Source organism: Cornus florida, unplaced genomic scaffold (assembly GCF_030987335.1).
Source record: "Cornus florida cultivar Cherokee Brave unplaced genomic scaffold, ASM3098733v1 CherokeeBrave_3.0.0_Hap2_Chr08, whole genome shotgun sequence".
NCBI lineage: Eukaryota > Viridiplantae > Streptophyta > Magnoliopsida > Cornales > Cornaceae > Cornus > Cornus florida.
In genome coordinates, this window is record NW_026775578.1 from 39,330,374 (window position 1) to 39,452,269 (window position 121,896).

Consider the following 121,896-nt stretch of genomic DNA (forward strand, 5'->3'; position numbering starts at 1 on the left):
GCACATGTGTACTTGTGCGTGTGTGTGTGTGTGTGTGTGTGTGTGAGAGAGAGAGAGAGAGGTTGATGGTAAGCTTGCTTTTCTCCTTGACACTACTCAGTCATCACTCTAGATTTTTCTAGTAGAGACCATACATAAGAATCTAAGATTAGGACCTCCTTTCATATTCTTTCCAGAAAAAATTCTCCAATTGTATCTGAAAGTTCTTCCTAAGCTCACTTGTAAAGTAGGACAGTGAGCTCAGCTTTGCATTCCAATTTCAAGGTGCTGCTATCTTGAAAATCAGCCACATCTTTTAGTCCTCTGTCTTTTTGTGTGTGCGTGTGCTTGCGTGTGTGTGTGTGTGTGAGTGAGTGAGTGAGAGTCCTGAATTGAATTCTCCTTCTTTTCAGCATCATTTTAATGAGTCACTCCATGGCCAAGGTTTAAGAATAATATTTTCACATCACCATCCAACAAATTAGTCAAGACAATTAATCTAGCAAGATGGTACTTTTCCTTTGCACTTCTGAAATTGTCACATACAGGCCCTATATATATCCCACATGTGGAACAATATCATACCTACATTGGGTAGGTTTTGATTTAAGAACAATATAATAGCCAAAGATCAATTAATATCTGCACATGTTTTGGTTGAAAATGATTCAAAAGAAGCACTATATTTTGTATCCCACTCATTTGCTTTCGTTGCACATCACTTAAAAGTACTAAATAGTGTTCATACCACATTTAGAGTGATGTTTGAAGGACTTTGAATTCTCTCCAGTTGAATTCAGTTGGGCTTTCTAACCCTCCCTAGTGCACCGAAAAGCCCATTGCAATTTCCACCCTTCATAGTGCACCGAAAGCCCAGTTCTTCGATGTTTGAAAGACACCTAGCATAAGAGAAATTCAAAAGTGATAAATGGCAAATATATTATGATAAGATGTCATCATGTGAGACCTTTGTGAATATGTCTATTGGTCACTTTTATTTCGTTCGCGTACCTAATCAGTGCATTAGCATTGCTCCTAGCATAAATGAGTATTAGTGTCTGCCTAAACTTGTTTGTGTACTTATTTACATGTTCTTGCAATTAGATTTGTATATGGATCTATATATATATATACAAGATTACATTAATTTTTGTTTCAGTGAGTAGACTATATATAAAAGAAAACAAACTGTACAAATATACAAAAGTCACCAGGCTAGCAACAAAACTAGCCACACAAACAATAGGCAAGACCATACATCAAACACCAAACAGGCATCAACTATTTTGAGTACTCTAAGGGTATATGCTTGATTTACAATAATTGCATATTCTTAACACACACACACACGCATATATATGTATGTATCTATACACATAGTGCTAGACATTGAATTACCCTCTGTTTGCCTTTTAGCTTCATCCCCTTGAACATACTCACACCAGTCATTCTACAACAGTTCCTGTCAAAAAAAATAAGTAAAAATTATATGTATAATTGTGTGTGTGTGTATATATATATATATATATATATATATATATATATGTGAATATGTATATGTATATGTATAGCCTTAGAGTATACTCAAACTAAATAAAGATGATGATTGCGCGGTCACCCGGTGTTAAAAGCTTACCCACAACATCATCTTATCTTGATCTTGACAAGGCACGCACAACAACAGACATTTGACCCTTCTATAATAAAGCTAACATTTCTTGTGCAAATAATAGTTAGCCCAATAAAGGAGAATGGGATTGAAAAATCAAATGGAACTGTTCTATTTTTGAAAAATAATGAATTTATTACCGATCATTTTGGGTATTTGACTATAAAATAAAACAATTCGGTACTTCGTATATAAAGGGTTTATTTGATTTAGTTTTTTTTTAGAATGATTTTTTAATTTATTATTTTATGAAAACTGAAAATTATCATTAAGGACCTTGTGGCTTAGTGGTATCTTTTCTAAAGTAGTCTTCAAAGGTATGCCAGTAGTGTGTGTTTCTTGCCAATGATTTTCTACTTTTTAAGTTCTTTAAGAATATATTTTTTTTTTAAATAGAAAACTGAATAAAAAAGTCTCGAAGTGTTGCGACCTTGTGCTATAGATGTTAATTCTATCTCTAAATGGTATTGAGGTTTTTTTGGGTAAAACTCAAAAACAAAATCATTTGGGATCAAAGTGGAGAATATCATGCAATGTAGTGGAGTGAGCTGTTACAAATGGTATTAGAAACGGAGCTTAATTGAAAAGTGTAGCCAATAGGAACGTTAGCCCCCTAAAAGGAGGTGATTGTGGCGATTTATGTAAACGTGTCAATGGAGTGGATCCGATCCGAATCTGATCCGATTAGTCGGATATGGATTGAACAAAAAATCCGATAATCTGATTACAATCCGAATTCAATAATCCATTAGCTTAACAAATTGGATATGGATTATACTAATCCGATTCGATTAAAATTATATATATAAATAATTATATATATAATTATTTATCAATAATTTTACATATATATATATATATATATATATATATATATCAATACTCCTATTAAAATTGTATTAGAGGTAATCCAAAAATCCGAAAAAAAAAATAAAAAATCGTAATGTTATATATACAATAGTGTGGTGTTCTCATCCACATGCTAATAAATTTCTTAATATACATGCTAATAATATCATACTATTTATTTATTAACAAAGAGTAAATAATTTACAATATACTATATGAATGTTATATATATTAGTTATATATTACTAAATTTATATATATTAATTATTTATCATTATATTCATTTGGTTGCATAGTTATATTATGTAGCATTCTATATATTAGCAATTCTCCGCTTTATTGAACTTTATAATTATATATATTAGTAACTATGATTTAATCCGAATTTGATTCGATTCGAATCCGAGCTAAATAAAATATGAATTGGGACATTCAGTCTGAGAATCGTTAGTGATTTGAATCCGATAATTCGTTTGCTTAACAAATCAGATATGGATTTGATCGATCCAATCCATTGACAGGTCTAGATTTATGTGGCCAAGTGAGAATAGACATTGAATGAGTTACAGGTTGTATAATCCTACATCGTGAGTGAAGTTGAAAAGGGTAAAGGTGGGGTGCTTATATATATTGGTATTATCTCCAAACATACATCGGGAAGTGTGGCCATTGGCCAATGAGGACTTGGGCCCCCAAGGGTGGGGTAATTGTGGCGCCCCTAAGGGAAAGGTGAGGCAAGGCTGCACAATCTCACATTTCTGTGAAGGTGGAAAAGGTGTAGCCGATGTGCTTATATATATTGGTGCTATATCTAATTGATTGAGGCCTTTTGGGTAAAATTCAAGAACAAAATCGTGTAGACTAAGGCTTACAGCAAACAATATTATTATATCATGTGGTGGTACGAGGCATTTTGGGCTCGAGCATAAAGCGTACAATATCATAGCAGCTGGAAGTGTGACTAACGAGAACGTTGGGCCCTAAAAGGAATGATTGTGACAATCTTCCGGGCGAGTGCGAGATGCTGACAGGGTACGGGTGCACAATCTTTTGTTGTGTGAAAAAAGTAAAGTTAAAATGCTTATATGTGCTAGATTCATATGTAAATAATATGAGATCTTTTGGAGCAAAATTCAGAAACAAAATCTTGCCGCGTCCGATTCAAAATGAACAATATCGTGTTACCAGCTGTTACAAAGAGTTTCTTGAATCAAAGTAAAAATAGTGTAGTTACTATAGCCTACATAATTTAGCAAATTAGTTTACTACAGATGAACATATTTAGCAATTATACGTGTGTGTGTGTGTATACATATATATATATGTACACGTGCATACACCCACTAAAGTGGTAATTATATTTCAGCAAATAATAATGGAAATTAATGGTAGGTAAGGTGGTTGCAATGTTTTCTGAAATGGGCATAGGAAGCGTGGGAAGAGGAAAAGGGAATGGCACATGCTTGGTGTGTGTATGTGCGCGTGTGCATGTGTGTGAGAGAGAGAGACTGGTGGGAATTAAAATGCGCTAGGCGCACTAACTCATAGAGTGCAACAAAAATGGAAAAGAAAACGCACAAAAGGAACATTTTTGAATCAAAACCAAATACTCAGCCAAAAAAGCAGCCCCCACCTCAGCACTCACCCATCATTCCTATCAAGAAAGAGCTCTCTCTCTCTCTTCTCTCTCTCTCTCTCTCAACAAACCACAATCACATCCTCACCATTCCCACAAAACAAATGCATTCCTTCACTCTTGTCATTACTCTTTTAAAACCCTTGTCAAATTAGTGTAAATTTTTGGCTAATTTTCTTATTCTATGAGTTGGGCCTAATCTTGATGATGGGTTTTTTTGTTGCTTTTTGTGTTGAGTAGTAAGTAGGACTTGTTTGGTTGTTCTTGGTTTTTGTAAAATGGGGAATTGCTGGTGTAGAAGGAAATCTTCAGTATACAGAGTCTCCTCCAACACAAAGTCTGGTGGGTTTTCTTTCCTTTATAAAGATTTGCTTTTTCTATTTTGATTGATTTTCTGTTTTGGGCTTTTAACTTGTGATTCCAGAGATGGGTTTTTTTTCTTTATAAATTTCCAATTGAAATTAGTTGAAAATGATATGAACTTTGCATGAAGTAATCATCCTCTGCTTTTGCTCTGTTCTTGTTCACTCTGCTTTTGGTTTCTTGTTTGATTTTGATTCTCTTTCTGCACAAAGTTGATTTGGCTTTTCCCAGAAAATTTTGGCGAAAAGTATTTTGTTTTTGTAGGTAATAAAGTTGGATCTTTTTTTCATAATATCTTAGTTCAATTTGCTATTTTAAAGTAAAAATAAAAAAAATTGTACTAAGACAATGATAGTTTCTAAAAAATATTAGGTTAAAAAAATGATTGTTTTTTGACTCCTTGATCACTGTTTTTAGAAAACTGCACCAAACACGCCCAAATTTGCTATTTTAAACTAAAAATCAAAAAATTGTACAAGAATATGATTGTTTTTAAAAATATTAGGTTAAAAAAATAAAGATTTTCTGAATTCTTGAGAATTGTTTTTAGAAAACTGCGCCAAACACGCCCAAACTTTTCAGTGTGCTTTTGGGTTTTCTGTTTGGGTTTATTCCCTTTCTTCACAAAGTTGATTTGGCTTTTCTATAAAATTTTAGCAAAAGGGTGTGTTCCTGAAAATTATTTTTGTTATTGGAACTAATAGGGGTTGAATCTTCTGTTCATGTAATATTTTATTTCATTCTTTTTCTGTTTTTGCAAAGTAAATTCTATAAAATCTAGCAGGATTCTTTGTTGTGGGTTAGGTAGGTATCTTATAGCATTTGAATTGGAAACAGGTATGAATTGGACAAGCTTACTATTCTCAACCTTTTTCTTTTTGCCCTCTTTTAAAGAAACTTTACCTTTTCCCCCCTCATGTGGTACATTGATTTATGTCAGTCATATCTTAGTTGTTTGTACTATTACTGTTAGTGTAGCTTTCAAAAATTTATTATTGCCTCAAATTGAATATTATTACTATTATTTTCTTCACTAATTTATAGATGTTTTCCATTTACTTTCCTTTACACAAATTATATTATGTAAAAGTTATTTTTTTCAAAAATAAATAAAAATAAAAATCTTTCCTTTTTTTTTTTTTTTTTTTTGAGAAAAAAAAGAAGAGAAAAGAATTTTGTTCAGTTTAAACTTTTATTATTGTTAAATTAACATTATGCTTCTCAATATTGATCCAAGATCAAACAATGACCTCCAGAGTATTCTTGTATCGTAGCTTAGATATTAACTAAGCTTCGAATTAAGCCAGCACTTAATATTAAAAGAAAAACTAATTGGCATTAATTTTGGACTTGCTTTTGAATTTCTTTTCTTACCAATCAAAAGGTAGATAACTTGGCAAAGTATAATTTACATTGATATAATCGTAGGCTGTCAAAGTCAAAATCACTAGCTAACATAAGTGTTGTTCTAATCTTTGTACATTGGTGCTTTTAGTAAGTAGTGAATAATGACAAGATAAATCTGACTTGTACTCTGTTTAGTAGTAATTGAAAATTGGATATATGTTTACATATTCTCCAATTTTTTCTTTTCAGAGTCTCCGAAAGATCAGAGCCCATCAGTGAAAGCAAGGAAGGATGATAGTAAGCTACCATCAAATCCTGAAGAAGTAGAACACCTGCGTCGTAGTTGGGCTACAAATCACTTGATTGTGTTCACATTCGATGAACTAAAGATGATTACCGGAAATTTTAGGCAAGATCGCTTGTTGGGTGGAGGAGGATTCGGAAGTGTTTACAAAGGGTTCATCAATAATGATTTAAAGGAGCGGCTTCAGCCCATTCCTGTAGCTGTTAAGGTTCACGATGGCGTTAACAGTTATCAAGGTCATAGAGAATGGCTGGTAATCTCATATTAAAATGCTTTTGCTTCTTTTTTTATAAGTGAAGAACCTATTGGAATGCTTTATCTCTCAGTTTTACTTAAGGTTTTGTGCAATTTTAGGCTGAAGTGATATTTCTGGGGCAACTTTCTCATCCAAATTTGGTGAAATTGATCGGATACTGCTGCGAAGATGAGCACCGTGTACTGATATATGAGTACATGGCTCGGGGGAGTGTGGAAAACAATCTTTTTTCAAGTAAGTTATTTCATGGCATCTTCATTAAGATGAATTCCCGCAGACCTTTTTCTCCATTTTCATGTTAGTTTTTAAATGATCAGGAAATAATGAAGCTGATAACTAAGGCAAAATGTACAATAAAAAAGTGAATAAATTTGTCCCTACCCAATAAAGGTAGTGTGTAAAATCTCAGTCATTAATTTTCCTAGCAAAGTAGGAAGTGAGTCAGTTAAGATCAAAAGGAAAATTTTCACTTTAATTGCACAGATTGATGTGACCATGGAAAAATAGTTTCAATGACATCAAAAATTGTGACTAAAAGTAAATAATGGATGGTTGTGATAGTTATAGTGTCCAAATTTCATTATACTGCATAACAATTTGTAGCTACCACCTAGAGATACAATGCCAATGCTTTGGCACATTAAGTAACTTGACCAAATTTGTTACACACAACCATGTGACTCCATACTGAGCAGAGCCATAGAGGCAAAAGGGTTTCAAATCTGATTGCATCCATAAATGCACAGAGTGTAACTTTTTGCCTGATTTGCATTGGGGACCAACAAATCTGACCATTTGTGATTTTCCCACTTTACCCCTCTAATGGTTGTCAATTACCCACTCAACCAACAGATTGGATATGCCACCTCATGCTTTATGACTAAAATACCCTTCTAATGATCAAGATACTCCTAAAAATTCTAACTCCTATCCACCCCCCCTCACCTCATTCATAATTTCATACACACAATTCTGTTACCAACACATTCCTCACTTCAAGCTCAAGTCTATTGGTCTTTACAATCCCTTGAACACTTAAAAGAACTTCTTGAGAAATAAAATCATGAGGATCAAGTGAAGAAAAATGAGAGCCGAATGGAGAAATGGGATTCATGCAGCCGATCCCAAGTAATTGGGAAAAGGCTTCGTTGTTGTTGTTGATGTTGTACGATCAAGTGAAGAAAAATGCAAAAAATGGAAGAAGGGGTCCTCCAGTTTGATTTTTTATTTTTATATTTAGTCAAATTAGGTTAATGTCTTTTGCTATTTACAATTTAACACCTTCTCTCTACTTCTCCAAGTTTTCTTTGTATTTGCAGCATTATTTTCTTTTAATACCCAAAAGTAGTTGAAGTTTGGCTTGTTTAGTCAAACTTGGGCACATTAAGCAACACACAAACCCATTTTTTTCCCACCTGGACCAAGGGCCTCTGGTGGTCATTTAAGCCTTATTTTCTTACTAATGGTTTAATAAAATTATTTTCAGTAAAAATTATGGTGCAATACTTCCCATTAAGCCAATGTATAGTTTAGGGTTGCTTTTGTGAAATCACTTCCCATTATGCCAAGGTATGGTTTTGGCTTTTGGGTGATCATTTGATGTAGTGACTATACTCGGCGCTCTATAAATAATTGGAGACACTACAAATTCTAATTAATAGAATCATTAAGCATTAAATTCTCCTTTATGCAAAACAGGTAGCACTATACTTTCAATTGTATTTTAATTTTTTTTTTTTATATATATTCTGTATCTTATGCTTACTAAATTCAGCTTTAAGGAAAGGAAAGGAAAGGAAAGGAAAAATATCATATTCATTAAATTAAATTGCTAACAAAAAATCTTGGTTGGGAAGGCAAATTATCCTATGTATTTTATTGCTTACGAACTTTATTGGCCTATATATAGCATATGCAAGAATATTATCAAATTTTACTTTATTTGAGTATGTATTATTTTACATACATTTCCAAACTATAATTAGAAATACAGTATGTTATTCATGAAATTTTTAGATAAAAGATAGAATTTTTAATTATCTACCACATGACCAGGTTGATTCCTCCAGGTATTATTGATATTAGAATTACTAAGTTATTAAATGAATCATTGGAGGGTTAACAATAAAAGGCTAGGATATAATGACCTACACGGAATGTTGGGAGGTAGAGACTTGAGAAAGACCTAACATTTAACATAGTTTTGCACAAAGTGATTGCTGCAGTTTGAACTTGTCCTCACACTCATCAGTTCAAGCTTTTATCATTGTACCAAGCAATTTAGGATTTTTAGCTGAAGATAACTGTCCAATTTGAGCAACAATTATAGTTTTGTATTTGAAAGCAACTAAGAGAGAGTTTGACTTATTTAGCTTCTAGAATGATTTTTAGAAGACTTCTTTTGGATGTATTTTTCAAAAAGAAGAAGAAGAAGGAAAGTCATGGTATTTAGGGTGGTGCCTACTTCTTGTTGGTTTAATTCAGTGGTGAAAGTGCTTAAATTTAGAGAATTCAAAATGATCCATATATGGTTGGTTTGGCTGGATTTGAATTCTTATGGCCGCGAGAAAGGCATTGGAGGGCTATGTTTGATTTCCATTAATCTTTAAAAATAAAATATGAGCCAGTGAAGCTCTTTCCAGATGTAATCCTACAAAAACGTTTTTCAAATTTTCATCATTAAATCTAGTTAATTTATTCATTGGTGGATACGCAATGCGTATCGTATTACTTGGTTTGGCTTTTTTTTTCATTTCATTTGGGTTTTTAAGTATTTTGGTTGCACTAATATCTATATTTTTTCTTCATTACTGCAGGAGTTTTGCTTCCTCTTCCATGGTCAATTAGAATGAAAATTGCATTTGGTGCTGCAAAAGGACTTGCTTTTCTCCATGACGCCGAGAAACCTGTCATCTATCGTGATTTTAAAACATCTAATATTCTATTAGACCTGGTAAGTTGTCAAATGATCTGCATTTGACTTTCTACTTCCACAATGTTAAGTTACTTAGTTTTCAGTGAAAAATGAAATGACAGAAGGTTGGGTGTCTGATTCTGTTGTATGAGGAGTTTGATTATGATGGTTAACATGAGAACACTATAACTCTTGAACTAATGCATAAAATAGAGTGAATAAAATTGATCCAGGCCCTATTTTGTAAAAGTGACTTCTAGGGAAAAGAAGGTCAAAGGATAGCACTGCTGAACCAAATTTCCCTCATCCACTTTACCATAATGTTAGATGCAGTCTCATTTACAACTTAACTTTCATTTGAGGACTATGTTTGATTGACTCAAATAGTCATTAAAATATAAGGGTTTTTATTTTTATTTTTTTTGTGTGTGTGTGTCTTTGTGCAACAGAGGGTTTCATGTTTCAGACAATTATAGTCATCTCAATTCTCATCTTCACCAGCTTTTAGTTAAAACTGTGGGTTGCATTGAATATTCAATGACAGGACTATAATGCAAAGCTCTCTGATTTTGGCCTTGCAAAAGATGGACCGGAAGGGGATAAATCTCATGTCTCTACTCGCATAATGGGGACATATGGATATGCAGCGCCGGAGTATATCATGACAGGTACATTGACATCCCTACTAGAACATGTTGCGTCTCTCCGTGAGCCAATCTTCTGCACTAAAGGAGCCTCCGGAAAAGTGAAAATCACTTTATTTTGTCCCTCATTAATGGCTAAAGCATGTTAACTTTGTTCTATCCTGCATTTGAAGTGAATCGAGCAATTTCTCTTTTGCTTATTCCGAGCAAGAATATTTTGGGATTTCAATGAACTGATGCCATTTCAAAAGCTATAATTTGTGGTGATGAGTTCATTTTCTTCTTTATTTTCCTGATTTCCTCCTTTTCTTCTTCGTTATTTTAGTATGAAAGCCATTCTAAAGAATCATTTCTATGTAAGCTCTACGTTTAATCCGTTATGTCATTCGCTCTTAAACGTACTCTCAAGTAGTCCGTTAAACCTTAACCAAGGGTTGTAGCCCAGTGTTACGCCCTCTACCTTCCAAAGTGGAAGGTGATGGTTTAAGTACCCCCAACAAATGGGTGTGTGAGTTTCTTTCAAAAAAAAATGTAATAATAAGTAGTCCGTTAACGATCACTTAATGGCCATAGGAAGGCATTATTTCTTTTTGATTTTGAACTGTCACTAAAGCCAGCTCTCTGTTGTGCAGGCCATCTGACTCCTAGGAGTGATGTCTACAGCTATGGAGTTGTTCTTCTAGAACTCCTCACAGGAAGAAAATCTTTAGACAAATCCCGACCAGCCCGGGAACAAAACCTTACAGATTGGGCTCTCCCTTTGCTTAGAGAGAAGAAGAAATTGCCGAACATTGTAGATCCAAGATTAGATGGAGATTATCCGATTAAAGGAGCTCAAAAGGCAGCCATGCTAGCTTATCATTGCCTAAACCGCAACCCGAAAGCAAGGCCTCTAATGAGAGACATTGTAGATTCCTTGGAGCCACTCCAGGTTGCTGATGACTTATTATCAACTGAGAAATGTACTTTCACTGTGATTTGTGAGAGTCCAAATGCAGAGTTTCAAAGAAAAGAAGATGCACACTGTAACTGACATGCACGTCGGGTTTTTTCTCAAGCTTCTTCTCCAACTTTGACATAGTTTTTTAGCATTATGTATTACTTTTCTACTGTGTATCTGAGAAGAGAAATATGCAACATTTTTTTTTTTTAGGGGTTAGAATATATGGTCTACAGTTATCAGCAGTTGGTTTATATGGGAATACATTACTAATGAAAAAAGAAATATATTTGAAAGAAATTTGCTTCCCCCAATGTGTTTCTAGTCTTGGTTTTGACAGTGATATAGAGACGTGCTGCATAATAAACTCAAGATTTTGAAACAAATTAAATGAAACTCACAATATAAATAATGCTTATGGAAGTTGCTTTCAAATAAGCCTGGCCCACATGAAGATGAACACCATGCAGAAAGGATTAGAGGAAAAAGAATTTGACGTAGAGGAAGTTATGAAAGTTCACGAATCAAACATAGAACAATGTATGAATCTAAATATATTCGGTAGTATATTATTTATACTGAAAAAGAAATCTCAACAACAAAAAGAAAGTTACAAATAATTCAATTTAAATCTCTATGAAAAAATGACAAAAATAAGAATAAAAACCTAATCAATACAATAAATTGACTATCAAAATTCAGTTTAATCCGAGTCCAATTTGACCACTAACAAAAATTTCAAAATTTTTATGATGTCTTCCTATAACACCCGAAAAATGAGAAAACCTAAAAAGTGAATTGTTATATATGGTATGAATTTTAATTCATTTTATACTTAGATCTATTTTATTACACTGACTAAGGATTCATAAACAACCCTACGCTAAATAGTTTTTAAAAATTCAATAAAAATCACTAAGATTCACTAAAATTCTATTTTTATTGAATTATTTTATAAAAAGTAACCTATTAATGCATTTCATAATTTATATTGAGGTAAAAAAAAAAAAAATTTCCGACTGCAATAATCGATTCTTTTATATTTATGCCGATCCTTGTCCATTACATCATGTCCGCATCCGCAATTGATAACTCAAATGGAAATTTAAAAGAATCACTCCTGAAATCCAAAAGCATCTACTGTTGTTGAAAACTCTGTGTGTGTGTGTGTGTGTGTATTATCTTCAACTTATGTTACTTTAAGGATAAGGCTCAAGCCCAAATGGTGGGGTATTGTTTTTGTACTATGAATTAAATAGATATCCACCTCAATGAACAGAGTTTAATAAAGTCGGTTTGGGCGGTTTGTGTTTTTTAATTGAGTCAAGTACAGATAGATACACGCGCTTTTTTTTTTTTGGGTGAGTAATACATGTGCTTTTATCTTCGTTTTCTCTTTGTTTTTCCCTCTAACCTCAATAAGTGCTACTAGTATTAACTAATATGTTTAAAGGAAAACAGGCAAGCCTATTTTAAAAGTTTGGGATTACAAAACTTTCCTTATTGTTAACACCCTCTCCTTTCTTCTCTTTTCTTCTCTTCTTTCTTAACGAAGAAAATAAGGCATGATCTCATCTCTCCTCTTTCGTTCGACCAAACAAAATGCGAAAAATATAATCTCTACCCTCGTCTGATTCATCTATTCTCTCACTTCCATTCAAATGTAATTGCCTTACCAAAAGCTAAGCAAGGTTAGTCTAATGGGCCAGACACTTGCCATCAGTCTCAAAAGCTTAAATTTTGGCTTATGCTGCATATTCGCCCTTATAATTTCGAAATCCTATCTATTCAGATTTGATTGGGACAAAAACCCTCTAACATTTTTTCCCATTTGAACCTAAAATACTCTCATTCAAGGTCTGGGCTTGCTCTAATACCACCTATAATTGATTGGGCGCTTGCTATCCATTCCAAAAATTTAAATTATTGAGTGATACTACATACCCGGCCACCCTTATAAACTCAAGACCTTCCCTTTGAGTATGTGAGACAAGAGCTAGCTCTCTAACAACTAACATAGTGCATGACATTCTAGTCATTATAAGATTTAAGGAGAGTAAGATATATGTAATTTTAATGAGGTTGTTCACATTTTGAACGAGTGACCTCTAGACTTGAAGTCACAGTGAAGTAACTTTAACCAAAATGTTCATTACTTGATTAAATTTATATAAATTACGACGACTCACGGAGACTTAAATTACACACCCACACGCACATAGATTATAAAACACAAACAACAATATATCATATTTATTAAAACACAACGAGTCAAAGCAATATGAACAATATATCAATCAATAATAAAAACACAAATTTTTCATTAAAATGACTAATACATCAATTTGAATAACATAGATAAAACAATGAGTTTAGAATTTCAACAATACGCATGTGTACAAATAATTCAACAATTATAAAAATTAAGGAAAACAATAATAATAAATTAAGTAGGAAAGAAGTGAATAATGAGAGGCAAGCAAACACTATTTTAAAATCGTACGATGTCCCTACATCAGGTGATATCAGTTCAATACGACTTCAAGATACAATTCATATACTTATGTGGTCGATCTTCTCCAGGCACGTCCGAAGAGAAACAACGTTATCCTAGTTTTATCTTCAAAGTTGCCCCAATTGCAATATAAAATACTACCATAGAATAAGGAAGGAGACAAAGAAATAGGTTTCTACGAATAGGCTCACAACCTTGCACCACTATATCACTCAATATATGACATTGCATATATGGAATGGTAGACAGCTCATTTTATATACTTCAAACCTATAACGGTTTTATATCATGCATTAATATAGAATTAATATATAATGAAATAATGAGTCCTGGTCTCTTGCTCCCACTGGAGTAAGAAAATTAATTCACATTTTTTATATAGACCCCGTTCAAACCCACCTATAGCCTTTCCTTTTAACACAAAACCACTCTCACCCTATTTTTAGTTTATATATTTAATTTTACCATTACCACCTACTGTAACAATAAAAGGTTGAAAAAAAAAAAATACCAGTATATTTTACTAAAAATTTGTTTTTCTTTAGATGTTTCTTTGAAATAAATATTTTTGCTGCTCACTTCACCTCTATTTTTCACATTTATGTCAAACAAAAAGATGAAGTTGCATTCTTAGAATTGTTAAAAAACACACTGGATACATTTCATGAATCACTGAATGCCATGAATGCAAGTAAAATTGGAGGAAAAAAATGCTTCATCATTAGAAAATCAATGTGACATTCATCTACAACAAACCTTTAATGATCCTCTTCAAGTTAGAGCAAAAGGATGTGGTAAATGTTTGAGGTCATAGAGAGAATAAAAAGATAAATCTTGGACATTGTCATGATTGTGGAGAACTTCGACAGTCACATGACAAAAGAAATTGTCCAACGCTTATTAATAAGTGGGCATTATCTCATGCTTGTTATTATTACTTAATTATGAAATTAATTAGTGTTTCACATGCATTTTTTTTCTTTATTTTAGGTCTACTATAAACAGCAAGGAGAATATTTCTTATGGGTCAGAACATATAAATGGATGATGGATGTAATTGAATATATTCAAGGTTTGCATTTGAATTTTTTTCATTATTTTGTAATTTTTTTTATTTGCTTTCTTGGCAATAATAATTCCGTTTATTTCATCTAAGTCAATATATATGTGTGTGTGTGTGTGTGTATATATATATATATATATATATATATATATATGCTTAATTATTAATTTGTTGTTGAAATTATTTTATTCAGGTTTACACGAAGTGGAGAGATATTTCATTAATTTTGAAAATATGAGGAAGAGCAAACGGATGGATTGGAGTTTGCAGGTTTTGAGGCCTAAATGTCTTTTATTTGGCTTTACTTTTATTTGTCGTGGAAGAGTTTACTTGAAGGCTTTAATGATTAAATGTTTTTAAATTTTGTTAAGTTTCAGCCTTTTATGAAGAGATTAAAATTTTTGTTTTCGTTTTATTTAGTTTAAGTTTGACAATTTTGAATAAAGTGAATGTCATGGGATTCCATTATTCAGTTGTATAATATTGTCATTCACACATACATGCACAAATAACTATAACAATAATACTGCTTCTCATGAGAGCTTTGGTCCTGAAACAACATGAAACACATCTGAATCCCAGAATCGTGCACACCGCTTAACATTTCAGCTGCATCTTTCCCAATGCATTTTCAGGCCTCTTGAAAACCCACATAGACATATTATCCATATCACATGCTAAACCATGAAAACATCAAGCTTCAAGTCTGATTTATCATTTCCACCAACCCCATTACTCTCCCAAGCGATCTTACTCTTTGATTTCTCAACCAGGCATCCCAGACACTATCAAGCCTCTTAGCACATTTCTTCCCAATTTTTGTGACATTAACATTTGTCCCAGCCACATAATGCTGAGACCCAAGGTTAACATCTAAGATTATCTCAATTATCATTCCACAGCGGAGGCGGTGGGCTAGGCTCAGCTGATAGTTTATATCCAATGGTCGGGATAGATTGATGGCTTGATTCAATCCATTTCTTCGTACGTTTACTGAATTTGAATCCATGGATAAAAGTGTGGACAAATGATTGCTCTCTATGAATAAGGTTGTGAGAAGAGCTTCACCCATTTTTTTTGGGTTACCTTGTTGTTTCTGAGGTGAATTCTACCGTCTCACCATAATCAGTACATCATTATCATCCAATAATCAAACTCACAAATTCACAGATTCAATAATATTGAATTTCACTAAATGCCCAACTAAAATTGAAATAGAAAGAACTTTTGTTCAAACTTTAAATGAAATTTTCTTCAATTTCAATTTCAATAAATCAATTTGATATTCCAAAATACAACATTACAGTATATTTGTTGGTAAATTTACTTATACTAGAGAAGTACATTAATTTACTTATACTGAGAACAACAAGATGTTTCTTAGGAAAATGCTATAATATCATACTATTGTTGCAAAATTGAAAGATATGGTATTGTTTTTCTTTCAAACAAACATCCAAAGAAAAACAAATTTTTAGTAAAATATACAGGAATTATTTTTTTTTTCAAAGGTTTCTATTTTATTTTGGTAATTACTTTTATGGTTATGGTAATGGTAAAATTAAATATAAAAACTAAAAATAGGGTGAGAGTGATTTTGTGTTAAAAGGAAATACTATAGATAGGTTTGAAAAATGACCGTTAGATCTAACGATCTATATAGAAAGTATGGATTAATTTTCTTATTCCATAGGAAGCAAGAGATCAGGACTCATGAAATAATAATAGGAATCAATAATATCAAAATAATATTTTGATAATATTTATGATTTTTATTAAATGATAATAACTTGTTCTAAGCTTGTTTAAGCTAAATGGTAAAATTAGATTAAAAATATGTAATGGTAAATTACACCGACCTCCCTCGAAATTTGGACAAATTACACTCGATTAAATCATTTAACGTTTGTTATTTTAATATCCTTTGAGATTTGAGGCGTGTGTTTAACAATACTTCTAATATTTTTTTTTTAGATAAATTTGTTGATTAAATTTATGTTCTGTTTGGTAGGATGGAAAAAATTTAGATGAAAAAGAAAGAAGAAGAGATAAATAAAATATTCTTAAAAAAGAAATTATGTCATTCCCTTTTTCTATTTGACTAAATTAAAAGATATTAGTGTAATTTACCTAAAATTAAACATCAATATTATTATTATTATTATTATTATTTTGTTGATGATGTGGAAATTTTCGTAATTATTCGTAATTATTCGTCCTTCAAACTTATAACTATTAGGGAAACCCTCAGTTACCTATTCCGATCCCACAATAAAAGTAGCAACGAAGTCAAAAAACTTACAGAGCTGAAGGAAAAACGAACCCACTTCCAAATACTAAATTTAGTGGTCCCCTCTCACCAACTCGATCTGCTAGGGCCGCTGGGGTATTAAACATCCATATTGTTTACGCTGCATGGTACATTTGTACAATAATTATGAAAGATATACGAAAAGTCTGTAAAATTTATTCACAATTAAATAGCCGCCAGAGCAGATAAACAGTACCAGATAAGCAATTGCGTAAGCGATGACGTCACTATGGTGACATCACTTGCACATGTCCTCTCAAGATCTTGTCGTTTCCTCTTCATTAGTTTAGTTTATTTTTCCAACTTTCAAGGTGGTGTAAGAATAATGGTGTTCACATGCAATCAAGTGTAGCGTAGTGTGTGTGTATATATATATATATATTTATTTATTAAAAAAGTTATATTTTTATTTGGAGGGTCCGCAAATTAGTAGTTTACGTAATACGTTTTTGTTTTATTTTACGTAATACGTTTTATTTTAGTTTTAGATGGGATGGTTTTCTTCTGTTTTTGAAGAGTTGGAAAAGTTATATTTTGGTGATCAAAATTAAATATAATTGATGAAAAGTGATAAGAAAAAATGAATAGTTATCAAACTTAAAACTTAATTATTAATAAGTGACCATTTAATGATTCATTACCTAAATAACCTTTTTATAATATATTATTATGTAAGTGAATAAATTTATCCTGTACATTAAACTAAATAGACACTTACTTAAATTGACTAACAAAGAAACCACATTCTGTACTCCTGACCTTAGAATCATTCAGAAAAAAAAAAAAATATTAAAACAACAAAGTGAGAAGGACGCCTCTATAAATATTATATAAAGAGTATTTTGGGATGAAACTTCTTTTCTTGATTTGTCATTGTAAATTTTATGTTTTGCGATTATGGTGGAGTGCTTTGGAAAAGAGAATGTTCATAAAGAAATCTTAATTTTTTAAATTGAAAATTGGAAACTAAAAAGGAAAAAAGAAAACGTTGAATGAGAGAGAGAGAGTGGGGATGAATTTAATGAGTTATTATTTGTATTGGATGTCAATTTTGTCATCTAAAATTTATTCTTAAAATATTTATCAAATATTTAAATGTTTTTGACCAAATTATCCTTAAATGGTCACTTAATATTAATTAAGTTTCAATATTGGTTACTAAGCATCCTTTCTTGACTTTAAGGTCATTATAAAGTAATTATGTGTAATTTTGGTCATCAAAATATATATTTTTTAATTTTTTATAGTGACAAAAATATAATGAATTTTATTTGAAAAGTTTATTTAAGTAGGTAAAATTAAAATTAGGAATAGGTGATATATTTGGAAATTTATCCTTCTAAAATAAATAAATAAATAAATAAAAGCTGATTGAAAAAGATTCAAATGGAGTGTTTATAAAATTTGTGCCACATGTTAAAATTTGAAAAAGACACTTGACCTTCCTTATTCAATGTTTTCCATATTGTCTTCTGTCTTGTAATCCATCGGATGGCTCACAACACACCTATTCGGTGCAACACGATAACTTAGAGAATCTCAACTCTAAACTTGACCTCATAGAAATGGCAAACCTATGTTCCCCGGATGAAAGACAATAACTCGATCTCTCTCTCCGTCTCCCTCTCCCTCTCTTCATTTCTGGTTTTTCTAGATGTGGATTTGAGGTTGAACAAGAAGCTTTCTTCTGTATAGTTCTGAGAGTTTCATCCATTTATGTATGTATTCTTCCTTCTTGATTTACTACTAGTTTGTTTCTCACTTAAGCTTGTACATCCTTGATCCTTCTTATAGGCAGTTTTTTTCTTTTTATATATATAAATATATATTGTATACATGAAATTGTTGCATTTCCAGTATTTTATGTGGATTTGGAGTGAACCACTTTTTAAATTATATATTTACTTTTATTAAAAGGAAGGAAAAAAGAAAAAGAAAAAAAAAGGATAACCTTTGTGATGTGAGGGGTTAATTTTGCATAGGTTGCTACGGATCCCGATAAGAGTGACAGATCTACTAATTTGCCAAATCATTGAATGGTGACTATACATAGAGAGAGAGAGATAGAGAGAGAGAGAGAGAGAGAGAGAGAGAGGAAACTGTGAAAGTGTACTGTATATGATACAAGTTTGATGGTCAATTAATATACATAGATAGATCTGGCTGAATATAGCTAGAATACTTTTTTATCCATCACGTACTGTATGTTAAATAATAAAGTTAATTATTAGCAGGCATTGATATAAGGATATAGTCTGTTTAACAGATTCATGAACATAAATTCTCTTTGCTGTAAATTTCTCTCTGTTCTTCTATATAAATTTTACTTAACAAAAATAAAAATAAAAAATAAATTCATGAACAGCCATTCATTCTCAGTAAGAGAACGATACTCATATTTTAATACACAAAAATACTAATTAATTTGCTCTATGTTTATGTGGTGGGGGTTGGATATACTAATTTGTTCTGTGATTCTTTAGTCACACACACACACACACACACACACACATATATATTTCTAGCTTATGGTTCGCCTCCAAATATATATCCCATTCCCTACCACTTCTTGCTTTATTCCTAGTTAATTTTAAGCATAGTCATTATCATCAATTTTTTTTTTTTTTCGAAAAAAGGCTGGTAAAATATATGTGGGCTTAAATCATATGTGAAATACAAATATAAAACAGACATATATATATATATATATATATATATATATGTCTGTTTTATATTTGTATTTCACATATGATTTAAGCCCACAAAATGCATCTTGGCTTTATGTATTTTGTGAAACCCATTGCTCTGTCTCTCTCGCACACACATGCATGTCTTGTAGACTTTATATATGTGTGTGTGTGTCTCTCTCTCTCTCTCACACACACACACACACACACAAACACACACACGCATGTCTTGCTTGTAGACTGTATATATATTCATTTCGTGCATGACGAGGACAATTTAGTGTAATATCCTTATTTTTTAATAAATTAATTTATTGAATGGGGTTTTAACTAAGTTAGTGGAAAAAAAAAACATGTAATTTATACGAGTTTGACTTGGACTTATATATATATTACAAGCTTTTTTTTTTTATTTTTCTTTTTTATTTTTGGGTAATTGATATATATTACAAGCTTCTTTTGGAAGCTTTTCATTTTTACTCCTATTGTGGTTTTGTGGAGTCTGATTAATTTTTAGAAAGATTTAATTATATGAAAATTTTAGATTTCTAATTTGTTTTGACTTTCTTATTGGTTTTGGACTCTACAAAAACAAGTTCTTGTAGGACAAGTTTGAGACTCTATATATATAACTCTAATAAGATTTTATGGTGTGAAGAAAAGTGAGAAGAAAAAAGAGAGAATCATCATATGTGTTGTATGATTGATTAATTTGTGCCAACACAAGACAGAGCAATTAAGAGAGATTGAGAGAACATTCTTCATTGTAATTCTTCATCTTTTTCGTATTGAATTTGTTCGGTGCGCTCCATGGACGTAGTCCTAAGATTTGGGTGAATCATGTATATCTTGTATTCTTGTGTGTGATTTTTATTATTCTTTGTGATTGCTTGATTATTTCTCGAACAACATTATTTATTTTGGGTTTCCGCCATAACAACTAGTATTAAAGTATCCGGTTGATTATGTAGCAACTCCAACAACTGGCATTAGAGCCTTTGGTTGAGAACCTAGGACACAGAAGGTGTTTGATGAAATTCCGAAAGTCTTTCGATCAAATTTGTCTGTTCGAGTGGAAGTAATGGCATCAGAAGATAAGACATCCACATTTATGATCGAGAAGTTCAATGGCACAAACTTCAATTTCTGAAAGATGCAAATAGAAGACCTCTTGTTTTAGAAAAATCTGCAGCGCCCTTTGGGAGAGAAGCTAGAGGATACAAAGGATGCAGAATGAGAATTACTTAATAGGATGGCTCTTGGCACCGTCAAATCGACATTGTTAAAGTCAGTTGCCTTTAACATCAAGAACAAGAAGACGATGAAGTCTCTCATTGCAACCCATTCTAGTTTGTATGAACAACTTTCTGCAACGAACAAGGTGCACTTGATCAAGAAGTTGTTCAACATAAAGATGGTTGAAGGTGGTAAGTTCAATGAACATCTAAATGCGTTCAACGAGATAGTTGGGCAATTAGAGTTTGTTGATATCGACTTCAAATATGAGGTTCGAGCACTGCTAATTCTAAGGCAGTTTACCTGAGAGTTGGAATGGCATAATTTCAGTGATTAGTAGCTCTGCAGGGAAGACCAAGTTGAAGTTTGATGAAGTTGTAAGCATGATTCTGACTGAAGAAATTAGAAGGCAAACAACAGGAAATTCCACCATTTGCATTGAATGTTGAAAGTAGAGGCAAGTGTTCAAATAAGAAGAAGGGCAACAATAATAGAAACAGAAGTAGATCCAAGTCAAGGAATGGAAGGACACAGTCGTAAAATTCCAGGAATACCATAAATCTCAGTGACATTGAGTGTTGGAATTGCGGAAAGAAGGGACATTGCTGTGTTGATCGCATACTTCCAAAGAAGGGAACCGAAAGAAAAATTGAAGCAAACGTTGTCTCAAAAGATCAGATGATGCATTGATATACTCTTTGGAGAGCAAGATGGAGTCATGGCCGGGTTTTAGATTTCAGCGTATCATTTCATGGCACCTCAAGCAAAGAGCTATTTAATAGCTATGAACCGGATAACCTTAGCAAGGTATATCTTGGTGATGATCAGCCTTGCAGTATCGTTGGCAAAAGTGTAAATCAAGTTAAATGGGTCAGCTTAGAAGTTGAAGGATGTGAGACTCCCTGACTTGAGGAATAATCAAATTTCGGTGGGACAATTGTCAGATGAAGGTTTTGTTACAACCTTCAATGGAGACTCATAGAAAGTTTCTAAAGCCGCTATGACCATTGCACATGGTAGGAAATCTGGTACTCTCTAAACAATTACCAGTGCTTGTAGGTCTATAACAGTTGCAGAAAATAGAGAAGATCACAGCCTTTGGCACCATAGACTAGGTCACATGAGTGATAGGGGCCGGGGCTCAAGATTATGTACTCGAAGGGGAAACTACCAGGCATGCGGGTAATTGATATTGACTTCTGTGAGAGTTACGTATTGGGTAAGCAGAAGAAAGTCAATTTCAAGAAGAGTGGAAGAGCTTTCAGAAAGGAAAAACTTGAGTTAGTTCACACAGATGTCTAGGGGCCAGCCACTGTCTCATCCATTGGAAGAAAATCCTATTTCGTGACTTTCATTGATGACCACACGAGGAAGGTATGGGTTTATTTTTTAAATCACAAATCTGAGGTATCTGATATGTTTAAGAAATGGAAAGCTATGGTGGAGAATGAGACAGGTTTGAAGATCAAGAGGTTGAGGTCAGATAATGATGGTGAGTATGAAGACACCGGGTTCAAGAAGTTCCGTTTTGATAATGTGATCAGAATAGCTAGAGAGGACTGCGCAAGGAACCTCACAGCAGAATGGGGTGACAGAACGGATGAACCGAACATTGACAGAGAAAGCCAGAAGCATGCACATACATTTAGGTCTACCCAAATAGTTTTGAGCAGAAGCAGTCAATACAACATCCTACTAATTAATCATAGACCATCGATGCCTTTGGAGCATCGAATACCGGAAGAGGTATGGAGTGGCAAAGAGGTAAATCTTTCATGGTTGAAAGTTTTTGGTTATATTGCATATGCACATATTAGTGACCATGCTAGGGGAAAGCTCGACCCCAAGTCACTAAAATACATCTTCATTGGGTATGACGGAGATGAGTTTGGTTATCAACTTTGGGATAATCAGAACAGGAAAATCATCAGAAGTAGAGATGTAGTTTTCAACGAGAATATGATGTACAAAGATAGAGATGCAGCACAGTCAACTAGTCCTGTACAGAGTAAGCCTGAGTTTATTGAGTTGGATAATGAGCCAGAGGGTATTATAGCAGAGCAGACAGATGAGGGTTCTTGGCCAGAACTCACAGAGTATAGTTCACTGCAGATTCCAACTCCTAAGCCTGCACCCAAAAGGTCCGCATATCCTCATGTACCGAATCAGCGTATATGGATTATATGTTACTCACAGATGATTGTGAGCCTGAATGCTATGATGAAACATGTTAGGTTAAAGATGCTAGCAAGCGGGAGCTTACAATGGAAGATGAGATGAAGTCCCTTATCTCCAACAAAATATGGGAACTAGCCAAGTTGCCCATGGGGAAGAAAGCTCTTCACAACAAATGGGTGTACAGGGTAAAAGAGGAATACGATAGTTCCAAGATATACAAGATGAGATTGGTGGTCAAAGGCTTTTAGCAAGAGCAAGGCATTGACTACACAGACATTTTCCCTGGTTTTGAAACTGAGTACCATTCGCTCAATTCTTAGCCTTGTTGCAGCAAAGGGGTTGCACCTTCAGTAGTTAGATGTCAAAATTACTTTCCTTCATGGTGACCTAGAGGAGGAGATTTACATACAACAATTGGAGGATTTCTCAGTCAAAGGGAAAAAGAAACTAGTGTGCAAGTTAAAGAAAAGCTTGTATGGTTTAAAGCAAGCCCCGTGGCAGTGGCACAAGAAGTTTGATGGTTTTATGAAGCGACATGGCTATAACAAGTGCAATATTGACAATTGTTGTTACTTCAAGAGATTTAAGTCAAGTTTCATTATCCATCTACTATATGTTGATGACATGTTAGTGGCAAGTTCTGATAAATCAGCAAATTGAAGAAGTAATTGTTTAGTGAATTTGAGATGAAGGATCTTGGTGCAGCTAGCGAAACAAATTCTTGGGATGAGGATTAACAGAAGGTATTTTATAGTTGTCTCAAGCTGAGTACATTGAACGGGTTTTGAAGAGGTTCAACATGAATAATGCTAAGGCGGTGAGTACTCCCTTTGTTAGTCACTTCCGATTATCTCTTAAGATCAGTGTCCGAAGACAGAAGATGAGAAAAACTTCATGGCTAAAATTCCATATGCCTCAGCCATTAGAAGTTTGATGTATGCCATGGTGTGTACAAGATCGGACATTGTATATGCAGTGGGAACAGTAAGTAAGTTCATGAAGGATCCAGGCAAGCTATACTGGGAAGCAGTGAAGTAGATATTGAGATATCTACGGGCTATCACAGACAAATGCCTATTTTCAAAAGGGGCAAGGTGAAGCTACATTGTTATATAGATTTAGACTTTACTGGTGAGGTGGACCATAGAAGAAGTACTGCCGGGTATGTGTTCACGGTGGGTACAACTACAGTTAGTTGGGTTTTGCAAATAAAGAGGATTGTAGCATTATCTACTACAGAGGCAGAATATGTGGCGATGACGGAGGCCAGCAAAGAGATGATTTGGTTATAAGGTTTGTTGACAGAGTTGGGATTCGAACATGTGAAGAATGTTTTGCACAACGATAATCAAAGTGCGATACATCTAGTAAAGAATTCAACATTTCATTCAAGGACCATATAGGACTTCGGTATCACTTCATCAGATCTTTGTTAGAAGATGGGGTGTTGACACTTGAGAAAATATATACTTGGCACCAACAATTCAGCTGACATGTTGACCAAGACAATGACCATGGAGAAACTAAAGCTGTGCACAGTTTTAGTTAGTCTTCTAGCTTGAAGACGGAGATAAGCGCACCAACATGCATAAGACATGTATGAGAAGAAGATGGAATGGGTTTACAAGTGCACCAACCTCCAAGTGGGAGATTGTTGTGGTTTTGTGGAGTCTTATTAATTTTTAGGAAGATTTAATAGTACGGAAACTTCAGTTTTCTGATCTTTTTTAACTTTCTTATTGGTTTTGGACTCTACAAAAGACAAGTTCTTGTAGGACAAGTTTGTGACTCTATATATATCAACTCTAATTAGATTTTAGGGTGTGAAGAAAAGTGAGAAGAAAAAAGAGAGGATCATCATACGCGTTGTATGATTGATTAATTTGTGCCAATACAAAAGAGAGCAATTGAGAGAGATTGAGAGAAAATTTTTCATTGTAATTTTTCATCTTTTTCATAGTGAAATTATTTGGTGTGCTCCATGGATGTAAACCTAAGATTTGGGTGAACCATGTATATCTTGTATTCTTGTGTGTAATTTTTTTTATTCTTCGTGATTGCTTGATTATTTATCGAACAACGTTGTTTATTTTGGGTTTCTACCACAACAACTAGTATCAAAGCATCCGATTGATTGTGCAGCAACTCCAATAACATGTGATATAGTAGAAGAAAGAGGGGGCAACAACTAGGCGTGAGAAAGAGGAAGAGAGGAAGACGAAGGGAGAGAGATAAAGAGTGTTCAAGAAACTTAAGACAAGTTGATATATATATATATATATATATATATATATATATATATATATATAGGGGCGGAGCCAGCATATGCCTAGGGAGCACATGCCCCCTGGCCTGGCCCCGCCCTATATAATATACAAATATTAAGTTTCTAAAATTCTATAAACTTTTTTTTCTTTGCTCATTTACTCTTTAAATTTCTTTAATTTCCTTTAAAAAAAAAAAAAAATCAAATTCAAAATTCTATCAGCTTTCTTTTCCAATTACCTTTTTTTTTTTTTTTTTTTTTTTTTGGTAGTTCTCCCCTGAATTCAAATCCTGGCTCCGTCCCTATATATATATATATATATATATATAAGTAGTGAAGTGGTATATATTCATATTTGATTCAATATATATATATATATATATAACTAACTATCAACCACATATAACTATAACTAATACCTGCAAAACCAGAGTGTTCAATTGTTAAACCATGATTTTGTGTATGAGTTGAGGTTACACTTACTCGGAGATTGATGGATACTATTTGATTAGTCAGAGAAATAGTCTAGGATTAACTATATGATTTTATTAGGCATGGTACGGAATCAGCCTATTTTGAAGTGTACTACACCTCGTGTTATGGCCATTGGATTGGCCGTGTCCTTATTATGCGCAGGTAGTGCGAGATCATCTGGGTGAGTAATGTGCAAACTCAGCCATATGTGTGTTTATGGGATTGTTTGATCCTATACTCGGACTTTGAGAACAAGACACCTGTTTGATAAGAGTCCAGAACTCATGTGAGATATGTGAAAATTCAGAAGTATACGGAGTATATGACTTGTATATTAGGCTTTTTACACGTAAATGCTTAATTAGTGAAGGTATTTTTGGTTATGAGTTTTGAGCGACTACGTGTTGTATTACTGTTATTAAGCAGATTTTTGTTGTACATCTTACGCTTCGGGGAGGAGCGGGGCGTGATCAGACCTTCTACTAGGGAAGGTGAGGAGGGATTTATTGAAGCGCAAGATATGGAGATCAGAGGAGGCAATAATAATAATAATAGATTGATGCTACCTGACGATGGTTATGAATGGAGAAAATATGGCCAGAAGTTCATAAAAAATATCGCAAAATTCAGGTACAAAAATACTTTCAATTATTGTGCACGACTTTCCATCACATTATCTTATATATACAATCTTGTAATTATTATTATTATTTGAAAATTGAATACCACTGCAAGAGTTACTAGCTAGGACCATATATATTGTGCCTCATGCTGCACAATATTTTGTGAAACGTACGTACCCTATAATGATCAACAAAACAACTTGATAAATAGTGCTTTTGCCATTCCTATATAAGGATTGAATCTTCCAATTATATATATATATATATATATATATATATATATGATGTTTTGTTTTTTTTTCTTGGCTAAAAGCACACATTTCTGCTTTTTTTCTTTCTTTTTCGGGAAGGTTAATTTATTATTATTATTATTATTATTATATTTTTATAGGTTGTTGATGCATTATGATATCAAGTTGGATTTGCATTTTTTTAGGAGCTATTTTAGGTGTCGCAAGAGCCAATGTAAAGCGAAGAAGCGAGCCGAGTGGTTGACCTCAGAGCCCAACAACCTTCGAGTCGTGTATGATGGGGTGCACTCTCATGCCTCCTTGACACCATCGGACTTCTCACAAGGGACTTCTAGTACTACTTCAAGAGCAAATCCATATGACTTGTTAACACAAGTTTTGGAGGATCAATCTGCAATTGGCATTAGTTCGGATGGAATGGTCTCTCCTTCTAAAAAAGAGATTGAACACTATAAGAAAAGAGTTTTTTAGTTACGGAATATTTTACTATGAAATCAAATTCCTAGTAAATAATAGGATATTTACTACGGAAATAATTTCGTTGTAAATTTTCATTTCGTAGTAAATTCTCTCTTATTAATTTATTATGAATTTAATTCATAGTAAATTAACTAATATTTACCACGGATATTTTTGTAGTAGACTCGCTTATCAAAGATGGTTTCGTAGTAAATTTCCTTGTATTTACCATGGAAGAAAATATTTTGTAACAAATAACTGTATTTGTAACAGAAATAATTCGTAGCACAAAAGTGCGTAACTAACGAAAACATTTTGTAGTAAATTAATATATTAGTGATGGAAATAATATTGTGTGGTTTTGTGCCTATTGGAGGATCTAACAAATTCTCTTAGGCCAATGGTTAGTGGCCTAATGGTATCAATCAGTGGTTCAAGCCTCATTGAAAGTATGTATCATAAGCTAAGTCATTAATAATTTTTTCAGTAATTAAAGACATTAATATTTGATCTGCAATCATCTCTCTCTCTCTCTCTCTCTCTCTATATATATATATATACCATCTCTACCTTAAAACAAGTCAAAAATAAATTCTGTATCTGTACTGTATACTTGTCTATGCAGATAACCAGAATATTGGTTTTTACAATTTTCTTTTTTTCATGATTATGACAAAATTATAATTAAAATCTTCGAGGATGTCATCCAATATTGTAAAGGAATTTGTGTAGTTTTACCTGTATTTCAGCTAATTAAGGTCACCACTCTAATTTGATAAATATTAAAGGGGGACAAATTTAACTATAAAGTTTCTTGAAGAATAATTATTAATGAACTGTAAATGTTTGTACAATTGTTTTAACTTCAGAACAAATTTTTTTTAGCTAAATACATATAGAAGTCTTACAAAATTCTGAATTTTCATAATCAAGTGATCCACGTGTATACATTTAAAATTGATTAATATATTAAAAAATTTACTATGTTCTTTTAAACTTTTTTACCTAGATTATTATACTAAAGTGGGATTATATTTAATAGAAAATTGTCGATCCATACATGATACCCTTAAAATTGATGGATAATTTTTATAAAACACTTATTAGATTGTCATATTATACAAGATTAAATTTCATACAGCTAAAAAACAAGATATTTATATACCTCTTTTTTTTCCCTTTATTTATTTATTTGAATTCGATGTAGGACAAATCTCTCTTGTAATACTTAGTAGATAGAACGTCTAACTTTTCGAATAAGTGTGCCCTCGAGTCTCTCTTTTCTAAATTGCCAAGGAAAAAAAATAAAAAATCTATAGTGATGGTTTTATAATTTATCGAGGTCAAGAATTGGGATGCAAAGTTTAAATATTGTGTGTGTGTGTGTGTGTATATATTTATAGCATTGGACTACTAAGGTTTAACTTGAAACAGGAGGATAAAAAATAGAATTAATATTGGGAGACCCAAATAATTTGATATATTGTTATGTTGAGAGTTTTTAATTTTTTTTAATTTTTTTTTTAACCTGACAAACAAGGAGAAACAACACAAATCAAAATAGACAATTCTTAGCTGCTAGAAGAGGAATATCAGGCGGAATATGGGCAAGAATAACGTCCTTAGAAAGATGAATTCTGAAAAGCGCTGCAAGATATGCTAGCATTAGCCACCTCATTGCCATGCCTATGGATATGGCTAAGACATGATAAGGAAAAACTCCGAAGCGTTACTTGAATATCATAGGAAATGGCCTAAATATCAATTGGCCCAAGATAGACAGCCAAAATAGCCTTAACCACCGCCAACGAATCAGATTCAAACCAAATCTGATGAAAATGGAAAGACAACGTCCATAAGACGGCTTTACAAAGACATATAGCCTCAGCTGAAGTCGCATTCGAAGCCAGAAACGGACAAAAAACCACAATCTCCAAAATAGAGCCCGACAAGTCTCGAAAGATAGCTCCACCTCCCCCCACTTGAGAAGATTGAGAAAATGGCGCATCCACATTACATTTAACAATACTTAGATGCGGAGGCAGCCAATGTGACAAGGAAGAGGATGAACACGAATGCGAATGGAGGTTAGAGTTAAGTAGACTGCTTGACAAATGCAAATTTGATAAATTAGAGACCTTCTTGAACTCCAAGAAAAATGAACACAACAACCCAACCACCCGGTGAGCATCCCAGAGCTCCCCCATTAAAAATGAGTTTGTTGCGAGCCTTCCAAATAAACCAACAACAACAAGCGACAAACCTCAGCAAATCTGACCCCCCCTCCTTTGGCCCCCACTGGTAAGCCAAACTCAACCACCAAGCACTAAAAGAAGAAGGGTGGTCTGCAGCAAAGTCAAATCGAAGTGGAAAGAGCTTCCAAACCTGAACGGAATAGAAATGCTGAAAAAGCAAATGTTCAATAGATTCCGTCGCTGAACCACAACGTGGGCACACAACCTCATACCATGAACAATCAAGCGTTCACGGACCGGAATAGCAAGTTTACAACTTTTCCTCAAGAAATGCTGTAATTTTGGCAGAATTTTACACAACCAAATACTATCCCATAGTAACTTACAGCTAGAAGGTGAATCAGGTGCAATCGAAGAGCTGCTCCCACAACCCATAAGGCTGTAAGCTAAGTTATTGGCTGACTTCACAGAAAACATATTATTGGACTCCAAATCCCAACCCAATGTATCCGCTTTAGAAAATAAACTAAAACTACATTTAAGATAAATTTGTGGATAGGTTTTTGTTATGAACTACTTACACTTTAAAAGAAGAGAGAGATTATCTTATTTATTGGAGTCACACAAAAATACTACATTAGCAATTATGACGAAAGCTTTGTGGTCTAGGGTTAAGGGGACTTTGTTCCATGTTCAATTCGAATTTGAAATGGATAAAATAGGTATATATGGATTAGAATTAACTCTTAATAATTTAAGTTTTTGAATCAAATGTTTTATACAAGACTATTTACAATTGATGTTAGAGCGAGACACAATCGCTGCTTGATAAGGTGCGAGGTGCCCGGGTTATATATATATATATCAAGAGAGAGAGAGAGAGATGTGGAATGATTGGTACTCCATGCCCATTTATATTAAAAGTTGTTGACCTCGCGGACATGGCAAAGACAAAGAAATAACTGCCTTGAAATTGAAATGCTTTTTGTGTTTAAGTCAGCACACTTTGTTGATGGGTAGGTTCAATCAATAGGGAGGCAATCGCTTATTAATGCAAAAAAATTTACTTTGTTGATAAGCCGGCTCAACCCATAGCGAGGCAATGGCTTCAGGAAAAAAAAATTTCTTCTTTTACATGCGGTATTTGTTTTTTGGGTAAAATACTATGGAGGGGAAAATCCCCATCAATTAAATTTAAATCACACACACTTATACAATAGAAGTGTCAATTGCAACCCAATACGTGTCAAGGTTTTAAGTTCAAGTTATGAATGGGAGCTTCCATATGTGATTTTCCGGCTACCTCCATAGCCGCCTGACCAATTATACCGCTGACGAAGGTGGAAGACAATTCTCCATAGCTAATGGAATGTGATGTGGACCTATTTTAACGGTTTTGTATAGGCCAACCTGGGCCTCTTCCATTTGGGCCTTGTTGTTGTTGACTAGCCTTGGGCAAACATTGCCTTTTGGTCTCTGTACTTACCTTGTTCATATATATGAAATTTAACTTAAAAAAAAGAAGTTATGGATTAGGACCGTGCCAAGAAAATGGATCGTTCAACCCAGTAGCATGGGCCTGAATGTAATCCTTTTCCTAGTCCAACAAGAATTTCTACGAGATACTAACAAATCAGTGACCTAGCGATACCATCCTTACTTTTCAAAGAGAGGTGTTCAAGCCTAGGTAGAGGCATGTGTGTAAGAAAAATAATAAGAAAACTAACTTCTATGAGAAAAGGAAAGACTGGGGATATACGTAGTTCTGGTTGTAGGGGTGCTAAGGGCAATCTTATTTTTGTAAGATGTGCTAGGGGCACTCATAAGGAATGTAGAATGTGCTATGATTCTAGGATTTGTCTATATATAGGGTATTATATACAAAATCATTTTATCAAACTATAAGGCAATTAAGGGGATCACCTAAGGCCCCCAATAAGAGAAGAGGCTTCATATTTCAGTATATATAAATTATATATATATTTTAAGGTTGTCTAGGGCAATTCATCGATAAGGCAATTATGGCGATCGTCTAAGGCCCCCAATATGATAAAAGGCCCTATATCTTATTATATTAGTTATATATTTCTTTGAAGTGTATTGTCAGGGGCAGCTTATCCATGAGGCAATTAAGGTAGTCGTCTAACGTCCCCAATAGAAAAAAAAGGCTCTCTATATCATTATATTAGTAATATATATTTTTTAATGAATTGGTTCGTGTATTATATTAATTACCAAATAAATATAACCTATCTTCTATTGGAGAATTCAAGTTTCTTTATTATTAGTTATTGTGTATTGTATTAATTACCAAATAAATATAATTGTTCTTCTTTTTGTCAATACAAGTTTTTGAGTTTTATCTTATAATTACCTCATTCTTTTACCCTCAAAGACTTCTTCTAATCTTTAAGTCTTGCACACCAATATTTGTTCAAAATTTTGTGCTTTGTAATTTATTCTCTTTTTTACGAAGATTTTCAGCACAATTAAATCACTATCTATTAAGTTTTAAGAAGGTAAATTGTGCTTTTAAACTTCCTTAAGCTTATTGTAAGTTAAGAGGATATCAATGCTTCAAAAGCCTAAGAATCTCTACACAAAGAGATTTGTCTTCAAGGGTGAGAATCTCTAGTCTCTACACCTAATATATATATATAACCATCATATACTATTTTTGAAAATGCAAATTGTCTCCAAACAAAACCTTGATTCGATTTCATGCTTGCGATTTGAAATGCCATTTCTGAACAATATCTAGTGCAGCATAATTATATTGCTCATGAAAAGAAAATATTGTATATATATGTTGAGCTATGCTAAGTACGGCCGTAACGGTTACAAACTTAAACTTAGATCTTGCAAAATTCATACATTTAAAGACTCAGGTTATTTGGTCATAATTATACTTACCGTACCATTCTCTATATATACTTATTGGACAATACTTAAGTCCTCACTAGTGAGGATCGACAACATACTCACCGCTGATGTAGACCAAATTTGGTAATTAAAGATCATATGTCAATTTATTATTGGTCCACATCAACGGTGAGTATATCGTAGATCCTCACTAGTGAGGACGTAAATATTGTTTGTCCTTACTTAAGAGTATATGAACCCTTTTTTTTTTTTGGTAAATGAAATCGATGCCTTTTATTTATAGGAAAAAGAAGTTGTTGAGTTTTGGGTTTTATTTTTTCGGTTTCTATGTATGGTTTCCATGTTTAACTAATTTTCCTTTCCTTTTTTTTTTTTTTTTTTTTTTTTTTTTTTTTTTTTTTTTTTAACCCTGGCAATAAGAAAAATAGTCATACGGCATCTACAAACATTGCCATAAATGTCCGTACAAAGGCAAACAAATCATGAAACAATAAAAGAAAAAACTGAAGAACAGGCTCCAGATTTGTTAAGAAATAAGCCACAACATAATAGCAGACCACCACGGGAGAAGAGCAGCAACAGGAGTGACTTAAAGGTCAGGCCATCATCAAGGCAACAGCTCTAAGGTTGCATACACAATGAGCTATCAACTGGGGGAAAAACCACCCAAACCCCGCACAAGAAGGCGGGGACAACAAAACCCGACATAGATCAGAGATCTAACTGGAAACAAAACAAAGATCCACCTCGTCGAGCCAGAAACAAGCCAAACAGGAGCAGATCAAGCAAAACAACAGCGAAACGGCGTGAAACCCACCCACTGAACGAACTTATTATAATACGCCGAGTTTATTAAGCGGTGGGCGGCAAGGATCGACACCTCCCCATTCCCATGGAGGGAGTGGGGAACAAGCAGAAGGGAGAGAACAAAAGGAAGGCAGCTAAAGGGTTAAAGAGAGATGAGAGAAAAAGTAGAGAGAGAAAAAACTCTCATATATATATATATATATATATATATATACATATACATAGACATATATATACACACATCCATATCGTATTGTTGGGGATAATTATTCCCTCCAACTCACTTAATGCTCGATTGTTGTTGAGGGTTAAATTCCTCTTCAATCACACAATGGAAGTATCATCACATCACAATAACACAAACATATATGAAAATAACAATCATACACATCCACACACAATACAATATTTTACATAGTTCACCCAACTCTAAGGCTATGTCTATGGAAAGAGAGATTTCCACTATTATGAATCAAGTAAGAGAATATACAACTACATGCCAAAACCTTACTCACTCACTCACTCATTATCTCTTTTTAGGCTACACGTATACACTCGGGAATTACATATACTCTCCCCTCTCCTCACAACACTCACCTTTAAACCCCTTACATTTTTTCTCTTCAATCTCCCTCTCTACCTAAACCCATCTCTATTTATAAAGTCTTCAAAACCCAATTCCTTGTTAGAAAAGTATTCCTCAACTTGCACACTAAGAGTTACCATATCACTCTTCAACTCTAAAATAGTAGGCACAGTTTCTTTCCCAAATCTTCAGCTTTTTCCCCAAGCCTTCTGACTTCCAAAACTAATTAGGAAACCATTTCTCGCACATATCAGGCAAATACAACTGGTTCCGTTAAAACGCAACCAGTTACGCTACTTTGAAACATTGATCCAACCATTCTGCTCAAGCGCAACCAGTTCCGCTAAAACGCAACCAATTACGTTATTCTAGAATATAATTCTCGCCAAAATTTGAGCCACAAATCTAACAATCTCTACCTTGACTCAAAATTCTATCTTCACATGCTTCTCCATATGAATGAAGATTTCTTCATAACTCCACCTCAATGCTTCACCACAACCAAAACACCATAATAAAATTGAGAAACACTCTAACAATTTCCACTTTTTATCAAATTTCATCATATTTTTTCTTCTATCTTTTTTATCCACCCCATTGGTGTTCAATTGCCTACGCATGATAACCCACCAATTTTTAAACTCATATTCATTAATTGTTTTTCTGGCTCAAACTAACAAACTTCTCCTATTCACTCTTCATATTCCCCTTTGCTCTTTATCAGGCTTAGAACAAACTCATTCATTCTTCACATCCTTGCCCCATCTTAAGAACTAGTACCTATTCTCTGACCTATCCCCAAAACTTGTTCCTGGTGAGCTTTTACCCCTATCACCTTCGCCCTATCTTGAAAACAAGCATCCTCCGGCTTGTCCCAAGACTTGTTCCTTACGGGCTTCACGTTATCACCTTTTTCATACATTCGTGTCATTATCAACTCTGCTTGAATCTTCATAGTACCTCACGATCATTCTCTGCTCTGACAAACTTCACATAATCTTCAGGTATTAATCGATCTTCAGAACCAACCACAGGCTCTAGCTTACCATTGGCTTTTGTTGTGAGATTTATATGTACCACTCGTAAGTGCACGAATCTTTGCAGATAGGGTTTACTTGTAAGGGTGTGGTATCTAAGGGACTTGTGTAAATTAAGTTTGTCAATAGATTTCTTAAATTTCAAATTAACTTGAAAGTAGGATAATTAAATTGTGATGATTAATTTTAAATTATCTGAGTAGAAAAATAAAATAAACTAAAGAACAATGATTAAATAGAATGTAGACAATAGAGAGAGAGATCTAGGGGTATGACTTCACCACTGACGTCACACCACTAGTCAATTGCATTGTATTATTGGAGATATAACATATAACAAGCATTGGGAATTAATCATGGCTACAAGCACATATTAATTCAGTTAGAAAATAATATAATTTAAAACTAAATATGGACTATCTTCGATTGGTATAAACCATCTACCTAACTACTTTACTCTAGGAGGTAGCATAGTCTATCTTTTCTAGGCATAATCTATCAAATCTCTAACATTATATTCAGAAAAATAATATTGTATAATCATCTCATTCACAACTACAAGAAGTGAATGAGTTGTATTCAATCACAAGATTAAAATATCTAAGACAAGATAGAAACATATTTATAATTGAATTAAAACTTTAAAATCGATTTTTATTGAAAAGTCAATTAAAAACCCTATAGATTACACAATCATGCATAATAATACTTGTTCTCCAATAAATAAATACAATCAAACCAGTGTGCCAAGCTAAGGCTACATCACAATCCTAGCAAAGCGTTTAGCCAAGCACGACTGGAGTAGAATTCTTCATAGTTGAGGAAGACATCTTCATCGCCATGGATTGATCCCTTCCTTGCTTCTGAATGTTTCTCTTTTGATCTCAGCTTCAAGCTCATCTGTATGATGCTTCAATGCTATAGAGGACTCCCTTTAAATAATAAAAGATCAGCCTTAAAGTTCCCTTTTTTTATATAGAAGATAACATAGAAATTTTGCCAAATAAGGACTCCAAAATTCGTACAGACTTTTAGCCCAATTTTGACAAGGTAAACAACTGTTTTATAGAATCTTAGTGAAATACAAAATTGTAGCTCTTCAAATTTTCTTTCAACCTCAAGTGAGAATTTAGCTGTTTTGACACTCGATGAGAGAAATACAGTCAGATTACCAAAACGGGTTCAAGTTACCAACTTTGGCGAAAGTTTCCTTTTTGGAGAATGATTTTTCCTTTTCTTCTTCTTTCCATTCTCATCAACTTGTGACTTCTTTTGGACTATTTTTTAAGTATAATTAGACTTGGATCTTCAACATTGCTCGGTTTCACAGAATGTCATCTTTTAAAGCTCGGAATCACTGATCTTGACTAATTTTACAATTAAAGCCCTGAAATAAATAAAAATAATATAACAATATAAAATCACAAATAAACTACTACTAAGAGAACAAAACATGCAAGTTAAGGAGCTAAAATATATAACATTCAGCGCCTAACAGCTTTGATACCAGTTGTTGGGGATAATTAACTTCCTCCAACCTACATAGCGGTCGACTATTGTTGAGAGTTAAATCCGTCATTCATCACACACAGCGGAAGCATCATCACATCATATCAACACAATCATAGATGAAGATAACAATCATATACATCTACACACAACACAATATTTTACATGGTTCACCCAACTCTAGGGTTACGTCCATGAAGAGGGAGATTTTCACTATTATGAATCAGGAAGAGAATTTATAACCACATTTCAAAACCACACTCACTCACTCATCATCTTTTTTTAGGCTACATGTATACACTCGAAAATTACATATACTCACATCTCTCCACACAACATTTACCCTTAAACTCCTTACATCTTTTTTCTCTTCTTTCTCTACCAAAACCCATATCTATTTATAAAGTCTTCAAAATTCAATTTCTTATTGGATAAGTATTCCCCAACTTGCCTACAAGGAGTTACTATATCAGTCTTCAACTCTAAAATAGCAAACATAACTTCTTCCCTAAATCTTCAGCTAGCATTTTTCCCAAGTCATCTTGTTTCCAAAATTGATTAGGAAACCATTAATCTTATGCATATCAGGAAAGCGTAACTGGTTATGCTAAAATGCAACCAGTTACGCTACTTTGAAACATCGATCTAACCATCCTGCCCAGGTACAACCAGTTCCGCTAAAGCACAATCAGTTGGGTTCTTCCAAAATAGAATTCTCACTAGAATTTGAGACACAACTATATATATATATATATATATATATATATATATATATATATATATATATATATATATGAGAGTTTTGTGTGTGTGTGTGTGTAAAGAGGTTGCCCCATGAAGCAGCTAAGCTCTCTCAAAGTCACAACCCAAGCTCTCTCAAAGTCACAACCCATGACATCCTCTTGATATTCTTCGGTGTGCAGATTTGGATTTGCTACAGTATAGAAGGGTATCGTGATTTGTTGTTTTGTAAGTTGTTTCATGGTTTTTCCCCCTTGGGTGAATAATTTAAGTTTGCTCCACGATTTTATTTTGGTGGTGTTGGACAACTCCAACACTATTCTAAATTAATTATTTAATTAAGTTTGTTTGATAACGTAATTTAAATATCACTAAAAATGGACTAAAATTCTAAGTGACAGATCACTTCACTCGTAGCTTAAAATTCATAAAAATGTCCCCCCCAAAAAAAAAAAAAAAATCAGCTCTGAAAATTGGGTGAAAGAAAAATTCCTTTTGGAGCTCAACTATTGAGAATGAAAAAATAAATCATAATAAAGAATTAGAATACAAAAATAAAATTCAGAAAAAAAGAATACAAAAATAGAAATGTATTTAAAAATTTATGAAATGAACCGCTGAAAAAAAAAAAAAAAAACTCTCAAAATTTTCGGTTTTATCAAATAGAACCTTTAGTCTAGTTTTTCTTTTATTTTTACATTTTTATTGTTCATTAACATTCAAATACTATATATATATATAAAATAGAAATTTTAAAGATGCAAAAAATATACGAACATTAAGTTTATAGAATTGCAGTAAAATTTAAAGAGCAAGGGAAAAAGAAAATTACTGCACAAGCATTATACATGTGCATGTAAGAAATTTTAAGAAAAGAAAAACAAAAGAAGAAGACCAAGAAAATAAAAGAAAAGAAAGATTACAGAAACTTTGGAAAGGAAAATTAGGGTTTAATTGAACAAGAGGAATGCAATTTATTTCTTTCCTTTTTTTTTTTTTTTTTTTTTTTTTTTTTTTTTTTTTGAGGGATCAAAGAAATTTGAAAAAAAAAAAGTATAAGAGAAAAGAAATGAAGCGTTGGAGATATTTTTAGGAGGAGAATTTTAAGGGGAATTTTGTAAAATTTTAAAAAAAAATATTATATCAAGCTCTCATATATATACGCATATAATATCATCATATATCTATATACAAGCATACTAAATTGATATTAGTTTGCTCCATGATTTTTTATTATTTATTTGTTTTATGTAAGTGAGTTTTTTTTTTTTTTTTTTTCACGTAAGAAATGACTGTTTAGTTACTTTTTCGTTTATTTTTATATTTTTATTGTTTGCTATCCTTTATACCTCCTTTCGGTCCTTCCCTGCCCCATATTGATATATTTTTCCTTACAGTCTACAATCATCATCATTATGGAGATGCAATCAAACCCAAAGCCAAAGTGGTTCTTTCTACATCTCAAACAGTGTGTGTGTGTGTGTACACACTGCTACATAGTAAATAGACATTCATCTTTAATTTGCTTTGTATAATTTATTACTTTTAGTGGCTTGGCGTGAAAAATGTTGTAACCCAAAAGCATATTAATTATTAATTTAGTATACATATATACGTGGCTATTCGTGGATCTTTCACAACTGATTATTTGCGTCTTCTACTTGGGAATTTGCTGGGGTGGGATTCTCTATAGAAGAGCAAACATATGAAGAGCGGAGGCATCAATATACCTGAGGATGGTTATGAATGGAGAAAATATGGCCAGAAGTTCATTAAAAAAATCGCAAAACACAGGTACAAAAATTCTTGTATATATGTGCATGAATTTACACGATCACACACACACACATATATTATACACCTTACTAAATAGAGTCTCTTTTATTTTTATTTTTTTTGGGACTAGAAACAAACTTGCCCCTACAAAGACTTGAACGACGACTTTCTGAGTTATAGTGCTTGACGGCTATATATCACCGTGAGCATTGACACATTGTGTGTAATACTAGGGAAACATAACCATGCATACATATATAGTATGTGTGTGTGTATAACTAAATATATGGCTAATTAAATTTCCATGGTATGTTTTAATTGAACTAATCTTGATGCATGCATTATGATCGTCTATATTAATTTGGATTTGAACTTCTGCAGGAGCTATTTTAGGTGTCGTGCGATAAAATGTAGAGCGAAGAAGAGAGTGGAGTGGTCAACCTCCGATAACCTTCGAGTCATATATGATGGGGTGCACTCTCATGCTTCCTTGACACAGTCGGACTTCTCACAAGGGACTTCTAGTGGTACTACTGGAGCAGCAAATCCATATAACTTGTTAACACAAGTTGTGGGAGGATCAAACAAATTCTCTTAGGAATGATGTGAGTGAAGTCATTAATATTTGACATTCAATCGTGTGTCGTGAAATTAAGAGTTATGCGGGGTGTGGAAACAATTAGTTGATTTTAATTGTGATTTGTAAAACAAGAGTTACGCGGGTGCGGAAACAGTTGATTTTAATTGTGATTAACTCCTTTAATGACTTAGATCTGATTATTAGGTCAACTTGCTTAATTTATGATTGATTAAATTGCATGATCAATTAAACATTCATAATCATAAATATAAATACTGAAAAGTAAAGCAAGTTAAGTTTAGAGAGATTGCACCAGGATTTTTAGCGAGGAAACCCTAGTTGATAAAATACGTCAACTGTTATGGGAAAAACCTCGTGGACTATGCAGTCCAAAGTAAACCAATCCACTATGTTTGAAACAAAGTGTACTGAACTTTGACTCTGGCTCACACCCTATCGTTCTACACCACACTAACCGCTGACGATCCTTTGACTTTGCGACTCCCCGTCCAACAACAACTTGATCTCAGGCTTACACTTGATATTTGTAGAAGAGTAGCAGGTAGATCAGACAGCACTCCACGAATGCTCCAATCCTTTCAAAGTGTGATAGCGCTTACTTCTGTTCTTCAAGATTTGAACTCGATTGTAGAAGAATTAAATCCTGCTTCTCATCTGGAATATCTGAATCTTCAGTATAGCTCCGATTCTGATGAGATAGTGAACAACACCACTAAATCACTCATGAATATATGTGTATGCTCTCATAAATAAATTCAGAATAATCAGATTTGATTTTCTGAATTTTCTTTCTCTAGAAGGCTTTCTCAAAATATAGAATTGATTTTCCCTCAAGCCATCATAAACCAATGTATATGACAAGGTTTATATAGAGTTTTGAAAGTCTTAATCCCTCAGAAAATATGATAAATTTCGTGCATAGGACTTAGAAGGAAGTTGGGATCAAAAAGGAAATATCAGAAGAAGGAAACTGGAAACCTGATGCATTTAGGACTTCTTGAACCGGTTCAGCCATCTTGAACCGGTTCAAGATGGACAGTAAGGAATCCCACGGATTCTTGAACCAGTTCAGCCCTCTTGAACCGGTTCAAGATGGTCAGTCTTGAAATTTTAGCATTCTGATGTAGTTGAACCTGTTCGATAGATCTTGAACCAGTTCAAGATGGACAGAATGTAAAACCTTGTTTCGAACCTTTCAAAACCCTTCCTAAATGTTCTCACTACCTCTCAAAACTTCTTATAACGTTATTCTCATCATCTCGGAGTGTAGTATACCATGAACACTTGACCTTCTTCAAATCCGCATCCAATCTTTAATCTTTGAAATTTCGTACTGAAAAATTATAACTCGATCGGACTTGTTTTGACATTAAAATTAGCCAATTACAAAATATATCTCACATGATTAACTCCTTTAATAAACTAGATCTGATTATTAGGTTAACTTGCTCAACTTATGATTGATTAAACTAAATGATCAATTTAAACATCCACAATCACAAATATGTGAAAATTAAACCAAGTTAGAGTTAGAGAGATTGCACCAGGATTTTAGCGAGGAAACCCCAGTTGATAAAATACGTCAACTGTTTGCATGGGAAAAACCTAGTAAACTATGCAGTCTAAAGTAAATCAATCTACTATGTTTGAAACAAAGTATACCGAACTTTGACTCTGACTCACACTCTATCGCTATACACCACACCAATCGCTGACGATTCTCTGTCTTTATGACTCCCCGTCCAACAGCAACTTGACTGTAATACCTCTAGTTTTCAAAATGATACAATGGGAATTTAAATTTGATTTTATTGCATTTTTATTTTATAATGTGATTTATATGCTCATTTGCGTAATTGTTTAATTGTTTCTTTAAATTAATTGTGTATTTGTTCTTGATTCTAAGTTACTTGTTTATTTGTTTTAAAGTAATTGTTTAATTTTAATTGTATATTTGTTTTAAAGTAATTGTATAATTTTAATTGTTTAGTTGTCTAAATTAATTGTTTTATTTGGTCTTGTATATGATATATGATTAGGGTTTTATTTTTATATAGTATGGACGCAGACTTATATTAGATTTTAAATTAAACCCGGTAGATATAGAGTTACGCAGATTAGGGTTTGGGACGTCTATATATATTTTCTTTTAAGTCTGCTAGGGTTGGGAACAATCCTACTCACGTAACATTTGTGAGAAGGAAAACAGAGATTCTAGATTGGTCTTGAGAGTAACATAGAGGGTCTCGGATGATTTTCTGTGAGGCTAAAGGAGGAAGACTGGAGGAAGAACAGAGGGGTTGCTTCTCGATGGAACCAAGAAGCAGTAGAGGAAGGGAACTATGAGCAGAGCAAAGGGGAAACAGACTTGGAGAATTCTGAAACTTAGAGACGACGCTTAAGGTTTCAAACTGGAATTGTGAGGCAACTTTCATTCTATCTCCTTCCTGTAAACTTGTGTTTTGTGCATTCTATATAGTCTCCAGGAATTAATTCAATTTTTAAAACTGATATTTGATGCATGTTTGCCGGACTGTAAACTGATTAACATATAAATACCTGAAGTTTGCTTTCCTTGCATAACCTGTTTGGATTATGTATTAAACTCTTGTAAATTAATTCATAAAGGAATGTGAGGAGTTCTGGGATGATTTGGATATAAATTAAACTTTAAAATGGAATATTGATGCATGTTATCTGACTCTAAATTGTTCATTTGTTTTGTTAACTGAAACTATAATTCTTGTATAAACTGTTTTGTTATGCCGTAAGTTTTGGGTCAATTAAATCACAAAGGTTTATGAAGGGTTTTTAGGAATTTAGGAACATAAATAGAACTCTAAGAATGCTACAAGGTTTGGGATAGAATACTGGACTTCGCCGAAAGCACAGACGGCAACCGGACGAAGCAGAGACGAAACAATGGAGCAAAGACGACTCTCAGGGGAAGAGAGCTGGCTCCCTAAGTGAGGGAGCCGGCTCCCAAGAAGGTAGATCCGGCTCTCCACGAGGGAGAGCCGGCTCTAGAAGATGAAGACCCGGCTCCCTGGGGGGGGGGGGGGGAGCCGGCTCCTTTGAACAGAAACCCCTCCGGGGTATTTCTGGTAATTTTTTGATACTTCAGGGGCAAAAGGGTAATTCTGGAGTTTCATGGGGGTTCTTAAATGGTGTACAGAGCATGTTTAAGACCTAGGATGTATTGATTCAGGTCATGGGAATGGACAACATAAATTTTAAAATATGAATGTTCAATGCTGTCAAGAAGGAAGGAGAACTGGAATCGTTAGTTGGCTAGCAAATTAAATGAACTGCTATAAAGGTAAGTGTTAGGATTTTATACCAATGATATAAATGACATGTTTCAGTTCCAAGAAGGTTTTTTATGCTGTGGTTAGGGTTGTCATGTAATTCTAACTGATAGGTTGCATGCTGACAAGAGTTGTAGGAGTTTTAGTTACTAGCTTTATTTTAGCGAACTAAACAGATTTGTATAGGAATACTTTTGGGGTTTCATAAGATGTAATCCGTGTAGATTTCTGAGTGTCGTTGTATCAGACACATGATCTATAGTGAGGATTAAAGGGACGTCATGTAATTTAAGCATTACTTGGCATGCCGTCAAGGATGGTGTAGGTTGTGATTACTAGTTTTGTTTTAGCAAGCGAACTGGACTAGTATGGAGGTATTTTTGGCAGTCTAGTATATTGTGCACAGTTTAACTCTATTTGTCATTATATTGTGCTATGGATGTTAATTGATGAACTGTTAAAATTTATGTTCGATCAATTGTATGGAATTGGATAATTTAAATTGTTTATCATTACTTTAACAATTTAAAGGAAGGATTTATGATTATAATCATATACTGGATGCATGATAGGATCTTAATAATATCTGATTTCTATTATGCTGGTTTCTGGATATGTTTGATGTTCTAATGAATGTGCATCATTTTTGGATCATTTGCATTATATATACCGGTATGGGACGGTGACATATCAGGGATGGATTAGATCAAAAAGCTAAGTCCTACCCCTTCATACATACGGAATGGATTAACTAAAATAGTTAACTCTTACATGGATACATGTCCTATCAACTAAAACAGTTGAACGACATAACGGATGTTTGTTTTATTTTTCTGCATTAGGAAGGAATTTATATATATACTTATGGTACTGTGATATGAGCTTGAGTCTTCTGATCACGGTTAGGGTGCGTATATTGCAAAGGTTGAGTAGCTAGATATAGCTAATGTTCCCTGGTAGGTCTAAGTACTTGACCGCTGAAAAACGTATTTTATATGTCACCTTCTACCCAGGCTGAACTATGTTATAGGCTAGTGAACATCCTATAGTGTGTGTATATATATATATATGGACTATTGTAGATATTGCCGCGCTATTTAGGATGTATCTGCGTATCGGGTTTATGTACGGATTGTAGTAGATTGGAACTTGCATGTGGGCCTGACCCATTCTTATTTTTCAGGTATTCGCCAGTATTAGGCTTAGAGTTTGATCGTGTTGATGTAGATACAGACACTCACTCTTCCAATTACATAGGATTTCCTTTCTATTTTGGTTTTGGATTTTAATTCTGTAAATTTATTTAAAGTTTTGGAATAAGGGGTCCACTATGTGGATTCCCGAGTTGTACGGATTTAAATTATATTAATTTATTATTTAAGGTTTGAGGATTTTCATTTTAGTGTTCTTTCTGTTTATTATTATTATTTTAATCTTAATTCAGTTTTATTCCTGCTTGTTTACATATTGATTGTTTGGTATCCCCCGGATCTGTGCTCGGACTTGATCACCTGTGGCTCTAGAATCGAGGGGTATCACATTGACCTCAAGCTTACACTTGATACTTGTAGAAGAGTAACAGGTTGATCAGATAGCACTTCACGAATGCTTCAACCCTTCCAAAGCGTGACTGTGTTTACTTATGTTCTTCAAGATTTGAACTCGATTGTAAAAGAATTAAATCCTGCTGATCATCCGGAATATCTAAATCTTCAATGCAACTTCAATTCCGATGAGATAGAGAATACTACAACTAAATCACTCATAAATATATATATATATGTGTGCTCTCAAAAATAACTTCAAAATAATTAGATTTGATTTTCTGAATTTTTTTCTCTCTAAAGCTTTCTGAAAATATAAAATTGATTTTCCCTAAAGCCGCATCTCAACCAATGTATATGACATAGTTTATATAGAGTTTTGAAAGTCCTAATCCTTTAGAAAATATGATAAATTTCATGCACAAGACTTGGAAACAAGTTGGGATAAAAAAGGAAACAACTGTAGAAGGAAACCTGGAAACTTGATGCATCCAGGACTTCTTGAACCGGTTCAGCCATTTTGAACCGGTTCAAGATGGACAGTAAAGCATCCCGCGGATTCTTAAACTGGTTCAAGATGACCAGTCTTGAAATTTTGCAATTAAACTTGTTCCAAACCTTCCAGAACCCTTCATAACTGTTCTCACTACCTCTCACAACTTCTTAGAGCATCGTTCTCATCAACTTAGAGTGTAGCAACCCATGAACACTTGTACTTCTTCAAATCCGCATCCGATCTTCAATCTTTGAATTTTTAATCGAAAAATTACAACTTGATCGGACTTGTTTTGACAACGAAATTAGCTAATAATAAAATATATCGCACAGTCTTCCCCTTTGGCAATTTCGTGACAAAACCCTAAAAACAATTCAGCAGTCTACCCAAGCAGGAAAGTAAATTACAACAATTGTTAAAGAAAATAAAATGCGGAAATTTTCTTGAACCTCATGAAGCTTCAACATATGTAGCAACCTGTAATATGAACATTAGCTCAAACACAACTACCTGTGAAACTTAATTAAGAAAATAAACACAAACAAAAAATAGCAAAGCTAATAATGCCTGAATATCAATGCAGTGAATATCAATGCAGTGTAATGCAATGAACAATGGTTCTCCCCCTCAATACAAAAAGTTTCTCAACGTTCTCCACCTTTTTGTCACAAATTAACAAGGGTCTTAACATAGAAATCCTAGAACTAGGAAGCAACCAATCATATAAATCTTGTAAATTAAAACCAATGAGAATGTAGACTCCACAAGATTATATGTATTAATAGAAATAACCAAGATCAATTCAATTAAGTTCCACAAACTTAGTAAGTATAATAAAATCACCACCAAGTTCCAAAACATAATGATCTGTCAATTATTCAGATTTCAGATAATAAATCAATGATATTACATATCCTTAGAAATCAAACAATCAACATATGCAAAAGACATATAATTTTTTTTGACCAATCAAGTTTAAATTCCAAGATAATAATCAATCATATCAACATTAGCTTTGACCAAAATAATGACATCTCAAGTAAATACACTAACAATGATTCATTTACTATACAAAATAAGTAAGCAAAACCAATTTCATCAATTCATAGCCATTGTATACTTTCCACAGATAATTCATGTGTCATTAATCTCCTTGTGTTCAACATACTCAATTAATATGGTTTGCTTAACTTCCCAAAAACATAATATAGACTCTCAAGATATGCATGAAGATCCTTTCTAGACTATGTCTTTGCAATGTATCTAATCAAGACAGTAGACACCAATAGATTTCCTAAAATGAGAAAACTTAGGAGCATTTAATGGTTTAGTGAGAATATTAGCCAAATTTAGATCAGTGTGCACTTTTTCCAAAGACATGACATTTTGTTCAACAAGTTCCCTAAGAAAATGATGTCGAATGTCAATGTGTTTAGTCCTAGAATGCAAAACTGGATTCTTTAAAATATTAATTGTACAAGTATTATCACAAAAGATAGTAATAGTACCTTGATCAACTCCATAATCCAGAAGCATCTGTTTCATCCAAAGCAATTGTGTGCAACAAGTTCCAGCAGCAATGTATTCAGCTTCACAAGATGATAAAGATATGCAATTTTTCTTCTTGCTGTACCATAAAACAAGGCTAGCACCAACATAGAATCAATCACCTGAAGTACTCTTTCTATCATCCTTGTTACCAGACCAATCAGCATCAGTATAACCTGCAATCTCAGAATTAGACTCAGAAGAATAACGCAATCCATAATTCAATGTACTATTGACATAACGAATAATGCGCTTGACTGCAAGAATGTGTTGTTCTCTAGGATCAGCTTGATACCTAGCACACACACCTACACTAAATGAAATATCTGGTCTAGTTGCTGCCAAATACAACAAGCTACCAATCATACTCCTATACAAAAAATGATCAACCTTGTTAGGATCAGAGTCTCTATCCAATTTGGATGAAGTACTCATAGGAGTTTGAATATGCTTTGACTCTTTCATTCCAAACTTCTTAACTAGCTCATTTGCATACTTTGATTGAGATATGAAAATCCCATCATCAAGTTATTTGACTTAGAGACCTAGAAAGAAAGTCAGTTCACCAACCATGCTCATTTCTAAGGTTTTACTCATATCTTTAGAAAAAGTATGAACAAGGTTATCACATGTAGCACCAAAAATAATATTATCCAGATATATTTGAGTAACAATAAAATCTTTTTCTTTCCTGAAAATAAACAATGTTTTATCTGCTCCTCCTATTCTGAAGCCTTTGTGCAATAGATAAGAAATCAACTTTTCATATCATGCTCTAGGTGCTTGCTTTAAATCATAAAGAGTCTTTTTAAGATAAAAAACAAAATCAGGATTATATAGATCAATAAAACCTCTTGGTTGAGCTACATAAACTTCTTCCTGTAAAATACCATTTAGAAAAGCACTTTTAACATCTATTTGAAACAATTTGAATTTAAAGTGACATGCAAGAGCAAAAAGAAGTCGAATAGATTCAAGTCTAGCAACAAGTACAAAAGTTTCATCAAAATCAATTCCTTCAACTTGAGTGTATCATTGTGCAACTAATCTAGATTTATTTCTTATCACAAGACGATGTTCATCAAGGTTATTTTTAAAGATCCATTTGGTCCCTATGATATTAACATCACTAGGTCGAGGCACTAATTCCCAAACATCATTCTTCACAAATTAAAGCAATTATTCTTGCATAGCCATAAGCCAATCAGAATTTTAAAGAGCTTCATCAACATTCTTAGGTTCAAACTGAGCCATGTGACATGAGTGAACAATATCATCTACAATGCATGAGTGTCCTACATCATCACGGACTGTACTCCTAGTACCATGCTTATCCCATGAACCTATCACATTGTCAATTGGATGACTCAATCTAACTCTAGAACTGCTAGATGTGGGAATATCTAGTGATAGTGCAGGAATTTCTATAGGTTCATCAGTGGTGACCTCTAATTCCTCATCCTCATATTCTTCAACCTCTTCACCTTCTCTACCTAACTCCTCAACTCTTTCTTCTTCTTGAATTGCATGTTTTTTCCTCTCTCCTGCAATTTCAAAATTAGTTTCTTCTTCATCAAGTTGAGAAGAGGTTATCTTAGATTTTATATCATCAAATACAACATTTATAGACTCCATAACCACTTTGGTTCTAAGATTAAAAACCCTGTAAACCCAACTGGTTTGTGAATAACCCAAAAACACACCTTCATCACTTCTAGAGTCAAATTTTCCTAAGTGTTCCCTATCTCTAAGGATGTAACATTTACTTCCAAAGATTTTAAAATATTTAACAGTGGCTTTCTATCATACCACAATTCATATGAAGTCTTGTTAATTCCAGGCCAAAGATAAACTCTATTTAGGATATGACAAGCAGTACGTACCGATTCAGCCTAAAAGTGACTTGCAATCTTATTCTCTTGAAGCATAGTACGAGCTATACCTGCAATTGCCTTATTTTTTCTTTCCACTACACTATTTTGTTGTGGTTTTTTAGGTGCTGAAAATTTATGCTTAATGTTATTCTTATCACAATATTCCATAAATTCCTTAAGTTCGAATTCTCCTCCATTGTCGCTTCTAATCCGATTAATTCGATATCCCTTCTTATTTTGAATAAGTTGGCAAATAGACTTGAAATTCACAAACTTATTAGATTTTTCTCTCAAATATGCAACAAAAGTAAATCTAGAAAAATCATCAACCATAACAAGCAAATATCTTTTTCCTCCAATTATATCAGGTGTTATGCGACCTATTAAATCCATATGAATCAATTCTAAAGGTCAAGAAGTGACTTTATGAATAAGTCTCTTATGTGACACTCTAGTTTGTTTTCCTAACTGACATGGACCACAAATTTTATTCTTAGGCATCTTTGGTGGCTTCTCGAGCGTGTGCACAAAACAATGCACAAAACTTTGAGTTTGGAAATTAGTGTCAAGTGGGCACCATAATTTAAATTTATAAATCGCTTAACATATATACTATGTAGTATGAGTGAGAAGGGATCGTCCCAAGGGATTGAGGTGTCATACTAGGTTGAGGAATCAAAATTTGGGTTAGTAGGTTGAGTGATCAAAATAGTGGTTGGTTGGTTGAATTAAACTAGATGCAAATTAAACTAAAGTAAATAATAATGCAATAAGGAGAATAAAAAAGAGATAGAGATCTTGGGGTTTAGAGATCACCACTAAGCATACTTTTCTACACCTTTAATGAATGATTAATGAGGGGAAAAACATGTATTGCAACAAAGAGTATGTGTGTGGTTATTTCAATAAGCATGGATGACAAATTAAGCATATATTGTCTAAGCAACATGGTGGATAGTACAACATATCAAATTAAGCCATTAATCATTTCTTTAAGCTTACAATCCAAACACATCACAAGGTTAGAGATATATGTTACTTGCTTTCATAAGTATGGAACATCAACAACAAGCATGGATTGTCCTCCCATTTAACAACTACACTACAACTAAGCTATTGACATGAAATTAAACTAATTAAACTAAGGGAGAGGTATAATCCATCAAGAAATGAGTATGAACCATCAAATAAACCATAAGAATATTCCATTAAGCACTATGTCTTGAAAATCTCTAGATCTATAGTATCAATACACATAAACATGCATCAATAACACAAGAAATAGAGACAAACACATGAACATCTATTCTAGCATACATAAACATATGGATAGAATGAAATGGTCAATTGGAAGTATTAAACCATACAAATTATTGAATAAACAAGATCTATATATATAAAAGTGTCAAGACATGTATCACAATACAAATCCCCTCAAAAATACATAAATCAAGAAGTAGAAAGCATGCTTAGGGCTACCTCTAGCCCCAAGAGGATGTTTAGTCACTCATGAATGATGTCCTCCAACCCTCAAGGGCAAGCACCATGGAAGAAATTTGCTCCTTGGTTGATGAAGAGTCTCCAATGGTGTCTCTAGTATCTTCTTCTCCTTTACTTCTTCACTAAGTATTATTTTCTCTAAGTATATGTGTATGTGTAAAAGTAGCTCATATTCCTTATATAAGTAGGTAAAAAATCACCCCAAATGAGCTAGGCTCGTACACCAATAATCCTCTAATGATTGGATATTAGATAACTTTTAATGAGCTGGAATTTGGAATTTTCTCGGGATTTAGGAAGTTCGATCGATCGAACTTGAGGTGAGATCGATCGAACATGACTGAGATCTATCGAATTAAAGTTGGATCGATCCTCAATGGCGGCGCCTTTTTGGATAAAAACAAATCTGAGATATTTTGAAGCTATTTTTGGGAAAAGGACAAAAGTGGTTAGTAGGGTGGTACAGCTGGATAAGATCTGGCATGTGGATAAGGACAAGAAAGTTCGATCGATCAGAGAATGATGTTGGATTGATCAAACTTTTGGGATCTCTGAAGATGACATCATGGCCTGGATCTATCTTAGAGTGCTGAGATCGATGAAAGTTGGATCGATCCAACTTTTCTTGAGATCGATCGAAGTTGCTGAAATTCCACATTTTGCTTCCTTTTGCTCTACTTTGCTCATTTCTTTGATTCATCCCAGAATTGCCTCAATTATGGTCTTATTTGGCTGAGTTAGCTTATTTTGGGGATAAGTACCTGAAAATGGAAATAACACGAAATCAATACAAAACGGGAAAATAAGATAGATAAAGGTTTTAGAATACTTAAGCTTAAGGGGTTTAAATACGCACTTTTTAGCGCTCATCAATCTTTAATTTAGGCAAATCTCGAACAAGATCATTATTACACAAATTCACTAAATCATTATAATTCACATGTCAAAGTCTTTTATGTAATAAAACAGCCTCATCAGTAACTGCAGAAAAACACATAAGTGAAAGATCTGAAAACACAACATAGCAATTATCAGAAGTTCTAGTTCCTTTCAAGATGCATTCACCTTTTTCATTAGTTACAAAACACCCTTGTTAATTAAAATTGACTTGAAACTCCTCATAACATATTTGACTAATACTCAACAAATTAGCAGCCAAACCTTTAACATATAGAACATTTTTTAACTCCACAATTCTTGAAAATTTGATCTTACCTTTACCATTTATAGTAGAAGCTTTACTATCACCAAAAGTAACAGTACCAACTAAACATTCCTTAAAAGTGGTAAACAATGTTCTATCCCCTGTCATATGCCTAGAGTAACCACTATCAAAATACTAACCACATGGACTAAGTGCTCTAAGTACAGTGTACATGGCAAGACACTTAAAATTCTCTTTCTTTACTCAAATAATTTGAGATTCAATATGCAATGATTTCCCTATTGTTCTAGGCAAATTGTCACAAGACTCAATAGTCCTAATCCTCTTATTCCTCAAATTTGAACTCTCAAAATTATTCAATTTCTTCTCTAGTTCAATTTTTCTTTTCTGACACTTATACATAATATGCCCTTTTTCACTACATAAATGACATGTTGAAATAAGTTTAGGAGAATTAGAAATAACAAAAGGCTTGGTATCAACTTTCACAAAAATATCTTTTGAATTTTGAAAATACAAATCCTTTGAAGTTGAAGCCAATTTTTTGTTACTACAAGTATTCGTAACTATTTCTTTCAGCGTTTCAATTTTGTAAGTGTCAATATCAACTTTCTGAAAAGACTGTTTTGATTTAACAAAATCACTACTCAAATAATCAATTTTAAGTTCCAGTGATTTATTAAACAAATTTACCTTATTAAGCTCCTTTTTCTAAAAAATCAATTTTATGAAGAAGATTCAAATTCTTATGTCCAAGTTCTTCCAAATTTTCATTAGAGATAGAAACTTCTAATTTATAAATATCTCTATCAAGTTTCGTAAGATTCAATTTCTCTAACAGAATTTCAAAATCCTTTTTAAACTTGAACCACTCAATTTGCATGCTTGTAACAGAATAAAAAACAGGAGTGAAGGCAACACCTCAACAGATGAATTTTCAGACATGATGTAAAAATCAACAAATAATCAACAATTATGATCTAATCTGTATATCGAGTATCCTGCTCTGATATCAAATTGTGAAATTAAGATTTATGTGGGGTGCGGAAACAATTAGTTGATTTTAATTGTAATTAACTCCTTTAATGATCTAGATCTGATTATCGGGTAAACTTACTCAATTTATGATTGATTAAACTAAATGATCAATTTGAACATCCACAATCACAAATATGTGAAAATTAAAGCAAGTTAGAGTTAGAGAGATTGCACTAGGATTTTAGCGAGGAAACCCCAGTTGATAAAATACGTCGACTGTTTGCGTGGGAAAAACCTCGTGGACTATGCAGTCCAAAGTAAATCAATCCACTATATTTGAAATAAAATATACCAAACTTTGACTCTGGCTCACAGCCTATCGTTCTACACCACACCAATCGCTGACGATCCTCTGGTTTTGTGACTCCCCGTCCAACAGCAACTTGACATCAGGCTTACACTTGATACTTATAGAAGAGTAGTAGATAGATCAAACAGCACTTCACGAATGCTCCAACCTTTCCAAAGTATGACTGTGTTTACTTCTGGTCTTTAAGATCTGAACTCGATTGTAGAAGAATTAAATCCTGCTGATCATCCGGAATATCTGAATCTTCAATACACTCTAATTCCGATGAGATAGAGAACACTACAACTAAATCACTCATGAATATATATATGTGTACTCTAAAAAATAACTTTAGAATAATCAGATTTGATTTTCTGAATTTTTCTCTCTCTAAAGGCTTTCTCAAAATATAGAATTGATTTTTCCTAAAGCCGCATCTCAACCAATGTATATGACATGGTTTATATAGAGTTTTGAAAGTCCTAATCCCTCAGAAAATATGATAAATTTCGTGCACAAGACTTGGAAACAAGTTGGGATCAAAAAGGAAACAACTGTAGAAGGAAACCTGGAACCTGATGCATCCGGGACTTCTTGAACCGGTTCAGCCATCTTGAACTGGTTCAAGATGGACAGTAAAAAACCACAGATTCTTGAACCGATTCAGCCTTCTTAAATCGGTTCAAGATGACCAGTTTTGAAATTTTGCAATTAAACTTGTTCCGAATCTTCCAGAACCCTTCCTAACTGTTCTCACTACCTATCACAACTTCTTAGAGCATCGTTCTCATAGTGTAGCAACCCATGAACACTTGCACTTCTTCAAATCCGCATCCGATCTTCAATCTTTGAATTTTTAACCGAAAAATTACAACTCGATCAGACTTGTTTTGACAACGAAATTAGCCAATAATAAAATATATCGCACTTGTGTGTGTGTGTGTATGTAATATTTTCTAAAACTAGTTGAAGGGATTATATATGTTTATATAATTCATACTACTATCTATGGTTCATTTCTAAGCTACAAACTAGGGGGGGTCCTTGAATACGGACATACTCATTCGGAGACCACTTTACCAATTTGCCCAAAAATAGTGATATTGAAACTACAATAATCGTAATGAATTATGCACTACAATACAATATTATGTATTGTAAAGGATTCAGACTCCAAAACTATATGCGTTTTACCAATGCCACAGACTTTAGGTTGGCAACATTGTTCCAGATTCTAAAATTTAGACCAGAGCTAATGCTTTGGCATAATAAAGAATAAAGTCATTAGTAAAGCACCTTCAATTAATGAAGAGATTCAAGAGAGACCTATGAATCAAGATTTGATCCAATAAAAAGTTTTAATTTTTTATTTTATATATATATATATATATATATATATATATATATTTTAAGTTTTAATTTAAAGAATCACAAGTTTTTCTTATAATTAAATCCACACCTTGAGGGTTTGAAATTGTTGTGGTATTTTTTGAAAAGCTCTTCGACAAGGACACTATGTTCCAGCTATTCCCTTATGTTGGACAAAGGCTGATTGGGCCAAATCCTTAAATTGTGGATGTTTGAGGAGTACAGTAGGGATCACAGCAAAACAAATGGAGTTTGTTTCTTTCAACATTTTTAGATATATTAGAGCCCTCAATGCTTTTCAGGTAATTACAAAACATGAGTTCTTTCAAAACAAGTATTTTCTTTAACACAGCTTTTAGAAACAATTTTTAAAAAACTGACAACTAAAATAATTTTCTAATCATTTTAAATATTTCAATTATATTCCTTTTTTTTAATTTTTATTTTATTTTATTTCAGGCAAAGATTTCTCCCAATGGTGAATCAAACAAGTCCTTGCTTTGTCAGAATTTTCCTTCATGCTTCTAAGCTTTTAAAACTTATAATTTTATTTGGGGATGATTTTACCACTCCCCTTTCTGATTAAGGTACGACTTCTATTTTTTATTTTTATATTTTAATATTGTAAATGACAAGTATATATACAAGTTATATATTTTATCTTATCTATATGTTACCAACAATATTATCATTTCACAAGGTATCAGATCCATACTTCCTAAAGGGAGGTCATATGTTCGAGTCTCAGTGAAGACATGTATACGAGTGAATTATTTACCTTCCAAAAAAAAAAAAAAAAATTGTCATTTCACTTTTAAAATGGAGTACGCATTTGTCATAAAGGTCCCCTTTTTTTTTTTTTTTTGTTTTTTTTTTCTGATAGGTGATAAATGCATTACACTTTCTTACAAATGCACTCAACTTTGAATATGAAATGACATTATTGTCTTGGAAAAATTACATTCACCTCCCTTTTAGTTAGCTAAAAGCTCGATCAAATAACTTCCCTCAATTTTTAGGAATATCATTTACCTCCCCTATAATGGATGTCTATCTGTTGGAGTCAATTAATAGACCATAGAATTTTCTTTAAAAAAAACCTTACATTTGACCTAATTAATTTAATACTATTACATAATAACAAAACTATTTTTATATAACGATTGTGCCCTTGGAATCACCCATTGCAACAAGTCCTTAAACCTCACTACCAATATCGCCAAATTCACCCTACGAGTCACGCAATTAGGGTACCAGTTTCTTCACCTTTTATACCTTAAAACACCAACCGTATGTGTTGTAGAGCCTATAGATCCCAATAAATAAAGTACAAAAGGAAAAGAAACAAAGTAACAATGACCTCGGCTTCTTTTTAACCAAAAAACCATTTTTAAACTGAAGATGCGGCGGGGTCAGTGGTCTAGACACTTCCCACAGGGTTTAAGCACGTTTAACATTGGAGCTCTGGTGAGTTCATGGCAGGCCATGGCTTTAAAATTCGTTGTGTTATATAAGGGTGTTGAATATATATATAACATTTGCCCCCTCCACACCCATGCAATGTGAGATTGTGCATCTGTAACTCGCCTAGTGTGGTAGCCTACTAGTGCCACTTGCACAGGCTCACACACACCCGCCCACAAGGTCGCCACAATCACCCCCCTTTTGGGACCCAACGCCCTCGTTGGCCACACTTATGGCTGGATCAGGTTCTGATACCATTTTGTAACAACCCTCACGGTACCCTATCCAGACATAATATTTGTGTCTAGATAGGGTGAAAGTTGTTATATATCGAATGAGACTACCTAGAAGATCAAAGAGATTATTATTGATATGTTTGAGGTCGATGAGAAGTCCATTGATAATTATGTGGAATATGATATGAGGAGGGCTAGGATTGTTCTTTGGATCGACATCACTTACCAAACCCTAAACAATGCATTTGGCCGTTAAGGCACTATTTGGATGACACAAACGATCAAGTAACTTCCAACCTTCCACACAACAATCGATTATCCGAAATCCAAATTGGTCCATGACTGAAAATGAGGGTTTATGTTGGGCGTGGAAGTCCATTAACTCCGATGCAAATACGGGGGCAAATTAAAGTCAGAAAAAATTATGGGAGCGAATCATTAAAAGTTATGTACAACATCTTGCTGTTCCATCTTCGCGAAATACAGGAGCTTTGATGAATCGTTGGTGTACTATCCGAAAACAAATCAGCAAATTTGTTGGATGCATGACTAACATCGAAATGAATCATCCAAGTGGCTTCCGCATTGATGATATGGTGAGTTATTTACTATTTTAAATATAACTTGTAAATATTTTAAACATTCAGTTTTAATTTATTCTTAATTTTTTCGTGCAGATGACAGAAACTAAAGATGTGTTTCGTAGTCAAACAAGCGGTGAATTTGAGTTAGAAAGTTGTTGGAATATCGTGAAGCATAACATCAATCCTACCTTTTAATCCATATAATGGATGATGTATCGTTTGGATAATGTATTGTTTAAAATTATAATAACAGTCCTATCTTTTTTAATCCATATAATGAATAATGTAAAGTTTAAAGTTATAATATTAATCTTATCTTTTTTAATTCATATAATGGATAATATACTATTTAAAGTTATAATATGATCCTGCCTTTTTAATAATTTGTAAAAATATTATTTGTCATTGGAAGATATTCTGCAATAATAGAGAGATATAAATGTAGTGATGATTTTTATAAAAAAAAAATAAATAAGTATTCATTATGCAAGATAAAAAATATATCCGTTAAGAAAAAGTTAAACTTTTTCGTTTTTGAAAACGAAAATTCGAAGAGCTACTTGAAACGTGCATGGGGGGAGTCGGTACGTGGAGTAATGCATCAGATGACTCACATAAATTTTTTTGTTTTTGAAAGCGAAAATTCAAAGAGCTACTTGAAACGTGGAAACTTTTTCGTTTTTGAAAACGAAAATTCGAAGAGCTACTTGACACGTGCATGGGGGAGTCAGTACGTAGAGTAATGCATCAGATGACTCACATAAATTTTTTCATTTTTGAAAACGAAAATTCAAAGAGCTACTTGAAACGTGGATAGGGGGAATCGGTACGTAGAGTAATGCATCAGATGACTCACATATCCATCCGGTAAAGCACGGTATCGTCGCACATGATTTCAACTTTATACCTGACCTCGTTGAAATGGCAAACCTATGTTCCCTGATAAAAGTCAATAACTCTCTCTCTCACTCTCTGTCTTCATTTCTGGTTTTTCTTGGATGTGGATTTGTGGTTGAACAAGAAGCTTTCTATGGTGACAATCAAGTTTCAAGATAAGCAATTGCGTAAGTGATGACGTCACTATGGTGAATTGCAACTTCAAGGTGGTGTAAATAATGGTGTTCACATGCAACCAAGTGTATTGTAGTGTTATTCAACAAAAAAAATAAAAAATAAATAAATAAAATAAAATAAAGTGTTGTGTAGTGTGTGTATATATATATTTTTATTTAATTTTTTTTAAAAATTGTATTTTTATTTGGAGGCTCCAATTAGTAGTTTGATAATATGCTTTATTTTAGATGGTATAAGTTCTCATTTGTTTTTGGAGAGTTTCAGTGTTCAATTTCTTATGAAGACAAAAATATAATGAATTTTATTTGAAAAGTTTATTTAAGTAGGTAAAAATTAAATTACGAATGGGTGATATATCTGGAAATTTCTCCTTTCCTTAAAAAAAAAAAAAAAAAAAAAAAAAAAAAAAAAAAAAAAAAAAAAATCTGATTGATTGAAAAGCATTCAAATGGAGTGTTTATAAAATTTGTAGGACATCTGAAATTTTGAGAAAGATACTTGACCTTCTTCAGTTTTGTCATGTTGAGTCTCTCCTCTTGGACCACACTTGACAACCCCGGCGCCGGGCCGCGGGGGATAAAAGACAATAACTCTCCCTCTCCCTCTCCCTCTTCCTCTCTTTGTCTCTCTCTTCATTTCTGATTTTTCTAGATGTGGATTTGAGGTTGAAGAAGCTTTCTTCTATAGTTATGAGAGTTTCATCCATTTATGTATGTATTCTTCCATCTTGATTTACTGCTAGCTTGTTTCCCACTTAAGCTTTTACGATATCCTTCTTATAGACAGTTTTTTTTTTTTTTTGCTTATATATGTACATATATATAAATATATACACACATGTATAAATGAAATTGTTGCCTTTTGAGTTGCATTTCCAGTATTAATTTTAAGTGTGGATTTGGGGTGAACTATTTTTCCTTTTATTATATATTTACTTATATTAAAAAGGAAAAAAAAAAAAAAAAAAAAACACTAATTTGTCAAATCATTGAATGGTGAATATGTCTATGTACCCAGACAGATATATACGCATATACATATATAGAGAGAGAGTGGGGAATGAATATACTATATATGATGCAAGCTAGTTTGATGTTCAAGATACAAAGACAGATATATACGCATATACATATATAGAGAGAGAGTGGGGAATGAATATACTATATATGATGCAAAGCTAGTTTGATACACAGCTAAAGTACTTCTTTATCCATCACTGCATGTTAAATAATAAATTTAATTATTAGCATCCATTGATATAATAAGGATCTAGTCTGTTTAACAGATTCATGAATAAAAATTCTCGTTGCTCTTTTATACAGATTTTACTTTAAAAAATAATAATAATAAATAAATAAAAGATTCATGAACAAGAGAGATTCATATTTCAATAAACAACAATACTAATTTGCTCTACAATTATGGGGTAAATTACTAATTTGTCCTGTTATTCTTTAGACATATATATCCCCACCACTTCATGCTTTATTCCTGATTAATTTCAAGCATATATAGTCATTATCATCATTTTTTAAGAAGTAAAAAAATAATAATAAAATAGTCTGTGCTTCCTATTGGAATTTCACATAGGATTTAAACCACAACATGCATCTTGGCTTAATGAATTTTGTGGAAATCCCTCTGTCTTTCTCTCTCTCTCTCACGCACACACGAGCATGCATGTCAGTATATATGTATTCGGGCAAATTACATTAATCTTCCTTGAAGTTTAGATAAATTACATATGAATAAAATATTTGGTCTTTATTACTTTAATATCTCTTAAATGTGTAAAATATATTTTATATTCTTATCTAATTTAATAAAAAAAATTATCAAACCAAAAGACTCTATTACACTTTTTCCCTTTTTTTGTAAATTGTTTACACTATATTACCCTACCTAATATTTTTTATTTTTTTATTTGAAAAAAAAATCTAATCAAACCCTAAAAAGAAACCTAATAAAATGCCATTTATAACAAAAAATATATATATGTTTTGTAAAATTGAATAATACGAAAATTGATATTTTGCATTTCATGGTATTTCGGTCGTTTTATGCTAAAATATAAGGTTATTAAGGTCTTTTAACACAAGAAAAAGGCAACTTGTCATTTTTTAAAAAATTATTAACAACAAGGGTTGTCATTGATCACACGTCTCAAATTTCAAGGAGGTCAAAGTAATAAAGATCAAACGCTTTTAGCTGTGTGTAAGTTGCTCAAATATTAGAAGAAATCAGTGTAATTTATGTTATATATTCATTTCATGGACCATGAGGACAATTAGAGTAATTGCTAAAGTGATGATGATGTGTTCTACTAGGGAAGGTGAGGAGGGATTTCTTGAAGAGCAAAATATGGAGATCAGAGGCGGCAATAATAATAATAGATTGATGCTACCTGACGATGGTTATGAATGGAGAAAATATGGCCAGAAGTTCATCAAAAATATTGCAAAATTCAGGTACAAAAATACTTTCAATTATTGTGCATGACTTTGCATCACATTATCTTATATATACAATCTTGTAATTATTATTATTACTTGGAAATATCAAACAAATTGAATACCATTGCAAGAGCTACTAGCTAGGACCATATATATATATATATATTGTGCCCCATGCTGCTCAATACTTGTGAAACGTCCCTTTAATGATCAACAAAACAACTGGACAATTAGTGCTTTTGCCGTACCTATATAAGGATTGAATCTTCCAATTATATACATATATATATATATATATATATATATATATATATGATGTTTTGTTTTTTTCTTGGCTAAAAGCACACACTTCTGCTTTTTTCTTTCTTTTTCGGGAAGGTTAATTATGATTATTGGTGTGTATCGTAGGCAACAAGCCAAAACGTGTTATAGAGTGGCCAAGTTTGAATTTATAAAGTGCTACTACTATCTCTAACTATTAATATAGCTAAGGTGAGTAGGGATCGTCCCAAGGGATTGGGGGCAATGTTAATATGGAAACAAAGTCGGATTAGTAGGTCGAGTGATCAAAAAGATAGTTTGATTGGTTAATTAAACTACAATATAAATAAATTCAATGCAAAGTAATTAAAGTAAGTAAAGGGGCAGAGAACAAGAAAAGAGATCTTGGGATTTAGAGGTCACCACTAAATATCATCTTTCTAGATACTTAATGTGTAATGAATGAGGGGAAATATATGTTGCAACACTAATATGTGTGATTGATTGAATCAACAAGCATGGATGACTAATTAAGTATAAATTGTCTAAACAACCTAATGAATAGCACAATATATCAAACTAAGTCATTATTTCTTGATTTAAGCTCACAATCAAACACTTTAACAAGCTAAAGAATTATACTACTTGCATTCATAAGCATGGACCATCAAACACGATTGTCCTTCTTTTTAAGAGAATAAGGCAACTACACTACAACTAAACTAAGGACATGCAAATTAAACTAATTAAACTAAGGTAGAGGCACAATCTATCAAGAAATGAGTATGAACCATCAAACAAGTTACAAGAGTATTCCATTAAAGCACCATGCCTTGACAGTCTCTAGATTCATAGCATCAACACGCATAAACATGCATTAATATCACAAAACCAAGAGATAAATACATAAACATCTATTCTAGCATACATGGACATATGAATAGAATGAAATGATCAATTGAAAGCATTAAACAACATAAATCATTATAGAAACAAGATTCATATATAAATCAAATGTCAAGACGAGAATTACAACATAAATCCCCTCAAAATACAAAACATCAAGATCTAGAAGGCATACTTAGAGCTAACTTTAGCCCCAAGAAGATGTTTAGCCACTCATTGATGTAGTCATCCAACTCTCAAGGGCCATCTCTATGGTAGGATTGATCTTTTTCTCCTTGATGGAAACCCTAGATGAATGGAAGAACTCCCAAATGGTGTGTGTATCTCTCTAATCTCTAAGCTTTTTCCTCTACTCTATTGTTGTATATGATATCTTTCTCTATATGTAAAAATGACTCAAAATCCTTATATAGGTAGCTCCAATGTCACACCCAATGGTCAGGTCTCGTGCATTAAGGCCCCTTTAATGATTGCACCACAAGCCCTCTTTTAATGAGCTGGACTCTATTTTATTTCGAACTTGAGGAGATTCGATCGATCGAATTCTGATGAGATCGATCGAAGAATGTTCAGATCAAAGTGTGGCCGGATCAATCAAACCTGGGTGGTGCCTTTTTGGAATAGGACAAGTATGAGATATTTTTAGGATATTTTAGGAAAAAAACAAAAGTGGTAGGTGGGGATAAAATCAAAGAAGTTCAATCGATCGAAAGGAAAGTTTGATCGATCGAAGATGGGAATTCTTAAGAATAAGGACAAGGAGTTTGATCCATCTTGGTGAGGTTGGATCGATCACTGTGAGAACGATCGAAGATTTGTCTGATCAATCGAAACTTACTGTTTTCCACCACTTTGCTCCTTTTTGCTCATTTCTTCCATTCAGCTTGAGATTACTTCTTTTATGTTCTAATTTGACTGAATTGACTTATTTTGGGGATAAGCGCCTGAAAAGGGTAATAACATGAAATTAGTCTAAAACGGGAAAATAAGATAGATAAAGGTTCTATAATACTCGAGCTTAAGGGGTTTGAATGCGCACTTTTCAGTGCTCATTATTATTATTATTATATTTTTATAGATTGCTGATGCATTATAATGTCAATTTGGATTTGCATTTCTTTAGGAGCTATTTTAGGTGTCGCAAGAGCCAATGTAAAGCGAAGAAGCGAGCCGAGTGGTTGACCTCAGAACCCGACAACCTTCGAGTCGTGTATGATGGGGTGCACTCTCATGCCCCCTTGACACCGTTGGACTTCTCACAAGGGACTTCTAGTACTACTTCAAGAGCAAATCCATATGACTTGTTAACACAAGTTTTACAGGATCAACCAATTGGCATTAGTCGAGATGGTATAGTCTCTCCTTCCCGAAGAGGATATTAAATTAATATTTGAGTCCTCCAAGGAATAATATTGTGTGGATTTATGTATGTTTGCTTGAACTTTCGTTAAAAAAAAAAAAAAAAAAAAAAAAAAATGTTGGAGGATCAAACAAATTCTCTTATAAGGCTCCGTTTAGTTAGATGAAAATAAGCAAGAAAAGAAAATAAATGAAAAATTAAAGAAAAATGAAGTGAAAAAAAAAAAAAAAAAAAGTTATTTTCTAGCATGCATTTGGTTAGTATAAAATTTTATTTAAGAAAATTGTAGTAAAATATTAGTTTGTTATTTTGGATAGCATGAAAGTAAAAAAAAAGTAATTGAACATACCAAAATTACTCTTATGATTTCAAATACTAAAAAATAAATAATTTTGTATTTTATGATGTCTATTTTTAGCAAAGAAATGGTAACATGATGGATTATTAAATTTAATAATTTAAATTTTATTTATATTTGAAATAATACTTCATAATATTTTCTTAGGTAGAAGTAGAACTAATTATTAGTTTAAGAGGGGAAAAAAAAAAAAAAAAAAAAAAAAAAAAAAAAAAAAAACAACAACAACAACAACAGCAACGGAGATGAAGAAATTTATGGCAATACTAATTTTTGAGAGATTTGATTGTATGTTGTTATTGTCAATTATATACGAACTTGTGAAAAATTAAATAGAGAACTTGTCTCTTTGAAACCGAGTAAAAAAATAAATAAAGAAGTTTCATGATTAAGTTAATGGGTAAAATAAGAATGTCAAATAAAAATGCACTTTTTCCACTTGAAAATATTATTTTCCTATGTTTTGTGTAGGAAAAGTTTTGGAAGAAAATAGGCAAGTATGGAAAAAAATAAAAATTCATTACGTTTCTTTTTCCATCTATCCAAACTACAAAAAAAATAAAACTTTCTCTTTCCTTAAGATAAGTGAAGTCATTAATAATTTTTTCGGTAATTAAAGTCATTAATATTTGATCTGCAATATGTGTATATATATATATATATCAATTTCTACCTTTAAACAAGTCAAAAAATTTAGGACAATACTTGCCTACTCACCGGTGAATAGGAAGTTCATACTAACTTTGATGTAATGCAAAATTAGTGAAACATGTATCCCTACAATATAAAATAATAAAAATTAAAAGATTTAAGAGGTTATCCAGATTAAACCCAATATGATCCAAATCTAACTCCCTTCCCCCCTCTCTCTTAGGCAACTTTGGTTTCCTCATTTTGTCCAGGGAGTGAATGAGAAGGTGATCTAGTCGAAAAAAAACATTTTAAGCTAAAATTCTTAAATAAAATAATATTACAATATACAAACAAAGCTGTGGATGATGAATAGAAAGAAGAACTATAAATGTAATAATACATAGATATTTATTTTCCATCAAAAGAAAAAGAAGACAAGAAATAAGTAATAACAATCTATCTTACAATCAACAAATCATCTACCAAACCATGTGAATCAGATTTTATATAATTGGTGTACTTTAGATAACAACAATTGATAAGTATATGTAAGGATTACACATTAAACCATGAAAGATAAAAGTTAGAATGTCCAGTATTAGCAGATTAGGGTTTTAACAGAATAGTTAGAGAGAGAGAAGGAGAGAGAAAAAGTTAAATTAGGATATGATTTGCATACTTTTGGATTGACCCGGTAAGTATTTAATTTTTTTACTTTTTATTATTTTTTATTTTCTGAACACTTGTCATATTACTTTTGCGCTACATCATAGGAAAACATGAACTTGCTACTCATTGATGAGTAGGTAAGTATTGTCCAAAAATTTGTGTATATAAAGATGTATATTGTATAATATCTAAGCAGACAACCACAATATTGATTTTCACAATTTTCTTTTATATATGATTATGACAAAAAATTAAAATTAAAATCTTCGTAGATGTAATGCAATATAGTAATAGTTTTACTTGTATTTCAGTTAATTAAGGTCACCTTTCTAAATTGATAATATTAATGGGAGACACCAATTTTTTAATTAGTAGAAAAATTATTATTAGCTATAAAATTTCTTGAAGAATAATTATTAATTAACTGTAATTATTTATACAATTGTTTTAACTTCTGAAGAAAAAGTCTTAATTTTTTTTTAAACATTTTCAAATCAAGTGATCCATGTATTTTAAAATTGATTAATATATTAAAAATATATATATGTTCTTTTTAACTTTTTTACCTGGTATATATTATACTAAAGTGGGATATATTTAACAAAAAATTGCCTGTGGTATATTGTATAATCGAAACATCATATTTATATATTAAAACTCTTATATTTAAATTGCCTGTGGTAAATTTACTGGAACTGTTATTGGATTGTCATAATTTACTAGATTAAATTTTAATTAAATGGGTAAGAAACAACATATTTATATATTGAGTGTAACATGTACAAATGTATAAATGATTTGGAATACAAGAAATAAAGCCCTGAAGGACATAGTGGTGGTGGCAAGGATCCTGGAGGCAAGTCATTGAAATCTTGCTTTTCGAACCGCACTCTTGATTTGAATGGTACATGTATTGTGAGTCCGATATACGCGCTCTAAAGAAAAAGAAATACAAGAAATAAAAAGTTAATTAAAATGAACATATTTAAAAATTGGTCAAATTAAAGTAGCACCAAATGAAAATAAAATGAAAGACCAACAACCAGTAACCTAGCGGTATCAAACCCCTACTTTTCAAAGAGATGTTAGGGGTTCAAGCCTTAATGGAGGCATATGTGTGTGAGTACCAATTAGAAAAAAAAAAAAAAAAAAAATGAAAGAAATATACTATGAATTATTAGTCATCCATACTAACATTAACAACTATGACGAAAGCCATATGGTCTAGTGTAATGGGTGGGTTTGTCCGTCAACTCAAAAGTTTAAGTTATTAGTTTGTGCTACATATTTATCCATTTATATTCATTTCATGTAGTTTCCATTCAGATTTGATATGGAACACATCTAGCATTCTCCCCACCCGAACTCGCATTCTCGCAACGTCATCGTTGCGGTCAGGTTATCGTGCCTATCCGGGGTGCAACTCGCACACTTCCGAGTCAAGCGCTTAATGTGACACTGGATCAAATAATGGGTCTAACTTTCATACTGATTATCATAGGGAGGTATTGAAAATTGAGACCAGTAACACCTAGCCACTGATGGATTAATTAAATTTGGGATATACCATTTATACACCATCGTTAATATGTCCACTCAATAAAAACCAATTATATTAATTAGTTTTTAGTAATCATTTTTCACACATAAATTTCATAATTTAATAAGCACAAACAAAGCTACCGTGTAAAAAAAGTAACAAGAATTTGGGCGGTTCATAAGGCAATTAAGGCAGTCGCCTAAGGCCCCCAATAAAAGAAAAGGCTATATTAATTATATATTTATTTTAATGAATTAATTATTGTATTAATTATAAAATAAATACTTTTGTTTTTACATTGGTGATTGGTCCATACAAGTTTCTTCTATATTAACAGGCATGTGGCCTAACGGTATTAGGCCTCTACTTTCCAAAGGGAGGTCAGGGGTTCAAACATCAGTGAATGCATATGTGTGTGAGTACCAACTATATATAGGGTAAAGTGCAAAAAAACCCATGAACTATATTTGAATTTGTAAATAATCCCCCTGAATTATATTTGTGCATAACTCCACCTAAACTATCATAATTTGTTGCAAAATATCCCAATGCCTATACTATATTTCATTAAATGGCCATAATGCCCTTTCTTATTGAATTACAGTTAATCTATTTTTCTTATGAATAAATTATGAAAAAAAAATCATATTAATTTAATGACATCTTCTCCATTAAATTTGCATAAATTTACCTTTAATTTTTTAATTAATTGTTTAAATTAAAATCTTTAGTAGAATTTTTTTAAGAAGATTAGTTAATTTTTAATTTTTCAAGAATATATTACATGAAAAATAATTTATTTTTTATTTCAATAATTTATTAATTTTTCATATGAAAAATAATATATTTTTCTATGGTAAAAAGAGTTAAACTTATTATAATAAGTTTTATTATAAATAATAAAATTTTAATAATAATCATTTTAGAAAATGATAGTTACAAATTTATTTATTTTTTTCATTTTTTATGATAAATTGATATTTATAATAAAATTAAGGTAAGTGGTATAATTAATATTTAAATAAAGAAATATAAGAAAAATAATTTAATATATATATTTGTAGTAATTACAAATCTACATATAATTAAGGGTTAATTACAATGACACTCCCTGAGGTTTACCTTATTGACATTCAAATGAAAGTGAGCCCATTTTTGAACATTCACCACTCCTCAGGTTTGACAAAGTTAACAAAGGCACCCCTTTGCCACATCTGATACGGTGAATTGACACTATTACCCCTTGACTTGATAGTGGGCTTGCTTGGACCATAAAATTACATTTTTAACCTTTATAATTCATTAATTAGACCTAACAACCCTTATATGCAAAAAAAATGTCATTAAAAAATGTGGGTGAAATCTAACTTTAAACCCTTGTACAACCACCACCATCACCACTCCACATCCCCACCACCACCCATATATACATCATCAAATCCAGCATAATCACCATCCAAATCCACACAAGGACAAATCAAAATCCACATACATGTAAGAATAAATCTCATATATATATATATATAATTAACTTTTGTGGCTCAATTCTGAGGTCAGTAATTACATCACCCATTTGCATCATGTCTTATATCATCAGCTTGTCCTCCAAAGGTGCTTGATCAGCAAGCTGTGGTGAAGCCTTTCTTGTGTGCATGGGTAGCAAGTTTTGTGTTGGCTTTACATAGCCTATGATCTCCATGGTTCAAGTCATCCAACAATTGAGTGTGTTTACTCAATATACTAAAGTGAAAGTGTGTGAGAGCTTGGGTGTATTTGGGTTTTTGGTGTAAGTCACTTAGCCTTGTATCTCTTTGTTTCTATAGTGAAATATTGATCTGTCTTCTCCCTGTGGATGTAGGCATAGCCGAATCACGTAAATTCTTATCTCGTTTGTGTGTGGGCTATATTTTTTTTTTCTTGTCGTTTATTTTTCTTTTATTCTTATAAACTCCTACTCAATCCTTATTACATAACATATATATATATATATATATATATATATATATATATATATATATATATATACAAATCCTCTATGGGAAAGACATCATTAGTATGGAAGATGTTAAATCCTCATTGAACTCTTAAAAGTTGAGAAAAAAGGTGTCTGAAAATAATGGAAATGAATAGGCCGAAGGTCTGGTTGTGAGGAGAAGAAGTAAGAAAAAAGGTTCTGGTAGTAGGGGCAAATTGAGATACTCCTCAATTCTAGAGCCACGGGTGATCAAGTCCGGGCACAGATCCGAGGGACACCAGACAATTAAATATGTAAACAAGCATGAATAGAAAAAAAATTAAGAATAAAATAATAAAGGCTGAAAAGAATACTAAATATTAAAATTCTCAAAAGTTAAAACTAATAAAATCTAAACTTTCCAATATCCGTACAACTTGGGAATCCATCTAGTGGACCCTTAATAAAACCCAATGGAAAGTAAAGTACGAAACAAAATCCAAAACTAAAACAATAAAAAGTAATCCTACATAGGTGGAGGAATGAGTGACCATCTCTGCTCAGCACGAACAAGCTCTAAGACTAGAACCGTCCGATACCTGAAAAAATAATAGTGGGTCAGGCCCACGAACAAGTTTTATTCTAATTACAATCCAAACAGAGACCCGAAACGCAGATACATCCTATATATCTCAACAATAGCTAACTAGTCCATATATATATATATCCACACTAAGGGATATTCACTGGACTACAAATGGGGTCTCAACCTGAATAGAAGGCAACAAAAGCTAACCGTCGACTCTGAGACTCAAGCTCATATCGCGGTACCATATATATATATATAAATCCTTCCTAATACAAAATATAAAACAAACATCCAATAAGTCGTTCAACTGTTTTAGTTGACAAGACATGAATCTACGTAGGATTTAACTGTTTTAGTTAATCCATTCCGTATGCATGAATAGGTAGGAATTAACGTTTTGATCTAATCCATTCCTAATATGTCACCATCTCATACCGGTGCATATAATGCATATGATTCATAAATGATACAACACATAAAGCAGTACATCAAATAAAATCCACATAATCCATATAGTTGATAAAAACAGAATTTAATGGTTCATCAACCAAAATCCAAAATAACATCCCTGTAATTGATAGAACAGTATTTAATAGTTCATCAATTAAAATCCAGAATAACATCCATATAATTAATAGAACAGTATTTAATATTTCATCAATTAAAATCTAGAATAAGCATAATAAAATCTAATAAGTATATGGCCTTATTATGCATCCAATACAAATTTAAAAATCATATTACAGTCCGTTAAATTGCTAGAATAAAATTAAAGCAATTATATCCCTTATCCGTTAACAACATGCAAAATTGTTTAAACCCTCCTACTGTTAAATCCATTAGCATATAGATAAGAATTATGCGATACGGAGTTTTAATACATCATGAAACAGTATTTAAAACCCTTAATATCAACCCAAAACAGTCCAGAAATCTAAAAAAAACAAACCTGTGCTTAAAAAAAATTCCACAAAGTTACTATGCACGAGAGCTTGCTCTCAAAATGAGAGAGTAAGCTCCCACACAAAGGAGCCAGCTCCCTAACCTTGGGAGCCAGCTCTGTGACCAAGGGAGCTAGCTCCCGAATTCTATGGAGCCGACTCTCTCTCTCACAGAGGCCGTGGGCTGAAAAATAAAAAAGGAGCCGGCTCTTTCCCCTTAGGAACCGGCTCTGTCCCTGCTTCCTGTCATCATCTTCATCTCCAATGACACTATAAACACTCTATAAAGTCTTATTTAGGATCCTAGAGGTCCGTCTATGTCCCAAAACTATCCCAGAAATTTTTAAAACATAGTATGCATCATTAACAGAAATTAAAAAACATGATACGAAACAATTGATACAATAAATCAAACTCAATTAACAATCCGTAAAATAATTTAAACTCTGAAATAATATGCATATAAGATCAATTTAATGTCTGTTTAGTTCCTGGAGACTACCTAGGTATGCACAGAACACAGTTCAAATGAAAAGAGCAAGAAATTGAACTTGCCTCTGATTTCAGTTTTGAAACCTTAACGTCATCTTCCTAATTTTTCTGGCAACCTGAGACTGTTCTCAACTCCTTTATTGCTCCTGGTTGAACCCACAAACAAGCTTCCAAGACCCCTCCTCGGTTCAGTCCTTGATCCTAGCCAAATCCTAACTTTCTTTCTCTCTGTTTTTCTCTCAAACCTCACTGTTCGTGAATTCTCTGTATACACGTGAATATGGTTTTCTTAACCCTAGGCAGACTTATAATGACATATATATAGGCTTCTAACAAAACCTAATTCTAGTCATAAGAGGAGTCAGCATAGAAAACACATACATATACGTATATACGTCGACAATTTTAATGAATAAATCTAAAACCCTAAAACTTTATTTTACATAAATAAAAATAATGATACTAATTTAACTATTAACAATTATTAGTAATTAATCTAACCCAATATACATATAGACCCATATATACATGTATATTCATCCATGGGTAAAAACTGTACCCATTTACACTATCCAAATAGTCCATTGTTCGTATCCAAGCCCAACTCCGTTTAAAAATAAAAATAATACATTTAATTTAAACAAATAAATTATTTTAACAATTAATTCAATTTAAACATACAATGTCAAATAAACAAATAAGTCAAGTTAAACAATTATACAAGTAACCAATTAAACAAATACCACATAACCATATACTTTCACCGTAAAACAAATAAATCAATTTAAACAATTAAACAATTAGACAAGTAAGCAAAAATTAATTTAAAATGATATAAAACAATTAACTCAATACCGAGATTATCCTTTTTAAAATTAGGGGTATTACACAAATCGAGATCTAAATCTAGGTCTCATAAAGATACTGAATGTTATTGTTGTCACCAAAAAGGGCTCCAAAATTGAAAAATAAGAAGAAAGATAAAAAGGATAAAAAGGAGTCTAAGGATAAATCCACTAGTAATTCTTCTGATGTTGCTGGGGTTACTGAGGAAAGTTCATCTCATGTCAAAAATATTCTTTCAGTTTCTGTTCAGTGATTGTCACTTTAGTAGTGAATGGGTTCTTGATTCTGGTTGTTCTTATCATATATGTCCCAATAGGGACTGGTTTTCTACTTACCGTTCTATTGATGGTGGTACTATCTTAATGGGGAACGACAATCCCTATAAGACTGTTGGAATAGGCACAATCCAAATTAAGATGCATGATTGTGGGTGCAATTTTTTACACCCGAACACCTAAAGAGATCAATTAAGGAGAGCACATAGAAAAAATCAAGAAAAGAACAGGAAAATCTTTGAGATAGTAGTAATATTGAGAGTTTTTATCCCTCTCTTCACCTTTGTTCAGGCTCTATTTATAAGTATTTTTGCTTAGGAATTTACATGGAGCCGTTTCTTGGCTTTTATTCACAAACGTGGGTAATTATGCTTACAGATCGTGCATTCGACATTATTGCGGGCGTTATGGAGTTTGGGCCTTGTCAAGATTAGGCCTGTTCATTCAGCCTTTGTATTAAGTAGGCCTTCATTCGCTGGGCTTATATTTGATTATGGGCTTCTAGCTTTTTTAACTTGGTTGTGGGCTGTCTTTTGCCACCACGTGGTGTTTTGCGATTGGCATGATTTTTTTCCCTCCACACATTGCCCCTGATTCCTTTTTATGAATTTGATTCATATAAGGAATTGTAACCGTTTTCGGGAAGTTGAGAAGTTTTCGTGGCTGTTACTGCTAATCATTACCGTTCGTGCTGTCGATTCTAGGACTTCGTGTTTGCTCCTCCGTTATCCACCCCTTTTAGCTTATATACTGCGTTTTCGTGATTTGGGCATCTGCATATGTGATTTTGTTCCTGAGTTTTGGCGAGAATCCGATTACTAGCTGCTTCGATATCTCATTCCATCCGCCGAGGTTAGTCTTCTTTTCATTCCATCTTTCTTACATTATGAGTCAAGAAAGTAGTGAATGAACTCATAGCGTTCACATGTCTGATTCTGAGTCGGGAACTGTGGCGGCGAGTTTGAGCGATTATGTCGAGGGTCCCATAGTCCTCCATGCAGATGTTGTAGAAAGGAAGTCCTTTTCAATTTCTCAGTTGAGAAAGAAGAATCGTGTTCCTTCTGACGTTACCCTTGAGGAGTATGACCATGATTTGAACTTTAGTATAGGTGAGGGTTTGGAGGAGGGCGAAATGCTCTTCTCAGCTTTGCATTTTCCCGCCTTTCGATTCCCCTTAAATCCTTTTTACCTTCGGGTTTTGTCGGTATTGAATTTGGCTCCTGTAATACCCCTAATTTTAAAAAGAATATTCTTGGTATTTAATGGTATTTAATTTATTATTTAAGTGCATTTTATTTGATTATGTGTCATTATTTTTTTTTATTAGGTGCTTAATTGTTTTCTTTTGTGGTGATTTATTTTATTTAAATGATATTTATTTTTAGTTATTTGATTGGAATTACTTGTTAGTGTTTTAATTATTTAATTGGCATTAATGGTTTAAGTGTAATTGGTTTAATTATTCTATGTGTGTCTTATTTTTATGTGTGTCTTATTTGGTTTAATTGGGTTTACTAATTATTATTTTGTTCAATTAGATTATTTGTTAAGTATTTAATGGTAAATAGGGTAATTAGGTAAATACATCTAACTAGGGTTTTAATTACAGTATAAATTGGGGTTTTATATTATAGCCGTCGTATGTGGCTACGTTAATTGGATGGGCCGGTTAGGATTATGAGTTGGACTTAAATGAACCTAGGGTTTAGGAAAACTCTATAAGTATAAGGTAGACGTCTGTGTAGGGTTTTTTTTAAAACAAAGCACACGTTTTGTGGAAGTGGAGAAGGAAAAATGCAGTTTTTCACATTCTGCCAAGGTTTGATCAAAGCTCCGATTCCGCTTCGTCCGTGGTCCAATCTAGCTAAATTTTGGAGGAGAGGTTCATGACTCAGTGACGCACAATCTGAACGGTGGAGATCAGAGTTTGACCTCGGGAACAGTGATTCGTACCCGTGAACAGTAATTGGGTCGCACAGGTTTTTTTCCATTCTGCCCAGATTTCATCAAACACCCGATCCCGCTTCATTCGTGGTCCGATCGAGCTGAAATTTGGAGAATAGGTTCATAACTCAGTGTCACACAATCTGAACGGTGGAGATCAGATTTTGAGTTCAGGAATAGTGTTTCGTACCCGTGAACAGTAACCGGGTTTTGGAACTCGCCGGGATTTTTTAAGAAGACGACGTTGAAACTTTGAACAAAAGTTTCTGAGGCAAGATTCTATCCTTACTCTTTCCCTTTGGCATCATACTCTTTGCACTCTTAAATGATTCTAGGATTAATGAAGATTAAACCAAACTAAAATGATATCTGTTTTGCTATGAAACTGGTAGTTACAGTAGTGTTGTATGCTTGTTCAACCTAGACTAAGCATGTTTGTGGATGCATTGTGGTTCTGTGGTTCACGTTTTTCCTTACCACTGCTAGTATAAATTATTGGAAGAATGGGTCTAGATGATAGCTATCTTAACTTCTGTAATAGCAACTGTTGGAACTTAAATACTAGGAGGATTTGAGTTTAACACTAGATCGGTTTTGTGGAACACTATAATTTGAGCATGTCTACATACATACTGTGAATATTGTTTTGATGTTTACATTATCATAGTTAGTATCAACTGTGGAGGTTAGGATTTTGTGATACATACCCTACACTGTATGTCATTTGTAAGGTGTTAAATGGAAGTTTTAATTAATTCTGTCTTTATATTAGACTAAAGGGAACAACTTAAATTGGGCATGTATATGTTGTTGTTGTGACCCTGTTTATCAATGCTTATTTTATCACTGCTAACATTGAATGTTGGATGTTGGAATTTAGTTGATATATACTTGATTTATTGGTATTATTGACTACTGGAGGATTGGAAAGTAGGCACCGGTATGGGACGGTGGCATACTAAGGATGGGTTTGGTTTTTAAATCAATACCATTACCCACCTACTTGGAATAAGAATGGGATTAACTAAAAGTTAAGTCCCGTGGATTTGTATTGTCATAGCAACTACTTGTTGAGCGGCAATACCAGGGATTTTGGATGGATTTTATATATGTACTGTTATGGTGCCTCGGTATAAGCTTGAGCCTCAGGACCAATGGCTAGGGAGCGTATATGCATCGGGATATGTAGCTGGCTACGATGGTTGGAGGTGTACCCTGTTTAGGTATAGGTACATATGCCCACTTCGTGTGCGTTTTAGTATGTTACCTCTATTCAGGTTGAGACCGGCCTGTAGTCCAGTGAGAGTCCTTTAGTGTGACTATATATAAATTTACGGACTATTGTTGAATTGTTTAGGATATACATGCGTATCGGGCCTCTGTTTGGATTGTAGTAGTATAGAATTTGCACGTGGGCCTGACCCACTTCTATTTTTCAGGTTCACCACAGTTCCAGGCTTAGACGTGTTCGTGTTGTGCAGAGGTCTCTATTCACTCTTCCGACGATGTAGGGCTCTCTCTATAGTTTTATTTCTGGACGTTTATTACATTTGTTCTATCTTCCGTTTGGATGTTTAATAGGGGTCCACTAGAGATGGATTCCCAAGTTGTAAACTGATGGAGTTTTGGAGTTTGGGTTTGATGGATTTTAATAATTATAATATTTTGCGGATTCTATTTTTAGTTCCTTCCAGCTTTAATTTCATTTCTTAATTTATTTTGTATTCCGTGTTTATTATAAAATATTAATTGTTTGATATTCCCTCGGGTTTGGGCCTGGGCCTGATCAACCCGTGTCTCGGATCCGAGGGGTATCACAGCTCCTCTTCAAGTTAACCCTAATTTCTTCCATATTCTCTCCTGTCTTCTTGCTCTAAACAGGGGTCGAGGTTTAACCTTGAATCTTGCCGACCTTTCTGTTTTATTACTCACTTGATAGATTGAAAGGAGGAGATGGTAGGTTCCACCTTCATTCTAGACCGGGTAGAACTCTTTTCTCCCATCTTAATACCTCTGACAAAGAGTGGAAGTACAAAATTGTTAAGGTCGGAGGGGCGTGGCGATCTTCGTCTGTTCAGGATTTATTTATCCGATCGAGCTTTCATGCCCCATTTGTTCCCGCATTTGATGATTCCGGCGAGTCTTCTTTCTTTGTTTGTGTCGTAAAGCATTTTTGTTGTATATATGACTTCCTAGATCACAAAACTGATTTTTTCTCTTCGAAATTTGCAGATAGCCGTCTTGCCTATTTACAGGAAAGAGTTTGGAGTGACGTTCCTTCTGCCAAGATCCTTCTCTCCTCTTCTCTTCTTAAGGTGATCTCGAGAGATCCTCGAATAATTGCTTTAAATCTTGAGGAGCCCATTGATCTTGACGCCTCCAACTCTGAGGCTATCTTATCGCTAAGGAGAGGGAAGTGGGCGCTAAGTTATTGCAAGAAAGAAAGAACCTTCTTGTCGAGGCGAATAGGTTTTCTCCCTCTCAAAAGCAAAAAGGGGTCCAGTCAAGGACTAAGCATCCATCAGCGAAGGATGATTCTTCTTCGAAGCATCATAAGTTAATGGCTGGGGCCTTTGGAGGAAAAAGTGCTTTGATTCCTAGCGCTGCTGATGTCGTTGGGGGTAATTTCGCGGGGTTTACTGGGAAGTGGTTCCCTGAAATGATAAAGTCTGATGGGTCCCCTATCACTATTAGTGACTCTGGAGCCGAAGACCCGGATATGTTGATGGGTTTAGCTAGAAGGATGTGGCCTCCCAGAGATGAAATTTTACAACAACAGACGAGTGTTGATGATCTGTTGTCCCTTACTCCCAAAGTAGCTGAGCTTAACCTGCAGCTTGGGAAGGCAAACTCTTTTATTCAAACCTGCAAGGATGGGGGTTTGAAGATGTTTAACCATTTTTCCCATATCGCGAATCTCCGCTATGCCAAAGGCTTCAGGCTTGGTTTTGCTCAGGGGCAGCTTCCGTCTGAGGAGAGAGATTATGGTGATGCTGATGAGCACGATGCCGAACATAGGCTCTTGATTGCAGGTGAGTATGTCGAGCCTTCGGCTGGCCCTAGAGAGACAAAATTTGCTGTTCTACTGAAGGGTGAGGTGTCTGACGAGGTTCCGCCTCCTCTCCATTATCCTTCAGGTTCTCAGGGATTACCTGCCTTGTCGCTCGATACCCCTTCCTCTATTCCAGCCAGAGTAGAGTTGGTTGATACGTTTACATAGAGGTTCAATGCGGAGGGTGGAGCTGTGCCTGATGATGATCCTGCGCAGCTTCCTCCTTCTTTTTTTTTTCTTTTTTTTTTTTGGGAGGTGTTGGGTATGCCCTGCCTCTTTTGTAAAAACCTTTACCTACTTATAAGAACATGGAGGTTTTCTTTTGACAATCTTTGGGATTACTTTTGCTTACATTATTGCTTGTGATTCGATGTATTTGTCTAATTTGCAATTAGTGTTCGGGCGTTAGGCATTTGGGGCCTTCGCCTATTTTGCGATTGGCTCTTCCCCTATTTTACAATCGGCTCTTGGGGCCGTTCGGCTTTTTGGGACATAAGCGGTTTATCCGGTCAACCTTGTTTGGGCGTTAGGCTCTTGGGGCCTTCGCCTATTTTGCGATCGGCTCTTGGGACTGTTCGGATTTTTGGGACTTGAGCGGTTTATCCGGTCAAGCCTATTCAGGCGTTAGGCTTTTGAGGCCTTCGCCTATTTTGTGATTGGTTCTTGGGGCCGTTCGGCTTTTTTGGGACTTGAGCGGTTTATCCGGTCAAACCTGTTCGGGCGTTAGGCTCTTGAGGCCTTCACCTATTTTGCGATTTGCTCTTGGGGCCATTCGGCATTTTGGGACTTGAGCAGTTTATTCGGTTAAGCCCGTTCGGGCGTTAGGCTCTTGGGGCCTTCGCCTATTTTGTGATCAGCTTTTGGGGCCGTTCGGCTTTTTTGGGACTTGAGCGGTTTATCCAGTCAAGCCTGTTTGGGCGTTAGGCTCTTGGGGCTTTTACCTATTTTGCGATCGGCTCTTGGGGCCATTCGGCTTTTTGGGACTTGAACGGTTTATCCGGTCAAGCCCGTTCGGGCGTTAGGCTGTTGGGGCCTTCGCCTATTTTGCGATCGGCTTTTAGGGCCATTCGGTTTTTTTGGACTCGAGCGGTTTATCCGGTCAAGCCTGTTCGGGCGTTATGCTCTTGGGGTCTTCACCTATTTTACGATCGGCTTTTGGGGCCGTTCGGCTTTTTTGGACTTAAGCGGTTTATCCGGTCAAGCCTGTTCGGGCGTTAGGCTCTTGGGGCCTTCGCCTATTTTGCGATCGGCTCTTGGGGCCGTTCGGCTTTTTGGACTTGAGCGATTTATCCGGTCAAACCTGTTCGGGCGTTAGGCTTTTGGGGCCTTCGTCTATTTTGTGATCTGCTCTTGGAGCTGTTAGGCTTTTTGGACTTGAGCGGTCTATCCGGTTAAGCCTGTTCGGGCGTTAGGCTCTTGGGGCCTTCGCCTATTTCTAAGTCCGTCTTGAGTGTGTCGTCACGAGTTAACCTCTTTTTATTGGGCCCTCTTGTTTTTTTTTTTTTTTTGGGTCAAAATGGGTGTCGGACCTTCTTTGTATGGGCGTTCCCTTGCTGACGTTTAGAATTTAAACGATTCTGTCTTATGGAAAACCCATTTTCTGTTTAAAGTGAGATAGGGATTTAAAAAGAAATGACCTATCCCAAAAGAAAGCGGGGAAGGCTCTAAATTACGGACCCCATCTGTTAATGAGCTGAGACTATCCATGGGCCTCGTAATTTAGGGCCCCCACCCACTGATTGTATACCCGACAGGTCACATTATAATAATAAGGGATTCTTTTCCTTTTTTAATCGATGTGGGACCGTTCTTTCTAAAAAAGGGGAAAATATGTGGGGAGTGTATGGAGACCTCTGACAATGGGGCACTTTAGTATCGTAAGTGGGGTCCCATTGTCAATGGGTCCCATACACTGATAGGAGGTAAATGTGGATCCTTATAAGAAAAGGGTTAGATTCCACTTTTTAAACGAGGTGGGACATCGTTTCTCGTAGGTGATAAGATCTTATTTGTGGTAAGATAAAAGATAAAAAGTGTGAAGTGGAGACCCTTAATGGTGGATCCCGTTATGGGTTGCCTACCATCAGGGGGTCCACTCCACTGTTTAGATCTCGTGTTATTCCACTTTAAATAATAGTCATAAGTTTTGTTTTTATTCGATGTGGGACATTTAAAAAAGGCAGTCAGCAGCTTTATTTATTCAAAAAGTAGAGTACTGGAAAACACTGTACGATTTACTTCATTGAAAGTACCTTTTCAGGTTCATTATGTTCCTCGGCTTGGTCATTTCAATGTTATCCAGGTGTCGAAATCTGTAAGCTCATTTTCTAATCACATCTGATATTCGGTATGGCCCTTCCCCGTTAGGTTCTAATTTGTTAACATACTTTTCTGATTTCAGGAGTACCAGATCTCCCAGATTGAAGAATCTCCTTCCGACTCTTTTGTTATAACTATTTGCTATCTGCTAGCCGGATGGCTATGGCTTCCCTTTTTTTCTTCCAATAGATCCAGACTATGTTCCAGAAGCTGATTATTTGACTCCTGGTTCCAAGCCAAGCTTCGGATGGTAGGTGCTACTATTTCGGTGGGGATTACGGCCTCAGTGCCGTAAGCTAGAGAGAAAGGGGTTTCACCAGTGGGACGTCTCGGGGTGGTTTTGTATGCCCATAGGACATTTGGAAATTCTTCTAACCACTTCATTTTTTTTTTATCTTCAAGCTTATTTTTGATACAGGCAAAGATTGTCCTGTTAAATATCTCCGCTTGCCCATTGCCTTGGGGGTGGTATGCAGCTGATACTTTCTGGTTGATACCGTATTTGTCGAAGAAACGTTTAGTGTACTGATTATCCAGATTCAGTCCGTTGTCCATGATGATGGACTTTGGGATTCCAAAACTGCATATCAGGTTGTTCCAAACGAATTTTTTCACTTGGACATTAGTCACATTTGCGTATGCCTCTGCTTCTAGCTATTTAGTGAAATAATCAATGGCTAACAAGGCGTACTTTTTCTGCGATGCTGCCATTGGTAGGGGTCCTACCACGTCTGAAATACCCCACGATTCTAGAGCCACAGGTGATCAAGTCCGAGCACAGATCCGAGAGATACCAAACAATCAATATGTAAATAAGCAGGAATAAAAAACTAAATTAAGAATAAAATAATAATACACTAAAAGAAATCTAAAATAAAAATCCATAAACTTTAAATAATAAATTAATATCATTTAAATCCTTCCATTATGTACAACTCGGGAATCCATCTAGTGGACCCCTAATAATCCCAAACTTATAATTAAAATATCCAAATGTAAATCCAAAACTAAAAAGGAAGAACATCTTATGTAGTCGGAAGAGTGAGTGTCTGTATCTGCATCAACACGATCAAGCTCTAAGCCTGGTACTGGCGAACACCTGAAAAAAGGAGTGGGTCAGGCCCACATGTTAGTTCCAATCTACTACAATCTGTACATAAACCCGATACGCAGATACATCCTAGATAGCTTGGCAATATCTAAAGATAGTCCATATATATATATACACACACTATAGGATATTCACTAACCTACAGTCATCACACCTGAGTAAAAGGTAACACGCAAAAACGTCGTCGCGTCGTCATGCACACCTAGACCTACCAGGGAACGTCTTTAGGTCCAGTTATCCCTCCATGCGATATACGCACCCTAACCGTGATCAGGAGACTCAAGCTTGTACCACGGTACCATAAGTATATATATAAATTCCTTTCTAATACTGAAAAGTAAAGCAACCATCCGTTATGTCGTTCAACTGTTTTAGTTGACAGGACATGCATCCATATAGAATTTAACTGTTTTAGTTAATCCATTCCTTATGTATAAATGGGTAGGGATTAGTGTTGTAACCTAATTCATCCCTCCGTATGCCACCGTCCCATACCGGTGCATACATGCAAATGATCCATAAAATGATGTGTACTTATTTGAACATCAAATCCATCCATAACCAACCATAACAAAAATCAGATATATGCAAGATTTCATTATGTATTCCGTATATGATTATAATCATAAATCCTCCTTTTAAATTGTTAAAGTGGTGATAAACAACTTAAATTTTCCACATCCATATAATTGATCGGACATAAATTAAAACAGTTCATCAATTAACATCCATAGCACAATATAATGATAAACATAATTATAACTGAGCACATTATACTAGAATGCCCAAAAATACCTCCATACTAGTACAGTTAGTTTACTAAAATAACACTAGTAGCCAAAACTTGCACCATTCGCGACGGCATGTCAATTAATGCTTAAATTACACGACGTTCCTTTTAATCCTCACTATAAATCTTGAGTCTAATATAAAAACACTCAAAAATCTACACAGAGTACATCTTATGAAACCCCAAAAGTATTCCCATACAAGTCCGTTTAGTTCGTTAAAATAAAGCTAGCAACTAAAACTCCTACAACTCCTGTCGGCATGCAACCTATTCGTTAGAATTACATGACGACCCTAACCACAGCATAACCAACCTTCTTGGAACTAAAACATGTCAATTATATCATTGATATAAAATCCTAGCACTTACTTTTATAGCAGTTCATTTAATTTGCTAGCCAACCAGCGATTCAGTTCTCCTTCCTTCTCGATAGCATTGAACATTCATATTTCAAAATTTATGTTGTCCATTCCTACGACCTAAACCAATAAATACTAGGTCTTAAACATGCTCTGTAAACCATTTAAGAACCCTTATGAAACACCAGAATTACTCTTCAGCCCCGGAAGTATCGAAAAATTATTAAAATTCCCCGGTAGGGGTTTCTGTTCACGGGAGCTGGCTCCCCCCCATGGGAGCCAGCTCTTCATCTTCCAGAGTCAGCTCTCCCTCATGGAGAGCAAGCTCTACCTTCTTGGGAGCTGGCTCCCTCACTTAGGGAGCCAGCTCTCCCCCCCTGAGAGCCGTCTCTGCTCCACTGCTTCGCCTTTGCTTCGTCCGGTTGTCATCTGTGCTTCCGGCGAAGTCCAGTGTCCTCTCCCAAACCTTTGTAGCATTCCTAGGATTCTATTTAAGTTCTTACAGTTCTAGAACCCCTCATACTCCAATGAAAAATAATTGACAGAAATTGAAACCAAAAACAACATAGTTTCTACAGAAAACAGGTTTCAGTTCTTTAGACAAAAACAAATTTACAGTTTGATAATCTTGTATCAAATTCCCATTTTTAAGTTTCTAGTGTTAAATTATAGTCCAAACCATCCTAAAAACTCCTTGGATTCCTTTATGAATTAATTCACAGAAGTTTAAAACCATAACCAACACAGTTTTAAGCAAGAACCAATTTCAGTGAAATAAAACATAAACAAATTACAGTCTGATACATTATGCGTCAACCATTAATTTTAAAAGTGGAATTAGTCCCTGGAGACTATAAAGAATTCACAGAGCACAAGTTTACAGGAAGGAGAGAATGAAACTTGCCTTTAAATTTCGGTTTGAAACCTTAAGCGTCGTCTCTAAATTTCAGAACTCTCTAAGACTGTTCCTTCCTCTGATCACTGTTCCAGTCCTCTGTTGCTTCTTAGTTCCATCCCGAAGCAACCCCTTCCTTCTCCTTTAGCCTCACAAGTTATCTCTCAAGACCCTCTCTGTTTCCCCTCAAGCTTCTTTCTGGTTTTCCTCTCAAAACCTTATTACGTGAATAGGGTTTTTCCCAACCCTAGCAGACGTATCAGGATATATATATATATAGGCATCCCAATCTTAAGTCTGATTATACCCGTATCTTAATAGGCTTTAATTAAACCTTAATACAAGTCGGCGACCAAAAATATACAAAACAATAAAACCCTACGACACAAATAAATTATGTAAGCTACCAAATATACACTACAAAGACACGTCAATTAAAACATCAATAATCAAATATTTAAACCAACTATATATTAAAGTTAAACAATTTCAATTAAATAATTAAATTAAAATAAATACACCAATAATCAATTAAGAAGTCAAAACACATAAGTCACATAATTAACCAACCAAAACAACTAAATCACATAATTAAATCAATTAATCAATAAAAACAAAATTAATTCCCAATTTTATCCTTTTGAAAACTTGGGGTATTACAACATCCATCCCCCATTGTGTGACCAGCCATAGGCTGCTCATGGTTTGTATTTCTTCCGGGGGTAGATGGACAAGGAGGGAATACTTTTGACATTTGTCGCATCTGTGGGAGTATTATTCCGCTTCCCTTGCCATGTAGGGCCAGAAATAACCTTGAGTGAGAGCTTTATGAGCCAATGACCTGCCCCCAGAATGATTCCTGCACTCCCCTTCGTGTATGTGTTTTAAAACTTCTCGGGACTCCGTTAGGGTAAGACACTTGAGGTAGGGCCCGGAATGCGATCGCCTGAAGAGCTGTCCTCCGACCACAGAATATTTGGCAGCTTTTATCCTTAGCTGTCGGGCTGCTTCCTTAAAATTAGGGAGTTCTCCTTTCTCAAGGTAAGCCAATATTGGATCTATCCAACTTGGTTCCCATGGGATGACCAACACTTGCATTCCCCTTGTGATGCTTGGTGTATCTAAGACATCAATAGGGACAACCCTGGTGAGTGACTCGTCCGCTATGGGCGCTACATTCGCCAAGCGATCAGCTATCGGATTTTCTTCCCTAGGGATCTGCTGAAAGTTGATTGTATCAAAGTTCTTTGTCATTTTTTCAACTTCTTCTTGGTATGCATTCATTCAGCCCTCTCTGGTGGTGTATTCTCCCGTCACCTGCCTTGTGATGAGTTGGAAATCGCTATAGGCTTTGAGGTGCTTTACTTGGAGTTCCTTAGCCAATCTGAGCCCTGCCAACAGTGCCTCATATTCCGCTTCATTGTTTGTGACTAGGAACTCTAGTCGAACCGATTGTTGGATTCGAGTCCCCTCATGGGTTCTTATCTCTATTCCTGCTTCGGCTCCGTTTTGACTCGAGGAACCACCGACATATAATTCCCAACAAGGCTCTTCCGTGGTGTGCTGTTCTTCCCCTAGGTTAGTGTCCAAGAGAAAATTCGCAACCACTTGCCCTTTTTTTACGGTGCGCGATTCGTACTAGATGTCAAATGAGCTTAATTCAATTGCCCATTTGGTGATCCGACCTGAGATGTCTGGTTTATTGATAATTGCTTTGATAGGATGTATTGTGGGAACTATTATTCGATGAGCCTCAAAATAGTGTCGGATTTTCCTTTTGGCCTGAATTAGAGCAAGGATGATTTTTTCTGCTATTGAGTACCGGCTTTCTGCGTCGGTCATAGCCTTGCTGGAGTAAAAGACTGGGTGTTGCTTTTTTCCCACTTCTCTTACTAAGGCTGAGCTGGTTGCTGACTGAGATACTGCTAGGTAGAGGTACAATGGCTCTTTGGGTTCTGGAGCAGATAGAATTGGGGGACTTTTCATGTATTCCTTGAGTTTCACGAGAGCTTCTCTCTGCTCTGCCCCCCAGATATCTCTTTTTCTAGCTCTGATTGTGTCAAAGAACGGTTTGCATTTGTCTGATAGTCTGGATATAAAACGGCTAAGAGCCGCTACTCTCCCAGTGAGGATTTGGACTTCCCTTATGGTTCGGGGCTCTCGACTCTGTAGCAATTTTGTCAACTGAATGGGATTTGCCTCTATTCCCCTTTTTCTCACCAGGTGACCGAGGAACTGTCTTGAAGACACTCCAAACGAACATTTTGCTGGGTTTAGCATCATTCTATATTTCCTGAGAGTATCAAACACATCCTGCAGGTGTTGCCGATGATCTTTCTTAACTTTGTTTTTCACAACCATATCATCTATGTAAGCTTCGACCGTTCGGCCAATCTGTTCTTCGAACATTTTGTTGATCAGCCTATGATAAGTTGCTCCCGCATTTTTTTTTAACTCGAAGGGCATTACCTTATAGCAATAGGTCCCCCGTTCGATGATGAAAGAAGTCTTCTTTTCGTCCGAAGGGTTCATTGGGATTTGGTTGTGCCCGAGTAAGCATCAAGGAAAGTCAGTTTTTCATATTCGGTCGTAGCGTCTACCATCTGATCGATCTTGGGGAGTGGGAAGCTATCTTTTGGGCACGCTTTGTTTAGGTTGGTGAAGTCAATGCATACTCGCCATTTACCATTCTTTTTCTAGACAACCACCACGTTTGACAACTATTGAGGATACTGGACTTCCTGACGAACCCTACTTCTAAAAGTTGATTGACTTCTTCGGCAATGATTTTATTCCTTTTAGGGGCAAACCTTCTTCACTGGATGGTGACTGGGGTCCATATTTAGGTTGTGATAGGTCGTCCGTGGGTCAATTTCCAGCATGTCCTAGTGATTCCAAACGAAGATGTCTGCGTTCTTCCTTAGGATTTCTACCAGCTCCTCCTTTTCCTGAACTGACTGGAGAGTCCCTATGTAAGTCAACTTGCGCTCATCCCCTGCAACTATCTGCATGGCTTCTAGGGGTTCTATAGTAAGATGCTCTTCTTCTGGTTTCTCCGTCTCTTTTGGAGGGGAAGAGCTCAGTAATTAATATTTCAGCAATTTTTTGTCCTTATCGGAAGGATAAACTGTCGTGTGGTAGCACTTCTTTGCTGTTATCTGGTCCCCCCAGATATCGATGACCTCTTGACCATTCGGGCTTATGCATCTCTTGACTTGGTGCAGGGTTAATGGGACTCCTTCTATGCGGTGGATCCATCCTCGACCCATTAGCAAATTATAGGTCAGGTGAATATCCACAATCACGAAGTTCTCTTTCAGAGATCTTTTAGCAGCAGTGACTGATAGCGTGATCACACTTGTGGGCTCCACTCTTCTTCTATCAAATCCTACCAGAGGGCTTTGAGTGGGACGAATCTGGTCTGCGGCCAATTTTAACTGATCGAACGTCCATTTTGTCATGATATTGGCACTACTGCCGGGGTCAATCAGTACTCGTCTGACCAGAAAGTTGGCCACTAGTAGACTAACTACTAATGGGTTTTCGTGCGGGTGTTGCACCCTTCTGAGATCCCCTTTATGAAAAGACACTTGTGCTGGATTGGGTTTGCAGTCAACGGTATTGATTTCCCCAATCCTCCGCAGCTTATGGGCTTGTTTGAGTTGGATCCTGTAGGAATTTCCCGATTGCTCGTCTTCTTCCGGACAGCCATGAATCGTGTTGATTACCCGAACATGATGGCTTTCTGCCGTGGCTTTTGGAATCGCTCGGGCTCGATCTTGCTGCCTTTGTTGCCCGGGGTAATCAGGTACTCAGTTAACTCGCCCTTGGCTATTAACGCTTCCACCTGTCTTCTCAAGCTCTTGCAATTATTAGTCAGGTGGCCAAAATCATTGTGGAATACACAGTGTTTACTCTAGTCTCTTTGCTCCATTGGCTGTCTAATTGGTGGTGGGATCTGAAAGATGTTTCTTGCCTTGGTTTCTTGGTACAGTCTAACCAGTGTTACTTTAAGCAGCATGACTCTTTCAGTTGTTCGTGATTTCTTTTCAGGGGCTCGTCCCTTAATAGCCGGGGGTTCTCGATGGGCCCTTGGGGTGCTCGATCACTTCTTCGGCTGATTTTCTACCATAACCAGTGTCGTTCTCTGCTGTCTAGTTACTTCATTTTCTTCAAGTCTAATGTAGTTTTGTGCCTGCGAATTCAGCTTTGACATGTTAGTTGGGGTCTTCTTCACCAGAGAAGAATAGAAATATGAGCCCTGTACCATGGCTATCTTGAACGCTTCTATGGCTGTGTCCTGATTGTAATCTGGTATGCTCGAAGACTCCATGTTGAATCAGGTAAGGAAGGTTTGCAGGTCTTCTCCCTTCATCTGCCGAATCGTAAAGAGACTGGCAATAGTTTTCTTCTGTTTCTTATTTCCACAATACTGGGCCAAGAATGCGATACATAGTAACTCGAAGTTTGGGATCGACTTGCATGGGCGATTTTTGAACCACTCTAGGGCCACCCCTGTCAGGCTGGATGGAAATATTTTGCACACGAATAGATCATTGTGAGCCTCTAGTGTCATTTCCTGAGTATAGTGGTTGAGGTGCTGGAGGGGATCTCCAGTCCCATTGAATTTGATGAACTTGGGCATTATGAACTTCTTGGGTCTTGCGACCCATTCTATCTCATCTATGAAATGGGTTTTCACTATTGATGCAGTGAATTCTCTCACCATGTCTTCGGGCGTTTGGGCATTCAATCCCTTGATTCGTTCGTCCATTTCTTTTCGGAGCCTGGCAATAAAGTCATTCCCCGAAGATAGCTGATCAGCTGCTGGGGTCCACACTTCTTTTCTACCTGAATTGCGTCATCTGATGGATGGGCTTTGGTGACTTGAAGCCCCCAAATATTAGAGTTCCCTAAGGTGTAAGATTAACTTGTGGCATCATTGATGTCTTCAAGCGTTCCATGGAGCTGTTAGCGTTGGAGCCTTCTGTTGGTGAGGTGGATTATCATTGCCAGGCTCCATGGGGGGATCTTCGTTCTGACGTTCAGGCCGAGGGTCGTTCGGCTGTTCATTCTGCCAAGCATTGTTTCGGAGTCTTTCGTTTTCTCTGCGCAGAGTACTGAGTTGTGCCATGCTGGTTTCTTGAGCCTGCATTAGCATATTGATTTGCTCAGCGCTGGCTTCATTTGCTTATCGCAGGACGTCTAGTTGCGCTTGCATTTCTTCGCGTATTTTCTGCATGGTCTCCTGTTGCTGCATTTGAACGGTGTCTGGCTCTGTTGCCATCCCGGAGTGATGTTTGTATGCAAGGGATAGGGAACAGACTTTTTATATCGCAGCTTCCCACAAATGGCACCAAAGTGTGGGTACAATTTTTTATACCCGAACACCTAAAGAGATCAATTATGGAGAGCACATAGAAAAAATCAAGAAGGGAACAGGAAAATCTTTGAGATAGTAGTAATATTGAGAGTTTTTATCCCTCTCTTCACATTTGTTTAGGCTCTATTTATAAGTATTTTTGCTTAGGAATTTACATGGAGTCGTTTCTTAACTTTTATTCCCAAACGTGGGTAATTATGCTTACAAATCGTGTATTCGACATTATTGCGGGCGTTATGGAGTTAAGGCCTTGTCAAGATTGGGCCTGTTCATTCAGCCTCTGTATTAAGTAGGCCTTTCTTCGCTGGGCTTATGTTTGATTATGGGCTTCTAGCTTTTTTAACTTGGTTGTGGGCTGCCTTTTGCCGCTACGTGGTGTTTTGCGATTGGCGTGACTTTTTTCCCTCCACAATGATGGTATTGTTAGAACTTTAACTGATGTTCGGCATGTTCCATATTTGAAAAAGAATTTGATTTCTCTTGGTACTCTTGAATTTAATGGTTACAAGTTTTCAGCTGAAGGTGGAGTTTTGAGAGTTTCTAAAGGTGCTCTTACTATGCTTGAGGGAAAACAGAGAAAAAGGCCTCTATTTTTTACAGAGCAGTACTATGACAGGTGCTGCTTCAGTTGATCAAGATTCAGAAACTACCCATCTATGGCATATGCGTTTAGGGCATATGAATGAGAAGGGTTTGACAGAATTGAGCAAACGAGGTTTACTAAGCAAACAGAAAAGACTCAAGTTCAGTACAGCTATTCACAGGACTAAGGGCACTATTGATTACATTCATTCAGTTCTTTTAGGTTCATCCAGAGTTCACTCTCTTGGTGGTTCTTGATATATATTGACTTTCATTGATGACTTCTCCAGGAAAGTCTAGATCTATATCTTTAAGTAAAAACATAAATTGTTCCTTAAGTTTAAGCAGTGGAAGGCCATGATTGAAAAGCAAATTAGAAAGAAGATCAAGCGTCTCAGAATAGATAACGGTTTAGAATTTTGCTCAGGAGAGTTTGACGAGTTCTGCAGAAATGAAGGCATTGTTAGACACCATACAGTTCGAAAGACTCCAGAACAGAATGGTGTAGCAGAACGTATGAATAGAACTCTTTTAGAAAGAGCTCGTTGTATATTTTTCAATGCTGGGTTGTCTAAGTGATTTAGGGCTGAAGCAGTTAACACAGCTTGCTATTTTGTGAACAGGTCAACATCAACTGTTATTGAGTGCAAAACACCTGAAGAGGTATGGTCTAGTACTCCTGCTGATTATTCTAATTTAAGAGTTTTTGGATGTCCTGCTTATGCTCATTTTAATGAAGGAAAACTTGAGCCTAGAACCAAGAAATGTATTTTTATTGGCTATGCATCCGGGGTGAAGGGATACCTGTTGTGGTGTCCTGATCCTAAGTCACCTAAGTCTATTACCAGCAGAGATGTTACTTTTGATGAGCTTGCTTTATTTTACCCGAGAAAAAGAGTCTTTTGTTACAAGTGAATCTCAGGGTGTTAAGCAGCAAGTAGAGCGTGACTTTGAAGCTCTAGAGAAACAAGTCAACACTTCGGTTCAACCAAATGTTGAAGAGGTGCAGGATGATTAAGTACCAGATGAGCAACAATACAATACTGCTACAGGGAGATAGAAAAGGCAGATTAAACCACCTCATAGGTTTGCTTATTCAGATTTAGTTGCTTATACTTTGTCTGTGGCAGAAAATATTGAAGATAAAAAGCCTTACACCTACCAAGAAGTTTTTCCAGGAAATGAATCTGCCAAGTGGACTGTTGCTATGAATGAAAAGATTCATAAGAATTAGACATGGGAGCTAGTGAAACCTCCTAAAAGCCAGAAGATTGTTAGTTGCAAATGGGTCTTCAAGAAAAATAAAGGAACTCCAGGTGTTGAAGATGCAAGGTACAAAGCACGTTTGGTGGTAAAGGGTTATAATCAGAGAAAAGGTATGGATTTTAATGAAGTATTCTCACCAATTGTGAAATATACCTCTATTCGCGTGTTACTTGCTATAATTGCTCTATTTGACTTGGAGCTTGAGCAACTTAATGTCAAAATAGCTTTTCTACATGGTGAGCTTAAAGAAGAAATTTAAGGAAGACCATGTTTGTTTGTTGAAGAAATCCTTGTGTGGATTAAAGCAATATCCAAGGCAATTGTATAAGAGGTTCAACACTTTTATGGTTGGACATGGCTATTTAAGAAGTAACTATGACAGTTGTGTCTGCTACTGGAAGCTCCCAGATAGTTCTTTTGTATACTTCTTGTTATATGTTAACGACATGCTTATTGCTGTAAAAGACATGTCAGAAATCAACAAGTTAAAATCTTAGTTGAATACTGAATTTAAGATGAAAGATCTTGGTGCTGCGATGAAAGATCTTAGTTGAATACTGATATATGGATAATCCAGGAAAAGAGCATTGGCTAGCTGTGAAGCGGATTCTTCGGTATTTGAAAGGTACTGTAGATATTGGCTTAGTTTATCAGAAGAGCAGTTATGATTTTGGCAGTGTTGTTGGTTTTGTGGACTCTGACTACGTTGGTGATTTAAACAGAAGAAGATCTCTAATAGGATACGTCTATACTCTCTCAGGTTGTGCAGTTAGTTGGAAAGTAACTTTACAATCTACAGTTACTCGCTCTACTACAGAACCAGATAAAGGAAGCCATTTGGTTGAGAGGTTTGGTTAGTGTTTTGGGTTTGCAGCAGAGCTCAACTATTATTTATTGTGACAGTCAGAGTGCGATATATTTGACCAAAAATGAAATATATCATGAGAGAACCAACCACATTGATGTCATATACCATTTTATTCGGGATATCATATTAAAAAGAATTACTACATTGAAGAAAATTGGCACAACTGAAAATCCGGTGAATATGATGACAAAGTCCATTCCGGCTCTTAAGTTCAAACATCGTTTGGACTTGGTTAGTATTCTCAAATGTTGAAATTGCCTTTAAGGGTTTAGTGGATAAGATAGTTTGTTTTGTAGAGATATAGTGGCTCATTTGAATTTTTGCCAAGGTGGAGATTTGTTGACTTTTGTGGCTCAATTCTGAGGTCAATAATTACATCACCCATTTGTATTATGTCTTACATCATCAGTTTGTCCTCCAAGGTGCTTGATCAGTAAGTTGTGGTGACGCCTTTCTTGTGCGCGTGGGCAGTAAGTTGTGTGATAGCTATAAATAGCCTATGATCTCCATGGTTCAAGGCGGATGACAATTGAGTGTGTTTACTCAATATATTAAAGTGAAAGTGTGTGAGAGCTTGGATGTATTTGGGTTTTGGGTATGTTCCACTTAGCCTTGTATCTTTTTGTTTCTATAATGAAATATTGATCTGTTTTCTCCCCGTGGACATAGGCACAACAAAACCACGTAAATTCTTGTCTCATTTTTGTGTGCGCTATATTTTTTTTTTCTTATCATTTATTTTTCTCTTATTCTCATAAACTCCTACTCGATCCTTATTACATAACATATATATATATATATATAAATCCCCATATTGAGAGAGATAATCACACAGAGTCTCATAGATACATATATACATATATATGTATGTAGATGTGCAATTCTAGAATTTTATAAATTGCGTGAATTTTCAACATGTTGAGAGAAGTTCATGGTTGGTTGGTTAACGTTAAGCTAGTGGTGAATTATTTGAGTTTCTGTATTCTTGTGGTGGAAGTGGTTGAGTGGCGACAGTGGTAGTGGTTGAAGTGGTGGGGTGGTGACGATTGATCAAGATTGTGTGGCCCGAAAGAACGTGCACTAGGTATAAAACTAGTTTTGCAGTGGAAAAATTGTTGCAACAATATTCCGACATTGGTTACCGGTGGTGCAAAGGAAACAGAGCTTCTTCTGAGCTCGCTGGGAAGAAGATGAAGCGCACAAGTGGGTACAACCCCACTCGCGGCGATGAAGGGGGTGCATGAGCCCATTCCGGTGGCGGTTGGGGCTGGAAAAGGAGTGATCCGGCCCCATGATACCATCCCCATCCCCTGGACAATGACAATCTGTAATGTTTTCAATTTTTACCATTTTCCAATTTCTGAAATTTTTTAATTTTTTAGGGGTATTTTCGTCTTTTCTCATTTGCGTGCTGGACACCGTGGAGTGTGTCGGGTGTGTCCGAGGGTTAGTTAGGGCATTTTTTTAAGTTCAGGACTCTCGGAAATGCAATGGTTGCCATTTTGGCATTTTTTTTATTTTTCGGGCCGGACGGTCCTGGGTGGGACTCGCTACTGGGATTCTTGTGTATGGGGATATTATTTTGGGCCCATTGCATTCCATGCATATTTATATAGTTGTGTGTCATTTTGTGTGGTTGTAATGTGAGACATGTATATGAAATTTATGGTGGAAAAATTGAAGCAAAAAGATTTTATTTTTGGGGGCCCACCACTAAAGCATTTGAGTGGTCAAATAGGCCATTTTAGCCACATTTTCATTTCTCTATCTAGTAAGCAAGCTCCCTCTCTCTCTTTCATACACTTTTTCTTTCTTTTTTTTTTTCTTCACAATTTCAAGTTTCAATTACTCTTTCATCTTTTGGAGATTTTGTATGCCGTTTGCGGCAAATTGAAGAGCATGACGAGATCTACGATTTGATCGGAGCCAATCCCAGTTTGGTGCACCTTGGAATTTCAAATTAAGGCTAAGAATTAGGCAATTTTTGGAGTTTTTCTCTCATTTGAGGTAGGGGTGTTCTAATACATGATTTCTTATGTTTTTTGTGAGTTAATTCTTTATAAATTGTTGAAATTGCATGTTTAATTAGTTTAAGTTCTTGCAAATTGTTGAAATATTACAATTGAAAGATGCATTTATGTGATAGTTGATATAATGTGTATAAGCATGCTTATGTGTGATGGAATTTGTGTTTCGAATGCCTAATATGCTTGAATAATGCAAAGTGGAAGCATGAATTATGGATTTTAGAAATTTACTTTGAATAATATATGTGAAAGTTTTATAGTTGAATTGACGAATTAAAGGATGAAGCATTCATGCATCCATTGGGAAAGGAAAAAAGGGAAAAAATGTTTCGAAAGCAAATGAAATAATTTTGGGAAGATGTTTTGAAAAGTGTTGAGAAAATCGGACGCTTAGGAGGTGCCTAATGGTCCGTGGTGTTAATGTAATCTAGAAGGAAGTTGAGCTACCTAGGCCCAGACGACACCGTGGAGGTGCCATGTGGTCTGGGACTGCTAGCCAACCCTCTCCTCGTGACACCATAGAGGTGCTATGGGTCGGGTTGCATTAACGATTTGGTATGATGAAATAGAAAAGTTCAGAATGGGGAGCGACATTTGCATGACATTGCATTTCATTAATATGTATGGTGTATTTGGGATTTGATGACATTTGTTATATACTTGTCGTCGCGGTTGTTGATATGTAATTTCCATGGTATGATCCCATTTACCTTTTTGCCTATTCTTTGCGTGGATTCATGGAGTTATAAGAAGTGTGTCTTAGATACTTCCTACTAAGCTTTGTGCTTACCCCCTTTATTATTAACATTTTTTAGGTCATGGCAAAGAAGTGGCGGATGACAATCCACCACCAGTTTAGTCGGGTTGACGGATTTGAACTCTTTTGTGCTTAATGTGTATTTTAGCCCTTTTGTTGTAAATAGTATTGGGGATCATTTTGTATCTTCTACATGGTTGGAAATGGTCTTAAGACCATCCATTTGTATTTTGTGGTCTCACCATGATTTCAATATACATGTAAGGCCTTAAGGCCGTATTTTTGATATATGACGTTCTTGTTCAATTTTAATGGTGTATCGGACTTATGTATGGCCTTATTTGATTTTAATACTCCCTAGTTGTGTTAGTTTCATCATCAAATGGAAGAATTGGGATAGGTTTGGGCTTTGAGTAAGGTCACCAAAGGACCAAAGTAGTGCCAAGGTGCACAAGATCTTAAATTTAGGCCGTTTAGGGCAATTTTGAGGTTCTAGGCATCTTGAACTAGTTCAGCCCCATTAAACCGGTTCAAGGGGGGTCTTTGGTTTGATAATGGGCACACTGCCCATCTTGAAATGGTTCAGCCCCACTAAACCAGTTCAAGTCCCCCAGTGCACTATTTTGCCTTCTTCAGTTGTTAGCTTGAAACGTTTGACTTTGGACGGTCATAACTTCTTTGTTCTGAACTTAAATAGTCATTCTTGAGTCCATTTTCAAGGATTTTGAATTAGCTTTCCAATGAGACCAACTTCATCCTCAAATTCCGTTCATGTTGAGAGTTATGGTAATTTTTGTGGGACAGTGTCGGAATTTCCCTTGAACCAGGTAAAGGTACTTTTGGGAATTCATAATCGATAACCGTAGAACTTCACCGAGTGTCATGGAATTAATAAGAATGATTACTTTAAACCTCATTTGATTAGTTTAAGGATGGATTACCCTCTCACATTATAAAATGACCATTTTGCCCTTAGTGTGTCATCGAGTTTGGTTAAGGACTCGATTAGCGATCCGAACCCCCGGTTTGGGTCGTTACAAAATGGTATCAAAGCTTTAGGTTCAAAAATCTAAGGACGACGGGTAGGGTTGACCTATGTGAGACTTGAGTTGATTTGGAAGTATTGACTGTTAGAGTGTTTGATATTTTGAGAAGCATGCTTACTTGTTACTTGTTTATATGTCTACAGTTTTGAAGGCATGCCTATTTGCTAAGTGCTTATATGATTAAATGCTAAAATTTGTGTTACATGGCCAAGCATGTGAAGTAGTTATATAATCTAACTATGAAAATAAAATAGGAATGCATTTGAAAGCATGTTATATATGATAAGATGGCAAGCTGTGAGCACGGATTGTGCAAATGTGTAGTATATGAATTGATGATGAGGATGGAAGGGATATTTAATTTCACATAATAATTTAATGGACTTATTGTTTAAACTTATGTGATAGGATACGGTTGTGTCAAGGGTTATGCATTGGTTATTGTGTGTGTATATATATATATATATAAATATGTCTTGTGTATATACTTATATTCTTATGTGTATATACGATCGAGCATGGGATGGTTGCGTGTGATACCGCCGGATTTCCGGATGCGGGTTGGCCAGGCCCACGCCCAATTACCCGAGGATATCAAAACAATTAGCAATTTAATGAACACAGAATACAATATAGAAAACAAGAATAAATAAAATTTTGCTGAAAAGAACCTAGAATGATAATCCAATAATTGAAAACCTCAGAATAAATAATTTCATTGATAATTAAAACTATTTTGATACAACTGATCCACCACGAATGGAAATCATTCTCCAATTTATACAACTCGGGAATCCATCTAGTGGACCCCTAAAATATCCAATGGTACTCAAAAGACTGGAACAAAACCCAAGTCTTAACATGAAATAAAATCCTACGCCATCAGTAGAGTGAATAACTGTATCTGCTCAGCACGATCAAGCTCTACAGCCTAGAACTGACGAACACCTGAAAAAAATAATAAAAGGGTGGGTCAGGCCCACGAGCAAGTTCTAATCTAACTGCAATCCATACAGTGACCCGATACGCAGATACACCATAGATACCTCACAATATCTATCTAGTCCATACATATATATATCCACACTATGGGACATTCACTGAACTACAGTAAGGATCTCAACCTGAATAGAAGGCAACATGCGAATACGCACCCAAAGGTGGGCATGAGTACCTAGACCTAACAAGGTACACCCAACCTACTATAACCAGCTACACATCCACTGCATATACGCACCCTAACCAACAAGTTTGAGACTCAAGCTCAACTCGTGGTACCATAAACATATATATCTAAACTCCGTTCCTAACCATTCACAAGAAATCCAATAAGTCATTCGGCGTATTCAACCGTACCGACTTATATATATATAAGGAGGATTTATTTAACAACCCGTTCCCTTATTCAAAAATAGGTAGGACTGAGTATTTTAAATCAGTCTGTCCCTAGTATGCCACCGTTTCATACCGGTGCATACAATCCACAAAGTCCATATAATTGATAGAACCAGTCATACTGTTCACCAATTAAAATCCATAAGGTAGGAATTAGCAATTTGAGCTAAACCATACCTAGTATGCCACCGTCCCATGCCGGTGCATACCATCCTCCATATCCATGTAAATTACAACATTCAAATGATAAGCAAGTAATTTACAATGCAAAACCAAACCCAGATAATTGACAGAATTTTAATGTGAGAATTCAGCAATTAAAATCCAATACATAATTCCAAATAATTGATCAAATTTAATATAAGAATTCAGCAATTATAATCCAATATATGATTCCAAATAATTGACCGAATTAAGTATAAGAATTCAACAATTATGTTCCAATACATAATTCCAGGTAAATTACAAGGCATAAATAATAGGCACGTAATTTATAGTCCAAAACCAACCATCCATATCATTGCAGAATAGTATTTAGTATTCCAATAACTTAAATCCAAAACCATGTAAATTACAGGCTATAAATAATAGAACAATAATTTAAAATCCAAAACCAATATCCAAATAATTACAAAAGATTTTTAAGTTTTTCAGCAATTTAAATCCAAACAATTAACCATATAGTTGCAGGAGATGATTTAATAAATCAACAACTAACATCCAGAGCCTGCATAGATCACATCTAACACATCAATGACCCTATAATATATTTAAAACCATTTTATAAATATATTAAATCCCACTGGAATGCCTAAAAATAAGCTTAAGTATTTAAAACTTCTTCTATCCACTAACCGTATACAATGTACATAAGTGTTACACAGTTTGATCCGTTAATTTAGAATTAACCTTAAATAAATTTAGGGTCTTAATAACACCCAAAAATTAACTATTTAATCCCTCCGTGAAGTCTCATTAAATTTCTAAAATTTAATCAAGCCATTTAGTTCCTTTCTCTGTTAGTAGCATACACCGTTGTATATTTTTACACTGCTTCATCCTTTGTCTTAGAGACTTAAACCATACAACAATAAGTTTAATAACACTTAGAATTAACTACTTAGATCCTCTGTTAAGTCCCTACAGTTCATTAGAATCACTCAGAAGCTCAAACAGTGCTCAAAACACCAAACAGAGCCCTAGAAAACACTTTCTGGACGTAAAACAAATTGGAGCCGGCTCTTGGAATGGAAGAACCGGCTCTTCTCCTATTGGAGCCAGCTCCAATTCCCTAGGAGCCGGCTCTTGACTTTCTAGATCCGGCTCTCTCCCTCTTGAGAGCCTCCAATTCATCTTTGCTCCGTTTTTACCTATCTGCTCGTTCTCTGGTCAGTCCCTACCCTTCTGTTTATTTCTTAAACTGATCTTAAGGGTTTATTATCACTCTATTAACATCTCCAAGGTTTGATTACAGTAATTTAAAACAATTACAAAGCTTAAGGTTGCTATTGAACTTACCAAGCTTTTAGTATCAAAACTGAAACTATATGTAGAAATAGAAACGGAACAGATTGCACACGTATTTAAAACAGAATAATAACATCCCTATGAGTTTTGTATAACCCCAATAGACTTCCTATATTGTGTCTACAAGAGTTGCAATCAAATACAGAAACTAAGGCTACGATAGAAACCATATGCTTAAAGTACAGAAAACTGAAACAACACTTGCATACACTGTAACAGATATTGATTTCAACACATACAGACCAACAATATAACACATAATAAACATATCAATTCTAGTTTCTGCTTGATTAAACCCTAGAGATTATCTAGGTGCACAGAACACGGCCCAAAGGGAAAGAGGAAGATAGAACTTGCCTGAATAGGTTTGCAAACAAACCCTTGTTGCCGTTGGTCTCAGTTTTTCCGACATCCACTGAAACTTGTCTAACCTCCTAGAACCTCTGCTCCTTCCTTCTCCTTGGTTAAACCTTGGAACCCCAGTCGAAATTCTCACAAACTGCTCTGTTCTCACCAAAACTCCCTCTGTAACTCTCTCTATTTGGTAGACTTTTCCGTGTAAAAGCTACGACAATATGTAACCCTAGGTTTAACATATACTGAGGTATTTGTAATTGCAAGATTAAAACCCTAATCCACAGAGCCCTAACTTCGTCGGCCCACAAAGTAACCCAGTTTAGTTACATATCAGATGCTTATAAGACGGCTCCAAAAACCCTAACTAAAACGTATCTAAAACCCCAGTTAATGGGAATTACATAATTACCCTATTCAAAAATTAAATACTTAATAAATAATTAATTTAATAAAACCCATTAATTAAATCAAATAAGCAAGCAACGAATCACTTAAAACACATAAAATAAATAAAACAATTAATTAAAATAAATAAACAAATAAAGAATTACACCCTTAATTAAAATAAACAAACAATTAAAAAAAATAACATAATGAATTAAAATAAACAAACAATTGGACACATAAGCATATAAATACAAAATCAATTTAAAATGCACAAAAATAAAATTTAAATTCCATTTTTATCCCTTTTGAAATTAGGGGTATTACATTGCGTGAGTTATAACCTGAGTAGGTGAGGAGCTTGATTGTTTTAGGGTTGTTTGGGTACCAGTTCTTATTGAACGAATTGCTTGGTCTTTCAGCTCGTGGATTAAGCTATTTAGTGTGTAGTCATTTTGATTTTTCTTATTGCATTTGTGTGGTGCTTAGAGCACAATTTTAGAATGTGTCTATATTTCATGGCACGATGGCTGTGTTGTGTGTGAGTTTCATGCATCGGTGTATAGGTTCTTGTGACCGCGGAGGTCACGTGTGTGAGATGGAGTTTTGTGGGAGAAAGGTATGACCTTAGGAGGTTAGTGTTTGTGACTTGGGTCATGGTTTGGTGTAGAGGTTCTTTTCAAACCAGTCGTGGTAGGTGTGACAGAGGTTGTTTGAGTCACGAGTGTAGTCTATTGGTTGTAATGTGTATTACGGGTGTTCTGATATGTTCTAGGAAGTGTGTTGGTTATGGTTAGTCGAGAGGTGATTCCCTTTCCCGGAAACCGCAGGAGTGCATCACGGGTAATTGACTCTCGGTAAGTTGATTGCATGGCTTGGTTGATGAGTGGGTTTTTTGGTTATTGAGAGAGTCTTGAGGTGGTGTATTGTAATCAATTATGGCTGTGTAGCGCAGGATTGCACTATAAGGTAGATGGTATATGGTCAACGGTATACTTGGTCGTTTACGGATGGAGGGATAGATGATAGGTATTGTGTACCAAATAGGTTGTGTTTTGGAAATTAGAAGTTGTGGGCTGGAGTTGTATTCTGGGTATGTTTAGAGTATCAAGTGATTGTGTTGGGTGTTTGAGGATTTAAGTGATAGATTGTTGATTTGAAATGAATGGGATAAGGGTGATTCCGTAGGCCTAGTTGGTAGCCCCATTTGACTTTTGTCTGGGCCAAGGGTGTTCTGAGGAACGATGAAGAGGGGAGGTAGTGACGTTGCACCTGGGGTAAGGATTAATTGCATCATTGATGGTTTTGAGATGACAGTTGAGTGTTGAGTGTTCTGGATTTTATGCTCATTTTTGTTTTGAAGATTTGTCGGCACGACATTACCGTATGAGGGTTCTTTTTTAGTGGTAAACAGTGACAGTTATGGGGGAGTATCGAGAGTGGTGCTTATCATATTGTTATGATGGTATTATCTTAAGGATGTTGGAAGAGGAATTGTTTGGTAGTGGCTTGATGGATGATAGGTTGAACCGTTGATTTGGATGAGTGGCAGTGAAGTTGTTATGGTGTGATGTTTAGTGATGAGGAACAGAACAATTTAAGGTATGATCCGAATGTGGTTTAGGATTGTAAGTGTTGTTGTATGTTGTCAAGTAAGCAATGGGATTGTGCACCAAATGAGGCAATAGTGTTCAGCTTAGACTTTAGAACTAGAGAGAGAGAGAGGTCTTGCCATGTAGGCATCTTTTTTTTATTTTGAAGAGTCAGTGGGTTGTTGTGACTAAAGTCACGGGTCTTGTGTGTACGGTGATCGAGGCGGTGTCGCCTAGGTAGGTAGAGATGAAATGGATGGTAAAGTGTTGTTCTGTGGCGTAGATGTTGTCAATTGGGAGTAACTGATTCTATGTAGAATGGGACGCGGTGTCCGAAGGGTTATGATTGTTTCTAGTGTTAGTGTGCTGTAATACCCCCTAATTTCGGAACATGGGTTGATCAAATTCACGTACAAAATTAAGGGATATCAAAACAATTAAAGTATTTCAAACACGCACAGAGTACAAAAGAAATAAAAAGAATAAATAACTCGCTAAAGGAAATCTATTAAATAAAAGTTCCATTAATAATTCTCCAAAATTTACAACTCGGGAATCCAGTAACTCAAAGACCCTTTAACCAAAATCCATTATCCAGAAGTTCATTATTAAATTCTAACATCAAATGAAATAATAATAATATCCTACTTTTAAATAAACTGAAAGAATGGATAAGTCCTCCAGCTGCGAATCCTCAACCTTGAGACTTGAACTTCTAATAATTTGAAAAATAAATCGCAGGTTAAACCCTACGAGCAAACTCTCTCTACTAGGCCTCTGAAAACCAATAGGTAGATCATCTTTGATCAAAACCAAACCTAATAAAGTTTTAAGTTTAATAAACAATGATACGCATTTGTATAAGTAATTATATATACAGTATAACCTTCACATCCGTTAATAGGTTCATTAATTTTCAAAACCATTAAACAATGATTAAATTAATAATCATTTTAAGACCAATCCATAATTTCTTTTAAAGAGAAAATCCTTTAACCTTAATTCAATCCTAAAAAATTATTAAACCATTTAAATAATAAAAATATAATTAAAGGAATAATATATTTAATCAAATCCATAATAGTAGTTGTAATTATTTAAATCACATATCCAATATCCAAGCTTTGACAAATCATTCATGTCTGCACCAATATTATTTTATTAATATAAAATAATATATTAACCTTTAAATACTAGATTATTCTAATATAAGAATATCTAATCATAATTCAACTTACACGTTCAATAACCATAAATGAAATTTTAATCATCTAACATATAACAATTTAATTACGCTTTGGCAACTCAACCATGCCATTATAAATATATTTATTTATATATTGACAATTCAACCATACCTCCATAAGTATATTTATTTATACATTTGGCAAATCAACTATGTCATTATAAATATATTTATTTATATATTGGCAACTCAACCATGCCTCATTAAGTATATATATTTATACTTTTAATTAGCAACTCATCCATACTCTTAATGTATGTGTTTTATTCATATAAATATTTAGGCCATATATGTAAGCCTTTGACAACTCATCCATGCCTACAATAATTAATGACATTTCTCATGCATTTCATAAGCATAACATTTCTTTAATGACCAACCTATCCAGATATACCAAATAAGAATAATTAATATTAATCATCTTAAATGATATATATATACATGCACATATATTATATAATATATAAATATATATAATACCATTCATAATAATCTTTGATTATTTAAATCATATATATACATATATATCAATATATATTATATATATGTCTGTGTGTATATAATTATTTATATATGGTTTAATTGTTTAGAATAAGTATGGAGGGATGTGTATATATATATATATATCTACTTCCTTCCATAACAATTTATTAATTTAATTATATTTATGCAATTCAAATGCTACTAAATATCGTTAGAATTAGTTTCCCATAAATACTCCATCTCGATAAATAATTTTCCGATACCGTCTTACTAAAACATAAATATCTCCTAGTAGGATGGGAATCTGATAATGAAATTGGTGCCATTGGAAAGAGGATGAAAAATCCTTAAATTTGAGCTTAAGAATGACCCAAATTCGATTTAAGATGACTAAGTTATGACCGTTTCAATTTCAAGTGTTGAAATAGGCCACCAAGGATTTCCCACGCTCGCCCACACGCTTACCATGCACTTGCACACGCTGGATTCAAGCTATGTGTGTGCTGGCGCGTTCTAATTGGTGGAAGTCTTTCAACTCCTGTGAGCTCATCCACACTAGATTATAACATTGAGTTCACATGAATGCACCACACCAGATTCGCTCACATGTATGCATCCATACCTAATTATCTCACCTGAGCTCACATAAATACACACATACCTAATTATCTAACCTGAGCTCACATATATACACTATGATACCTCTCGACTCTGAGACATGGGTTGATTCGGCCCAAGCCTAAACCCGAGGGAATACCAAACAATTAATTTTTAAATGAACATAGAATACAAAAGAATTTAATGAATAAATAATAAAGCTGAAAGAATTCTAAATATAAAATCCTCAAAAGTTATAGATTAATATAATCCAAACTTCCTAAAACCTTCAATACGTACAACTCGGGAATCCATCTAGTGGACCCCTAATAAAATTCCAATATAAAGTAAAGTACGGAAATAAAATCCAAAAAACTAAAACATGAAAGGAAATCCTACGTCATTGGAAGAGTGAATGACCATCTCTACTTAGTCTGAACAAGCTCTAAGACTGGAACCGTCTGATACCTGAAAAAAAAATAATGGGTCAGGCCCACGAACAAGTTCTATTCTAACTACAATCCAAACAGAGACCCGATACGCAGATACATCCTAGATATCTCAATAATATCTATCTAGTCCATATATATATATATCCACACTAAGGGACTCTCACTAGACTACAAAGGGGGTCTCAACATGAATAGAAGGCAACATGCAAAATGCACCAGAGGTAGGCATGAGTACCTAGACCTAACAGGGTACACCACAACCATCATAGCCAGCTATGCATCCCAATGCATTCCCTAACCATCGATTCTGAGATTCAAGCTCAAATCGTGGTACCATAATCATATATTTAAAATCCATCCAAAACCAGAGTATGTCATTCAATTGTTTATTGATCCGACATAAAATACAAGTAAAAACTAATCCAGTTAGTCATTCAACTTACTCAGTTGATCTGACTTAAATATAAATAACAAATAATCCAGTTAGTTACTCAACTTACTCAGTTGATCTGACTTAAATACAACTAACAAGTAATCCAGTTAGTCACTCAACTTACTTAGTTGATCTTACTTAAATATAAATAAGATTTAATTTTTATAATCCATTCCTTTATTCCAAAGTATGTAGGACTTAGCGTTTGAGCTAAACCATCCCTAGTATGCCACTGTCTCATACCGGTGCATACAATCCATAACATTTATGTAATTGACAGAACATAATTTAATGGTTCATTAATTAACATTTAGAATAACATCCATGTAATTGACAATTTAAATAATTTAATTTAAACTTCAATTAATCCACAAGACAGTCCAATAATTGACAAAGTAATAATCAATGGAGTGTCAATTAAAATCCAGGGAATGATATAATATAAATCAGATAACCAACTGAGCATATTATATTCAATTATACTTAAGTACAATCATACTAATCCATTTAGCTTGCTCGAACAACAACAAAGAAGTAAATATTTCACATCCACTGACAACATGCAAATAAATAATTAAATTTCATGATGTCCAGTAATATTAGCATATTAGCATATACTAATTGTGTTTTAGGATTTTAACAAGTTAATTTAAATCATTAAAACCCCCCCTTTAAAACCCAGAATTCCATTTTAACCCCTAAAGTTCCAAAAACCACCAAAAATACACTTACTGGTGTATTTAAACAAGAGAGTCGGCTCTCCCAAAGAGGGAGCCTGCTCTCCCCCTCATGGAGCAGGCTCTCCCTCATGGGGAGCCGGCTCTCTCACTTAAGGAGCTGGCTCCCTCCTTTAGGGAGCCGACTCTCTCTCCCACAGAGAGCCGTAAACTACTCCGGTTGTTTCCTTCGCCTTTGACTACGTTGCAAAACCCTCTGTAATGTCTAATACAGTTCACAGGGTTCAATTTTATGTCCCAAAATTACTCAGAAAACATCTATACTCTAGTATGCATCATTAACAGAAATTTAGAATACATATTTGAAATAATTGATACGAAGAAACAGATTAAATTTACAACACATATACAGATTAATTCTGATTTAATAAGCATACAAGATTAATTTAATGTCCGATTAAAATCCTAGAGATCATCTAGGCATGCACAGAATACAGGTTAAGGGGAAAGAGTAAGAATAAAACTTGCCTTGGAGATTTCAGTTTTGAAACCTTAACATCGTCTTCCTAAGTTTTTCGACGACTTCTGTTCACTGTCAACTTCCTACTGCTTTGGTTTAAATCCACAAGCAATACCTTCCCTTCTCCTTGGTCCGTCCTTTAATCTACAGCCGAAACCCTACTGGTTCTCTCTGTTCTCTCAAACCTTAGTGTTATTTCTCTCTGCCTCCACTGTTACGGGAATAAGGTTCTAAACCCTTGGCAGACCACTAATGATGTATTTATAGGCTAGCTTAGGGTAACCTAATTCTAATTACACTTAGGGAATGAAAAGTGTTATTGATCACCGTGGAATTTGGATGAAAAAGGGCACGATTTGATGTGCTTGTTGTTCTTCGTCGTCAGAAAGGATTTGTTAAATTTGGTGAAGAACGGCACAACTTTGGATGTGTTTAGTGTTCTTCGCCTTCAGGTTTGCCCTCTGGATTTTTGATTCCCTCAATTTCTGAACCTTCTGGATTTCTGCATCTCTGGATTTCTGGACTTTGAATTTGTGTACCCCTTCCTCCTTCCTCCAGGCCTTTATTTATAGGCTTCTTAGATTAATAGGATGATGACACGTGTCCTCTTCTGATAAGGAAAAAATCATAACTGGGCCGGGCCGGTTATATTATGACAATTATCCAGAAAAATAATTATTCTAAATATATTTTATTAGGAATAATTATCTTTCCATTTAATCATCTAGGCTGGGCTAATTAAATAATTTAAGTGGACCAAGATTAGGCCAGTTAAATAAGTTAATTAAACATTAGGTCCATATTTATTGGGTCCATTTGTCAAAACCAAAGCCCGCTAAAATTTTAGTGTCTACAAATTGTCCCACTTCGAGTCCTAAGATTAACAGGAGTTATCTCATTTTTCAAGTGGGACTTGAAGTATCCAACTTTTTTTTTTTTTTTTTTTTTTTTCACTTTCCTATCCAACTTTGGATTGTAAGATTTCATCTTTTGCTTTTCTATCCAACTCTGTATTGGTTGAACTAAATTATACAAATCCTAATACAAATATGAGGTATTTTGTTGCCTATATATACCCCCAATATTATAGGGTTTGACATCAATTCCAATATTCTCTGAACACTTGTCAGATTACAACCTCTGAAGATGGTGTTGGATTGCGGCTTCTACTTGAACAAATAATCGGTATGATTTCTCTCTCTTTCTTTTTTTTTTTCTTTTTTTTTTTTCTTCCTCCTTTTTTTCTTTCATGACTTTTTTTTTTCCTTTCCTTCTTTTTTTCCTTTTTTTTTTTCCCTTCTATTCACGAATTTTTTTTCTTTTTTTTTTTCTCTCTATTTTTTTTCACGAATTTTTTTCCTTTCCTTCTTTTTTTCCTTTTTTTTTTTCCCTTTTTTTCATGAAATTTTTTTTTTTTTTGCTTTGGTTTTTTTTTCTCTTTTTTTTTTTCAAGCATTTTTTTTTTTTTTTCTCTCATGCACTTTTCTTTCCTTTCCTTTTTTTCCTCTTTTTCTCTCTCTTTTTCACACAACTTTTTTTTTTCTTCACTTTTTTTTTTCTTTCTCTTTTTTTTTTTTTTTTTCTCTCTCACGCTTTTTTGCTTCTTTTTTTTTTCTCATGCTTTTTTTTTTTCCCCCTTTTTTTTTTTCTTCTCTCACGCTTTCTTTTCTTTCTTTTTTTTTTTTTTTTTCTCATGCATTCTTGTCTTTCCACTCTTTTTTTTTTTTTTTTCTTTCCTAAAAGAACACCACAACTCACACCCATAGACCTCAAGTTGTTGAAGTTTCTGGTAGCTGCAGTTAGGTCGAACAAATTGAAGCTTCGTCGGACTTGTTTTATCTCTGAAACTCACCGGAGCTTCTCGCCAGATTTTTTTTTTTTCGCCGAAATTGAGTTGCCTAAACGGAGCCCGCTGGATCTTTTGGGTCTGTTAATGGTGGTTAATCCCTATTCTGAACTGAAGCTCGCCAGGGTTTATGCTGTCTAAACTTCTGGGTTTCACTGGTTTTCGTTGATGGAGTTCTTCAGTGCTACCACTGATTTACGCACTACCCCGACGTGAACTTTTATTTTTTTTTTTTAATGCAAGACTTCCTAAGAATCAGTTCTCCTGTTACGAATCCGAAAACGATATAGAAGTTGTTCCATGCAGTCAACGTCGACTCTAACTCATTTCTCGGTCCCAATGCCATTCATATGTCTGATCCTGACAATGAATATTGTTCTTCTCATTGGACACGCAAAGCTATAGGCGACCTTACCAACTTTGGTCTTGATCAAATTAACGAAGAATCCATTATCTCGGAAGCCTTGATATTAAATTCTCCACTTCATGAGAGAATAGTTGAGGAAAACCAGTTTTCACTCTTAGGTCTTAACATTCAAGCGAAGAAAGTATCATGGAGTATTCCCTGTATACTTTCTGCTGAATTGCCACACACCGAACTATATTGGGAGTGGTTAGAAGATGTTTTGGCGCGTTTCCACGACTTTCTATCAAAACAACAACTATATGGTGCTCTATTCGCCTTCCTATTTTCATATGATCACCATGAAGATGTATTCAAAACATTCCTTGAATGTTGGTGCCCAGCCACTAATATTCTTCATGGTTCTATCGGTGAGCTATCTTCATATGATCACCATAGAGATGTATTCAAAGCATTCCTCAAATGTTAGTGCCCAGCCACTAATATTTTTCATGGTTTTATCGGCGAGCGAAATTTTTTCTTTGACACCTCAGCATAAAGCCAAAGATCTTTTTTAGCAATACCTCGGCGGCAAGCAGAATTTTCTTCAACAACACCTCAACGGAAAGCCAAATTTCTCTTTCAGCAATACCTCGGCGACGAGCAGAATTATTTTTTTTTTCAACGACACCTCAATGAAAAGCCAAATTTCTCTTTCAACAATACATCGGCGGTGAGTGTAATACCCCTAATTTTAAAAGGATAGTCTCGGAATTTTTAATATTTATTGTATTGCATTTTCATTTATTTTGATTTATTTTATTGTTTTTCATTTGTTTAATTGGTTATTTGAAATTTGAATTAAATTGGTTTTATGTACATTATTTGATTTATTTAAATTCTTAATTGTTGTGTCTATTTTCGTGAATTATTAATTGTATTATTTGTAATTCACTGTTTTAAACTTAGGTAATTAACTTACTATACTTGTTAAAATTAAATTACGTGATTTTTTTTAAATACATTAATTGGCTCACAGTTTTCTTTTGGGCATCAACATAGAATTTAATCATAAGTTTTGTTTATGGGCCGACTAGGATTAAGATTAGGGCTTACAAGGATTAGGGTTTTAGAGCTAAACCTATAAATACAACCATTATGCTTTAGCCTAGGGTTTACAACCATAAATCAGATTACATAAACGTGAAGTAAGTTCTTAGCACAGAGGGTTGTGAACGGAGGCACTGTAAGAATTGTCAAGGAGAAGAACAGTGAGTACCAAGGGAGGATTTTGGTGGATTAGACCAGAACCAGAGAAGGCTATAAGGTAGTCTGTGGTTGCCGGAAGTTAGGACGACGGCGACAAGTTTTAAGTCTAAAACTACAGGCAAGTTCTTCTCTTTCTCTTTCTCTTTGGCTCGTGTTCTGTGCACCTAGATAACCTTTAGGGTTTAATCAATCGGTAACTAGAATTTACCTATTTAAATTATGCTATATTGATGGTCTGTGGTGTTGAAAATAAATCTATTGCAGTGCATACAAGTTTCGTTCCAGTTTTTCTGTCCTGCAAGCATGTTGTTTCTATTGTAACTTTAGTCTCTGTTTTTTTATTGCAACTACTATAAACAAAATATAAGAACAATACTGGGGTTATATAAAACTCATAGGGTTGTTATTATTCTGCTTTAAATATGTGTTGCAATTTGTTCCGTTTCAATTTGTCAAATAGTTTAAGATTTGTTCCTATCGCATGTTAATTCAGTAGCAAAATTTAATCTCTGTGATTGGGTCTAAGGGTTGTTATTAAACCTTTGGGATGTTCTTGGGTGTTAATAAGATACTTAAGATCAGTTTAAGAAACCAAACAGAAGGGTTGTAGTTGGCCGGAGTTGGAACAGAGGTCAGAACAAAGCTGAAATGGAGAGGAAGCTCACAGGGGGAGAGAGAGCCGGCTCTGGAATGCCAAGAGCCGGCTCCCACCTGTTAGAGCCGGCTCCAAGGTGTGGTAGAGCCGGCTCTATGTCACCTTGAGCCTGCTCTACTTTTCTAAAGCAGGCTCTTTCTTTATTTTGTGCGTAAAAGTGACTTTCAGTCACTGTTTGGGCATTCTGGGTTATTAATCAGTTTTAAAATTTTAATTGGGTATTAAATAATAATTTTAACATGTAACTAAGGTCTTGAATTGCATAAATTTACCCCTTAGTTTTAAATGGAATTAACAGTACGCTATTTGACAACTTTGCGTACAGTTAACGGCTGAAAGGAGATTTGTTGATTGATTTTAATCTGATGGTTTAGGGTGCTATAAAATGATTTTAAATTTATTTTAGATGCACGATGAAGTCTTTTAAAATAATATATTGGACTTGTGGCATAGTGGGGGCTCTGTGCTAAAGGATACAACAAAATATAAGTATATGACTTAGTACTATGTTACCGGATGGAGGGAACTAGATCGCTTAGATTAATTTAGCGATTTATTAGACTATAATAGTATTATAGAACTAATTTTAAATACATGATAGGGTCATTGTTTTATTAAATTTGAACTATGCATGTGTTGGATGTTAATTGTTAGAATAGTTAATTCTTCGATGCAATTAAATGGATTACTACTGGATTTTAATTGCTAGATTGTTAAGATTCCTTCTGCAATTATTTGGATGGTGGTTTTTGGTCTGTAAATTATTGAACTGTTATATAAGTTGTAATTTACATGGATATGGAGGATTGTATGTACCGGTATGGGACGGTGACATACTAGGGACGGTTTAGCTCAAAACGCATAAACCTAACATAATGGATTAATGGAATGGATTGAAAGATATCGAATCCAAATTGTGACTAAGTCAGATCAGCTGTAACCAAGTTGGATGACTTCCTGGATTAACGGATGGTAGTTAAGTCATATCCATTGAATAAGTTGAGTGACTAACTAATTGGTTTATTGTATGTCAGTTTAATAAATAGTTGAATTACATACCCTGGATTTGGACGGACTTTATATATATGTTTATGGTACCACGAGTTAAGCTTGAGTCTCAGACTCGTTGGTTAGGGTGCGTATATGCGGTGGATGCGTAACTGGTTATAATAGGTTGAGGTGTACCCTGTTAGGTCTAGGTACTCATGCCCACCTTTGGGTGCGTATTCGCATGTTGCCTTCTATTCAGGTTGAGACCCCTATTATAGACTAGTGAATGTCCCTTAGTGTGGATATATTTATACGTATGGACTAGATAGATATTGTGAGGTGTCTACGGTGTATCTGCGTATCGGGTCACTGTATGGATTGCAGTTAGATTAGAACTTGCTCGTGGGTCTGACCACTCCTTTATTATTCTTTTTAGGTACAGGACGGTTCCAACCTTAGAGCTTGATCGTGCTTGTCAAGGACAGTCCCACATTCATCTGATTACGTAGGACTTCTCTCGATGTTTCTAGCATTATCTATTTTCAGTTTTCAGTTTCAGTTGAACTTTTGGTTAGGGGTCCACCAGTGGATTCCCAAGTTGTAACCTTGAAGTTTTGGAGGATTGGAGTTTTATTTTTCAGTTATGCATAGAGGGTTTTTTTTAATTAAATGTTCTTTTAGTTTTATTCCATTTTTATTATTTCATTTTGTCATTTGTGTTCGCTTTAAAATACTTTAATTTGTTTGATATTCCCTCGGGTTTGGGCCTGGGCCTGATCAACCCGTGTCTCAGATCCGAGGGGTATCACAGTGAGCAAATATTTTTTAGCAATACCTCAACGGAAAGCCAAAATTTTCTTTCAGCAACACCTCAGCGGCGAGCAGAATTTTTCTAAGCAGCTACAGTCTGGCGATGAACCAATTTATTTCTTCACAGCTACACTTTGTCGGATCAAAATTTCTTTTGTTGCTACAACTATGATGACATACCAAAATTCTTTTTTTCAGCTACACTTTGGTGGCGGGCCAAATTTCTTCCTTGCAGCTATACTTTGGTGGCGTGCCAAGTTGACAGGTGGGACGAGTACTTTTTGATATCGCATGTTGAGTGACTTTGCCATTTTGCAACTTTGAGGAGTTTTTTTTTTTTTTTTTATTATGGTGGACTGAACTTGGAACAGGCCTCCAAGATGCCTACGTACCCTGAACAAGGATCAAGTCATCACGTAGTTTAATTTTTTTCTTCTTCCAGACAGTTTATACTCGTATCAAAGAGTTCTTGATTTTTTTTTCAGGTAGACAGTTTAAACTCGTGTCAAGGAATGTCATTTTTTTTTTTTTTTTTGGGTGACAGTTTAAACTTGTATCAAGGAGTTCTTGATTTTTTTCTAGGTAGACAGTTTATGCTCGTGTCAAAGAGTTCTTGATTTTTTTTTTCTTGGGAGACAGTTTAAACTCATATCAAAGAGTTCTTGATTTTTTTTCAGGTAGATAGTTTAAACTCGTGTCAAGGAGTTTCATTTTTTTTTTTTTTTTTTTTTTGGGAGATAGTTTAAACTCATCTCAAGGAGTTCTTGATTTTTTTTTTTTTCAGGTAGACAATTTAGGCTCGTATCTGGGAACATCATTGATAGTTTAGGCTCGTATCTGGGAGCACTTTAATTTTAATTATTCTTTAACTTTGCAAGAATCAGACGACAATCCAAACTTATACTGAAGGGCATGAACTATCTCGTCGTCACTTTGAGAATTTTTTTCTTGGTGTCCTTAACTTAATGCCCCCTGTGATTTTACACTTTCGGTTGAAGTCATTGTTGTAGCATGGTGCGTTTCTTGATACAAGTCTTTCAAGATGATGCTTATAATGAAAGATGAAGCTATTTCGTCATCCGAGTTAGGAAGTATATTGTTTTCTTCTTCGGACTCACTTTTCTCATCTTCTTAAAGGTTATCGGATATATCAGGAACATTTTCTCTAGCACCATGATTTTCCATGCTAAGCTCCATGTCATGGGCTCGAGTAACAAGCTCTTCAAATTTGCGAGGTTTAACCCCTTGTAAGATGTAAAGAAGCTCTCAGCGCATACCTTGCATACATGCTTCAACTGTAGAAATTTCAGACAAATGATCCTTGCAGTCAAGACTTAGAGCTCGCCAACGGTTGATGTAGCTAACCACGGGTTCACTTTTCATTTGTTTTGTATTTGTAAGCTCCAGCATACCTACAGTACGGCGAGTGCTATAGAAACGGTTGATAAATTCTCATTCTATCTGCTCCCAACTGTCAATACCTCTAGCTTTGAGGTTTGTGTACCAATCAAATGCATTCCCTTTGAGGGAACAAATAAATTGCTTGACAAGGAAATCTTCGTTTGTACCAGCATTGCTGCAAGTTTCTACAAAGTGTGCGACATGTTGCTTGGGATTGCCTTTTCCGTTACACTGTTGAAGCTTCGGAGGTTGATACCCAATCGGCATTTCTAAGATGTCAATTCTTTCTGTGTAATGCTTTACGTACATGCGAGCACTTTAAGGAATGCCACTGTATTATTTTATTATGTAATTCACTATCATGTCTTAAAGTTGTTGGACGGAAAGTGAGGTAACGGAGGCAGCTTCAATTGTTAGATTAACGGACATGTCATTTTGATCATCAATTGGAGTGGTCTCTAACATGGAATTAGAATGAGGAATTCGGCCTTTGCTTGATTCAGCATTGTCGTCACGCAATTTTAACTTTTCTGTCAGCGAGGCAATTTTCAAATCTTGCTCCTTAAGAGAGTTTTGTAATCTTTCAATTGTGCGGACGATACTTGTTAATTGTTCTTCGTACGAGGTAGTACTCGTCATCATGACTGGCATAGTGACATAGTCAGAAAAAAATCTTTAGCCTTGGGTTGACCAGCCTTGAACTTGAACTTGTGACTGGAGCAACCTTTGAGGTTGTAGGAACCTTCCTCCTTGCCCCTAGTGAGGTGAAGGGGGTATGAGTTTGAGTTGCTACTTTGACAGATTTGGCGGAATTGACTCTCATCGCATCGTGCTGTCTTTTAGCGGGAACGGATGATTTGACCATGCTCCACACCATTGAACTTGCAGAGGTGTTTGTACCACTTGACGAAATTGTAACCTTCTTGCCACCTTTTGTGGTGTATTGATATTGTCCGTCATGACTGTGACGTCCTTGGGGTATTCTTGCTCTTCATCTGAATCTTGTCGGAAGTCATAGAATCTGACGATGAATATGTTAAGGATTTGATGTAAGAGAAGGAGATAAGAGGCAGAAGATGTCCCACTAGGCGTGCCAAAAATTTGTACACACAAATTTTGTAGTCTGCAATAAAAACAAAATTGGGGGCAAATAGAATATTTTATTAATTTATAAAGATGGAGTATAATCCTCTGTAATAATATTCCAAAGAATAAGGTCCTCTGATTCGATCTCCTTTTTGGTTGGTTGGATCTAAAGGCTGCACGAGCTTGATCTTGAATCACCGTGGAATTTGGATAAAGAACGGCACGTCTTTGGCTGTGCTTGTTGTTGATCACCGTGAAATTTAGATGAAAAAGGGCACAATTTGATGTGCTTGTTGTTCTTCGTCTTCAGAGAGGATTTATTGAATTTGGTAAAGAACGGCACGACTTTGGATGTGCTTGGTGTTCTTCGCCTTCAGGTTTACCCTCTGGATTTCTGGCCCTCTGGAATTGTGATTCCCTCAATTTCTGGACTTTCTGGATTTCTGCGTCTCTGGATTTCTGGATTCTGAATTTGTATACCCCTTCCTCCTTCCTCCAGGCCTTTATTTATATTCTTCTTGGATTAATATAATGATGACACGTATCCTCTTCTGATAAGCAAAAAATCATAACTGGGCCGGACTAGTTATATTATGATAATTATCCATAAAAATAATTATTCTAAATATATTTTATTAGAAATTATTATCTTTCCATTTAATCATCTGGGCTTGGTTAATTAAATAATTTAAGTGGACCAAGCTTAGGCCAGTTAAATAACTTAATTAAACATTAGATCCATATTTAATGGGTCCATTTGTCAAAACCAAAGCCCGCTAAAATTTTAGTGTCTACAATATCGATATAAGTTGTGCGTGAAATAAAAAATGACGCCGTATTGGTTAATTTGGATTAAATAATGAAAGGGTAAAATCATTATTTAAAAATTTATTTTTAAGTTTTAATTTAACATTAAATAGTAAGGTCAAATCTGTCATTTCACAGTTTAGTTATCGGGTCGATTACGGGTTTGGGGAAATTTGACAAGTGGTTAGTTTAGGGACCTATTTGATTTATCTGGGGTTTTATGCATGATTTTGAAAGTATGGGGGGGTTTGTGATTTTAACCCAATAATTTACTACTTTTAGTGGCTGGGTGTGAAAAATGTTGTAACTCAAAAGCCTATTAATTACTAAGGTAAATTACACTAACTTCCCCTGAAGTTTTTGTAAATTACTCATAGGTAGAGCATTTGGCCTTTATTATTTTGACTTCCCCTGAAATTTGGCATGTGTTCTCAACAATACCGCTTGCTGTTAATGAAAATTTTTAAAATGGCTAAATTGTCATTTCCTTGTGTTAAAAAACCTCAATAATCTTATATTTTGACAAGAAATGAAAAGAATACCATGAAATGCCATTAAAATAATGTAGCTATTAATGAAAATTTTAAAAATGGCTAAATTGCCATTTCCTTGCGTTAAAAGACCTCAATAATCTTATATTTTGACAATAAATGACAAAAATACGATGAAATGCCATTAAAATAATGTAAAGCATCAATTTTCATACCAATTTTTTATTATTAAATTTTACAAAAACAATTTATTTTTGTTAATGACATTTAATTAGGTTTTTTTTTAGGGTTTGATTAGGGTAAAAAAATTAGGTAGGGTTATTTAGCGTTTACAAGAAGGGGGAAAAAAAGGTAACATAGTCTTTTGGTTAGATAGATCTTTTATATTAAACTGTTATTAAATTAGATAAGAATGTGAAAGACATGTCATACTTTTAAGGAAAGTCAAAATAATAAAGTTCAAACTCTTCATGTATGTGTAATTTGCCCATGAGGTCAGTGTAATTTACCTTAATTAATTTAGTATGCATATATACGTGGCTATTTAATGGATCATAGAGAATAGAGTGAGGGAATTATCTGTATGTAGTAACTGATTATTTATGTCTTCTACTTGGAATTAGTTGAGGTGGGATTATCTATAGAAGAGCAACATATGAAGTGAGAAGGCAATAATATACCTGAGGATGGTTATGAATGGAAAACATATGGCCAGAAGTTCATAAAAAAAATCACAAAATACAGGTACAAAATTCTTATATATGTGTGTGTGTGTGTGTGCGCGCGCGCGCATGACTTTACATGATCACACACACCAACACATATATATTATACATTTTTTTAAATAGAGTTTTTTTAATATATATATATATATATATATATATATATATATATATATATATATTCTCTGGTGAAACTTACATATGCATATTGCCCTTGTAAAGACTTAAACATTGACTTTCTATTTTAAGACGAAAAAATATCACTAAGGACTATATATCACAAACATAGGTACAAAATTCTTGTATCTATGAGCACGAATTTACATGATCACACACTTAGACACATATATATTATACTTTTTTTGTAAATAGAGGTTTTTTTTTTTTTTTCTTTTTCTTTTTTTATATACTTTCTAACATGAAAACGTACATATCCACATTAACTAACTTGACCCTATAAAGACTTGAACAAAGATTTTCTATTTTAAAGTGAGAAAGTATCACTGAGTTATAATGCATGATGCACATTGTGCGTAATACTAGTTAAACATATTCAAATATATATATATGTGTGTGTGTGTGTGTGTGTGTGTGTGTAACTAAATATACGGCTAATTAAACTTCCATGCCCTTAGGGGCATAGCGATGTTGACAGAGATTCGGAAGGTAAGTCCTTAAGATCTCGTTTTCGAACTATACTCTTAATTTGAATGGTGCGTGTGTTTTGGGGCTGATATGTTGTGGAAATTTCACATTATTATAAAAAAATATATATATATACAACATTCATACGCAATGATTCAATGAAATGAACAACACCACCAATGTGAAAAAACTAATAACGATTCTTTCATTAATCTGAATAATACATCATTGAACAATATAGCTATAATAATAAATAAGAACTGATAAATAATTCAGATTAATATAATAATAGAAATTAAGAATGAAAATGACAATAATAAAATAGGTAAGAAAGAGCTGGCCTAATTGTTGAGGCATATGTAAACACATTGACCTAAAGTTGATAGTCCTCCCCTTCGTGCGGGTATTGGTGAAACTAATCAACTCTAAGATACAACCCAATCAGCTCGCAGTGGCGTCTCCTCCATGTGCACGACCACAGGAAGACTAGCTAGGTCCAAGTTTATATAAGTCTAGTTGCTCATAAACTCAATAGGCTCACAACCCTTACAAAAGTGTCACTCTATGATCTTGCCATATACTCCAAAGTCCTCCTATAGATGTTTTATACATAGAGAATATATAGGGAGTAAAATATGTAACCGCTAAGGTATAATAATGATAGAAATAATATACAGCATAAGTATAATTTAATTAGAGGAACAAAATCCCATTAAACCATAATTAATATAATATAATTATATGTTTATTAAAATATTCCCAACACGATACACATGCTCTAAGAAAAAGAAAAAAAAAATTTAAACTTCCGTGGTATGTATTATTTGAACTAATCTTGATGCATGCATTATGATCATGTAATTAATATTAATTTGGATTTGGATTTCATTACATTGCAGGAACTATTTTAGGTGTCGCAAGAGAAGATGTGGAGCAAAGAAGCGAGTGGAGTGGTCGACCTTAGAGCCTGATAATCTTCAAGTCGTATATGATGGGGTGCACTCTCATGCTCCCTTCAACTTCTCACAAAGGACTACTTATAGTCATACTGCTGCTGCAGGAGCAAATCCATAACTTGTTAACATAAGTTGTAGGGATCAAACAATTTCTCTTGGGAATGATAAGTGAAGTCATTAATATTTGATCTTCAAATGTATACATTTATTTCCTGAAACAATTAAGTTAAAGGAATTATGTTTGTATAATACATGATAGTACTTGTCTATGTTAATTTTCCATTATTTATGATTCTAATAAATAAAAAAAATCAAAATAGTTCATTTCTAAGCTGTTACAGTGTAACCTATAATACCCCTAATTTTAAAAGGATAGTCTCGGCATTTTATTATTTATTTTATTGCATTTTTATTTGTTTCATTATTAATTTTGTTTGTTTAATTGTTTATTTGCATTTATTATTTGATATTTGACTTATTTGAATTAAATGGAATTAATTGTATTCTTTGTTTTATTTTCACTAAATGAATTAAATGTTTTAATTTTTAATTTGAAATTGGTTTAACAGTATTCTTTGTTCTATTGTCTTTAAGTGAATTTAATGTTTTAATTAGGTAACTTAGTTTTATTAATTAGCAGACATAGATTTAACGTAGGTTTTGTTATATGGGCCGACTAGGGTTTAACTTAGATTAGGGTTTCCGTCTTGGATTACCATTAGACTTAGGTTATATTTGTGCCTATAAATACACGGTTATAATCTGTAGTAAGGGTTAGAGTAACCCTATTCACGTACCAAAGCTACAGAGAAAAACAGAGTAAGGTTGTGAGGAAAAACAGAGACTTTACAGTTGGGGTTTCGGCTGAGGATTCAGGAACGGACGTAGGAGAAGGGAAGGTTAAGCAGTAGGAGATTGACAGTGGATCAGACGTCGTCGAAAAACTTAGGAAGACTGCGATAAGGTTTTGATTCCAAAACTGCAAAGGCAAGTTCTTTTCTTCCTCTCTCCCGTTGGCTCGTGTTCTGTGCACCTAGATAGTCTCTAGGGATTAAATTGATCATTTATTGGAACTTGCATGTCTACTATATGTTATATTGATGATCTATATGCATTGAATTAATTTGGTTACAGTTCTTGCATGTCTGAGTTTCAATTTTATTCTTTAAGCATGTTAAATCGGTATGGTTGTAAACACTGTAATTGCTTTAAACTATTGTAAACAAACCATTGGGATGCTACTGGGATTATATAAGACTCTTAGGTTCAGTAATAAAAAGGAACAGAGGGGTTGGAACAGCCGGAGACGAAGCAGAACGGTCGAAAACGTAAAAAACTGGACTAGAGGCTCTCAAAGGAGGAGAGAGCCAGCTCCATGGAACTGGGAGCCGGCTCCCACACTCATAGAGCCGGCTCTATGCACAAAAGAGCCTGCTCCCAAAGTTATGGAGCAAGCTCTCTCAATTTTGCAATTTTTGATATTTTTTTTGACGCACTGTTGACACTGTTTGAGCGTGTGAACTGTTTCGGATGGTTCTGGAACTTCACAGAGAGATTAAGAAGTTAGTTTTGGGTGTTATTAAGACCTCTAATTGATTAAGCTTTACCTCTAAGTTAATGGGACAAACAGTATAAGATTAAACTATCTTATATGCTGTTAACGGATGGAAGGAACTTAATTGTTTGGTTTAATTTTAGCAATTTAAAGGGATATAGTATGATTATAAAACTTATTTTAAATGCATGATAGGGTCATTTATTTATTAGTTTTGATCTATGCATGCTCTGGATGCTAATTATTGAAACATTAAACCTTTTCTACAATTGCATGGACTAACGCTTGGATTTTAATTGCTGAAAGATTAAACATTATTCTGCAATTACCTGAATTATGATTTTGGACTTTAATTACTGAACTGTTATTACATTCTATAATTTACATTCTGTAATTTACATGATTTTGAACGTTAATTGCTGAACTATTATTTAGGTTCTATAATTTACATGGATATTGTGGATCGTATACACCGGTATGGGACAGTGGCATATTAGAGATGGCTTAGCTCAAAATACTAAGACCTAACCTATTGGATTAAAGGAAAGGATTATAAAATATTGAATCCTAATTTTATTTAAGTCAGATTGACTAAGTAAGTTGAGTGACTATCTGGATTAATTGTTGTTTGTGGTTAAGTCAGATCGACTAAGTAAGTTGAATGACTACCTGGATTTATTATTATTCGCGGTTAAGTTAAATCGACTGAGTAAGTTGAGTGGCTAACCGGATTAGGAGTCTTATGTCAGATCAAGAAAGAATTGAATGACATACTCTGGTTTTGGACGGACTTTATATATATATGATTATGGTACCACGATATGAGAGTCAATGGTTAGTGCGCGTATATGCAGTGGATGCGTAGCTGGTTATGATAGGTTGAAATATACCCTGTTAGGCTTAGGTATTCATGCCCACTTAGGTGCGTTTTGCGTATTGCCTTCTATTCAGGTTGAAACCCCCTATATAGTCCAGTAAATGTGCCTTAGTGTGGATATATATATGTATGGACTAGATAGCTATTGTTGAGATATGTAAGGTGTATCTGCGTATCAGGTCACTATATGGATTGTAGTTAGATTAGAACTTGTTCATGGGCCTGACCCACTCTTATATTTTTTAGGTATCGGACGGTTCCAGTCTTAGGCTTGATCGTGTTAAGCAGAGACTATCATTCACTTTACTGACGACGTAGGGTTTCCTTTCATATTTTAGATTTGGTTTTATTTCCAGTTGTTTATTTCAGTTGGGATATTGTTTAGGGGTCCACTAGATGGATTCCCGAGTTGTACTTTGGAGGTTTTGGAGAGTTGGGTTATGTAATGTTTAACTTTGGAGGATTTTATATTTAGTAATTCTTTCGGTTCCATTATTTAAATTTCTTTTTGTATTCTGTGTTCGTTTTAAAATATTAATTGTTTGATATTCCCTCGGGTTTGGGCTTGGGCCTGATCAACCCGTGTCTTAGATCCGAGGGTATCACATAACCTAAGTCACATAAAGCGGGAGCGCCAAAGCAGCAAAATTAAGTTATAAATAATGATAAACAGAATAAGAGCGTGAGAGCGGCACCCGTTGAGAAGGATTGTGTGACTTAAAGTGTAACATACACTAGTTAGCTAGATTTAAATTTTTTTTTTTTAATGAGGGCTGAGTGCTTTATTAATTAGACTATTGGATAATACCCAAAAGTAATAATGTTGAAAGTTTAATAATTGTAACAACCCCCACTCTATCTAGACACAATATTGTCCCCTCCATCCTGGTACTACTACAGGTAAGGGTGCACACGGTTCGGTTTTGACTGGTTTAAAAGTTTTTTGGAACCAATTAACCAATTCTAATGGATTCATAAATTTTGAAACCAAACCGAACTATTTGACCAAAGGAACCAAATCAAATCGTGAAAACCGGTTTGGTTCGGTTCCACAGTTCCTTTTTTTTTCTTTCTTGTTACAGAAATATTCATATTTCAAAATCTACATGCACAACAACAAACCAAGTTACCAACACATTCAAAACTATTAATATATTCAGAACTTTTAATTCATTCTCCTCTATTACTTTTGAAACTGAAGTGAATAAATATATTCATAATTACTAATAACCTAATACATTTAGAATTACTAATTTAACAACAAACAATCAGCCACAATTCAAAATTCAGTTACTAAAAAAAAAAAAAAAAAACCATTTAATTGATAAGACTTAAGAGAATTAAGAGTGGAGCATACAATTGATAGTTGCTATAAACTTCTAAATGATTTGGATTGTACGTAGGATTATAGTATATTATATATATATAGTGTATAATTTAACACGTATATATTATATACGTGTTAAATTATACAGTATATTATATATATATATATATGTATGTATGACATAACGGTTCGATTCGGTCTAGTTTGGTCCTAAAAGACTTCAACCCGTGACCAAACTATATCTTTACGGTTTCACAAATTTAGAACTGTGACCGAACCAAACCATTAGCAAACCAAACCAAACTGTCCGGTCCAGTTTGGATATTCAATTTGACCAAATTTTTGTACACCCCTAACCATAGTTGTTAAAGGCGCCTCCAGGTGCCATCTCAGCGCCTCTAGTACCTTAAGGCGCATGGGTTGCAGAAGGCGGGCGCCTTTTATGTACAGGTGCAAGGCTAAAGGCGATATAAGGGCGCGCCTGATGGAAGTTGTAATATTTTAACTGTTTTCTTCTATTGGTTTTGTAACTTTTGTTTGTTTATTGACTTTATTGATTCTATTATATTACTTTTGTTAAGTTACATTGTTACCACATTAAAAAAAAACAAAAAAAAAAAGGAGAACAAACACCAAAACAAAGAAAAGTCGAAGACAGAGGTCATAGAGGCGACAACTTGGATAATAGTTACTCTTGGTCTCGGTCCTCACTCCTCTCAGATCTATGTCGGATCTGCCAGATCTGCGCCGTCGGCGACTCTACCGGTAAGTTCTCCAACTTCTCCTTCTCTCTCTTCTTTTTCTCTTCTTCTTCTCTCCTCCTCATTTTCTTCTTCTTCTCTACTACTTCTCCTCTCAGATCTGTGATCTGTCTCAGTTTTTTTTTTTTTTTCTTTTCTTTTCTTCTTCTTTTCTTCTTTCGGCCAACTGTCGAGTTTGGCAGTTTTTTTTTTTATTCTTCTTCTTTTTTTCTCTCTATTTTTTTATTTTATTTTTTTTCTTAAGTCTGGACTCTGTTCAAAGAAACTTTTTGCTTTTTGATGCTCTCCTCATTTTTATAGATTAATTCATATATTAAGTTTTCTTTTATTTGGGAATTGATGACCAATTAAGATCACATTATTATTATTATTATTATTTTATGAAAAGAAATTGTTATATATGGATGGAACTGATGAAGGGGCCGGGGAGAGGAGAATGGAGAGTAGAGACTCTGGATTGTGACAGATTTATTATGTTGCTATTTTAATCTTAAAATAACAGTTGCTAAACTTGCTATTTTATTTATTTTTTTTTTTTCGGATTGTTGTAGCCTGTATGTGACAGATATAATGTAATTCTTTTTCTTGGTCACCCAAAAAAAAAAAAAATTTATTGAAATCAGAAGGCATTTAATTGATTTTCTTGTAAAATTTGCAGAGGAATACAAAGCTTCTAATATATACAGAATTTACGTAACACCGAAATACCAAATACAGAGAGATAGACTGATAGAGAGAAGAAGTTGTCCAGTTAACAACTTAACACCAAATTGAAGTCAAATTTATTAACATCAAACTTAAGTTACTTAACACTGAAATACTGAATCCATAAAAATTAGCTCCAAACCGATCTCTCAGCTATCTCCATGTAGAGAGTGACTGTGAGTCTGTGACGGATCTATTTCCCAATTTGAGCCAACACATTCTACAGTTACTTTGCTTAATCACAATTGCAGCCAAATTGTATGCCTGTATTTGTTCCATTGAATCATTCTAACATGTTAAAATGAAATAATTAGTGAAGTGTACTCTAAAGTCTAAATTATAAAAGACAATCGCAAATTGTAAATAGCAACTGTTTAATGTTATGTTATTTTCATATAATATAATTAGGTTGTATTATTGAAAGTATGTTTAGTTGTTATAGTTATAGAAAGAATCATGGTGCTTATAGTTATAAAAAATTAGATTGTTTTACAGCTTACATAATTTCTATTGAATTTGATTATAGTTTGAACTTTAAAAGATGCCTAGTGAAGGTTCAAGAAAGGATTCGGCATGGAATTACTCACATTGGAAGAATCCGAAAGATACAAATGCCGTCACTTGTAACTTCTGTGCAAAAGTTACAAAAAGAGGTATTTATCGGGCTAAGCAACACTTAACTGGAGGATATAGAAATGTGAGTGCATGCACAAGATGCCCATCTAGTGTTAGAGAAGAAATTAAAGAGTACATGAGTAAGAAAAAGGAAGAAAAAGAACAAATGAATTTGTTACCTAGTGATGAGATTAATTTCATTGATGGAGAGGATGAGGATGATGTCATGGAAGTTAGCAATCGGGAAAAAAGGGTAGCTAGTGCAGGTAGTGCTAGTGTCAATTCCTCAAAGATGCAAAAGCAAAAGGGACCGATTGATTTATATTTCACTCCCAGACCGAAAATTATGGTACAAAAAAGAAAGGATGAGGGAAAACAGGCAGTCATTAATGATGCATGCAAGAAAGAGTTGAGAGGAAGAGTGTGTGCTGCTTTTGCAAGGTGGATATATGATGCAGGAATTACATTCAATGTTGTTAAGTATGATAGCTTTGCCGAGGTTGTTAAAGCAATTGGACAATATGGTCCTAGCATGAAACCACCTAGTTATCATAAGGTGAGAGTTCATTTGCTTAGGAAAGAATTGGATAATACCAATGCTTTGATGAATGACCATAAAGAAGAGTGGTCAAAATTTGGATGCTCATTAATGGCAGATGGGTGGACAGACAAGAGAGGGAGAACATTGCTTAATTTCCTAGTAAATAGTCCAAGGGGAACCATATTTATTGAATTGATAGATACTTCTTCTTTTTCAAAGGATGGTGCAAAGATGTTTGACTTACTTAATAAATTTGTGAACCGCATTGGAGTAGCAAATGTCGTCCAAGTCCTCACAGAAAGTGAATCAAGCAATAAGTCTGCCGGTAAGAATGTTCAATTTTTATAACTTTTAGAGTATGTAAATTCTTTATAAATATATAATTTAAATCTTTTTTGATTTACTCATTCTCTTTATATCATTTTTTTGTTTTTTCCGTTTGGTTTCAAATAGGGAGGATGTTAAAGAAAGAACACCCACATTTGTATTGGACACCATGTGATGCTCATTGCTTAGACTTAATGTTGGAAGACATTGGGAAAATACCGTCCATCTCTAGAACAATGCAGAGGGCAGTGGAGTTGAATAGTTATATTTATGTGCGTCCAAAGTTGTTGAACATTATGAGGAACTTTACTCATAAAAAGGAGTTGCTTAGGCCCGCTAAGACTCGATTTGCTACATGTTTCATCACATTTTCAAGTATTCATAAGCAAAAGAATAACTTAAGAAAGATGTTTACTTCAGAAGAATGGAATCGTAGTAAATGGGCTAAAAAGGAAGCCGATAAAAGAGTTGCTTCTTATGTTTTGATGCCTTCCTTTTGGAACAACATTGTCTTTAGCCTTAAGGTTTCTGGTCCTCTTATTCCGGTTTTGAGATTAGTTGATGGCAAGAAAAAGCCTCCCATGGGATACATTTATGCGGTTATGGATAGGGCTAAAGAAGCCATTGCAAAATCATTTGGGGAAGTAGAAGACAAATACAAGGAAATTTTTAAAATAATTGATAAGAGGTGGAATATTCAATTTCATCGCCCTTTGCATGCAGCAGGTTATTATTTGAACCCAGAATACTTTTATTCAAATCCGAAAATTGAAGAAGATGAAGAGATTGCAAAGGGTTTGTATGCATGCATTGCATGGTTAATCCTGGATATCAAAGACCAAGACAAAATTACTGAGGAGCTGTCCTTATATTCTAAAGCTGAGGGCCTCTTTGGTAATCCCTTTGCTATTAAACAGAGAAATACATGAGGACCAGGTAAAGTGGTAGAGTATATTAAGTTAGTATAGCTAAGTGTTAAAATTATTTTGACAATAGAGTCGATAGCAAGATGAAGCTAAAGTTGCAAAACATCATTATTATTTTTTTTTAATAGCTAATTGGTGGGAAGCTTATGGCAAGTCAACAAAACTTCTCCAAAAGTTTGCCATAAAGGTTTTAAGCCTTACTTGCAGTTCTTCTGGTTGTGAACGAAATTGGAGCGTGTTTGAGCATATAAGTATACACTATCTACTAACTAAGTTTGTAATTTAATTATTGAAAGTTAAAATTTTAATTTTTTA

General features: G+C 34.5%; 4 protein-coding genes and 1 long non-coding RNA gene across 6 annotated transcripts in view; 4 read left to right on the forward strand and 1 right to left on the reverse strand.

Annotated features, from left to right (window-relative positions):
* The window catches only part of LOC132271400 (subtilisin-like protease SBT3.18), a 12,944-nt gene extending 11,195 nt beyond the window's left edge, over positions 1–1,749 (reverse strand). The window contains exons 1-3 of one of the 2 annotated variants that reach the window (XM_059772760.1): positions 1,616–1,749; positions 1,378–1,441; positions 728–878 (exon numbers count right to left, since the gene is read on the reverse strand). In XM_059772760.1, coding sequence (XP_059628743.1) covers positions 728–732 — 5 coding nt within the window. In that variant the 5' untranslated portion in view covers positions 733–878; positions 1,378–1,441; positions 1,616–1,749. Of the gene's footprint in view, positions 1–727; positions 879–1,377; positions 1,581–1,615 lie in introns of those variants that run through there. The other variant, XM_059772761.1, reaches the window with a different exon arrangement.
* A 2,301-nt stretch (positions 1,750–4,050) lies between these two features.
* Positions 4,051–11,209, forward strand: LOC132271401 (probable serine/threonine-protein kinase PBL16). Its single transcript, XM_059772762.1, has 6 exons — positions 4,051–4,475; positions 6,093–6,400; positions 6,502–6,637; positions 9,220–9,356; positions 9,862–9,985; positions 10,594–11,209. The coding sequence occupies exons 1-6, from the start codon at positions 4,412–4,414 to the stop codon at positions 10,992–10,994; spliced, it is 1,170 nt and encodes a 389-aa protein (XP_059628745.1). The 5' UTR covers positions 4,051–4,411; the 3' UTR covers positions 10,995–11,209.
* Positions 11,210–18,293: 7,084 nt separating this feature from the next.
* Positions 18,294–27,317, forward strand: LOC132271403 (uncharacterized). Its single transcript, XR_009469709.1, has 3 exons — positions 18,294–18,508; positions 26,058–26,261; positions 26,691–27,317. It is a non-coding gene; the product is annotated as an uncharacterized LOC132271403 (long non-coding RNA).
* A 29,755-nt stretch (positions 27,318–57,072) lies between these two features.
* Positions 57,073–114,121, forward strand: LOC132271404 (probable WRKY transcription factor 43). Its single transcript, XM_059772763.1, has 3 exons — positions 57,073–57,297; positions 58,915–59,055; positions 113,891–114,121. Coding segments are annotated over exons 1-3 (318 nt in total). The 5' UTR covers positions 57,073–57,295; the 3' UTR covers positions 114,066–114,121.
* A 5,592-nt stretch (positions 114,122–119,713) lies between these two features.
* Positions 119,714–121,584, forward strand: LOC132270090 (uncharacterized). The gene is made up of 2 exons (XM_059771295.1): positions 119,714–120,653; positions 120,782–121,584. The coding sequence occupies exons 1-2, from the start codon at positions 119,714–119,716 to the stop codon at positions 121,582–121,584; spliced, it is 1,743 nt and encodes a 580-aa protein (XP_059627278.1).
* Positions 121,585–121,896: the final 312 nt, after the last annotated feature.

Bases quoted from the DNA above. Each gene is read 5' to 3' on its own strand.
- LOC132271401 (XM_059772762.1), top strand. From the start codon at position 4,412: ATGGGGAATTGCTGGTGTAGAAGGAAATCTTCAGTATACAGAGTCTCC. The intron at 4,476-6,092 runs GTGGGTTTTCTT...TTTTCTTTTCAG, and splicing joins CTCCTCCAACACAAAGTCTG to AGTCTCCGAAAGATCAGAGC. The intron at 9,357-9,861 runs GTAAGTTGTCAA...ATTCAATGACAG, and splicing joins CTAATATTCTATTAGACCTG to GACTATAATGCAAAGCTCTC.
- LOC132270090 (XM_059771295.1), top strand. From the start codon at position 119,714: ATGCCTAGTGAAGGTTCAAGAAAGGATTCGGCATGGAATTACTCACAT. The intron at 120,654-120,781 runs GTAAGAATGTTC...GGTTTCAAATAG, and splicing joins ATCAAGCAATAAGTCTGCCG to GGAGGATGTTAAAGAAAGAA.
- LOC132271404 (XM_059772763.1), top strand. The intron at 59,056-113,890 runs GTACAAAAATAC...ATTACATTGCAG, and splicing joins AAAAATATTGCAAAATTCAG to GAACTATTTTAGGTGTCGCA.